The sequence below is a fragment of the Schistocerca serialis genome, chromosome 5 (genome assembly GCF_023864345.2).
Source record: "Schistocerca serialis cubense isolate TAMUIC-IGC-003099 chromosome 5, iqSchSeri2.2, whole genome shotgun sequence".
NCBI lineage: Eukaryota > Metazoa > Arthropoda > Insecta > Orthoptera > Acrididae > Schistocerca > Schistocerca serialis.
The window spans coordinates 560,318,071-560,462,249 of NC_064642.1; the positions used below are offsets into that span (position 1 = coordinate 560,318,071).

At 41.5% G+C, this 144,179-nt stretch overlaps 1 protein-coding gene across 2 annotated transcripts; it reads right to left on the reverse strand.

Annotated features, from left to right (window-relative positions):
* Positions 1 to 39,180: 39,180 nt before the first annotated feature.
* On the reverse strand, positions 39,181 to 99,947 carry LOC126481553 (tRNA-splicing endonuclease subunit Sen34). Of its 2 annotated transcripts, none has more exons than XM_050105391.1 (5): positions 99,745 to 99,947; positions 83,302 to 83,540; positions 60,338 to 60,581; positions 51,695 to 51,856; positions 39,181 to 39,461 (listed from the first exon to the last, which is right to left on the reverse strand). In XM_050105391.1, the coding sequence occupies exons 1-5, from the start codon at positions 99,797 to 99,799 to the stop codon at positions 39,271 to 39,273; spliced, it is 891 nt and encodes a 296-aa protein (XP_049961348.1). In that variant the 5' UTR covers positions 99,800 to 99,947; the 3' UTR covers positions 39,181 to 39,270. The 2 variants fall into 2 exon arrangements, with proteins under 2 accessions (XP_049961348.1, XP_049961349.1); XM_050105392.1 differs by lacking the exon at positions 99,745 to 99,947 and adding an exon at positions 86,855 to 86,963.
* Between the last annotated feature and the right edge of the window lie 44,232 nt (positions 99,948 to 144,179).

The window sequence follows — 144,179 nt, forward strand, 5'->3', positions numbered from 1 at the left end:
TGGCATAGAGGTTAAGGTAATTGACCAATACTCTAAGACTGGTGGGTAGGAATCCTGTTGCAAACTCTGTCATCATTTTTATTCAGTTAATTGGAGCTGTGTGGTGTCACATGACCATGTATGTCAATAAATAATATAAGTTAATAATGTATGGAAAGTTCTGGCTGAAAATGATGAATTATTTACGAATAAATGAGACGAATAGCCAAAAGATAGTAGCACTGCATCAATGATAGGCACACAAACAAAAGATATGGAGCTTGGTTAGCTTTTGGAATGCACTTCCTTTTTCTAGCTGTTGGAAAAAACATGCCCCCCCTTTTACACACACACACACACACACACACACACACACACACACGAAGTTTTGCATCACCCCAGTTCCCAGAACTCCTGAAGATAGACATTGACTGTGGATATTGTATCACAGATACAGTCCCTTGGACTGTTCAGAGATGTCACTAAACCCACACAAAGATGCACTCAACCATGCATGAGCAGTGCCTATTAGACGGAGGGGGTTTGACTGTCGATCAGTTCATCATTACACCAGGAAGGTGCTACACTACTTGTGTTGTCTGTAGTTCAACCGTGCCTAGACGATCAACACCACGGTTTGATTGCGTCTGCATTGTTATTTTATGCCAGGAAGGGCTCTCAATGAGGGAAGTGTCCAGGCGTCTCTTAGTGAAAAAGCGATGTTGTTCGGACATTGAGGAGATACGGAGAAACAGGAACTGTCGATGACATGCCTCGCTCAGGCCGCCCAAGGGCAGTGGATGACTGCTACCTTCGGATTATGGCTCGGAGGAACCCTGACAGCAATACCACTATGTTGAATTATGCTTTTCAGGCAGCCACAGGATGTCGTGTTACGACTCGAACTGTGTGCAATAGGCTGCATGATGCGCAACTTCACTCCTGACGTCACTAGCGAGGTCCATCTTTGCAACCACGACACCATGCAGCATGGTACAGATCGGCTTAACATGCCGAATGGACAACTCAGGATTGGCACACGTTCTCTTCACCAATGAGTGCGCAAATGCCTTCAACCAGACAATCGTCGGAGACATGTTTTGAGGCAATGCGGTCAGGCTGAATGGGTTAGACGCACTGTCCAGTGAGTGCAGCAAGATGTAGATTCCCTGCTGTTTTGGGGTAACATTATGTGGGGCCAACATACACTGCCGGTGGTCATTGAAGGTCCCATAGCGGCTGTACGATAAGTGAATGCCATCCTCCGACCGATAGTGCAAACATATTGGCGAGGCATTCGTCTTCATGGGCGACAATTCGCGCCCCCATCATGCACATCTTATGACGGACTTCCTCCAGGATAACGACATCACTCGACTAGGGTGGCCAGCATGCTCTCCAGACATGAACCCTATCGAACATGCCTGGGATAGACTGAAAAGGGTTGTTTGTGACGATGCGACCCACCAATCACTCTGAGGGATCTACACTGAATCGCCATTGAGAAGGGAGACAATCTGGACCAACACTGCCTTGATGAACTTGTGGATAATATGCCACAACAAATACAGGCATGCATGTGTGTGTTGTGACTTGGCAAGACAGCCAAGTCACAATGAGAGGAAGCCGAAAGGCACACGTTAAGCTCACGCAGATTGGCGTGAGGTCTGGAACATTACAAGGGAATTAATAGTAGCAAATAAAGTACGTAGTTGATGTAATACTTAACTTTAATCCACAATTGTAGAACATCTCTCTTGACGGTACATGTTATAACCACAATATAAAATAATATCAAATGCTATGGCGCCTTGCTAGGTCGTAGCAAATGACGTAGCTGAAGGCTATGCTAACTATCGTCTCGGCAAATGAGAGCGTAGTTGTCAGTGATCCATCTCTGGCAAACTCTGCTGTACAACTGGGGCGAGTGCTAGTAAGTCTCTCTAGACCTGCCGTGTGGTGGCGCTCGGTCTGCAATCACTGACAATGGCGACATGCGGGTCCGGCGTTTACTAATGGGCCGCGGCCGATTTAAAGGCTACCACCTAGCAAGTGTGGTGTCTGGCTGTGACACCACAGTATGCAAGAGGACTTGCTACTGGATGTTAGAAGTACCAGTGTGTACAGCATTGTGGACCACCATCTCTGAAGGTTTTGCTGTATGGTTGTAAAACATGCAATGTGTGGTTTTCATGAGCAATAAGAAGAGCAGAAATTATGTTTATATAGATCTCTCTTCCAATTTTCTGTACAGGTTCTGGAACTCTTGGAGCCAAGGTGATGCAAAACTTTTTTTGATGATGTGTATTGTTTAGGGGTGGGGAGGGGGCAGTGAGTTACCTTTGCTTTACGCCAGGGAGGTCATGGCAGTGAAGGGTGTGTTGTAAGAATAACTCCCATCTTTGCAGCTCATTAAAGCTGGTGGTGGGGAGGATACAGATGGGGTGGTCTGTGAAGCAGCTATTGAAATCTTGCATGTTGTGCTCTGCTGCATGTTGTGCCATTGGGTGGTCTACGTTGCTGTTGGCAAGAGTTTGACAGTGGCCAGTCACTGTAGCTGACTGCTGGTTGGTTGTCATTCCAATGTAAAATGCTGTGCAGTGGTTGCATCAGAATTGGTATATAACATGGCTGCTTTCACAGGTAGCCCGGCCTCTGATGGGGAAGGATAAGCCTGTGACAGGACTGGAGTAGGTGATGCTGGGTGGATTGGGCAGGTCTTGCATCTGGGTCTTCCACAGGGGTGTGATCCCTGGGCGTGGGAGTGGCTTGGAGGTGGACTAGGATGTGGGGGAGGCTGGGTGGGTGGTTGAACACCACTTTAGGAGGGATTGGAAGTGTCTTTGGTAGGATGTCCCTCATTCAAGGCACGATTATAGATAATCAAAGCTCTGACAAAGATGGTGATTCAGTTGATACAGTCCGGGCCAGTATTGAGTGACGGGGGTTGGTTCTTGGTGGTTGGTTTTTGGGGTGGATGTGAGGATCAGGTGTATGTAAGGATACAGCATGGGAAATCTGTTAGTGAATTAGGTCTGGAGGGTATTCTACGAAGGCCTGTGCGAGGTCTTCAGCATACTGGACAAGGGAGTTCTCATCACTGCAGACGTCTCAACCCCACCACCAGCAGTTTTCTGAGCTGCACAGGTAGGAGCTATACTTTTACAGCACATCCATTGCTCCCATAATATCCCTGGCCTAAACGTAATTCCAGCTAGAAAAAGGAAGTGCATTTCGAAAGCGAGCCCAGCTTTTGTTTGTGTGCTTATTGACAATGCATCACTTTTGCCCTTCTGCAAGTCACCACCTATATTCCTAAATAATACTAAATTGATATTCTTGCTAGATGAGCGCATATCTAGTAAGGTGGCTGTGATGTAATTTGCTTTCAAGCAGAAAATATGCTGCTTTATGGTCCATTACAACCTTAGTACCCGTATTTGCTAAGTAATATCTGAATTTATGAATCCCTAAAAGACTGAAAGTGCCCCTCTGTTATGATAAACTGTTGCTTCTATTTTGTCAGTCAGGCTTGCAGTTGCTATCGGTTTTTATAGTACCAGGATGAGCCTCATTCAGTTGGTACACCCAATTCAAAATGTGGATTGTAACAGGTCATGTAAAATTCATTATTCAAGTCTGAATGCAAAAGTAATTGTGGATTACTCAGCTATTGCGTAATCTCTTCAAAATCCCATTGCTATTCCTCACTCCATTATCGTAAAGCCTTGTTTATCAATAAGTTCAACAAATAAGGTTTGCCAAGTGATTGACTACTAATACACTTTCTATACCAGCCACATAGCCAGCTTCTTAGGAGGTGCTGGAAAATTTAACTGCTTGTAATTTCACATTGTCTGGTCTGATCCTTTGTGTGTTGAAAATGTGTCCTAGAAACTTAATTACATTCTTTTCCAAATTAGACTTCTAAATTTGCAGTTACACCTATCTATCTAAAAGCCTGTTTAATTAACTGTTATCTGAGAACTTTGAACAATGATCTTGTGAAAGCTGAGGTGGAAATATTTGAACAGAAGTACACAGTATTGGTGGCTTGTTCTTCAATACAAGAATGCTGTGTACTGCCTGGGAATCTTTGTTATATGGGACCAGGCAATATCCTGACCTCAGGTTGATACTAATGAAACAGTATTGCCCCATGAAATTTGTGGAATAATTTAAGTTTTTTAGTCTCTCCTGCTGTGGAATTATGTTCACTGGGCATGCATGCAGTATGGCTCAGGTCACAATTTCACTTTTCTACCACAAATGGGTTGTCATACTGGCTGAACAGCCTGTTGATAATTCCCATCTTTAACATCTACCCTTTAACTGCCTCAAGTTTCACTTGTGGAATTTGATATGGTTACTCGAGAAAACCAGCTTATGCCTTCTCAGAATCTCAACACATCTTTTATTTCTTCTGGGTGGTGGTGTTCTAGGGACTTGAGTTTACGCTCAACTAAAAGTTCACACTCTTTCGTGTGTGTGTGTGTGTGTGCGCGCGCGCGCGCGCCCCTCGCCTTCAAATCTCCATTGCTTCTCTTATATTGCTACCAAATCTGCCTTTGTGATATCCTTTGGTGCTAATTGGAGTTCAGATAAACAACATAACTTAAGTCACTCCTACCACATCCCTAACATCTCCCTTTCAAATCAACAATGGCTTCATTTTCTTCCTTGTGAACTTCTGCACATACTTTGCCAAAATTCAGACGAGCTTTCTTCTCTGTCAACCATTTAACAACTAATATTAAGGTCAATGCTAACCTAGGCACCACAAGTGCCAAAACATCGTAATCATCGCAATTTAACCTTGGTTTAATTTCCTCTTACTTTTAGTACCCACAGCACTTTTAGTACATATTCCATTAATGGGAAAGCTTGGTATCTTTCTTCAGTGTTTTAATCATAACGTATAAAACTTGTGACACAGCATTAAACCTGCTTCTTGAGTCTATAAAGACTTCTACCCATTCCCAAAAATAATATTTTATTGGCTGCATAAGCTCATACAACTCTTCTCTATTTTCCTGCATCAAATCATCAGTGAGATAAGTCGTTAAAATAACAAAGGTTCGCTCTCATGAGATTGCTGCACAAAGTTACATAAAACGTAGGCATGAGAATTAGATATTTTACAAACACATGCCGAAATCCCACATTTCCCCATGGCAGTTTCTCCTTGCTGCTACTACAGCACTCCTGAAACATCTGACAAGTCGTGCATTTCCCAAAACACTTGTGCCGAGCCTCTGAGCCATCACAATCTGCCCTCGGTCAAATTCAGATAGATTGTGCTACTTCCACATTTTACACATGGACAGCAAGCTCACTGATGCACTGAGCTTGCGTGTGAGTAGCAGTCATTCCTCACCAAGTGACGCTGCTGCTGTTTGGGATGCTGCTATTGTTTGGATGGGTTTATATTGATAGTGGGTCAGTGGTCATAATGTTCTCACTGACAAGTGTATTCACTTTATATATTGTAAAGACCATATCAACAACAATGGAACATGTCTTAAATGCACTACAAAACACTTATATTGAGCAGGTGCTGGTCACATGCTTTAACTCAAGGGGTTAAGAAAGCAGCAGGCACTATTAGTTGCCAGCTGTTTGCTTTCCAACTGAATGGACCAGACATTTTTTAGACACTGCAGGATGAAGAGGGGCTTCCAAAGTGCCCTTTTTAGAAGGGTTTTTAAAGGGATGTGGTCTCCTCAAATGCTCCAGATGGCCACATGATTTCTCTGCCTGCGAGTGGAAAGTTAGTTGTGTGGGCTCTTGTTTGCATATTTAAGTGCTCCTGAAGTGACGTCAGCAGAGTGTCTGTCTTGCATCGCTGACAAAAGATACCTTGGGTTTTGTTGGCTATGGTTGAGACTGAGCACCCACATAAGATTAAGAAATGTGTCCACAAACAGCATTAGACTGGCTGTTTCCTTTTTTGTTTTCAGTCAACTGTCTTATCAAATCAAAACAAACATGAAGAATATTTGTGTGTGGAATTTTTTGCCGGCCGGTGTAGCTGAGCGGTTCTAGGCACTTCAGTCTGGAACTGCACAACCGCTACGGTCGCAGGTTCGAATCCTGCCTCGGGCATGGATGTGTTTGATGTCCTTAGTTTAGTTAGGTTTAAGTAGTTCTAAGTTCTAGGGGACTGATGACCTAAGATGTTACGTCGCATAGTGCTCAGAGCCATTTTTTTTAATTCTGTGACAAAATTAATACATGGCGATAGAATAATTCAGATTAACATAAGTTTCGTGGAAAATTAGACACTGTAAAAATACAGTGTTGGTGTCATTAAAATTAGCATTTAAATATAATTTAGAATGTAATATTTAAATGCAGTTGTTAAGGTTGGCTGACTGGGTCACAGTTGTGTAGCTTTTGAATCTTATGGCAAGGCATGATGAAATGGAATGGTGGGAGATGATCAGAGGTGGTCTGCCATTAGCAGACAAACTGAAGGTTATGGAGGGGAGATTGAAAGTTTAGCTGGAAACTGATGTTGAATGACCTCAGTCTCTCACTCCACTGGTTCCAGAGGTTGCTGCTTTGGATTATTACACCAGACGCGTTTCGCTTTTATTTACAAAGCATCTTCTGTGGAATTGGTGTTGCTTCACATAGTCTGCACCTTCCCCTCTTGCTAGCAGTGGTTGGTGTCGACAGGCTTCATTTTACATCTGCAGTTTTTGGCATTTTGTGTTATTTCCTGTGCTGTACTATTTATAATTGACTTTATGCCTATTCATTTGTTTTCATTCAAGTTGTGAGTGTAGAGAGAGAGAGAGAGAGAGAGAGAGAGAGAGAGAGAGAGAGAGAGAGATAGATAGAGAGAGAGAGAGAGAGAGAGATAGATAGAGAGAGAGAGAGAGAGAGATAGTGTCAGACTGAGTGTTAGTGAAACTGCCTTGTATGTAGGTAGAGACGTGAGAGGGGGTGGTTCCCCCCCCCCCCCCCCCCCCCCCACACACACACACACACACACACACACACACACACACACACCATTTCATAGGTTGGGCAACACTCACAACGTGAACGAAAACAAATGAATAGGCATAAAGTCAATTATAAATAGTACAGCGCAGGAAATAACACAGTGCCAAAAACTGCAGATGTAAAATGAAGCCTGTCGATACCAACCACTGCTAGAAAGAGGGAAAGGTGCAGACTATGTGAAGAAACCAGTACCACAGAAGATGCTTTGTAAATAAAAGCGAAACGTGTCTGGTGTAATTCTTTTCATTTACATTGCAGTCAGCTCAAGACAGATAACCTGTAATAACAGATGTCAACAGCTGCTGCAGAAGATGGCCACACAAACAAAGGTATAATGGTTTTGTTTGGAGTGGAATTTCATGAATGAATGTAATTTGTCATGTGTAGGAATAATATTCCTGAAGTTGATTAAGTTGCACCACAGAATGAACAAGTGTAGCAAATGGTGAAGGATTGTACACAATCGCAATTTCATTTGTCTGTAAACACATTTACTAAGGGGTATACCTATGTTTTGATGTGAGGTGGTGGTGATGTCACTGTCTGATTGCAAATTAGTAATCCAGTGATGATTATAACTAACAGAGCAAATGTGGAAATTAATTGTGTTAATTTGGCCAGTCACTTGAATTTGTTTGTGACAGCTGTTTCAGAGCATTGAACACTATAATACACAGTCCAGTGTGCTTGGGTATTGAACTAGACATCAAAAGTACACTGTAGTTTGTTTTTGGCTATGTACCACTTGGTGAGAGAGGCAAAGGTAGCAATATCTTGACCCTTAACTATCAAGGGATTAATAGCATAAATTCTTGGTCTGGCCTTTGTTTTCTTACATTTAAGGGATTTGGGAGCTTGGCTCGCAAGACGACAAACACAGTCTGGTAGTACAGTCGTGTCTGGATCAATGGGACTGCATCAAGACAGTACTTTGCATCCCAGAACTGAGTAACAGGGAGACAGGGCACAGCAGTAAACTGGATTGGATTCTGGTCCCGCAAACAGAAAAGCAGTTTCGTTGTGAAGTGTAGTTTCTTTCTACATTCTCATTTAGAAATACTTCGATGAATATACACCCAAGCACCACAGAAAATGGTATAGGGATGCGTAGTCAAATACAGATATATGTAAACAGGCAGAATATGGCGCTGTGGTTGGCAACACCTATAAAAGACAACAAGTGCCTGGTGTAGTTGCTAGATTTGTTACTGCTGCTACAATGGCAGGTTCTCAAGATTCAAGTGAGTCTGAATGTCATGTTGTAGTCAGCACACGAGTGATGGGACACAGCACTCTGAGGTAGCGACAAAGAGGGGATTTTTCCATATGATCATTTCATGAGTGTACCGTGAATATCAGGAATCAGGTAAACCATCAAATCTCTTGACATCACTGCGACCAGAAAAAGATCGTGCAAGAACGGGACCAATGACAACTGAAGATAATCGTTCAACATGACAGAAATGCAACCCTTCCACTAATTGCTGCGCATTTCAGTGCTGGGCCAGCAACATGAGTCAGTGTGTAAACCATTCAACGAAACTTCATTGATATGGACTTTTTGAGCCGATGGCCCTCTCATGTACTCTTGATGACTGTACAACACAAAACTTTCACCTCACTTTGGCCCGTCAACACCGACATTTGACTGTTGATGACTGGAAACAAGTTGCCTGGTCAGACGAGTCTCGTTTCAAATTGTATTGAGCAGATGGATGTGTAACCTCAACTTCACGACATAGAGACAACCTCATGAATCCATGGGCCTGCATGTCAGCAGGGGACTCTTCAAGCTGGGGGAGGCTCTGTAATGGTGTGGAGAATGTGCAGTTAGAGTGATATGGGTCCCCTGATACATCTAGATACGACTAACAGGTGACATGTATGCAAGCATACTGTCTGATCACCTGAATCCATTCACGTCCATTGTGCATTCCAACAGACTTGGACAATTGTGGCAGCACAATGCGCCACCCCACATGCCCAGAATTGATACAGAGTGGCTCCAGGAACACACTTCTGAGTTTAAACACTTCCACTGGCAACCAAACTCCTCAGACATTTACATTATTGAGAGTATCTGGGATGCCTTGCAACGTGCTGTTCGGGAGAGATCTCCAACTCCTCATACTCTCACGGGTTTTGGACAGCCCTGCAGGATTCATGGTGTCAGTTCCCTCCAGCACTACTTCCGACATCAGTTGAGCCCATGCCATGTCATGTTGCGGCACTTCTGCGTGCTCGCCGGGTACCCTACAACTACGGTGTACCAGTTTCTTCGGATCTTCAGTGTATGAACAATTCGATAAGCCACTACTGCTACAGATATGTGTAATTTAAAGGATTTTTATTATGAGTGTATTGATGAAAACTCGCATTCAGTGTAATCTTAATGTTTTCTGTATGTCATGTGTGTTCATTTTTGTTTTCTTCAAGCTTGCCCAGTGACCACTGATAGAATTAAGATTTGTAGTTGAGTGCTACCTGAAACAAATCAAGTATTTTAACATTTTGTCATGATGCGACCAGTATCATTTTGAAGGTTCATGATATAACTCCTTTAGTTTAAATTAAAATAAATAATTCTATAATTTGTATGGATATAGTTACACAAATGAGGCACGCTGATGGACAAATTCGACATTGACACACATTAGTGCTTAAGTTTAAGTGTGTAAACTGGTTGGAGCAAAATACTAACAGATTGTTTAAGGTAAGACGACCAGCTTGGTACTAATAGTCTTGTCATCAACACTTTTTGCCAAAGACAAGTCTATTGGGGATATTGAAAGCTAACAAATGAGGTCCAATAGGTCTTTGTACAACACTTGGGCATCCCAAAGGAACATCGCACTATGTATGTGGCTTACTGTGTTGAAAAAGCCAGGGCTAGCTGGCGCAGCAGAGGTGTGTAACTTGGGTTCAAATGCTGTTTCTGGACATCTGACATCACATGTCAGGCATCTCTTAGGTGGGTTGCATGTCTCAAAATATGCTGAAAAAGTGAGTGTTGTTCTCTTCCTTGGGGCCAAATGGGTTGCATACTTTAGGAGCATTTTGACCTAAACAAATTTTAATATTTTTCACTTCATATATTGTAAAGACTGCACCAATGGCAGTGGAACATGTGCCATAAGCACACAACAACAGGCCACTGTATCTTGTCTTAGGCAGGTGCTGCTCACAAGATTCCCAACTCAAGGGGTTGGGAAAAGCAGACACTACTAATTACCAGCTGGCTGCTTTCCAAGCAAATGGATCAGATATTCTTAGCCCTTGCAGGATGAATAAGGCGCTTCCAAGGCACTTGTTTTAAAACCTTTTTCAAAGGAACACTGTATCCTAATAAACTCCAGACAGTGGCACAATTTCTCCGCCCATGAATGCATAGCTGGTCATGTGTAATTAGTTATTTGGAATATTGTTTGCATATTGTTAAGTGCCACAGAACAGAAAGTTGGCAGAGAGTTTTGCATCACTTTCAAAAAATACAGTGGCTGTTTCCTTGGCTCTGGTCAAGATCACCCACATAAGTTTAACAAATGTTGCCACAAACACCATTAGATTGTCTTTTTTGTTTTCAATCAACTGTCTTGTCACATCAAAACATGAATGGCAGTGTCTATCAATGAAATGTGGAGAAAATATGTGTATGGAAATCTACGTCAAAATTTATACAAGGTAATGGAATACTTCAAATGAACATTGAGTTTTATGAGAAATTAGACACAGCAAAAATGTTGTGTTTGGTGTCATTAAAAATCAGCATGTAAGTGCAATTTAGACAATAATGTTTGTTTAATTATAGTATAGTAATTAATGTTGCCGAATTGGGTGTCAGTTGCACAACTCTGTATGTTATGGCATGACGACAAAATGGAATGGTGGGATATGCTCAAAGGTGGTCAGCCAACAGCAGACAAACTGAAGGCTTTGGGGGGAGTTTTAAGGTTTAGCTGGGAACTGATGTTGAGAGTATTAAAGCACTTTCGTCATGAACTCCACAGGGTCCAGGTGTTGCTGTTTTGGATTATTAGTGAGACCTAGATCTGGCACTGAAGAGTGTCCAGACATATTTTTTGTGTCTGTTTCTGTTTGATTGAAGGTGGTATTTCAGTTACACTCTCTCGGGAGTCCAGACATCTTCATTTGCAAAGACGAACACTTCATGAACTGTGTTAATTCTGAACTCTGCTTTTATTGAGAGTATACTGCAATTACAAACATTCTTGTGGGGTTGAACTGTTTGGTCGTTGAGCATTCATTGGTTTTAGCTTGACTACTGACAAATCTGAGCTGTAAAGTTGTGCTGGAAAATGGGGTCAGATGCAGCAACAGTTACCGCAGCAATTAAGTTCCCCTGCCAAGGAAGAATTGTAGTTCTCAACAGGGAGTCAGAGCTCACAACAAGACTGTTTGAAGATTTGGCAGCATGATATCTGAATGAGAAGTATCTATGTTTGTGAAACTTGGTCAGACTGACTATATGTCTCTCACTCAGAATTAGTCAAGTCCATATTATTTGCCTCATAACCATCGCAACACAACTGATTGTTGACTCCTGACACAAAACACAAGTTCTGAATTTTCACCATTCAAATAACTTTCTAATACTGAACCCTCAACGCTGATCTAAAATACACAACTTCTTTGTTAAAGACTTAAATTGCTGCCACGACATCAGCACTGGTGCACATGACTCCCAACAACTGCGCTCTGTGCTCTCCAAGAGGGCTGCTATCGATACTTCTGTGGGATAGGGAATCTATAGCAGTTCACTTACAAGTTGACAGAATGACTCAAAAGCAGATGCTGTAAATTGAGGACTGTTGTTAGGGGTGGTGGTGGGTCCCTCCTCTATTGCAAAGATGGTAGAAAACGTGCAGATGGTAGTCATCTTGTTTCCTGGAATGGGCAGGTGAAATTGATGCTCTTTGCTAGGAGTGCTTGGATGGGGCCGGGGGTTAAAATGTTGTACTGGAACTGATTGGCTCTGAATGCAAATGTGGCAATTAGTGACCATATCTCCAATGGCGGCACTTACGCTGAGCTATGATACCACGGTAATGACTATAACCTGTACATGCCCCAGTATGCAGTGTGTAGGGGATTATGAATAAAGGGGCAGGGTGTAAACATAACAACATCCCAGCATTCACAGTCATCACTAGCTAAGAGTATGACACTGTTTGTTACGCTAAGACAGTGCCGCAGCACAAAGAATGTATGGAATACTAAGTATATATACTTTGGAAGGTGCTCTGGCCATCCTAGCTATACAGTCAAGACTGTTGGTTACTGTCACTTCATGCATCAAAGTCATAAAATTGGCAAGGATGTGTGTCTGATGTCTAACCCAATATACACTGCTTCCTGCCTTTCGAAGTCTGCATCTGGTCTACAAGACAAGTGAGAAAGGTATCTGCATTGGTGTGCTGCCTGGTGGGCCCATAGTGGATCTCTTATGTATAATTACTTAAAACTACAGCTCTTGTACTATATTACCTGGGAGCTGGGGATATGGACTGAACAGTGTTAACAGGGGCTTACATCTACGAACCATGGATGCCTCTGAGGTGGGTTGGCTTGCATGCCTCAATGATATAGATAGCTCTACAGTAAGTGCAACCACAATGAAGAGGTATCGGGGAGAAATAATAACCTATGGTTCCTGAAGAGAGGCAGTAGCCTTTTCAGTAGTTGGAGGAACAGCAGTCTTGATGACTGACTGATTTGGCCTGCTAACATCACGCAGCATGGGCTCGCTGTATTGGTAATGTAAGTGACTGAAACCAAGGGTAAACTACAGCTGTTACATGTACTGAGTGCATGCAGCTCTACTGTATGGTTTAATGATGTCATCCTCTTGAGTAAACTATTCCAGAGATAAAATAGTCCCCCATTCAGACCTCCAGGTGGGGGCTACACAGGAGAATGCGGTCATCTGCAAAAACAAAACTACTGTTCAATGGGTCAGAAGGTTACAGAAATTAAAAAGGGATACTGATAGGATGAAAGTTAGATATACTGCCACCACACTCAACACACTGACTGTGGCAGTCCTGAATGGTTAGCAAGAACAGAGTTCACATAGTGAACGGCTGACTGGGAACAGCCCAAAAACAAAGCACACTCATTGTGAATGTAAAGCATTAGTCCAGGGTGAATACTGAGAGAGAAGAAAATGTACACAAGCAATAACTGAACACTATCAAATACTGCAGTCTGAAGGCCTCAAGTGATGACAGGTGCGGCATGCACATATGTAAGTGCTGCCACAAGGCACACCCATTGCACTCTTGGCTTGTGCCATCTGTGGAGCTGTGAGGAACTGCATTTACTTGCCACCTGTAACATCTCAGACTCCACATCAGTATTGCGGCATGGTGAGAAATCCTAATCGCTGTAGGGTACAAGACTTGTCATGTAAAGAATATTCATTTTTTGGTATATACTTTCTCATCCCCCCCATGAACCATGGACCTTGCTGTTGGTGGGGAGGCTTGCGTGCCTCAACGATAGATACCCGTACCGTAGGTGCAACCACAACGGAGGGGTATCTGTTGAGAGGCCAGACAAACGTGTGGTTCCTGAAGAGGGGCAGCAGCCTTTTCAGTAGTTGCAGGGGCAACAGTCTGGATGATTGACTGATCTGGCTTTGTAACATTAACCAAAACGGCCTTGCTGTGCTGGTACTGCGAACGGCTGAAAGCAAGGGGAAACTACAGCCGTAATTTTTCCCGAGGGCATGCAGCTTTACTGTATGATTAAATGATGATGGCGTCCTCTTGGGTAAAATATTCCGGAGGTAAAATAGTCCCCCATTCGGATCTCCGGGCAGGGACTACTCAAGAGGACGTCGTTATCAGGAGAAAGAAAACTGCCATTCTACAGATCGGAGCATTGAATGTCAGATCCCTTAATCAGGCAGGTAGGTTAGAAAATTTAAAAAGGGAAATGGATGGGTTAAAGTTAGATATAGTGGGAATTAGTGAAGTTCAGTGGCAGGAGGAACAAGACTTCTGGTCAGGTGAATACAGGGTTATAAATACAAAATCAAAAAGGGGTAATGCAGGAGTAGGTTTAATAATGAATAAAAAAATAGGAGTGCGAGTAAGCTACTACAAACAGCATAGTGAACGTATTATAGTGGCCAAGATAAGCACGAAGCCCACGCCTACTACAGCAGTACAAGTTTATATGCCAACTAGCTCTGCAGATGACGAAGAAATTCATGATGAGATAAAAGAAATTATTCAAGTAGTGAAGGGAGATGAAAATTTAATAGTCGTGGGTGATTGGAATTCGAGAGTAGGAAAAGGGAGAGAAGGAAACATAGTAGGTGAATACGGCTTGGGGCTAAGAAATGAAAGAGGAAGCCGTCTGGTAGAATTTTGCCCAGAGCATAACTTAATCATTGCTAACACTTGGTTCAAGAATCATAAAAGAAGGTTATATACATGGAAGAATCCTGGAGATACTAAAAGGTATCAGATAGATTATATAATGGTAAGACAGAGATTTAGGAACCAGGTTTTAAATTGTAGGACATTTCCAGGGGCAGATGTGGACTCTGACCACAACCTATTGGTTATGAACTGTAGCTTAAAACTGAAGAAATTGCAAAAAGGTGGGAATTTAAGGAGATGGGACCTGGATAAACTGACTAAACCAGAGGTTGTACAGAGTTTCAGGGAGAGCATAAGGGAACAATTGACAGGAATGGGGGAAAGAAATACAGTAGAAGAAGAATGGGTAGCTCTGAGGGATGAAGTAGTGAAGGTAGTAGAGGATCAAGTAGGTAAAAAGATAAGGGCTAGTAGAACTCCTTGGGTAACAGAAGAAATATTGAATTTAATTGATGAAAGGAGAAAATACAAAAATGCAGTAAATGAAACAGGCAAAACTGAATACAAAAGTCTCAAAAATGAGATCAACATGAAGTGCAAAATGGCTAAGCAGGGATGACTAGAGGATGAATGTAATGATGTAGAGGCGCATGTCACTAGGGGTAAGATAGATACTACCTACAGGAAAATTAAAGAGACCTTTGGAGAAAAGAGAGCCACTTGTATGAATACTAAGAGCTCAGATGGAAACCCAGTTCTAAGCAAAGAAGGGAAAGAAGGAAGATGGAAGGAGTATATAGAGGGTCTATACAAGGGTGATGTACTTGAGGACAATATTAGGGAAATGCATGAGGATGTAAATAAAGATGAAATGGGAGATACGATACTGCGTGAAGAGTTTGACAGAGCACTGAAAGACTTGAATCGAAACAAGGCCCCTGGAGTAGACAACATTCCATTGGAACTACTGACTGCCTTGGGAGAGGCAGTCCTGACAAAACTCTACCATCTGGTGAGCAAGATGTACGAGACAGGCGAAATACCCTCAGACTTCAAGAAGAATATAATAATTCCAATCCCAAAGAAAGCAGGTGTCGACAGATGTGAAAATTACTGAACTATCAGTTTAATAATTCACAGCTGCAAAATCCTAACGCGAATTCTTTACAGACGAATGGAAAAAGTGGTAGAAGCTGACCTCGGGGAAGATCAGTTTGGATTCTGTAGAAATGTTGGTACACGTGAGGCAATACTGACCTTACGACTTATCTTAGAAGAAAGATTCAGGAAAGGCAAACCTACATTTCTGGCATTTGTAGACTTAGAGAAAGCTTTTGACAATGTTGACTGGTGTAGTCTCTTTCAAATTCTGAAGGTGGCAGGGGTAAAACACAGGGAGTGAATGGCTATTTACAATAAGTACAGAAAGCAGATGGCAGTTATAAGAGTCAAGGGACATGAAAGGGAAGCAGTGGTTGGGAAGGGAGTGAGACAGGGTTGTAGCCTATCCCCAATGTTATTCAATCTGTATATTGAGCAAGCAGTAAAGGAAACAAAAGAAAAATGTGGAGTAGGTATTAAAATCCATGGAGAAGAAATAAAAACTTTGAGGTTCGCTGATGACATTGTAATTCTGTCAGAGACAGCAAAGGACTTGGAAGAGCAGTTGAACGGGATGGACAGTGTCTTGAAAGGAGGATATAAGATGAACATCAACAAAAGCAAAACTAGGATAATGGAATGTAGTCGAATTAAGTCGCATGATGCTGAGGGAATTAGATTAGGAAATGAGACACTTAAAGTAGTAAAGGAGTTTTGCTATTTGGGGAGCAAAATAACTGATGATGGTCGAAGTAGAGAGGATATAAAATGTACACTGGCAATGGCAAGGAAAGTGTTTCTGAAGAAGAGAAATTTGTTAACATCGAGTATTGATTTAAGTGTAAGGAAGTCGTTTCTGAAAGTATTTGTGTGGAGTGTAGCCATGTATGGAAGTTAAACATGGACAATAAATAGTTGGGACAAGAAGAGAATAGAAGCTTTCGAAATGTGGTGCCACAGAAGAATGTTGAAGATTAGGTGGGTAGATCATGTAATTAATGAGGAGGTATTGAATAGTATTGGGGAGAAGAGAAGTTTGTGGCACAACTTGACTAGAAGAAGGGATCGGTTGGTAGGACATATCCTGAGGCATCAAGGTATCACAAATTTAGCATTGGAGGGCAGCGTGGAGGGTAAAAATCATAGAGGGAGACCAAGAGATGAATACACTAAGCAGATTCAGAAGGATGTAGGTTGCAGTAGGTACTGGGAGATGAAGGAGCTAACACAGATAGAGTAGCATGGAAAGCTGCATCAAGCCAGTCTCAGGACTGAAGACCACAACAACAACAACTACTTTCTCATAACAATAAGGGGTAAGCAGGGCTTAAATTCAAAGTACACTTATTTGTAAGACATAAGAATCTTGCTACTCACCATATAGTGGAGATGCTGAGTTGCGATAGGCACAACAAAAAGATCGGCACAATTATAGCTTTCGGCCATTAAGGCCTTTGTCCGCAGTACACACACACACACACACACACACACACACACACACACACACACACACACAACTTGCATACACGTCTGCACTCTCAGAGAGCTCAAATTACACTGCGAGCAGCAGCACCAGTGCAAGATGGGAGTGGCGACTGGGTGGGGGTAAGGAGGAGGCTGGGGCAGGGAGGTGGAGGGATAGTATGGTGGGAGTGGTGGACAGTGAAGTGTCGAAGTTTAGACAGAGGGCAGGAGAGAAGATGAGGAGGGGGGGGGGGGAGGGGGAGGGGGTAAGTAGTGGAAAAGAGAGAAATAAAAAGAAAGAAATTAAAAGACTGCGTGTGGTGGTGATATGATGGCTGTGTAGTGCTGGAATGGGAACAGGAAGGGGGCTGGATGGGTGAGAACAGTGACTAATGAAGGTAGAGGCCAGGAGGGTTATGGGAACGTAGGATGTATTGCAGGGAAAGTTCCCACCTGCGAAATTCAGAAAAGCTGGTATTGGTGGGAAGGATCCATATGGCATAGGCTGTGAAGCAGTCATTGAGGTGAGGGATATCATGTTTGGCAGCGTGTTCAGCAACAGGGTGGTCCACTTGTTTTTTGGCCGCAGTTTGTTGGTGGCCGTTCATGCTGACAGACAGCTTGTTGGTTGTCATGCCTACATAGAATGCAGCACAATGGTTGCAGCTTAGCTTGTAAATCACATGACTGGTTTCACAGGTAGCCCTGCCTTTGACGTGATAGGTGATGTCAGTGACCAGACCGGAGCAGGTGGTGGTAGGAGGATGTATGGGACAGGTCTTGCATCTAGGTCTATTACAGGGGTATGAGTCATGAGGTAAGGGATTGGGAGCAGGGGTTGTGTAAGGACGGACAAGTATATTGTGTAGGTTCGGTGGACGGCGGAATACCACAGTAGGAGGGGTGGGAAGGATAGTGGGCAGGACATTTCTCATTTCAGGTCACAACGAGAGGTAATCAAAACCCTGGTGGAGAATGTAATTCAGTTGCTCCAGTCCCGGATGATACTTAATTATGAGGTGAATGCTCCGCTGTGGCCGAACTGTGGGACTTTGGGAGGTGGTGGGAGACTGGAAAGATAAGGCACAGGAGATTTGTTTTTTACAAGGATGGGAGGATAATTACGGTCAGAGGCTTCAGTGAGACCCTCGGTATATTTTGAGAGGGACTGCTCGTCACTACAGATGCGATGACCACGGATGGCTAGGCTGTACGGAAGGGACTTCTTGGTATGGAATAAGTGGCAGCTGTCGAAGTGGAGGTATTGCTGGTGGTTAGTAGGCTTGATATGGACGGGGGTACTGATGTAGCCATCTTTGAGGTGAAGGTCAACATCTAGGCAGGTGGCTTGTTGGGTTGAGTACGACCAGGTGAAGCAAATGGGGGAAAAGTTGTTGAGGTTCTGGAGGAATGTGAATAAGGTGTCCTCACCATCAATCCAGATAGCAAAGATGTCATTCCAGGTGAGGGGTTTAGGATTATGGGTTTTTAGGAAGGATTCCTCTACATGGCCCATGAAAAGGTTAGCATAGGATGGTGCCCAGCAGGTGCCCATAGCTGTACCGTGAATCTGTTTGTAGGTAATGCCTTCAAAGGAGAAGTCATTGTGGGTGAGGATGTAGTTGGTCATGGAGACTAGGAAGGAGGCTGTTGGTTTGGAATCCATAGGGCATCTGAAAAGATAGTGTTCGATAGCAGTAAGGCCATGGGCATTAGGAATGTTAGTGTACAGGGAGGTGGCATCAATAGTGATGAGCAGGGCACCGTGTGGTAAAGGGACAGGAACTGTGAAGAGTTGGTCGAGGAAATGGTTATCTTTTATATGGGAGGATAGGTTCCAGGTAATAGGTTGAAGGTGTTGGTCTACGAGAGCAGAGGTTCTCTCAGTGAGGGCACAGTAACTGGCCACAAACTGGGCGTCCTGTGTGGTTGGGTTTATGGACTTTAGGAAACATGTAGAAGGTGGGAGGGCGAGGAGTGGTAGGGGTAAGTAGAGAGATGGACTCTGGGGGTAGGTTCTGGGATGGGCCTAAGGATTTGAGTAGTGACTGGAGATCCTGATGGATTACTGGAATGGGATCACTAGGGCATGGTTTGTAGGTGGAAGTATCTGACAGCTGACGGAGTCTTTCTACCACATAATCCTTGCGGTTCAAAACTGTTGTGACTTGGCAAGACAGCCAAGCCACTAGGAGGTAGCCGAAAGGCACGCGTTTAAGCTCACGCAGGCTGGCGTGAGATCTGGAACAGGTAAAGTAATTATACTAGCAAAAAAGGTACGTAGCTTCTGGAATACTTAACTTTAATCCATAATTGGTGAACATCGGTCTGACAGTACATGCATCACATGATAATGGCGCCTTGCTAGGTCGTAGCAAATGACGTAGCTGAAGGCTATGCCAACTATTGTCTCAGCAAATGAGAGCGTAATTTGTCAGTGAACCATTGCTAGCAAAGTCGGCTGTACAACTGGGGCGGGTGCTAGGAAGTCTCTCTAGACCTGCCGTGTGGCGGCGCTCGATCTGCAATCACTGACAGTGGCGACACGCGGGTCCGACGTATACTAACGGACCGCGGCCGATTTAAAGGCTACCACCTAGCAAGTGTGGTGTCTGGCGGTGACACCACAAAAACAATGGTGGTGGAGCCTTTGTCAGCAGGTAGGATTATAAGGTCGGGATCAGTTTTTAGATGGTGGACTGCGGTTGTTTCTGTGGATGTAAGGTTAGTTTGCATGTTGAGGGATTTGGGGAATGATGTTGAGGCAAGGTTCGAGGTTAGGAAATTCTGGAAAGTTAACAGGGGGTGGTTTGGAGGCAGTGGGGGTGGATCACAATTGGATGGAGGAGTGAACTGAGTTAGGCAAGGTTCAATATTGGTCTTAGGTTGAGTCTGATTGGTTGGGTTGGTGGGGAAAAAGTGTTTCCACTGTAGGGACCAAGAGAAGGAGAGAAGGCCTTTAACTAGTCCTGCAAGGTTGAATTATACCAAGGGCCTCAGGTCTCACTGGTACAAAAACAAATCTCCCATGCCTTATCTTTCCAGTCTCCCACCACCTCCCAAAGTCCCGCAGTCTGGCCACAGAGGAACATTCCCCTCGTAACTCAGTACCATCCGGGATTGGAGCAACTGAATTACATTCTCCGCCAGGGTTTCAATTACCTCTCGTTGTGCCCTGAAATGAGAAAAGTCCTGCCCGCTATCCTTCCCACCCCTCCTACTGTGGTATTCCGCCGTCCATCGAACCTACACAATATACTCGTCCATCCTTACACAACCCCTGCTTCCAATCCCTTCTACCGAGCGAGGTGGTGCAGTAGTTAGCACACTGGACTCGCATTCGGGAGGACAATGGTTCAATCCCGTCTCCAACCATCCTGATTTAGGTGGTGCAGTAGTTAGCACACTGGACTCGCATTCGGGAGGACAATGGTTCAATCCCGTCTCCAACCATCCTGATTTAGGTTTTCCGTGATTTCCCTACATCGTTTCAGGCAAATGCCGGGATGGTTCCTTTGAAAGGGCACGGCCGATTTCCTTCCCAATCCTTCCCTAACCCGAGCTTGTGCTCCGTCTCTAATGACCTCGTTGTCGACGGGACGTTAAACACTAACCACCACCACCCAATCCCTTACCTCATGACTCATACCCCTGTAATAGACCTAGATGCAAGACCTGTCCCATACATCCTCCTACCACCACCTACTCCAGTCTGGTCACTGACATCACCTATCACATCAAAGGCAGGGCTACCTGTGCAACCAGCCATGTGATGTGCAAGCTAAGCTGCAACCATTGTGCTGCAATCTATGTAGGCATGACAACCAACAAGCTGTCTGTCAGCATGAATGGCCACCGACAAACTGTGGCCAAAAAACAAGTGGACCACCCTGTTGCTGAACACGCTGCCAAACATGATATCCCTCACCTCAATGACTGCTTCACAGCCTATGCCATATGGATCCTTCCCACCAATACCAGCTTTTCTGAATTTCGCAGGTGGGAACTTTCCCTGCAATACATCCTACGTTCCCATAACCCTTCTGGCCTCAACCTTCGTTAGTCGCTGTCCTCACCCATCCTGCCCCCTCCCTGTTACCATTCCAGCACTACACAGCCGTCATTTCACCGCCACACCTAGTCTTTTAATTTCTTTCTTTTTATTTCTCTCCATTCTGCTACTTACCCCCTCCCCCCTACGCACCTTCTCTCCTGCCCTCTGTCTAAACTGTAACACTTCACTGTCCGCCACTCTCATCATACTATCCCAGCCCCTTCCCCGCCCCAGCCTCCTCCTTACCCCCACCCAGTCGCCACTCCCATCATGCACTGGTGCTGCTCCTTGCAGTGTAGTTTGAGCTCTCTGGCAGTGTAGTTTGAGCTCTCTGAGACTGCAGACGTATGTGCAAGTGGTTGTGCCTATAGCAACTCAGCATCTCCGCTATATGGTAACAACTTTCCTTCTCTGGTATAGTTATATCCATCCTGGATTTTCCGTTGTTTGACATAAGAATCTGTAATTATACTTTTGTTGATCATTAAACACAATTCTTTTCAAGACTACTACTGGTGTCGTGCCATTCCGAAGTGGCTGCAGACTATCTGTATCAGAAATGGAATTTCTGCCATTACCATCATAGTCACTGCAAATTGCCATCAAAAGCACTTTAATCAGAAAACTTGGAATGTGCTGAATCATATGACTTCTTATATTGCTGCCTACCTGGTTTTCAAAGTATCTCCTTGGCAGCACCACTCTTGATCATTGCAAAGTTGGAAGTCTAAATGAGTGTGGCATGATGTTTGTCTCAAATGTGTACACAGCACCTCAATTTAGATTGCTCTAAATTCACACATTTATTCTTCACTAAGTTTAATTGTTCATAATAGTAACCAGTTTGTCAACCACGAAAATGTATTAGTGCATTGAATCACATCAGCCCTACAGTTACAGTGATGAAGTTAATTGTTCTACTGTGGCATGTTTTACATTTGCACTAAAAGTTATAGCAGTCCTGTAGTAATTTATTACACAGTTCATTTAATTTAGTCCATAATTAGTTCCACTGTGTCCAACAATCACTAGTTTTGATGATGATAACATTCTGAACTCTTGTTAATCACAAAACAGTTCAATTAAAATGGTGCCTTAATTTGGGTTACAGACATCATTCTAAAGTTATTAAACATTAAGTGCCTTGAGTTTCATGGTTGCTCGTGCATATATTTCCACACCCTGAAAGTGCTTTGCGCATCGGAGGCAATTCCAGCGTGCACATATAAATTTTTAAAATTATTACTTGGTGCAAGTGGCAAATAATCAGATCTGGCTCACACCATGTGTCACAATTGGTGTATGGGGCACGCAGAGAGTGCCAGTGTTGCAGAAGGCAGGGCACCACTCGTAATATATTTCCAAACTAAGGTTAGCCATAATTAAGGAGTGCAAACAGTGCAGTATGACAGCATCCAGTGCATCATTCTGTGAGCCTTGCAATACAGCCATAACATGTAACATACGAGCTCAGCCACTTCAAGCATCTTAGCACTGATGGAAGTTGTGATTGCAAGGGGAACTAACAATAACTGACTCACCACGGTGAAGAGAAGTCCACTGACACCTCTGGATAATGAGGGCAAATGACTGCATTGTTGGCAATGACAATGTTATGTCTAGCTTAAATTCCCCCATTTACTAAGCCACTCTCTCAGTGTTTTGTCATCCCATCTGCATCTCTGATTCCAATGGAATGACAGCCCTGTTAGTTACAATATAGCTGGGTTGGTGAACCATGATGTGCTGCCTGCTCCTGAGAGAAGACTTCGCCTCTGAGAGCATTGCCAGCAAGCTGTAGTGGAACTTAAGACACTGCGATCTGCCACTGCTGTTTGGTCATCACCACGACTGATAGAAGGTGTGGACAAGAGTGGCCTTCCATTAGTGAAGGCCTGTACCAAGCAATTGCTAACTACTGCCTTCAACCTGTTGGGTGGGACACCCGAGTGCTGCCTTCCTTGCTGTATGTAGTACTGCCTCCCTGGCTGTACACTGTGTTGTTGATTCAGGTTCCGAGGCATCCACCTTCACAATACCTTCCTTCCATCCATCCCACTTATGTGCTTGTCTGTCTTTAAGAGCACTGGGGTGGGTCGCACTATGTGCTGGTGAGGCACGCTAGGCTTGCTCCTACAGACTCCTGCTTGGGCTACCTGGATGAAATCACTCTTGGGTCGTAACCTACACCACGGTGGCCGCAGCTGACAAAGTGCTGCATATACATTCCTTGTCTTATTTGAGTGTGCAATTCAGTGTGCCTTCCACCATGCTGCAGAAGACAATCCCTATTGCAAAATCATAAGCGATAAATATTATTCCAGACAATGGTGTCTGGGCCTTAGGGCATATGACAGCCACCTACACCAGCTCCTGAGCTTGGCACCCTGGACCTGTAGTATCATCACCTCACCTGCTCAGCCTCCACGCCAACTAAAAATTGTGACCTGAGGGGTGACTGCTGCAACTGGCACCAGAGTTGGTTGACCAATGCAACAACTGATGGCCACAAGTGAGTCTCATGCTGCCACTACTACGACTGATGCCAGTCTCTAATGTCACTGTCATCACCACAATAGCTTCACTCATCTTGCAGTCAGTGCTTCACACAATGCAGGGCGGTGATGAGAAGCATTGTGTTTACCTTGCAAGTAGCCATTTTCATTGTGTAATTCATTGTCTGTGGTGGATCATTGGGATGTTCATTTTAATCTGATGGCAACTCTTGTACAGTCATGTGAACCTCCTGACCTGTCTGGTTTCAAAAGTAATTGTTGGAAGTCATATTTAACACTGATCAGGTGTACCTTTTGCAGTCTTTCTGAGCATAGTTGCCGTGCACAAAGGCTGTGCCAGCGATAAGTTTCACTTGTTGGTGTTGGGATCATTTGGCATGAGATTGTACTAAACATAGATGGGCTATGATACACTGTAAGAACTAGAGTAACTAGTTGTGTATTGTGTATTCTGTAGCGTGAACGTGGTTTTCATTTCTTTTTATATTGTCTATTCCTTTATTGTTTAGGCAGCACCAGAATATGCAAGATGCCAGTAGAAACACCTGTGGCTGGCCACAGATGTTGGCACAGGATGGTGAAGGGTAGATTGCAATTCTCGAGCTTGATTTCCTTACTAAACATCATGCTAAAGTCGATCTTCCATGGCATTCAGTTGAGCTAGTAGGGACTTTTTGCCACAAGTGAGGCAATGTCACAGGACGTATCTACTGTGAAGATGTTGCTGACTGCACTGTGTACACACACCTAAATGGTAAGTTCCCATGATAAAGTACTGCAAAGTACAGGGAAATTAGTTTGGGTCTCTGTGGGTACTGAATTACCACAGGAGATGTTATGTATTGTTGAGCAACTTGAAAGTAATGAGCATTAGGATACAATGCACTGTTCCGTACACAGAAGCGTAGCAAGCAAAAGTAATGTGAAAGGTGAATGTATGGTTCCGGTTAGCCTCAACAATTTCGGTACATACAATGTGGGTCTACTGAAGGGCTTAATAATTGCCACAATGGATATTTTGGATGAAGGGGATATGGCTGGGTCATGTCCTGAGCACTGCCACAAGCTTACTGTCAACAATTCTGTGTAAAGTGTCAAAGAGGGGCATTTGCAGGGCAGTGGCCAGCGAGCTACGGAAGCACTGATCTTACAATTTATATTATTATTATTCTGGATTTACAATGTGAGTACATTTTCCAGCACCTATTCTAGATTACAGTAAGTCACTAATTATTGTTCTCCACTCTTCTCTATTTGTCCATAAATCTTCAGGAATGTTGTTCTTCCTCATTGCTGACTGAACTCCCTGTATCCATGTATCAGGTGGTCGTCCCCTTTTTCTTCTTCCAATTGGTACCCAGTCGATTATGTTCCTTTGTTCCATTCGTCTGATGTGTCCATACCATTTAAGTTGTTTGTGCTCGATGAAATCAATAATTGAATTTTTACATTTCATCTTGTCTCTGATTACTTCATTTCTTCTTCTTTCTCGTCTTGATATTCTTGCTGAACGTCTCCAGAAATCCATTTCTGTGGCGAATAATTTTGATTTCAGTTGCCATTTTGTTGTCCACACTTCTGAACCATATGTAATAATGCTCCTGACTATTGTTTTAAAAATCCTTATTTTGTTATCAGTTGTTATGTGTTTGTCCCAGAGAATTCCATTCAATAAAGAGATTGTCGTCTTTCCAGAATTTATTCTTGATCTAATTTCTTTGTCCTGTTTCCCATCATTTGTAATTTTCACACCTAAATATTTATATTCCTCAGTAGCTGTTATTGTTCCCATCCCTTCTTCTAATATTAAGTCTCCATTCACTCCACCAATTACCATGTACTTTGTTTTATTCATGTTTACATTTAGACCTGATTTTTTATATCCTTGAATCAATTTTCTGGTCATATACTCTATGTCCTCACAGTCTTGGGCTATAATCAGTTGGTCATCTGCAAATTGTAACAAGTATATTGTTCTATCATTTATCGGTATTCCCATAGCGTGACATTTTTTCTTCCAATTCTGTAAAGTTACTTCTGTATATATTTTATACAATGTAGGTGAGATGCTACATCCTTGACGTAATCCTTTTGTGACTTGGAATCCATGTGATAGATATTTACCAATTTTTATTTTTGAAATAGAATTTTTATATAAATTTTGAATTGCTTTAATTATTCTTGGATTTATTCCTATTGATATTAAAGCTTTCCATAAACTGGATAAAGGCACACTATCATAGGCTTTTTCTATATCTATGAATACTAAATGTATAGGTTGTGCCCGAACCATTTTTTTTCAATAATTTGTTGTAGGCAAAAGATATGATCAATTGTTGATCTTCCAGCTCTAAAACCTGCTTGTTCTTCAGCCTCCTTTTCTTTGTATTCTTGTTCTAACAAATATTTAATAATTCTTCCATATAATCTACTGAAGGTATTGGTCACTGTTATTCCCCTATAATTTTTACACTCATCTTTCGCTCCTTGTGGAGTTGCTCCCGTGTGGAGTTGCTAGTCTCCCATCGGGCGCCTCCCCAGGTGGCGGATAGGGGAATGCCCACCAGATATGGAGGGTACCGGGGAAATAAAATACCCGGGGTGGACCAAAACTACCAACTACTGCCTTGTAGTCTAGGTATTGGATTACCAAAGGCTAAAGGAAGAAAACCTTGAGCAAAAATTACCTGGTCCTCCAGGTTGGGGGTTAATGCAATGGGCCAACTCCCCATTCATTGGAAAAACCTCACTGGTTAAAAAGCCTATAAGATCTTACAATTTAAAGATTTGCTTAATGTGCAGGGTGCAATACACGTGACTCCTGTTACCCAACACTGTCAACAGGAAATAATGCTTTGTTTCATAGGAAGCTTTATCTTTTACCCAAGCAATTGCAACCAGTCATGGAAGAGCTCATCGACTGACAGCTGGTAGAAGGTATTGTAGAACCCAGTGATAGACTCTACAGGTTCTGGTCCCAAAAAAATCGACAATGGCAGAAAAAATAATTGCTTTTGTTGTGACTATAGATACTTGAATGCTTGGACCACTACTGATGTCTATCTGAGACCTAGTATCACAGAGACACTTGATAACTTAAGCAGTTGCAAATGCTTCTCCACAATTGATTTGCAGGGTGGTTACCACCAGATGGAGGTAGTACCAGAGGACAGAACCACAAGAGCTTTTACAGCCCAGTGGGGGCATTTTCACTATTGCAAGATGCCATCCGGACTTAAAAATGCACCAGCCACATTCCAAAGATGCTAGATGGGGGTTTTGCATGGCCTAAAACCTACAAAATGTACGGTGTGTCTAGACAATATTTGTTTTTTTTTTGGGAAGATATGAAGGAACATGTAAATTTTTATGGAGGAATTATTCAGTTGACTAGGGACAGCACACTTATGCTAAGTATTGAAAAATGTAATTCTAAACAAACTTAGGGCAAGTACCTGGGGAATGTTACTGGCAAAGAGGGTGTATGAACTGATTCCCATTTAGTGTTGGCAATCTGTGAATTTTCATCCCTTCAGACTATGAAACAGTTACAACCTTTTCTGGGCCTCTGTAACTATTACTGAAAATTTGTGAAAAATTTGGCAAATTGCTCAAACATTAAATCATCTGTTGATAAAGGTGTTATATTTGAATGGTCACTGGATGCTGTTGAAAAAAGCATTAACTGAGTATCCAGCACTGGTGTTTCCTGATTTTGGCAAAGAAGTCATCCTTTCCTGTGATGCTAGCAATAGTGCTTTTGGCTGCATTCTTAGCCACAATATCAGTGGTAAAGAGCATCTCAACAGCTAAACAGTGCAGAATGCAAATAATCAACCACTGAGACCTATGGGATCACTTACTTTCAATGTCACCTATGAGGACAAAAATTTAAAGTTGTTACAGACTACACTTTACTGAAATAGCTACTGAGTTTGAAGGATCCCTCTATCAGGTTGAGCAAGTTCAGTTACTATGTCATTCATAAACCTGGAAAAAAAACACACAAGCATGGATATGTTAAGCAGCAAAGTCACAGTGCTGCAAGCAACTGGGAAAAGTTTGTGTCACTGGCAGATGATGCAGATTGTCATGAATTTAGGTTGCATACGCAGTTCTTCATGCACGAGGGCTTACTATGCAAGTAAACAAAATGTGTGCAGTGGTTCCGCTGTCACTGAGGAATGAAGTACTACAACAGGCACATTACCACGAGTTGTTGGGTCCTAGTGGTCGGAGAGCGATGGAAAGAAGAGTTCCCAAAAAATTTTGGTGGCTGATGAGAAAATGTGGTGTGGATCACTATATTCAAAGCTGCAATCCATGTGCACAAGGGGCCAGTCCAAGCCATAAAAAATTCCTATCAGGCTTGATGTTTTGGATCCGTTTAACAAAATCCCACTTGTCAGAAATATATATTAATGATTACTGATCTTTTTCGCAGTTTACATCTATGACAGAAATTCCTGACTGCCAGGCTGCTTCAGTGATAAGTCAATATTTGTATTCTTAAATCTGGCATAACTGAAACTTTACTGACTGATCAGGGTACACATTTATTATCCAATTTCATGAAACACCTGTGCCATGTAATTCGTGTTCGCAAGTTATGGACAAGTCCCTTCCGTCCACAAGCAACCTGGCAAACGGAAGGCCTTTCATTCAACAACCTGGAAGATGATGGTTCGTTATGTTAACAGCAACATACAGATTGGGATGCACATCTCACATCTCCAATTTGTGGTTGGTGCATACAGCTCCAAGGTCATACTAGTAATGGTTGTCTACAGAAAGAAAATGCCATCTCCCTTTAATGTGTTACAACCTAAGTTAGATTCCGACATCGAGTAAAGCAAAGTAGTGAAAGACAAGAACACTTGGGACAACGTGTAAGTCAACTCCCACATTTCAGAGTTGGCCAAGTGGTGTTGGTTATCAACCCTTACACAGCAAAAGGAAAAAAAAATTCTGACGAAATACAACGGTCCATATCAAGTCATAGAAATGACCTCCCTGGTCAATGCTAAAATCCAGTTACTACCTAAAACTTCCATTATACATATTAGTAAAGTTAAACCAAAACAGAAGAGAGAACCAAGGAAGGTTAAGAGGAATGTGCTACCCAATACCTGTGCTGCTCACAAGGCCTCATATACAGTTAGGTCAGTAAAATATATGTAAAAAATTACATATTGTTGCAGTGCATTTTCCATATTGTATTTTTTCCTTTGTTTTGTACTATTTCACTTATTTGTTAGGGGTTAGCATGACATTTATACAAGTAATTCGGTCATTTATGTTATTATGTGGGCACTCCTTTTTGAAGAAGAGATGGAGTTAACAGATGTTCCTTTCCCTCAGGCGGTGTAATGGCATGGACACCTCAAAGAATAACTGTGGTCTTGATGCTACTGCTAGTAATCAAAGGTGGAGTAGAGGGAGAAATCCTGAACCAGCCAATGAACTCCAGAGTGTTGTTTTCCAAGCATCCAGATGTTCTGTTAACTGATAACCACTGTACACTGGAATTAACTTTAGAGATACAGAAATTTAGGAACAAGATTCACAGGCTACAAGACAGGTTCAAGGAGCTACATGAGGAAGAGTGAAAATAAGCCATTTTCTTGGAAATCAGTGACAAGTATCAAAACTGGAACACACTTAAGAGGAGCTAAGAACACAGCTGTGGGGCGGGTTAATGCAGGGGGGTAACTCATTAAAAATTTTTTTTGGAACAGTAAACGAAGATGATGTGTGGGAACTAAACACTACAACAGGTTAGGTACAAGTCACTGTAGGATATATTAAGATCACAGTAGAGTGTCATACCACACAACTAATGAATTTGGAGCAAAATGTATTGAACAATACTAAAGTAATACGGGAGATAGCTATGGAGATCACGTAGTGCATGCATGCGTGAGTGGGTAATATGGTAGCAACAGCAAACAACAACCTGGCAATAATTCAGAAACGATTAACTGTACTGGATGAAAAGATGACTGTCACTAAACTGTTACAGACACTGGTAGATAACATTAATGATGCAAGCAGGAATGCAAGAAGCAGTATGTGGCCAGATAAGTTTGGCATTGATATCACCACAGCAGTTTTTGGATGGGTTATGCCAAAAACAAAAGGAAATTTAGCACTATTTTATCATGAAACTACTGTCAGAGATATGATAGACAGAGCAAGACTGCTTATATCAATCCAATTCCCAGTACTAGGTTATTAGCATTACACTGTTCATCCACACCTGACAAAATGGAACACCACGAATAAATGTGTGTAACTATAAACTAAAGAAGTTTTAGTGATTTTTGAATGAGAAGATGCACAAATTCTTGACACGTGAGAGGAGTGGCGAGACTGTAGAACAGAAAGTGTTACCATTTGCCCAACCAGAATAATTAAAAAAGATGCATGGTTGTGCGAAGTTCAGTTGTTCAGAGGTGAATTTTCACAGAGAAATGCTGAAACGTCAACCAAATTTCCAGAAAGTAGGTACCCACTGGATTTACTCAATCTTTATGCTACAGACCATTGTCACCAACTGTTATAAGGATGGGAAACCTAGGGGGTTGGAAAGGATGGAACTTCAGAACAATGGTATCTTGATCAATGGTGCAACTTATGATGTAGCAAGGGTATCATTTACTTGCAACCATTACCAGTATGAACATGATCAAGCTAGTTACAGCAGTTTTGTACTGGCTAGAAGAACCTTTGATTGTCCTACCTACCCCAAAATCTAATCTTCCTTAACGACACTTCGTGTCCAGAACTCCTACATTCAATAAATGAGCTAAATGCATCAAAAAAGGTGCACATTACGACAGAAAAGATGTTCAAACATACCCAACATTTCCAGGAAAAACATCAGAATATTATCACTATAAGTATTTCTGCTACTAGCATAGCAGTGTTTCTTATAGAAACTTGTATACTCTACCTATACTTGTGGCATAAAGCTCCTGCTCTCTGGACCTACCTTTGAGCCACATACCCATACAATGGCTTGACGCCATAACTTAGAAGTAGGACCTGAAACCAATTGTACTGCTACATGTAGTTAAATGATGGCAAGTAGAATGAGAAAGCTCTCGACTGTATTAGAATGCAAAACCTAGATTTAAGTGTGAACAAGTAAGGTAACTCAGTCGTGTGAGATGTTAACTGAGTTTGTAATGTAATCTACATAAAACGAAGTCATTCTAGGGCACTGCCAGAGAAAATTAAGGCTGAATTTTTTGAAGAGAGGAGAATTATTGAACATCAGATCTAATTTCCAGGTGCACATAAAAGTTTTTAAAATTATTACATAGCATAGATGGCAGAGAATCAGATTTGGCTCATACCATATATCATAATTGGTATTTGGGGCATGCAGAGTACCAATGTTGCAGAATGCAGGGTGCCACTCGTAATAGATTTCCACATTGAGCTGAACCATAGTCAAGGATTGCAAACAGTGCAGTATGACAGTACCCAATAATTCATTCTGCGAGCCCAGCAATATGGAGCCATAATGGTGCAACATACCAGCTTATGGTGGGGACAAGTTCAATGACACATCCAGATAAAGACAGCAAACGAGGCCTAGCTTAAACACCCATTTCAGAACCCTCACTCTCAGTCTCTGGTCACAACATCTGCATCTCCGTTTCTTATGGAATGACAAGTCACACTAGTTATGGAATAAATTGGTCGACAAATCATGATGCGCTGCCTGATCCCGAGAGATGACTAATCTTTGAGAGCATGGGCAGTGGGCTGTACTGGAACTTGGCCACTTCAAGCTTCCACTGCTTTTTGGCCACCACCTTGACTGATAGAAGATGCAGACAAGCCTGGGCCTTACTCTGACAATGTGCTGTACCAAATAACTGCAAACTAAAGTCTTCAACCTGTTGGGCGAGGTACCTGGGTACTGCCACTCTGACTATATGCTGTGGTGCTGATTTGGGTCCTGGGCTTCCACCTTCATGGCACCTGTCATCTGTCAGAGGCTGTTGGCGCACATGCATCAATGAGAGTACTGGTGCAGGCTGCACTAGCTGCTGTTGAGCCACGGTAGGCTTGCGCATAGCTTCCTCTTCCAGCTACCTGCACGACGTCGCACTTGGGTCCTGACCTACACTGTAGGCACAGCCGACAAATGGTTGCATCCACAGCGTCTGTCGTGCTCAGTTGTGTCATTCAGCAAGCCCACACCATGCTGGAGAAGACAAACCCTACTGTAAAGAAATCACAAGCAAGAAATATGTTTCCAGACAATGGTGTTTCACTGGTACCTTAGGGCATATGACAGCCATCTATGCCAGCTCCTGGGCTCCGCCTCCTGCCCATGTAGTGTCACCTGCTCAGTCTCCATGTTCACTAAGAATCCTGACCTGAGGGGTGACTATTGCAGTGCAGTGCAGTGCAGTGCAGTGCATTGATTTGAGTCAACACTGGCAGTGCACATGATACACGTTTTACTCGTACCACATGAGGTGGTGCAGTGGTTAGCACACTAGTCTCACATTTGGAGGCTAATCGTTCAAACCCTCGTCCCGCTGCCAGATTTATGTTTTCCATGATTTCCTTAAAACACTTAAGGTGATTACTGGGATGATTTCTTCAAAAAGGGCATACCCAATTTCCTTCCCCATCCTTTCCTAATCTGTGCCTGTGCTTAAGTCTCTAATGTCCTCATGGCTGACAACTCTTATTACTTCCTACATTACTCATGAGCTTTCTAACCACAAACTGCGAATTTTGGGTGCTGTCTGACTAGTTAAATGTATGTAAGAACAAACTGTTATTTCATAAACTACAGTATGCTTTGAAAATGGGTTAGCCTGAATGTCACTGTTTTGTATGAACTACAAGAACTAACAATGGAAAATCCAAGATGGAATGTAACAATATTATGAAAAGGAAAGTTGTCACTCACCATATAGCGGAGATTCTGAGTTGCAGATAGGCACAACAGTCTTTTTGTTGTGGCTCTCCTCGACTCAGCATCTCTGCTATATGGTGGGTGGCAACTTTCCTTTTCATAATATTGCTACAAGAACTAATGTGTTTTTGGTTTATAGAAAATGTTACTGATCGGAAATTTAGAAAAATACATGGACCTACTCTCATTATGAAATGTGAATCCCTTGTTTACAAGTATGAGTGCCATAATGAAAATTATGGGAAATTACAAGAAATTATTAATTAGTAAATTAGTACTGTATGTAATTTTTTACAGGAAAATTAAGGTAACAAAAGTAGGTAGTCAAAGTTCATAATTTAACAGTGGCTATGACAAAATCTGCAATGGAAAACAGGGTTGCTTATGAACTTAAATGCTAGTTGTATCTTCAGTTAATTAGTTTCTGATAATTTTTAGTACTTTACAAGAAAGTGGGAATGCTTAGCTTGGTATTTTGTGTGTGTCATTACATAGAATTGTACTAACTCACTCACATAGTTTTTCCTGTATCAAAGTATATTGCTAACTTTAAATAGATGTAATTTTTAATTAACATGTTTTATAATGAAACTGATGGTATCACTGGGATCAGTGCAATCAAAATAAGAATCTGAATAATAAATTCAAGTGCAGAACTAAGCCTAAATAAGAACTTGGGACTTTTAAGTATATGTTACAGGCTAACAGGTAAATGTATTGAAAATAAGATAAAAATTAGGAAAAAAATTGGTTAACTATAGGAGTAGAAAAACATAACAGGTCACAAGAATTCACTTTTCTTTGGTAACTCAGGAACTCTTCATGAATTAAAATTTTTTATGTTTACTGTTTGAGAAGTCCCCTGCATAACAGTTAAGAGATCCTTTGGGATTGAAATAATTACACAGCTGCACTGCAATTTATTTATTTCAATGTGCCAAGCAGCTATATCACACAAATTTACCTTCAGTTATGAATGTAAAACTGCCTAAGTTGATCATTGTTGTCTGTTCTCTTGGAACATCCAACAGCAAGCTAAGCTTTCCCACTTAGCAGGAAAGTACTTTAAATTACTGGAAACTAATTGATTGAAGACATGATTACCATTTAAGTTCGTAAGCGGTCCTATTTTCCATTTGAAAGACACTCCCATCTTTACTTAATCTATGAAACCATATGTGTCAGTCATAACAGAAAATCCCATTTTATGCTCAAGACGAGGGGGGGGGGGGGGGTGTATAGTTTCAAAATTGAAAAGATGTCCTCTCCGAGTGCTGCAATGGGTGTAACAGAGCACCAAATGCAGTCACTGAGCTATGAATTCTGCAGTTCCGTTGGCCTGACTGCACAATAGAGCGATAACCTGGAGAAATGAGGCTGATCTAGGTTTGGTCTTACACCATTAAAAGTAGATTCTACCTGCCAATTTAAGGGTGTTTCTGGAAGTCACATTCATCTAGTTGGTTCGGTCCACAGCTCATGGTCTAGTGGCTAGCATTGCTGCCTCTTGGTCACAGGGCCTGGGTTCGATTTCCGGCTGGGTTGGGGATTTTTCTCTGCCCGCAGACTGGGTGTTTGTGTTATCCTCATCATTTCATCATCATCAATCGTAACAGTGCTCGATAGGATTGCGTAAAAAATTGGGACTTTGAGTGGGCGCTGATGACCATGCAGTTGAGTGCCGCACTCATCATCATCATCATCATCATCATCATCATCGTCATCTAGTTCTTTCTAGGCCCTTGGATGACTTGTGCTCTCAGGTTCTGTAAAAGCTTAATTATGTATATAAACAACAACAACTACAATAATGATAGTTTTTTCTAAGGCTCAATTTCTTGGTGAAAATCTTTCTATTGGACGTCACTTTGGCAACTTGCATGACCCTAACTTACCCCAGTTATCCAATAGGGAAAAGGGGACCCACAGTTTCACACAGAATTGAAATCACGTGTTGTTTCTGGTGGCTCCCCACATCACTGAGAGGCAAAGGATAGGCTGAAACAAAAACTGAAGAATCCATGATCCGACAGAGATTCGGTCCCGCAGCCTCTCGGTTTTCAGGCATGCACTTTACTGCTAGACCATCAGGCTTGACATTTATACAAGCAGCTCATGTATAGGTTTCAATGAGTGAGTTTGCAAGTATCAAAATATGACTGTATCTTTTGACTGCATAGTTTTAGAAGCTTAAATTATTTACACTACCCAGAGGCCACAGACCTTAGTATCTGACATGAATTTCAACTTGATAGATCAACCTGTTGCTGAGAAAAAGGTGTCTTAATAGACGGCCAGACAGATAGATGGAAAACAAATGGCATTTTTTTAAATGTGATATAATTACAAATTAACGGTCTCAGATTTTTTTCCTTTACTTGCCTCTTGTCAAATTTTATGATTGTATGTCAACAGGAAGTACCCTATAGATTTTGACGAGTGAGTTTGTGAGTATCAAAATATGTAACACAGGTAGCAGTACCTTTTGATTGCATTGACTTGGAAGCATAAATTTTTTTACACTGCAAAGGGACAATAGACCTTGGTATGTGACATAAATTTCAACTTGATACCTCAGCTCATTTCTTAGAAAAGGGATGCAGACATACAGACAAGTGGATGGACTTCAAAATTATCAGGGGTTCTATTTTTTCCAATTGAGGTATGAAACCCTAAAAATAGAAAGCAGGAAGGTGATGAAACAAATGCAGTAATGTGATCACATGTGTTTTGTAAGCAAAGAAAGTTTTGATATATCAAATCTAATAACACTTTGAAAAAAGTTTACAGCCTGCTCCTCCACTTCAAGGAGTATTAATATTGGTTATTTTTGTTGATATTTAACAGAATTTTCTCAATCATTTGGAATTTTTTCTGTTCAGTTTTTTAATTTTCTTTTCATACTCATTTCAAGCTTTATTTCATACTGTGTCGGATACACTTAATTTCACCAGATGAAATTTTATGTCGCTGAATCAAAAACCTTATTCATATTATTCATCTTATTCATATTAATCATGTAAAAGCTGTACTTTTCATAAACAATTGAATAACCTTACTGTTAAAAATTAAAGTAATCCATCATACAAATACTAATTTGAGAACTACAAATTATATGTTGCACAGTAAGTTTTGTATATTTCTTATCAAATTTAGTTCCTGGGGCACAACACATTTTCTACTAACTCAGCCACTCAGTTACCAAAAAAAAGACAATTTCTGAATCACCCCCCCCCCCCCCCCCCATTTTTTGGAAAACTTCTGCAGATGCTCAATGGGAGTGGAGCATGTTGTTGTCTGCAGCTCATGGCGGTACGATATGTTAAAGCAATTCATTACTTATTACAGTCAGTGCTGTTTTTCTGGGGGAACGCTGGGGGATGCATACCCCTAAACTTTTTCGTTGATGTAATTTTTTTACGATGTTGAGATCATAGGAGAGTGCCAAAGATTTATTTCACGGACGTAAATCTTTTATTTCATTTTTTCATGTTGGTAATTGCAATATGAACAATACCAGTGCAGTTTTTGGTGGAAAAAGTGATGTCATTGACTGTTTCAAGCATTTAGAAGCTGCGGCAACCATTCTCGACAACTAAATCGCTGGCAGCCAGTTCAACAAGCATGTGGTGCCCTTGCCCGCTAATAGTGGCTGATGGTAGTGCTAAACGGATATGCGTATGCTCAAATGCCGAGCTACCGATATGTGTCTCTACGGTCCCACTACCATGATCCTTCGCGATTCACTGCCATCTTTGTTTCGTTGTTCTTTATTTGTTTCCTGTTCTGTTCTTGTCGGTTGTGTGAAGTTTTACAGTATGTCCTGTAAGTTAAGCTGTTCTCCTGAACCTGAGTACTGAACCTACATGTGAAAATGCAGTGAACGAATGTGTGCATGATAGAAAATTAAATAATTGTCCAGAATGTTGGACTTTGGAACAATAAACATTTTTTAGAAAAAAAGCGCTGGTTACAGTTAATGACAGAATAGACAGATGACCACTCACTTTAGTAACTTTTTTTTTTTTTTTTTACAGTTTGTATTGACCTTTTGTTCAATAGAATGTGCATGACATCTCTGGTTTGTATTTTTCCCTTGTGGCTCCAGTTTTTTAATACTCCTAACATTGTAATCCCTTAGTATTTCTTTTCGCCTTCCAAAATCCAAAGCAGATGAAAGTTTGAAAACGCAGCAGTAACCATTATTTAGTCATATGACTGTAAGCTCATTATTACTTAGTCTTCAAGGTATTTATTCTGTCCCAGTCATTATTTCATCCATGCAGGTGTATGGAAATCTTTTGTTATCAGTTCACTGTAACCAGGACACATCTGTTTCCAAATATGTAAGGAATTTTTATATATATATATATATATATATATATATATATATATATATATATATATATAATATATATACACACACACACACACACACACACACACACACACACACACACACACACACTCCTGGAAATTGAAATAAGAACACCGTGAATTCATTGTCCCAGGAAGGGGAAACTTTATTGACACATTCCCGGGGTCAGATACATCACATGATCACACTGACAGAGACACAGGCAACAGAGCATGCACAATGTCGGCACTAGTACAGTGTATATCCACCTTTCGCAGCAATGCAGGCTGCTATTCTCCCATGGAGACGATCGTAGAGATGCTGGATGTAGTCCTGTGGAACGGCTTGCCATGCCATTTCCACCTGGCGCCTCAGTTGGACCAGCGTTCGTGCTGGACGTGCAGACCGCGTGAGACGACGCTTCATCCAGTCCCAAACAAGCTCAATGGGGGACAGATCCGGAGATCTTGCTGGCCAGGGTAGTTGACTTACACCTTCTAGAGCACGTTGGGTGGCACGGGATACATGCGGACGTGCATTGTCCTGTTGGAACAGCAAGTTCCCTTGCCGGTCTAGGAATGGTAGAACGATGGGTTCGATGACAGTTTGGATGTACCGCGCACTATTCAGTGTCCCCTCGACGATCACCAGTGGTGTACGGCCAGTGTAGGAGATCGCTCCCCACACCATGATGCCGGGTGTTGGCCCTGTGTGCCTCGGTCGTATGCAGTCCTGATTGTGGCGCTCACCTGCACGGCGCCAAACACGCATACGACCATCATTGGCACCAAGGCAGAAGCGACTCTCATCGCTGAAGACGACACGTCTCCATTCGTCCCTCCATTCACGCCTATCGCGACACCACTGGAGGCGGGCTGCACGATGTTGCAGCGTGAGCGGAAGACGGCCTAACGGTGTGCGGGACCGTAGCCCAGCTTCATGGAGACGGTTGCGAATGGTCCTCACCGATACCCCAGGAGCAACAGTGTCCCTTATTTGCTGGGAAGTGGCGGTGCGGTCCCCTACGGCACTGCGTAGGATCCTACGGTCTTGGCGTGCATCCGTGCATTGCTGCGGTCCGGTCCCAGGTCGACGGGCACGTGCACCTTCCGCCAACCACTGGCGACAACATCGATGTACTGTGGAGACCTCACGCCCCACGTGTTGAGCAATTCGGCGGTACGTCCACCCGGCCTCCCGCATGCCCACTATACGCCCTCGCTCAAAGTCCGTCAACTGCACATACGGTTCACGTCCACGCTGTCGCGGCATGCTACCAGTGTTAAAGACTGCGATGAAGCTCCGTATGCCACGGCAAACTGGCTGACACGGAGGGCGGCGGTGCACAAATGCTGCGCAGCTAGCGCCATTCGACGGCCAACACCGCGGTTCCTGGTGTGTCCGCTGTGCCGTGCGTGTGATCATTGCTTGTACAGCCCTCTCGCAGTGTCCGGAGCAAGTATGGTGGGTCTGACACACCGGTGTCAATGTGTTCTTTTTTCCATTTCCAGGAGTGTGTAAAAAAAAATATATATATATATATATATATATATATATATATATATATATATATATATATATATATATATATACACACTTAGGTGAGTCTTTCCGCTCCCGGGATTGGAATGACTCCTTACCCTCTCCCTTAAAACCCACTTACTTCCTTTCGTCTTCCCCTCTCCTTCCCTCTTTCCTGATGAGGCAACAGTTTGTTGCGAAAGCTTGAATTTTGTGTGTGTGTTTGTGTTTGTTTGTGTGTCTATCGACCTGCCAGCGCTTTTGTTCGGTAAGTCACCTCATCTTTGTTTTTATATATATTTTTTCCCACGTGGAATGTTTCCTTCCATTTTATATATATATATAGACACACACACACTCTTTTTGTCTTTAAATATGTCTGCTTGTGTCTGTATATGTGTGGATGGATATGTGTGTGTGTGTGCGAGTGTATACCCGTCCTTTTTTCCCCCTAAGGTAAGTCTTTCCGCTCCCGGGATTGGAATGACTCCTTACCCTCTCCCTTAAAACCCACATCCTTTCGTCTTTCCCTCTCCATCCCTCTTTCCTGATGAGGCAACAGTTTGTTGCGAAAGCTAGAATTTTGTGTGTATGTTTGTATGTCTATCGACGTGCCAGCGCTTTCGTTTGGTAAGTCACATCATCTTTGTTTTTAGATATATTTTTCCCACGTGGAATATATATATATATATATATATATATATATATATATATATATATAAAATAAATAAAAAAATTCTTAAGCAAATGTGTAAATTAATACACCTGTCAACTACAATTATTTTATGTAAATGAGAATCATATATGTTGTTCCTTTTTGTGGTAAAAAGCGATAACAAAATGTAAGTAGTAACATGATAAATAAGAAAGTTTAGCTCTGGCTTTCAGTAATAATAATTTATTTACAATGTGTTTTATAATTGTTACAATAACTGTCTGAAACATACTGCACAAAGCAACACACCATACTATCTCTGTCTGTCTCTCCATTTTACCGACTGATAAATGAGGTCTCCATCTTCGGACAGAGTGGCAATCACAGCCCTCTTTCTGACATTAGTTCCCAGTCTTCCAAAGGTTATAAATTCATAGAGAGAGATTGAACATTCTCGTTCCTTGCACAAAATGAGAAAATGTGCGTGAAATTTAAGTGGGTCGCCTGCAACAAATAAATAAATTATTCTTTGACAAAATCAAAAGACATTTTACATTGTTTTATTTGGACACTTAAAAAAATGGTTGGTTCCTTCTGTGCAATGCTGTGTACTTTTTTAAAAAACAGATTATGATAGCTTTAGTGTTCTTATAACCGGAGGAAAAAATATAGTGATAAAATTCCAGTTTTTATAAACTCAATGGATTGTCTGATAAGGGGACCCTCCATACTGTAAATCACGAATTTTGATGCGCTTCAAATATGTTGTAGAGGCACTTACCCTAAGTATCTGGCTATCCGGTTTTTTAGAAAATCGATTTTGAAGTTCATTGCATGCTTTGTATACCCATAACATTACATATATTCCAAGCAAGTCAGTGTAGCACAGTGGTAAAGGTTCACGGCTATCACACTAGAGGCACCGTGATCGAATCCTGTTCATGTACTTTCCTCCCCCTGTTTTCGTTTTATAATATCAAATATTTCATTGGAACATTTTCAATTAAAATTTTGAAGTTCACTATAAAAAAAAAAAAAAAAAAAAAACAGATGATTTGACTTACCGAACGACAGTGCTGGCAGGTCGATACACACAAACAAACAAACACACGAAATTCAGCTTTCACAACAAACTGTTGCCTCATCAGGAAAGAGGGAAGGAGAGGGAAAGGCGAAAGGATGTGGGTTTTAAGGGAGAGGGTAAGGAGTCATTCCAATCCCGGGAGCGGAAAGACTTACCTTAGGGGGGAAAAAAAGGACAGGTAGAATTTCGTGTGTATGTTTGTGTGTCTATCGACCTGCCAGCACTTTCGTTCGGTAAGTCACATCATCTGTATATAAAAACAATCAATATAATAGAGGGAAACATTCCACGCGGGAAAAATATATTTAAAAACAAAGATGATGTGACTTACCATACGGAAGCGCCGGCAGGTCGATAGAAACACACAGACACACAAAATTCAAGCTTTCGCAACAAACTGTTGCCTCATCAGGAAAGAGGGAAGGAGAGGGAAAGACGAAAGGAAGTGGGTTTTAAGGGAGAGGGTGAGGAGTCATTCCAATCCCAGGAGCGGAAACACCTTAGGGGGAAAAATGGACGACACACACACACACACACACACACACACACACACACATATATATACAGACATGTCTGCTTGTGTCTGTATATGTGTGGATGGATATGTGTGTGTGTGTGTGTGCGCAAGTGTATACCCGTCCTTTTTTCCCCCTAAGGTAAGTCTTTCCGCTCCCGGGATTGGAATGACTCCTTACCCTCTCCCTCAAAACCCACTTCCTTTCGTCTTTCCCTCTCCTTCCCTCTTTCCTGATGAGGCAACAGTTTGTTGCGAAAGCTTGAATTTTGTGTGTATGTATGTGTCTGTTTGTGTTTCTATCGACCTGCCAGCGCTTTCGTATGGTGAGTCACATCATCTTTGTTTTTAAATATTTTTCCCGCGTGGAATGTTTCCCTGTGTGTGTGTGTGTGTGTGTGTGTGTGTGTGTGTGTGTGTGTGTGTGTGTGTGTGTGTGACCTACCATACGAAAGTGCTGGCAGGTCGATAGAAACACAAACACACACACACACACATACACACAAAATTCTGGCTTTCACAACCAATGGTTGCTTCGTCAGGAAAGAGGGAAGGAGAGGGAAAGACGAAAGGATGTGGGTTTTAAGGGAGAGGGTAAGGAGTCATTCCAATCCCGGGAGCAGAAAGACTTACCTTAGGGGGAAAAATGTCACAGGTTGCCAGAATTCACGACAGATCCTGTTTAGCGTCAATGTGTGGCTGACACACAAAACTCCACTATGTGCAATCAAGTGGGGACAGATCAGGGGAATGATGTGGCCACCTTTTAGGAGTGATTTGACAAAGGTGCTCAGGATGAAGATTTTGCAAATTATATATTTTCCAGTGCCATATTTGCCTGGCATATTCTGTATAGTCAGTAAATTATGGGTTAGAACTTAAGACAGGAGGAAGTTATATGTGAGAGTGGACACAATCTAGAGATGTTTAACACTAATAAATGAAAAGCAACGGTGAAAAAAATATTTAAAGAAAAATATTTTTTGAAGTACTGATGATGAGTGAGTCAATACAGAAAGTGTATTATACTGGAACTCAAACAATGGGTATCATCACATTGGGTGACAATAAAACATAATTAACATTTTTGTTCTCCCAATTGCCTTAGTTAATTTCTCTTACATAATGTACTACATACATTTCATTTCTGGATAAAGTACAAAGTTTGACTGCTGAGCTGTTAATACCAAAATTGGGAAGTTTGCTGCTTACTAATAAGAAATAATGCATGCTCACATAGCAAGAGTTGTTTGGTGACAAAGGTAGGTAGAACATCTTGCATATTTGTCTGAAGGACGGGTGTTAGAGAGAGGCACCAATCAAAAGTAGCAAAAGGAATTATAGAGAAATGTATCTGCCTATGTATGCTTTGAGGCCAAATAATTTCCTCCATTACTTTGATGGCAGTAGCCACCATTTTGCATCTAAAAATTAACCAGCAGGAGGGCGAGAGATTTTTTAATTGAATGCTAAACTTAATGCTTTGCCACATTCACTGCACACTTAAATACTTAAACAGAATATCAAATTCACCATCTACTAGTATTAAGGAAACAACTATTACCACTCAACAAGGTCTGAATCAGACTTCAAAATATTATCAGTACCTCTCCATATGAAACAGTACTTGATGGATTACACTGTAGGAAATACTGCAACCAGCCACAAGTTTTCTTGAAATGATTTTATTATAACATTACTAATTTCGGACGTGAGTCCATCATCAAGGATCGTTCAGGTATCGGTATGGATTGCAAAAGAAAATCAAACCTCTGTATTATAATATGTACAGGAGACCTTTTCAGGAAGACACAAATGTAAAACTTGCAAGAAGTCAACACTGCCAACTGATGATGGGTTCAGGCCCGAAACTAGTCGTGGTATAATAAAACTATTTAAAGAAAACTTGTGGCTGGTTGCAGTATTTCTTACAGTGTAATTTACAGAAACAGCTATGGTGTTCTCCAACCAAAATAGGTAAAATAAAGTACTTGACTCGTCAGAAATTCACTATTTCTTATGTGCTTGTCTAGCCCTCAGTAACTCAACTGTACAGTGTATGGTTATAATAGAGGAGGGCAAATGTATCAATTTAAGACAGGAAGCTCTAGTTGGGATATGATTAAATGGAAGCTCTGAAAGTAAAAATGAGAGTTTCAAATTTACTCTTAGTCTACCGAAGAACTTTTATCATCGAGTTGAAACATTTCTGTAACAATTTTATTTATCTGTACAACTTGAACAAGGCATTCATTAAGAACAGTTATTCAGAGTAGCATCACCCAGCTTCTATGATGACATGAATGCTCATACAAAATTTTGTCACATCCATTAAATCAACCTCAACATTGTTCGAAAAATGTCACAGGTTGCCAGAATTCATGACAGATCCTGTTTAGCATCAATGTGTGGCTGACACACAAAACTCCACTATGTGCAATCAAGTGGGGACAGATCAGGGGAATGATGTGGCCACCTTTCAGGGGTGATTTGACAAAGGTGCTCAGGATGAAGATTTTGCAACCGCATATGTGAACAGATATAAAGTGTGACATCTAGCAACCACAGTTGAGCAAAATTTGTTCAAATCATAAATACAGTTAAAAGTTATTATTTGTTATTTGTGATTAACAAATATAGTTATTGGAACATTGTTCGTTTTTGTGAATAAAATCATTTTTCATTGTCTGCAAATAAAAAGGGTTATAAATGGCAATGATTGCCCCAATTCTTTGTCATTTTTAAAACAAATGTAATTTTTGTTGTTCTGTTTTCAGAACAACTATTTTTTTCAGTCAAAGTTTATGTGATTTTTAGATGATTTTTATTAAAATAAAGCATGTTCCATAAATGCTTTTGAGCATAAGGATATAAGACTTTCGAATATGATCTGCTTCACTAAATATTGAAAAAGCATTGAATTATGCTCTAATTAGCTCTAATTACTGGCAGATTACTTGCTCATGATTTCATGTCTACTTCACTTTTAAAATCCAGATCGAAACTGAAAAATAAATCATCTTTTTCTGTCATAACTCCTTTATAGACATATAATCTGATATCTGTGGAATTTCTTTGGCTATTTTAAGTCTGTAGTTTATTGCAAGCCTCCCTTTGTCAGCGGCAGCAATACAGGTGAACAACTTTTTTTTAAAACTGCAGATAAGACAGTGTTGCAATAGTTCTCTCTCTTTGCTGTCGAAAGACAGAAGTAGTCCTGAAATACTCTCTTGACACTTTCTCGATAGGAAGTTACCAGTGTGCTGCAACATTATGACCTCTTTTATGTACTCAAACTCAGTGTCTCTTACGATATTTTGCAATCTCAAAGCTCCTTGTAACCGCATAGACATATACTAGTTCAAAAAAACGATTCCATTTTGTAAAGCAATGCTTACTCAGAGTACTACAAATTTTCAATTATTTCTAACAACTTTGGATGTGCAGCAGTATTCCATAAAGCATTACGTTTCTGTATAATTTTGCAATGCACTTCAGCTAATGCTGTTTTAGGGGACTTTACATTTAAAGCCTGTTGTTGTTATTGCTGCTCACCACAGAGCCCTTACTTCGTTCACTAATTTTCTACCAGTACGAACATGAGATATGCATATCCAATAGCATCAGCAATCTTGGTACAATTCACAAAGTACTGAAGACTCGAGTCTTGTCTGATTAGTTACAGGCCGGCCGGAGTGGCCGAGCGGTTAAAGGCGCTACAGTCTGGAACTGCACGACCGCTACGGTCGCAGGTTCCAATCCTGCCTCGGGCATGGATGTGTGTGATGTCCTTAGGTTAGTTAGGTTTAAGTAGTTCTAAGTTCGAGGGGACTTATGACCACAGCAGTTGAGTCCCATAGTGCTCAGAGCCATTTTTTTGGTTAGTTACACAGAGTGTCTGTATGCTGCTATGTGGACGGAGTGGCTGAAGTTCTGGGAAGTCCAGAGTAGGTAGAATTGGTCTGCTTTGATAGTGTAACTGCTAAGGCCATTTGCCTGCAAAGAATTTTTATGTTACATTTGTTATGCTGTAAGGCTTTGTTCAACTCGGAGGTTTCGAACACTGCAATGCATTCGTTTATTGGACATGGTACGCAGTTGCCTTCTTCTGACCTTTGAACGAACTTATGAACCAGTTGTAAGGGAACTATAGTTTGGTATGTGCTCTTGAAACGTAGTGCAACTGTATTTGTAACTTTTTTTTGAATTGTTATTGGTGAAAGAAGCAATAAGTGACAGAAAACATCCAAGGACCAATGGAGGCTCAAACCCCAAACCTATGGCTTTGTGCTCTGGAACGTATTACTTCTTCTTCTTCTTCTTCTTCTCTCTCTCTCTCTTATTATTATTATTATTATTATTATAGAAACTAGTGCATTTATTCAGCAACAGGTGTTACAAATCTCTTACACTGGCTTTAAATAAAGCATCTAAATGAGTCATATAAATGGTAAAAACAAGAAAAAAAGAACAAACTGTAATGAACATATTTTGAAAGAATAACAGAGAAAGATTACCTCTCCAGGTAAGAAGATTTAATCCAGCTGGGAGAAGTCAAGGAAAACTGTGTGATGAATTGATAGGCCTAGTGCTTGAAATGACTAAGAAGAAATAGAAAACTAATGAGATTATGAAACAGCAAAAAAACTTGCTTTTACCTTTCTCATTCTTCATTCATCATGTGATATTTAGAGTTGTTTGTAAACACTCCTCCCTCACTGAAGGCATAGTTTATAAAACTATATATGAACCATGTATGTGTTCTTATCTTGGATATTGGAAATTCTATGAAGCTCCTGTAAATTATTTTCTTGCTGCATATTTTGTTTAGTTGTTGATATCAAGCTTGCTGATTTAAATTTTGCCCATTATCACAGACCTGTAATTTTGGAGCAGCCTACTGTTTGGTGTATTGCAGTGTTAACCATTCCACAGTAATGGCAGTATGGATAACTAGTCAGTTTTGTCCTGTGGTGTCACACAGATAACAGAATTACTTCATAAATGATCTTAGGGATTTGTCTGCAGAATTGGACCAGACCACCTCCCAGTTTAAGTCTTTGTGTTTCACCTGATTTGCTGGGGGGACATGGACCATTTCTCAATGGTTTCAATTCTTTTATTTGTCACGTAGATCCTAACAGTGTGAGTCATCTCTAAAACGTATGTTGTGATTTGTGAGGAACATGTTATATTTGCAGGCACCTTCCTGTTACTTGTGTTTTCTGTCACAATATCCTACCCAGTCTTTAGTAAGAAAGACCGACTAGTTGGTAGTTTGAATATATTAATGAGGGTTTTCACTACAAGGACTGAACTTCTGCCACACAGTCTGTTAAAGATGAAATTGCTTTAATTGGGTGGTTTTGTCAGCTGTTCCTAGGCTACCTGAAACAACATAACTTTCTGAATAAACCAGCTTATGTACTTTTTGATTTGTGTGATATAGTTTCTATTGATGCGTATGATTTATTCAACATATTGGCTCTATCCAAAATGTGGTATGTTTACACATTCAATCCTACAGATGATGTTTAATTTTCTTGCGCTTTTTGCTGTTAAGGCACTTCTTACTTTTTCTACCCCTGATGTAAATTAACTTGTTTACTTTAATACCTTCATTTCACTCCTAGCACTTCCATTTCAACACATTGGGTGAAGGGCTGTGGCTTGGGACGAATACTTTCATTTAGTCACAAGAACTGTGTTTTTATCATTGCTTCTTTACAACCATCCACTGTTTCTGATACTTTTTTAATGTCTTGGGGACTGCGGAATTATAATGTTAACATCATTGGTATACACATTCACAGAGTATCCTGGTAAGAAGCTGCTGATTGTTGGGATTAATGGTTCTAAAAACACAAGGAATGTTAGCTTTGACAAAGGGCAACCTTGCAGGAAATGCTAATGTGAAGTCCATTGATTTGCACCTTGGAAAACCATTTAGTACTGATTTGCTAGCAGTAAATCTATTTTTCTTGTGGAAACCTAAAGTGCTGCAGCACACTCCTTAGATTCTGATGGCTGATTTTTATCATAAGCTTTCTCTAAATCGATGTTCAATGGCCCTAGTGTTTGTTCCTGATGCTCCAACGTGACTTTGAGGAGCAAATTCCATCTATAATACTTTTCTTAGGTACAATACACATTTGTTTCAACCCAAGGATTCTGAAAGGTATCCCTTTAATCTCTACACAATGACATGAGAAATTGTTTTTGAGTCTGTGCATACCAATGTTAACAGCATGAAATCCATTATTCTTTGTGGTATCAGTTTCTTGGGAGCTAGTACGGAGATTCTGGGTTCTTTTTCAAAGCACAGGTGTCTGCATTGGTGTTTCTCTCTCGCTACGTCCATGAACTCTTTTCTTAATAACTGACTAGAAGGATTTATAAGATTCATATGGGACACCATATGCTCCTGGGCTGTGTGTTTTGGCAAAGTATTTATGTCTTCAATTTCTTCCTCAGATATTGGTTCTGGCAACATAATGATACTTTCATTTGTTAGATATGACATACAATTTTGTGAGCAATTGTGCAGTTTTTAGAGCTTCAGATGGCTGCCTGTATACGATCTTTGGAAATGTTCTTTAATGCCCATCCAACTAGTACATTTGTTTTCTTTCTGCATACAGTATATAACTTCCATATCTCTGTTTGCACCTTTTCCATTCTCTTTGAGTTGATAAACACCCAACGTATGGTCTGGTAATTCTTGAAAGTGATAATTTTCCCTTCTAGTTCACTATCTTGCAGCTCTAAAATTTTCTTCATGATTTTTTTTAATCACTTGTTTGATCTTTCCAGTTGAATACTTGTACTTGCAGCTCATACATGATAAAGTAGCAGTACTCCATGTTACTTATCCTCATTTCATTAATCCTGTAGGCAACATGTGTAAATAGTTTCCTAATACCAGGTTTTACAACATTCTTACACCACGCAATAACATTACGGAAGAACAGTGTCTGCTTAACCCACGATTTGCCACGAACAATGAACTCCATCTTTATCAAGGTTACAATTTAATTTCCAGTATCCTACATCAATTATTTCTGGATGAGATAGACGTTTCACTTTAACAATTACAATGTGATGGTCACAGAAGCTGACAAGAATCGTGTCGTTATCTTGCACAGTTATTTATCAAACTGAAACTGTGATAAGCAACCAGAACAAAATTGTTTATAAGACACTGTTCAGTTCGAGAAGTAAACAGAGACAATGTAACAGTGTTAAAAATAATAAAAAAATTATTTGCATTCGGAGATTGTAATAATCCCTTTGTCTCAAAATAATTTATTTGTGAATAAAATAATTTGAATTATCTATTTATTTGAATAATTATTTGGACAGAAATTTATTCAAATAATGCCCATCTCTGCTTGCAACAATGTGGAGACTCAGAGAAACAGTGTGTATACTGCAGCTGTGAAGTGAGGTGGAAGCAATTATAACTATATTAATCACCCATAGACCATGCTTGACAAGTTCCCTACAAATCTTCGTTCAAGGCTCTACACAACCACAGCATGGTGATCCTTAACAACCCATACAAGACTAATGATCGTTTCCTCTCTGCTGAAACAAACTTAAGCTGAGACATATATATAGGTAGTAAAGGGCAGGCTGACAATACATCACTGCAGCAGCCAACTGCTGACCAGAACACAAGCCCAAAGTCAGTGGAGTTACAGCTTGCACTTCTTGTGAATGGTAAGGGTATAGCTACTGTTCCTATATTACTTCTCACACAGGATCAAGCATAAGCATCATCCGACATGCAACTGACCGTACTTTGATTGAGGGCACCTCACCCTTGTGACAAAGCACTGTTATGCATGCACATCTTGTGAATGGTAGGAGTGCAGCTGCTGGTCCTGTGTTATGTTCCACACAGTACTTTGAATGACCTCATTTGACATTCAGCTGGTGGTTGAGTGCTTCTCAGTCATGTGAGAGAACACTGTTTCTCCCCAATTGGGAGTCCATACAGTTTGCTGTTGTTTTCACCTTCTTAGTCATTGTATCATAATACCAATTGCCCCGTTTCTTTCTATGATTGGAAACAACTTGGAAAGATGGTGTACACTGAATGTTTCATACTCTGTTACTTGACACATTACAACTACACAGCTTCCACGGTGTTGTGCAGAGAAGCAAAGAGAAACTCTATCTCACTGAGGTTGATCAATTGCACACATCAACTTGTGAATACAAACTGCAATCTCAGAGGCCTTTACACCAGGGATGACCAGGACAAGAGCACTGCAGTATATTAGTGGAGATTCCTGATGATATACTCCTACTCAATTAGGTTTGCTATTGTACAATGTTAAAAAATATGTACATAATAAATCAATGTATTACACAATACAAGCAATAATTCATATGCTGTTTTACTCAACTTGCAAAGTTATCTCACAATACATTATGCTTTATAACTTTTGACTCCATCATTTTTAAACAAGCTTTTCTTATATCAAACTGTCAATTCTAGTTTTCTCCAATACATTTGAAAGTTGATTGTCATCATAATACATTCTGGTATATAGATGGTAAAGCTGTTATCAACCCACAGGTTGGTTGGAGCAACACTATACTTTATTAGGTATGATCCTCCTGGAGGTGGTATACCCTTGCCTACCTCCAACCTTTGAATTGATTTACTCACCCAGTTACAGGAGGGGTGCTACAGTTTATTTCACACTGAACCAAAGTGAAACATGGAGTCACTACATTTACAAATCATTGACAGAGGTGAAAGAAGTGATAAGCGATGAAAAAATTTCTATGCGTGACAGGTAACTGAAACCTAAAACTTTGTTGGATTTGTAGACACAAACTCACAAACCACACAAGGAACAAAGAATTGTTTGACTAGAACCAGACTACCTGCCAAAGAAGTTTATTAAGCTCAATTTACTCTTCGACACCTGAGAATAAATTATCATCTCATGTCGATTTGGCAGGTTTTAAGTGTTTTCCTTCTGTCACTGATCTTATTTCTCCAAAATAACCTCTTTTTTATCCTGGAAGCCAGTCCCCAATACTTCATTTTACTGTCTTTTATTTTTAAAACTGTTTTTACACTTCCAGTCTATTTGGCTTTTGCTACCTTGTCCCTGCACGTGTCTACAATTACATTCCTCTTTCTCTTTTCTTTGTAACATAATTTTTGTTTAGTTTTTATACTGTCATCGCCTGTTACTCTTTTTTGACAGAATTAATACTGTTCTGAAAGAATGTTTCTTTTATCCAACAAAAGTGAAAAGAAAAGATTAGAAGAAATGAGAATTTACATGAATCTTGGGGACAAGGCATCTGGAACTTAATATAAAACATGATGACAGAGCAAGAGAGAAACCAACAATGAGGTGCCACAATAGAAAAAGATTTGAAAACCTGAAGTTGGGAGTGAGATGAAAGGAGGAGAGATCAGGAAAAATGTGAAGGGAAATAATTAACCAATGCGAAGAACAAATTAAAAAAAACCTCTAGTGAAAAATCTAAACAACTGGAGGCAAAATATGGAAAGAAGACTACCTTAAATCAATAAATGAGGATGGACAACAATTTCCCCTTTCTTCTTCTCTGATATGTTCTCGAAGAGATGTACCAAGGTAGTTTAAAATGGGATTTTATACTTGGCATCACATGTAATTCCTCCACTCTTATCATCCAAAGTACACTCTAAAAACCATAAGGACTATTAATAGGTGACTCACGGGGAGGGGGGGGGGGGGGGGGGAGGAGGACGACTCCCAGCACCCCTTGCACCGACTACCATTGACCTCTGTACACCAACAAAATCATCTGTTGTGGTGTCAGGCACATCTGGCCTGGACTCTCATTGACTTGAGTAGAATTGTCTTCAGTGATGAGTCTCATTTCAAATTGAACCCCAATGACCAGCAAAGACGAGTCTGAAGAGATCCTGAACAGTGGTGAGATACATCCTGACTGTTGCCCGCCATATGGCCTGACAACCAGGGGCGATGGTCTTGGGTGCCATTTCATTTCATACCAGGACCTGCTAGTTGTGATATGTGCACCCTCACAGTACAACAGTATGCCAATGATATTCTATGTTCCTTTTTGTTGCCCTTCATGGCAATCCATCCTGGGCTTACACTGCAGTAAGATAATGCCCGTCCGCACATAGTGAGAGTTTCTACTGGTTGTATTGTTGCTTGCTAAACCCCACCTTGGCCAACAAGGTTGCCAGGTCTCTCCCGAATTGAGAATGTTACGAGCATTATGGGGAGAGCCCTCCAGCCTGCTCAGAATTTTGACGATCTAATGTGCCAAGAGGACAGAATTTGACACGACATTCCTCAGGAGGGCATCCAACAATTCTATCGCTCAATGCCAAGGCGAATGACTGCTTGCATAATGGACAGAGGTGGACCACCATATTATTGACTTACTCAATTGGTGAGGTTCTTTCTCTTGAACAAATTATCTAATTTTTCTGAAATTGTAATTGTTTGTGTATATGTACATCACATCTACAAATTTCCATTCCACTTGGATATGTACTTCATGGTATGTCATTTCTTTTTTTTTTCTTAGACTGTAATACTTTACCTTATGCAATTGACCTTGGGATGCCTTTCTTTCTTTGTCTATTATTTCATTTTAATACATTTCTAAAAATAATAAGATAGTCAGAGAAACAAGTCATACCAGGTTTAACAAGTAACATAAAGAGGAAAAGAACACATCTTTGCACAAGAGTCAGATTAACACCATTAAATTCAAAACCAGTTGGGTGGCAGGAGGGGGTGGGGGTGGGGGGGGGGGGGTGATGTGGAGGGCAGGAAGGGAGCAGGTGGGGGGTGGTGGAGAGAAGCGGAGTAATTGCAGTAGAAATGTGGTGTTTCCTTGGAGGTTTGTAGTAAATAGCAAGAGGTGAAATTTTTTAATCTTTCTGCAAATGAATTTCATATTCTCAATGCCAGTCTCAACATGAAATAGGTTCACAGACAATGAAAAAAGTGCAGAAAAAATGTTACTCAGAGTTCTGTACTATCACATGTCAAATAACTATTTGCGTTTAAGTAAAAATTATATCAGGAAACAAATCTAAAATGTATGATTTACAATGGCAAAAATTTTCATTTACCTTACCTCGATACACTAAAAAGTCTCCACCAAACTTTTTACCACTGGTCATGTAGTAACCCTTGTCCCACAAATCCTTAAATACTTTGTAGCGTATTTTATCCAATGGTGATTTTGGGAATTCCCATCTTACTGGGCAGGCATCTTCCTGCCTCAGCCAAGGATATACTAAAAGAAAAAAAAAGTGGTTTGAAATTAACTCAATTTGCATGTCATTATGTATGTGTTAGTCTTTTTCCTCTTGTTTTGAGGGTAATGAGGTTAATTTTCTTCCACAAGATCTATGTCATATTTAAATCCATTATTTGTTCCCAAAAATTATCAAAAACTCTCTTGAAACTGAAAGGCTTTGAAGGGATTTGTAAGATTTTTTATGTAGAAGACTCACCCATTTAACACCATACTGGAAAATGAATAAAAAATTTTACATTATAGAATGTTACTTGGTTAAATCACTTACAAATCTGAATTAATACACTGTTTCCTTTGTGCAACAGTTGCACTGTAGTAGAACAACCAGTGGCACTTCACAAAAACAAAACAAATCATGCTGACATATTAATTCTTTTGAAAGCAAAATGAAGTTCATTCTTGTTTGTATCCTGCCACTACGTATTTTTTGGTTGTGATCTGAATAATATGGAGAACCAACCACACTTTAATAATACTTCTCATAGAACATACTTTTCTAGAGGTAGACAGTAACCTTGGTTAGACACAATGGGGAAATAAATTAGTCACATTCATTTTGACAAAACTGTAATGGTATTTGTCTAAATTATGATAGACATATGGAATTATTCTAGAAAATGAGTCCAATTTATTAACCACTGAACCATCTCATTTAATAATATTAAAGCTACAGAAAACCTGCTATAGTGTATCACAAAGTCTAACAGTAAAAGAACAAACTGAAAAATTGAAAATGATTTCCTACTATTTACCTTGTACAAGACAACTCCACATATTAACAAGAAGGAAAATAAAAATGATATTTACAAGTAATATCTTTCCTTTTTGTTTCTCCCCTGTTTAGTAGAACAAAACAATGCATAAGGAAAATTCACAAGACATGAAATCACCATGGGCTGTTTGTACCAGTACGTCATTGTCTAGGACACTACTATCACACTTTCAGACACACAATGAGAAAAAATAATAGTCACTACAATTTCACAGACAAAATATGATATTGAAGGCTATATTAAACAGATAGGAAAGTTATCAAATCAAATCAGTTATGATGGTGTAGGAGTGTAAGGTACAAAACTAAGTCTTCTAGCCAGGAACCCATTACAAAAATTGAATCAACAGATTTGTGAGGGTAAGTATGCCACTCACGGCAAAATGAGTCTTGAACCACTGTAACTTCCACAAGTTATAGCCTACAGTTTGATATTGTTTACCTACTATATTATGGACTTCATATAGGCAAGAATATGACAACATCTGATCGCTCTGTGCTGAAATGAGTTATCTGTTTGAACTGCCCTTGTCTTACGTCAGTTTTTGGTGTTCTGCCAAAATTTCCCACATATTTTACATTATTTCACACTAATAACTCAGGATGATTAAAAACCTAGTTATTACAATACTTTGATTTGAAAATTACACTCAAAACAGTCACGCTGACAAAAAAAATTGTTATCGTGATGACACTTGTAGTTGTGTGCACCAACCTCATTCAAAATGCAAAGTAATGAAGGTCCTGTGATCATGGTTAAAAGTAAACCACATTTAAAATGTATCTGCAGCGCACCAATCTTAATCACCAGTACATAAACTGTCATCAACCAACCATGCATTTGAATGACGTGTTCTACAATGGAAAACATCCTGGAGATGCAAAGATGTTAATACAGATATGAATTTGCACTTGGCTGTCTATCACATGCTCTCACTTTTGTCAACAAGCAGAAGTGTGTTTATACATCACTACTAGTTCATTTGTTTGTAATCCAGTTTTCATTGCAAACAAAAATTCTTAATTATCTATCTTTGTTGTTAATCTTGGTTGTTATTCAAGATGATACAATTAGAAAAAAATTATTTTGTAGTTTTTTCAAAATATTTTTGTATTTTATGCTTCACATAACTGCTCATAGAATATGCACCTTTGTTTGAAAATTTGAATCAGCCTGGAATCAAAACCAGCTTACCAACTCCCCCCCCCCCCCCCCCCCCCCAATCCGCTTCATGCTGTGAGGAAGCACTCTACCACCTCCTCATTTTAGCATAATAAACATGGTTGGAAAACTTAGCAGTCGATTTTCTCCAGGATGTTTCCCATGTACCAAAAATACAAAAAATTACAAAATCTGATTATCATGTGGACCACCTTGCTAGACAAAAACAGGTAATGTGGTCACACATGGAGGTACAATTTTATTCTACTCCTAGTAAATGGTGTGTGTGTGTGTGTGTGTGTGTGTGTGTGTGTGTGTGTGTGTGTGTGTGTGTGTTAGAGTTTAAGGGTACTCAGTGGTGAGGTTACCAGTGTTCTTGCAGTAACAGGTGTGAATAAAAGGGCTAAAAATGTTGCCACACCGTGGGGAGTAAATCTACAAAATGAAACTCACTCACACCTCAGTTGCACTGACCTATATAATCACACCATATTGCATGCCATAAGACAATGGAGGAAAGCTGAAAGGTGCTATAGCTGCAAAGAAAATAACGGACAGCACAGGGAAATGTGACTGGCTGACCACTTACAAAAAACAAGAGTGAACCAGTCACCCAGTTAATATATTAAGAACATCTCCCTAAAATATTAGGGAATCAGTTGGATATATCACAAAACCTTAAAACTATAACCACATTCATTTGAATGTCATTTAAAATAGAGGGCAGATCATTCAGCAAATCTCCACTGCCCTCTAGTCTGAAAATAAAACAGTCTAGTAAAATGTGGCACATAGTGGTCTGTACACTGCAAGCACAACACATTGGAGGGTCCTCTCACTGGAGCAAGAAGCCATGTGTCACAGGGCTGTGGCCTATGCAAAGATGAGTAAGAAGCTCATCCTGCTTGTATTGCTGGAAGGAGGTACACGATGGCTGTGTAGTAGGTTTTACTACATGCAGCTTACTGTTTGTTACTTCCAGCCTCTCTTACCATACAAGAAGAGGGCACACTGAACTAACTGAGTATCATGAAACACCTCCTTTGCTGCTACATCTGCCTTTTCATTCCCCTCAGTACCTAAGTGCCCTGGCACCCAGCAGAAAGACTTTCCCCAGAATTTGCAAGGGCATCCTGGATACCCTGGACTACTTTATCAGCTGGGTACAAGCATTGCAAAGACTGAAGGGCACTCAGGGGGGTGAGATCAGATGAGGAATTTAAGAGGCACAGCGCATCTCATCACCTCCAGTGCCCTCATGATCATGCACAGTTCTGCACCAAAGACAGTGAAGTCTGGAGGGAAATGAATCTTGAGAACACAATCAGGGAAAACAACAGAGCAGCCAACGGAATCCCCCTGTTTATACCCATCCCTGAATACAACTATATAGTTGCGGTGCTCACTTAAAATGCTGGAAAATATTTTATTAAAAACATAAGCAGGATTGCAATCTCTACTGTAATGCATTAAACTGGAAATTACTCTGGGCCTCTGCAGCAACCAGGGTGGCAGTCAGTTAAAATCCTATATTTGAACTTATATATGCTCCACATCAAGGGAGGCTGGCACACATTTTGCGTGGATCCTAAATGGGCTTACTGCCTGTGGACAATTGGTAAAGAGGTACTCCACAGCTGGATGAACAATGCTGCTGTATGTTGGGAAAGTGGGAGTAGTGAGGAAAGTACACGCCTGATGCAACATGAGTTGTCACATGATGGTAGGTGGTGGTTCACCAGCCTCAGTGCAAAGACTGGGTAAAGGGTTGGTCTTGTAGGTGGCTGTGGCCAGCCTCATTCCCTCATGGTGTATAGTGTCAATGATCTTCAGGTAAGAAGGCCTCACTGACATGTACACTGACCACCCACAGTACAGCTGTAATCACATGAAGGCCCTATAAAACTGGAGCAGACATGGCATGCCCGGTTCCCAAGGCTTATAGCTAAGACACTTCAGGATGTTCAGTGCCTTCTGGGCCCTTGTCTTCGGATCCTTTAAATATGGTAAACACAACAGCTTGGAGGAAAAGATAAGAACCAGAAACCTCACAGAGTCTTCAAAAGGTAAATTAAAAATACAACAAGAAAGATTAAAATGAACACACACACACATCTCCGTAGAAAATGCAAAACCAGTCTTTGCAGCCCACAACTCCAGCCTCTTCACTGTAAGTTGCAATTGATGACTTGCTGCTGTGGTGTTGGAGAAGACTCCTTACTGTGGATATTATACCATTAATGGCTATGGCAAAAAGGGTGACAAAACACTGAAGAGGGTGACGAAACACTGCCCTGGTGAACACAATTCTCTTGCACATAACCATCTGACAGCATGTCACTGACTCTGTACGAAAAAAAGGCATCTTGAGAGAAAGGAATGAATGAAGATGGAGCTGGCCACGAATGCCCCACTGGTGTGGATGACTGAGAATACTGTGCCTCCAAGTAGTGTTGTATGTCTTACTGATGTCAAAAATACCCCTAGCCAATGCTTGCTGGATTTCTGTCTCCAGCAGGTTCAAGTTGTCAACAGTTAATAGACATCTCAGCAAAGGAACTGCCTGATCTCTGAGATGAAGACCAGACGACAGTTGGCCGTGTGCCCCAGGTTCTTCCCTACACAGTTCATTACGGCAATGCTCTGATAACTACTGGGACATGTTTGGTCCTTTCCTGGTTAGAAGAAATCTATCAAAATTGCCACAAGTCGGGAAACTGAACTGACAGCCAAACTGAATCAAAACATCATAAGAGGATTTCGTCTGACACCATGATCCAAAGTGTTGCAACATACTGTACTGTATTTGGTCACAACAGGATGCCATATCACGATTTCGACCTTTTCCATAGTCGCACGGTAAGAACAGAACAATGGATCCTAGCTGGCAGTGGCGATAAGCACAAGCAAAATGCTCTGCCATTGTCTGCACAATTTCTCCAGGAATTGTTCAGGAGACACTCCTGTTTCAACAACGCCACAATAGGTAACTGTCTGCCTTTACCAGAAATCCTCCTGATGGCTTCCTATACTGTTGCAGAATAAGTGGGACGTTTGACAGAGTTCAGGTACACTTACCATGACCTTTCCTTGCTCTCCTTGAAGATGCACTGAGCCTTGGCACTCTCCAATCGAAAGGCTACAAGGTTATCTCCCATTGGGCAGCACTTAAACTGTTGTGGAGCAACACACCTGACATGGACTCCTGATCAGCATTCGTAAGTTCACCAAGGTACGTGCTGCCTCCAAGGATGGGAGGACTTCAAGGTGAAGAAATCAGCAGCATGGTGGATCACTCGTGTGATCCCCTGTAGTCCATTCACCCCAGAATGCTGTCACAATGTTTAAACAAAGCCAGCTGGCTGAAAAGCATTCAGTTGGCTCTGCTGATCAGCCAGTATGACCGCGTCCTTTCAGGGAGAGCCCAATACCGTAGGTGAATCTGGAGTGGGAAGTGGTCACTGGAATGGACATCAGTGACTTCACACTGAACAGAGTCCACAAAGGCTGGAGAGCAGGAAGAGAGGTCGATGGCTGAACGTGATCCAGTAGCAGCACAGGAATGATTGGGAGCGCCTATGTTGAGGATGCACAGCTCGTGAGATGTCATGAGGTTCTCCAAAACCTGAGGGCAAGTGGAGGTTGCGCACTACAATACAAAATGGGCGTGGAAGTCTCCAGTAGGAAAAATGGTGCCAGAGTTGTTCTATAAGATCAGTGAGAGCCTCAGAGTCTATCGCATTTTCCGGAGGTAAATACAGTGAGCAAACAATGATCCTCTGACATACATGAATTTCAACTGCAACTGCTTTCATGTCAGTAGCCAGGCGGACAGTAGAGGAGTGGTGCACATTACTGACAAACACAGCGACCCCTCCCTTGTCCATTCCCCCAGTCAGGTCATCCTTGCGATGAAGGGTATAGCCTCATAGTAAAGGAGCAGCAGACGCTTTAAAATGCGTTTCTTGCACACACAAACACATGGGGCACTCCTGTGCTAGGACTTTCAGTTCCTCTACATGTGTCCTCAACCCATTAATGTTCCACTGTAGTATGGGAGCTATTTATCACTGGGGTAGCACTTTCACCCCGTCTCTCGACTGCCGAGGAGAGCCCACAATGGGTGGAGGCTCAGTCTTGGGACGAGACGAGTGCCCCAGATCAACATCAACGTCCATTAGCTCTGAAGATGAATCATGAGATATGCCAGAGAGAATGAAGTTAACATTGTTGATCTGCTTACTTTTTGTGTCCATCCTTGGTTGATGCTTGGCCTTTAATTTTTTGGACTAGGGATGCTTTGGAACTGCAACTGTGGCATTGGTAGCAGCAGCACTGGACGGTGGACCAGGCTGAAACTTTGGAGGGGCAGGGAGCTCCACAACATTGGCAACCATGGCTTTCTCTGGGGGGTGATATGCAGTTTGAAATAACTTCAGCACCACAAGCGCATTGACAAATGCAGGTATTTGTACTAACACCAGCATTCTCTATTTGCATAGCAGCATAGACTTTTTGAACAGGCATCTGAAGAACTGATGCAAAGGAGGTAGCGAATGTGGCGGGGGAGGGGGGACCCGCAGCATGGCCTTATACATCTCTTTGGCCTCACCATATGTGATGCACTTCGTAGTTTTAATCTCTTGTATCTCTCGTTCTTCTGGATAAATGCTGGACTCTGAACTCCAGACAGGATGACCCTAGAGCAATTCACACACTTCAAAGGAGATGAACAAATTACTCCTTCATGGGTGACCTTACCACATTTGCCAGAAGTGGCTTCTCCCTTACATCCTAAAGTGGTGTGCCCAAAGTGCTGGCATTTAAAACAGTGCACTGGGTTGGGGACATAGTGACGCATGCTTAAGCACAGTAAACCTGCCTTGACATGCTCTCAGTGTTTTGTACAATTGAACATAAGGATAAATGAGTTGGATCCCATCCACCCTCTTCACATTTTGCACATAGCCTATACCTTCTTGAGCCCACTCATCTCCCAATTCGTCTTTGGGATTGTCCACCAGATCTCTGCATGTCACATCTTTGCTATAGTTCAAGCTGCTGTGGAGCTCAGTTTCAGTGGCATATTTCCCAAGGCATTTTGCTTTCTGCAGGTCTGTCACTTGTTGGGACTAGAGGCCGACCAACATTGTCCCACTGTGCAATCACTTGACAGATTTTAATGCACCAGCAATGTCCTGTGAACCCCTTTGAACTTTCTCAAAGCTTCCCTCTCTTCTCTTAACAATCAAAATCACATTCTGAGCTGTAGCATGCATTCCTTTACCAAAAACTGAATTGCCCCTGAACAATTCCATTATCCGGAGGACTCATCAGGTGAGACCTCTTGAGTGACTGGGTGTTGGTACCTAGCAGCAGCCCAGCCACTGGGAGGAAGAGGAGAAAATTTCAAGGGCTCCCTCTCAACCCATGAGCAGCTACGGAAATAAGGGTCTACCCAGACAGAGCCCCCCATGCCTATGTAAGCCTTATACAACTGAGGTGTAGCTGGTTCCCCAGAGGTTACCCACTAATGGCTGTTCCACATCAACAGCCAAGCATCTCATTGGCACACAGTACACCTGGAGACTGAGATTTTTTTTAACAGGGGTTTCTAAAATCCTTGCAATCCAGGCAGTCAAGCAAGATCATTAGTCCCTGCAGCACACTACATTCAACTGCCACACCATACAGTGGTCACTAAAGCATGATCAGAGTTTACAGTGACAGACAGCTGGTGTTGCTTATCAGTCCTTCAGCATAGGAACCCAAAGGTCACCAAGCTCGTACACATCAAATGAATGCTGAGCCCCCGAGGGCTACTCCTGTTAAGTTTGATTCATACATTGACAAACTTTTGGGCTTCATCATACCTATAGGTTATGATATAAAATGCCTTGATTCTAACCTCATGCTTAAATTTAACAGTGATCAACTCCCTCATTTTGCTTTGGTCAAGGTTGAAGCACCAGAATTTTGCACTGAACTGGGTTAAAGCTGACTTTACTGTGCTTAACTTTTAAGCAAGGTTTGTGCACTTGGCTGTAAATGTGCTAAACATAAATGATGAGAAAGACAAAAATTAAATGATTAGAAGCTTCTGAAATGTAGTGTTACAGGAGGCTACTGATTACCTGGAATGGTCCAGAGACAAGTGCTGTGTGCCAATGAGAAAACATGCTTAAAGAAGAATATAACGAACTGAAAAAGAATAGTTAGCCATATATTGTGGCAAATTTTTGGTGTTGTAGGAGGCTGTAGTTATTTTAAAATGTAGAGCATAGCTGGCAAGTGACAAGAATAGAGAACCGTACCAGACTAATTTTAGTGTTGATCATTGAAGCAACAAGAAGTAGAAATTGCTCTACTTGGAAAAATTTATGACAACATTTTCATTTCTGAGACCTATTATATGAAAGAACAGGGTGTTTTGAGGTAAGTGCTCTAACGTAGTTGTTGATATTTCATTTAAATAATTATCATGATTTGAAATACATTTAAGCATTATTTGACTACTACATACCTGAAAAAATTTGAACAAGAGTGTTTTCAATGGTCACTGGTTTTATTTTAGCGAACTCTTCTTTTAGCAGCTCTTCCTTATCAATGACGATGTCCTCCATGTCACATAACGCCTCTTCTGGGGGAGATTCAGTCTTTTTCCTTTTACTTTTCTTGACACCCATTAACTTAAGTTTCTTGCCTTCTACTATTTTGTCTATCATATTCGTTACTTGTTCTCTTCGTGATTGCATTAAGTGCTCTGTCTATAAGTTTGAAAGAGATAAGTTGGTAATCATAATGATCACTTTGCAATTACTCTTGCTTATAATCCCAAAAGATTCATTACATGTGTGTGTGTGTGTGTGTGTGTGTGTGTGTGTGTTAGTGTGTGTGTGTGTGTGTGTGTGTTTGTGTGTTAGACTGTCTGACGGACATGTTGTGTGGGAACAATATTGGCTTGCCAAATCAACCTGCAGCCTTCATGTCACAGACAGGAAATGGTTTTCTGGCCTTGACATGTAGGCTGCCCTGCATGACAGGCATGTTGTGCTGGAGTAGTAACAGCCTGCTTTATTGACCTCCTTTGCACGGCGGCCTTTACATTAGGGACAAATAAATGATTTTCAGGCCCTGTCCTACATTATTGATCTGTATTGTAGGGGCTGCATGTGATAATAAGCATGGTTGGGGACAGTTTGAGATGGGTAGAGGAGGGGATGGACAGAGTGAGAGTGAGGAGGAAATGAACAAAGAGAGGAGGGGGAAATGCATGCAACAGGTGGAAGGTGTAGACGGGTGGCGGGCAGGTGGAAGGAAGAGCGAGAAGTGAAGATGGAAAGAGAGGGGGGGAGAAGGATAAGGTCAGAGAGAAGGGCTGGAGGAAATGGACAAAGAGAGGAGGAGGAGATAGACAAACAGAGGTGGGACAGAAAGAGGGAGGCAGAGGTACACGCAGAGAGGGAAAGGGGGCAGTGTGTTCAACCTGTGTGTCGAACACACATGCAGGCAAAGCCACGGGGAAAAGGCTAGCTCTACATGTAAGACTGAAATACCTGAACAAAGCTTAAGGAGACACAGAGAGAGAGAGAGACAATGCACAAGACTACTGCTACCTTTATGACCTTTTGCACTGAATATAATGACACAACAGTTTATAAAGACAGTGGAACGAAAACTCTTTTACAGAGAGGAATTATTCTATTAATATATCAAGTTATTTTCAAGTGCTAGAATAATGAGAATGCAAAAACTATTCAATGGAATTAGCTTTTATAATTTATTAAAGCAGTAGGCCATCTATGAGGACAGTGTTAAAAACTAAAAAAAATCAGTTTTATAAATTTAAACACATTTGTGTTGGTGCAATATGTTTATTTCTGTTCCACCCTTTGAATATCTGGTAGATGCCAATCATAAATGCCTTTTGTGGGCAATATAACAAGTTTGTTGGAGTTGCCATTTTCTGCACCAAGTATATAGATATATGTTTCTAATATTCAAACACCATTTTCTTGCTACAATATTATACGGGATGTCTCAAAAGAAAGTTCATATTTGAGTAGTCAAAATAAAATAGAGGTTGAAGTCTATCAACAAAATCGTTATTTATTATAGAAATATGAAGTTTATGAATTTACTTCTTACAAACAATGTCATTTAAACGCAATCCAGCACGCTTATGGCACTCATTGAAATGATAAACAAAATTTTGCATGATGACTTGGTATGTAGACACTGGGATGGCTGCCACTTTGCTACAGATATCTTCTTTCAATTGCTCCAGAGAAGTTGGATTATTGGCATACACTTTAATCTTTGACATATCCTGATAAGGGGGCCAATTTATGTCACCTTTCCTGGAGATCAGTTTACCAGGGAAAATTTTATGAACTCACAGTACAGACACATTGGACAAGTGGCCTGTGGCTCCATGTTGCTGAAACCATGTTCTTTGGTTATAGCCTCATGAAAGTTTTGCAATTCAGGCACCAAAACGTCATTTCACACTGTCACAAGATGTTCCAAATTCACTGTAACTGCACAATCGCTCTTGTCCACGAAAAAGTAAGGGCCAATTATTCCTTGAGCCAACATCACAGCCCACACAGTAAATTTTGGCAAATGAAGGGGTTCTCATGCTTCTGTTTAGGATTCACCGCATTCCAGTAGCGGCAATTTTGCTGTCTCATGTGACCGTTCTCATGAAAATGAGCCTCGTCAGGAAACATGATTATGTTACATGAAGGGCACTCAGTCACATCATTAACTAACTGCAGCCTAAGCTGGCAACATGAGGTTTTAATTCTTGCACCAATTGGATTTTGTAAGGGTGCAGTTTAAGGTCTATTTGCAGAAATCAGTGCAGTGATAATCTAGGCACATTTAAAGAACTTGAATGCTTACGAATGGAGAGGTTAGAATCATCATGAACAGACCAATTTACACTCTCCACGATTCACCCATTCTTGATTACCTTGATAGTCTGTATTTAGATTTGGCTAGTGTTAAACCAGTCTCTTCAAATGTTCTGATAAGGGAGAATATTTGGAGCATTATTTATATTATGCAATCCACTATAACTGCAAAATTTTGTCCGTTCTAGTCGCTGAATCACATTTTTTGTAGTAGTCTCGTACACAGAAGGCATGGCCCACTCCTGAGAAGCTCTCCCCATCAACTGAATTCCTAAAGGCCACTCAAGCGATGAACATATTTCCCATTTTCCTCCTCCTCTTTATGTACAAGCTTTCTTTCGAGACAACCTGTATTTATTTACGCAAAAGAACATAAATATTAGATTGAAGCAAAACAAATGGGTTTGAATTAATAAAATGAGTATTTATTTTCTTGCTGAAGAAAACAGCTACACCAACAAATTTGTTACAAAATTCCTTTTATGTGACACTCTACAACAACTATTATTTTTGAAAAGTCTGTTTTTACTAAACAATCTGTTTTTGTACATCTTAATTATTTTCTTGTGAGAAAACAAATAAACAATAAAACTTGGACCAGTACAGGAGAACACATTAGTTTTCAAAATAATGAAAGAATCTCTCTAAATTATTGCCTTTAATAAGAACAATAGATCTTGTTAAATCGCAGCAATACTCAGTAAAACTCTTGAACATTCACTGTCTGCCTGCATGCACCACCAATAAATATGTGGATAATTGCTGAACAGGTGGCTGGAATTATTACAGAACAATGTAGAACTTAATCAGAAGGTGTCGGACACAAAATGGTGTTCCTACTGTTGACTGTCACTCGTTTCTCTCCTGTAATGTCTTATGGAAACTGCTTATGCAGCCAGCTAATTATGTTGCAACAGCTAGCAGGTGTAGTGCATGTTTAATTTCACCCTTTGTTGAGTTTCTACTTCATGTCTTCTTAAACCCTGTTCAAACACGCTAACTTGGCAGACTTTTCAGCCTTCTGCCTCTATCTCTGCTCTTCTATGTCTTTGAGCTATTTCTTGTAAAAAATTAGCTAATTCTAAAACGTTGTTGTTTGTAGATGATGTCTGGTGGAGTATGAATGCCATGTACAGTGTAAAGTGAATAGATGCAGGCTTGTTTAAGCACATTTGTATCTGTAAATGGTGTACAACGTATGCAACTGTATAACTTATGAAACTAAAACTGTAGTGAAAAGTAACAAATCTTAAATTCTTTTCTTTGACAGCAATACATGATGTGATCACAAAAATATGGTGAATAATTTTATTAGAAACAAAGTAGTAAGTCTACATGGAATTTAATGTAATCTCCTTCAAGGTACTGTCTTTGATTAGCAATGCATTTATCCCAATGTTAAATCTGTGACTGGAAGCATTTCTGGAAGGCTTCTTTTGGGAGGACATTCAGCTGCTGTGTTGGGCTCTCTCAGTGTCAGCAATGATGTCAAAACGTTTTCCTTTAAGCATGGCTTTAATTTTTGGGAAGAGCCAGAAGTCACATGGTGCTAAAATGGATGAGCAACGGAAATGAGCACAAACAGGAACACTTTTTCCATCCCAAAATTCTCTAATTGAATGTGAGATGTGGCAAGGCATCTTGTCATGGTGAAGAAGGAATCCACTGGTTCATTTTTCTGGTCTCTTTCTTCAGGCAACATTTTGCAAACGTTGCAGTATGCTCTTGTAAAATTCAGTGATTACAGTTGTTCCTCTTGGAATGAACTTTGATTGCTTTATGCCCTAAAAAAAGGACATGATTTTGATTGATGTGACTTTTTAGGGCAAGGAGGTTCTCTGGTTTTCCACTGGGAACACTGAATTTTCATCTCAGGGTCGTACCCATAAGCTCAAGTTTCATCTCCAGTTACTATTTTGGACATGAAGTCTGGATCTGAATGATGATGATACTTCAACTCCATGTTAACTGACACACAATTTGCCTTCTGTTCATCACTCAAAAGTCTGGGAACAAATTTTGCACTCACTTGTCTCACTTGCAAATTATTGGTTAAAATGCATTGCATGGACCCATACAAGATGCTAAGTTATTTCGTAACCTCTTGAACAGTTACTCACATCTGAACAAACAATTTATGTCATTTTTGCACTTTTCTTCTGTTTTTAAGGTTAATGGATGTCCCAAAAATTGTTCATCTTCTACCAGCTCATTTCCACTTCTAAATCACACATACACTTGCAAACAGTCTTCTGAGTTACAGCATTGTCAACATACACCAAATTCAACATTTTGTGACCTTCTTTGGCACTTTTTTAGAACCTGAAACAGAACTTAAAGTTTACCTGTTGCTTCAAACCCATGATCCATGACAGATGTGGTAAACACAACCTCACTCTATCACCTCTGGATGCTGATTGAAAAGTCAGAATGTGTTCCAACCTGATGCTGCCTGTCTCAATGGATCAGGATACCGTATTTTTTGATCACACCTTGTACAGTTATTTGGAGATGTGGTTGCCCCTAGCTGTCACACATGTTGACAGTGTCATGGCACAACTTACGAGTCAGTTCAAGAGATCTGCTGGCAGCTAATGCCGTTCCTGAGACAGATCTATTCATTGGTCTGGAAGGGCTCTTGTGGCAGCTGACAGCCTGCGGTTCATCTCAACAGTTCATTTTATTTATTTCATCCTATGCATGCTCCACATGATTCAGATCCAGAGAGCTTGAGGGCCACATCATCCAGTGGATATCTTCACTTGAAATAAATTCATTCATCAGAGCAGTTCAACGTGGACTTCTAGAATCGATTATGAAGAGAAAGTCAGAATAACTGCACTGCTGAAAAGTCACAAATGTGAGTGCAGTACCTCACCTTAGTAACTTTGGATATTAATAATATTTTCCTAAGCTCTGTACACTAATGCAAATTAATGTCTCTCCACAATGCATGATCAAATAACTTTGTCTCAATGATATTTCTAAGAGCAATGACTTGCACTATCCTTGCAGATGAATATGCAATGAGAATTATTCTACAACATGGGCTTTACCCATGAAGAGCACATTCCTCTATAAATTCATTGTCCAATCTCAATATTGCTCAGTCTCAATAAATGGGTTCCTTTCAGCACTGCAGTGAGTGAGCACACACTGTTGGATATCTTGCACACAGATCAACCATTATGAGCCTCTGATATGCTGTTTGTTGGGAAACTGCAAGCCCTGAGTAAGCTGTAAGCTTTGCAGACATTATTGAATTTGGCGATACACTTGAGAACAGGTACTGCTCCTCTTACAGAGTGATTATTCTTGGTCATTCTTGCACTGGTCTGACACAAACATTTCCCTTTACCTTAGAAAAGTCACCAAATCCTTGAAGTGGTACTCTCAACACTGCTGCGGCTTTTGTCCGTGTTTGCCTGCTTCAAGATACTCAAGGATTCCACTTTGCAGAATAGGGTTTGCGTGATGTCTTTGTTTACTATGTTTCAGAGTTCACATGTTGACCGTACTCTGCTCAAAAAGTGCAAATAAAACAGACATTATGGGTTCAATGCATTTGTTTTTATTGTCTTTTAATAATGTCCCAATGTAAAGCAAAGTGTATTCCTCCCACAAACAGATAGCACAATTCCTGCTCACAGAGATTTCTTAATAACCATTTACAATGACTGCTATCCATTTGTCTTTCCACCTTCCTCCTCTCCTGATGAGACTCAACTTTTGAATACACATGTGCATAGTAGCAATAGACATCAATGAATAAAACTGTAATAGCTGTCAGCAATTGATAAAAACATACAAAAGTTTATGATTACAAGTTTTTTAGACACAGGAGAATGTAAAACTTTTTTAAAAAAAAGTATGTATCTGTTCCCCCTTTTTCAAATGTATTTACAATGCTTCAATAGTAAGGTGAATAGAACAAGGCAAGTTTGTAAATATTGGTGCAGAATTCGGAAAGGAAAGCCTGCAATGTGGACTCAGGATCCAATCTACTTTTACACAAGGTATTCAAGAAATCCACGTAGATGTGTATCTACAAGACCATTTAAAAAGTAATTCAGAGTTTTGGAACAATGTGTATGGATGAAGCAATCAGATAATGATCATTTACAAAAAAAAATGCATAGTTTGTTGATACTGCATAACACATTATGCAGTTAGAATGTAAATGATGGTAGAATTAGTTCCTTGAGGAAGAATCATGTTTTATACATGCTGCTCAAGTACACAGAATGAGGAAGTGACCGCTCAGTAATGGTCTGCATTAACTCCAGACGTACATTGGGAGGTGAAGAGGAGACAGCATACATAAAAATTCAAACTTCATATCACAAATGGCCCATAAAAATTAAGAATTGTTTGCAGGAACCTTATTACATGAAGACTAAAAATCAGATAAAAGTTTTCTATTGAATAATTGAGGTTGTGATATAAACTTTTGCCTACACTGCCTACTGCAATTACATGACCGTCTTTTCCAAGGCCGCCCCTCAAAAAGCCTTAGTCACTGCTGGCATTGCTGAGCCCAATATTTTTTCAACAACTTTCTGAAAAATATATGAATTCACTGCATGGCATGGCATATACTATCGCTCAGATGGCCCTGGGGGAGGAGTGGGGCTGGTGTAAGACAATGGCACACATATAATAGTTCTTGTTTATTTTAGAGAAAGTGACGATGTGGTTAGGATAGGGATTAAAATACACAGTATAGTTCATCAGTAGTTGGACCACAGGTTGATCCATGCATGATACTTCGCCATCTATTCTTGTCTTGGCCTTCGCTCCTTACTTCCATATAGTTATTGCTTTCCTCCTTGATATTCCCCATTCGTTGATATCTTCTTCTCCATCTCATTCCATATACCTCTCCTTCCATTCCTTGTAAGAGTAAGCACTGTCTTGTCAAGACATGGTCTAGTCCATTTTTCTTTTTTTTTTCTTTCCTTATGATGTCTCAGGGTGTATATGTGGACAAGGAAAAAAAATTCCCAGGTTTCCTGGTTAAAAATACACTTTCTCCCGGGTGGAAACATACTTTTTCCCTGTTAACTGAGAGTATATTTTCTCTTGGAACTGTATAAGTAATCAATCCTTTGAAAAGGTTATGGTTTTATACACAGATGTAGAATTTCCCGGCACTTTAGAAGATGAAACTCAGGGGAAAAAAAACACGCTTTGGAAAGATGTTTGATGTGCAGCAACATGTACGCTGCATATTTTCGTATTACGAAAGTATAAATTCGAATTCCACCAAACACCACACATTACTTTCTGAAGCACTGAAATCGAGATTGCGATGTGTTTTTGTAAGCCAGTCATAGCTCATGTCACGTGATCTCGCCAGCCAATGACAGCGGATATTCAGAGCTTTGGACACATGGTGTAGTCAGCCAATAGTAACATCACTATTAAGTAGAGCGAACATACTAACAGGAAAAGTTAATGGTTTAAATTAATATATATAGTGTTGCTAGAAGAAAAGCAAAGCTTTCACATATGATATTGGTCTCTAAGGCCAATACGCTGCTGGAGAAGCTAAGTTTTCACATATAATGTTGGTCTTTTATGTGCATATTACATTTTAAGATACATCACACAAATGTGCCAGTAAAATTTTTAATAACCACATAAATGTCTGATTGTAAAAGTTCTTTGTTTCTAAAGTGTTGCAGTTCATTTAAAAGCCCTTATCCTCCTCTTTTCAACAATTGTTTTATTTTTTCCAAAAACTTCATATTTCAAAAATTATTTGTAATCAAAATTATTTTGTTCTAGAGTGTTTTAATCTTAATATGTAACTCACTTCAAAATTCAATGCCACAGTTTTGCAGCCATGAATTTTCTGTTTCCAAAAATGCAGACTTTCACAAAAATAACTTGTTACTTTGTTAATTATTCCAATTAGAAAATTTAGTTTTTTCGAAACTTTTTAGCAAACTTTGGGACTCCCCTTTCACAATGAAATGCTCTCCCATAAACTAGTACTGACAATTTTGCTGTTTTATAATCATACACCTATTATTTAAACAAAATCACTTAAATGCCTATTGTATTGTCTCTTATAATTTTCTTGTTTTTTTATGTTATGTTAAAATGTAATAAGCTTGTATTTTACCATTTTGCGATTTCTATATTAAACACATCTATAAATAAGCATCATACACAAAGTCTTAGTCCTCGCTATGTAATCCATACATATGAGGGTCATTCAATACGTCCTCTGAAAGAGATAGAAAAACAAATTATTTGGGGATTTTTTCCCCTCAATAATAATAATCCCCTTTCAAGTCTACACACTTCTCCAAACATTGCTCCAACTTTTTAAGCCATACAAAAAGTCATACTTCAGAAGTCTGCAAAAAAAGTATCTGTTTAGGTGATGACCTCGTTTGTTGAGAACTGTTGTCTGCCATGCCATCTTTCAAGTCTGCAAATCCAGTGAATATGGTGGCTGTTACAATAATTCAAACTTCAATTCCTCATTGAAACTGGGGAGGCGCATGAAGATATTTTTCCTTGATTTATTTGCTCAACTGGTGCAATAATGACACAAATACTCTCCAGTTATTGTTTGTTCATTTCCAGGTATTGATGTAGATGATTCTGTATGTATCCGAAAAAACTGGCCATCACCTTGCCACCCCATTTCATTGTCTTTGCCTCCTTTGTTAGCTTGTTTGCCTTCAAAAACCCACTTTTTTTATTCCTTAGTCTTTGGAGTGTAGTAGTGTATCTACATTCATCAAAAGTTATGTATCGATGCAGAAACCTCACAGGGTTTCAACAGAAATGTGTCACAGCAGCCTTAGCATCAACCAAACTGTTGCATTTATCTTCCACTGAGAGCAAACACGGCACCCATAAGGCAGACATTTTTTTCACACACAATTTTTCATTTAAAATTGACAGTGTATCTTGCAATATGCATTTGGCCTTAACGATTTCATGCACTGTGATTTGCGATTGCTCAAAACCGTAGCATGGATTTGTCAGTCATTTTGGGGAGGGACAGGTCACCTCCACCAGACATCCCAAATGTTACGCATCTTTCGTGGCTGTATGGCTACATTTAAACTCATTTACCCAATCATCAACAGTTGAAAACACAGGAGCAAATGAGCAGATATGCTGTGAACTTCATCCAACTCAGCTTTTATCTGTTTCAGTGTTCAGCCTTTTAAATACAAGTGTTTAATCCCTGCTCGAAATTCACGTTTTCCATATTGTGAAGTAAACACGAGCCTGCTGCTTCAATCAAATGGGACAGTGTAACCATGTGATGGATACAGCTGCAACTTTGTCTGCCCTCCAGTGACAGATGAAGATTACTACCAGCAGGTTGTTTCGATACTATGTGTGCCATTTCCTGTGTTTTCTAAAAACTTATTGAACAAACCTCATAAACATATGTCAGGAATAGTTAGTGTTTGAGTCTCCCACTCTTGTGGCCATGGGAGTGTGCATTTTGGAGTCTGCGTGGTTATGTATGTGAATGTTTGTACTTTTAGTATAAAATAGGAAGAACTTGAAAGCTAGTGTAACTACTGTTTCCTATTAGGTGTTTCTATGCTCCACACATCAATCCTCTATAGGTGACTGGCTGCCTTTCCCTTATTTTACTTGTAGTTCAATCCAGGAATTTCCATTACTGTTGTCAGTAAAATATTGGTAACCTGTGGCAGCAGGCTAATTCTAAAGGCCTCACACTTTTTCAGGGGTAGGAAGATTGATTTGAAGAAGTCATTAAGCCACTCTCTCTCTGAGTATATTTCCCAGTGTATTCGCAACTGTTCTTTATTTTGTTTTTCATCTAAGGCTTTTAATACTTCATTAGCAGTTCACCAATTCCTGTGGACTTTCTGCTTTTTGTTTTCGAAAGGGTTGCCTCCACTTCACTCTTTAGAACGTTTCAGCCCTTCTCTTCTCCATTATAAATGGTTTCCACTTCCAGTTTACGTTTTTCTGTCTGACCCCTTCCCCATATAACCACTTGATTTATTTTTTCAATCTCTCCTTTCCTTTGTAGAGTTCATTCACTATCACCATCTTCAGTCTATACCACCATGACACTGTTCAGTCCCTCCTTCTCACACATCAACCTCCTCATTTTTTCATACACTAAAACTGTCATCTCTTTCTAACCACTCACTCTTATTACATTTCCCCTGAATCCATTTCTGTCTGGTCCAATCTGTCTCCCTTCTTAAATCATTATTTAAATTCTTGTACATTATTTTTTACCTTTTCTGTGTTTACATTTTCCCATTTCATTATAAACTTCATTTTTTGATCATTTCACCTGTTATCCACATCTTCCATGTCGTCTCTCTAATCTTTATTTCCAGTATTTTCTAGTAGACATACAATTAAAAAAGTCATAATATGATCTGCATACCACTGTGAAGGCCTGGCAGAGGGTACTTCCTATTGTACCACTTACTAGAGTTTCTTCCAGCTCCATTTGCATATAGAGTGGGAAAGCACATGCCTGGAAACTGAGAGGTCACAGGATCGAATCCCAGTCTGACTATGGACTTTTCTTTGCCCTTTTCCTTGCCCTCATTTCTCAATGATGGGAGGAATTGCCAGAAACAACATGTGACTCAGATTCCTTGTTAAACTGTAGGTCCCCTTTCCCCAGTTGTATAACTGGGGTAGATTATGGACACACAAGTCAAAGAAGTGGCGTCCAATTGAAAGACTTGCACTAGGCCATTGAGATACATGAAATTATTATTACTAATAAACTTAAGTCTGCCACTTGATTTACCTATGTGATCATTCCATATCCCTGCAAATTGTAGCACCACGTTTGTATGAGTTGACTGATTTCAACAATAAGTCATTGATGTTGTAGTCATAGGATACTATATTTTTGTTTTGTTTTGTGAAGTGCATTTTTATATTTCTAAACTTTTAAAGTAATTTTCCAATCTTTGCGCCACTTGGAAACTTTGTTAAGATCTGATTAAACACTTGTGCAGCTTTTTTCAAACAATACTTCATTATAGACAATTGCATCTTCTATGAAAATATAATATTACAATTAATATTGTCTGCCAGGCCATTACTATAAAACATGAATGGCAAGCATCCTAGCACACCTCCATTGAGCTCACCTGATGCTACTTCTATATCTGCTGATGACCCTTCATCCAAGGTAAGATGCTGCATCCTCACTTCCAAGAAATACTGGATTTGATCACAAATTTTGTCTGATACCCCATATGACTGTGCTTTTTGTTAATGAGCACTGGTGTGGTACTGAGTCAAATGGTTTTTGAAAGTCAAGGAATACTGCATCTACCTTGACTGCCTCACTCCATGGCTTTGTAAAGAATTGCATGAAGTCACTGGATGAAATCACTTTTGAGTTCCTAAGTGCTACTAGCAGCCCAGTTAACACAATGACTGTGTTTAGGGAGTTAAAAGAATGGGGCACAATGGTTGAGAAGCTTCTCACATGGCTCACATTTCTGTAGTCAGTGCTAAGTGTCACTTGAGGCAGTGTAAAGAATGATACCCTGGACAATGGATGTCTGGAAATGAGTGATTTGTAGTGATGAATCATGTTATACACTGTGGCAATGTGATGGAAAGGTTTGTGTTTGGTGTAGGTCTGGAGAACATTACCTATCATTATGTGTTGTGGCAACAGTAAAGTACAGAGGAAGTGATGTTCAAATACAGGGATATTTTTTGTTGTTAGGGTGTGGTCCCTTTATTGCATTTAAGAAAATCACAAATTCAGAAGAATATGAACACATTTTACAGCATTGTGTGCTGTGTACAGAAGTGGAACAATTCAGAGATAATGACTGTTTGCATCAGCATGAAAATGCACTTTGTCATCAAGTTGCATTCATGATGCATGGTTTGTGGGCAATAATAATCCTGACTAGACTAGCCTGCCAGAGCATTGACCTGAACCAAGTGAAACACCTTTGGGATAAGTTAATATGTCGACTTCACTCCAATCCCTAGGGCCCATATAACTTGCTCCTCTGCTTCCGGTTCATGAGGAAGAATGGGTGGCCATTCCTCTACATACATTCAGAAAACTTAATGAAAATGTCCCCAGAAAGGCTCAAGCCATCACAAAGGTGAAGGATGGGTGGCCACAGCTTATATTAATGTTCACTAGCAATGTTCAGATAATTTGGATCAGGCTGTGTATTTATATCACTCACATTTGCAATACTCCTGGCTATTCCTTTGTAAAGGAACATTTGAAAACTGAATTCAACATTTCTGCTTTTACTTTACTACCCTCAATTTCAGTTCCCGTGTCATCCATGAGTATCTGGACACTTATCTCTGATGCCACTAAAAGCCTTCACATGAGACCAGATTTTTTTAGGTCTTTCAATAATATGCTCGTATGGTAATTGCTAAGACTTCATGTACTTGCATCTTGACTTCATTTAGCTTTTCTTTATATATAGCTCTACACTTTGTTTAACACCTATTGTGACATAGTCTCTCTTTCTTTGTAAGTTTCTTTATAGTGATTGTGTATTATGGAGGGTCCCTCCCATCATGAACTATTCTACTATAAAGGCAATTGTCAACTATTCCTCTAAAACTGAGCTACAGTACTTCTACATGCTCCTACCCAGAGCTAAATATATCAAGTTCCTTACTGAGATATTACGCTATAGCCTGTTGATCAAGCTGACTGAACATACAAATCTTTTACTTGTTATCGCTGTCCTTTGGTTATCATTGTTGCTATAACTACCTCATGGTCACTGATAGATATTTCAGCATGGACGTACTCAAAGAGGTCACAGCTATTTATTGCCATTAAATCCAATATATTTCCATCATGAGTGGGCTGCTAAGCTATCTACTCCAGATAGTTTTTAGAGAAGGCATTGTTTTGCAGGTTGTCTCATCACACACATGACTTACAAAACTGAAATTATCCCAAAGTATTGTTGGTTGATTGAAGCCTTCTCTGATGATGATGGTATGTTCAGGAAGATAAGTACTACAATACTGAGGTTTTTTCCTACTGTTTTTGTTATCAATACTCATGGGAGTGAGTCTGGTGGTTGTTGGAAAGGTCCAGTTATAAGTTCATGCCCACCGCCGATACTGTGTTTTGACCATACAATTTCACATGGAGCTTCCATTTCTATCTCAGAGGACTTGATTTTCTTGTCTACTGCAACAAATGCATCACTTCTATTTGCCATGAGCCTGTCCTTTTGATATATACCTAAATTTTCCTAAAAAAATCTCACTGCTATCAATCTTGGTTTAACCAGCTTTCAGTACCTAGCATCACATGAGCCCCAATGCTTTTTACAAGCACTTTAATTTCTGGCATTTTATTGGGAATGCTTTGAAAGGTGATCACTAGGATTTTAATACTCTTGCATGTGGATGATGTTTCTTTGGATCTTATACTAATACTCTTGAATCTCTTACAGCTATCATAACCACCACCTATTTTGATCTATTTATGGGGACCTTACATTTCTCAATCGTATGACACAAGTCTAGGATGTTATGGCCTAGCTCATTACAGACCCTTTGAAGTCTCCGATTTAAGTCTTCCACTTCATTCAGAATGACAGGGTTACAAACAGCTCCCCAAACAATGCTGCACAGTGTGAGTTTCATTGAAATTCTGTAACCACGGTTGGTCTTCTCAACCTCCTGTGTCAGTCTTTGGAATGATCCAAACATGGTCATGGAGCTCAGACGACAGGCATTATTTGTTACAAAACAAGCTACAATCTGCAGTTAGTTTCGCCCTATTCCCTCTTTGGCTGACAGAATAACTTCTTCAACATGTTAAAGGAGGCCGCTAGACCCACACAATAAGTGCATAAAGTGATCCTTTCCATCCCTTGCTGTCATTTCACTAAGGGGTACCATTATAAATCATACATTTGAACTGCCAGTAATTAATGGACTCTACCCTTTTGTATTTGCTTCCACTTGATATGGGACACGTCAGGTATCCCAATAGGTGAAGTCACCGGCACAGTTTCAGTTGAAGGTAGCACCTAAAACTTGTTGATTAGAGGGATAGGTGTAACAACCTGAGTTCTCACTGTATCCTCTAACAGGGGCCCTAGACCTATCACTGAGATGCCATTCACAGACATGTGGACAAGAGGTGATAGATCCTGTACTTCCTGTAGAGCAACAGTAGAGGATAGTACTTGTGGTACCTTTGGTATATGTCTCTTGGTAACCTTCCCAACAAACCTATTCACAGCAGCTTGCAATTATGTGACAGCAGTCATGACAATTTACAGCTACTTACGAACAGCAACTATCTCATCCCGTGCTCAAGAACAGCAGCTCCAGTGGCACTGTATATCGGCTGGTGCAATGATTTATAGATCAGTAAACAAATAACTTTAAACTGATTATGCTGATTCTTTCTTCATTTCTGAATTTGTTATTCTACAATTGTTACAAACCTCTTTAAGAACTGAAGCAATTAACAGACAATAAAGATACAAGACAAGGAAAAAACCTGGGATAAAATTTACCAATTCTGCGAAGTTACTTGGAACTGTCCTTTCCCCTCCCCCATACCCACTCCACCTCATGAATTTATGGCCATTAATAACTAAAAGAGATGTGCATGTGCACAAATATGGAAAACTGTACAACAAATTACAAAGTAACAATTACATAGTGGGGTTTATTAGTAGCAGTTTACACTGAACAAGGCTGTAACATCACATAAAGGTTTAGAAAATCCTTGAGACACTTTGTGTAATCACCCAAAATAAATGACAAGTCCATCAGCATTGTGTGCTGCGTTGTCATTAGAAAATAAGGTATTTTCTATAAATACGTGATGTTGTGATATCTGTGCACAACCAGGGTTGCAGAAGGAGGAATTAATGTGTCAAGCAACAGCACTTCACTTCTCACCTCATCGACTGGCCAGATCTGTACTGTGACTTCTATGACTGCACGTTATCTGCACCTGCTTCTCCCCACATGACTATACGGTGTCTAGTGAAGGGTTCATAGTGTAAGATTCCTCGCAGGATGAGGTGGCCAATGTGCAGTGACCAGTTTTTGTCTAGAGCACTGGGTGAGTTCATTCATTTGTTAGGAAGGTGAGGACGATGCTGTCTGCCATTTTTTGCCTGACTGGTGATGACAGAATCGAGGCGCAACCCCTTCAATCTTCCTCAAATGATTTTACAGAAACTATTTGGTAAAAAAAATTGATTTTTGCTTTACTTGTAGCTTTATATGTTAGGTTCATTATGATCTGCCCATCATTTCGTTAATGGTAATAGTTACTGTAATATTTATGTGGGACCAAGACACAGTGCAAAATTTGAAAAATTTGCAATGAAAAATAGGGATTGCTATGATTTTGCATTTGGTGTGTATAACATAATATGTTGCTGCATATGAAATTTAGCTAATATACTGAATTCTTCTTTAGACCTGGATGGAGGTATCTATCCGTCACCAATCTCTAGAAAAGTGATCTGACATAGCACACTCGTTTGTGATCACATCGCACCAGCAATAAGCTAGAGTGATTATTCACAACATTCCTCGTATTTCATAAACTGTTTGAGATATCAAAATGAGATTTTGGCAAATGAGGAGAGTATTTTGCCTTACGGTTATTATGCAAAACTTTATTATCTACTGTGTTATTCCATTAGCTACAGACTTTTTTGATAAAAGAATGTAATTTTTAACGGCCATTGATAGCTGATGAAATGAGAAATGCTACGGGTTTTGGAACAACATAAATGAAGACATTACACATTTATTTTGTACCAAGGAGGTGCTTTTTCATAAGATACTAACCTTACTTTTCCTCAATTCCTCGCTTAATAAACCACAGTTTCAGATTGCAACTGTGTCTGCACAAGATATTAGTGAGGTGAGGCTGTGTAAACTCTGCTGTGTTTCGGCAAAAAAAGCAAATTTTAACATTGCAGAAAGAGAAATGTGTAGATTTTACTCAAAATTCATCACTCTTGACACTTCTCTGAAAGTTACAAATGGTTAACGAATCAGGCAAAAATAAATCACTGCATTTTTGGCGGAATTCTTTTTAGTTACTAACCAAAGCAGTGGTGACAGATCTTTTTGAATTGTGACCATGCAAGTGTGGGTGTGGAGGGACCCCACTCAACATTTAAAAAAAGGAGAAAAGGGGGGGGGGGGAGAGAGAGAGAGAGAGAGAGAGAGAGAGAGAGAGAGAGAAGAAAAAAATTGGGTGTAGCCTTCAGTTTAGAATCGTACTTCCCCTCCATTGGTTGGTATTTCTCCTACAGCAGCTGCCCGCAGCTCCCACCACTATTCCTCTCCCCACACATGCCCTGCCATCTGTGCAACTACTGGCCACGGTATTCTGCACAGACTGTATCAGGTTAATCCTCAACCCACCCTCCTCTTAAAGCTGAAATATATCTAATTTTATACGGTTCTTGCATAACACAGGCAGTAATACGTTTCTTGATTCATACTGGAATGTTGGCTCTTGGAATTTTGAGAGGAAATTTCTCCACAATGGACCAGGCCTTTTTTATAGCATGTCCTACTGCAAATCACTGAGCCCTTCTTTGATGCTCTCATGTGATCTAAAAAAAATGTGTACCAAATTGCATAGCTGTTCTATGAATATTTTCTGGTTCTTCTATTAATACAATTTGATTAGAGTCCTAAACTTATGAACAATACTAGAAAATTGGTTGAACAAGGGTTCTGAAAGTGATCTTCCTTCAGATACTCCTAATCAATAGGAGTTGTGAATGACTAACGAAGCTGATCACCCACCAATAGTGTGGTCAAACAATATGTTTTCCATCAATTTAACCACACTGTATTATGCTTATCTTGAGGCCCATCTGTCAGTTCTGTACCAAGTGCTCATCATCTGCAAGCAGCCTCAGCAATCTACAATTTTAGCCAGCCAGGCAATTTGTAGGTATACATCACGAATGGTAATAGTCCTACTGCACTTCCTTGAATACACTGGACACTACTTCTGCCTTCGACAACCCCCCTTCCCCTCCTCCAGTTAAGAATTGTTTACTGAATTCTGTCTGTTAGAAAATCTTCAATCTAACTGCATCCATTTCAAAATTCCATAAAAATATAATTTGCTTACCAGGCAGTTTGTGTGGAACTGCACTGTATACTTTATGTAAGTTATGAAGCACAACAACAAATCTGGGCTGTGCCACTGTTAGTCTTCCTAATCTCATAAACAAAGCAAACAGAGTTTTACTCAATTAGTGTTTGTCATTCATCCTTCCTAGGAAAAACACATTGTGACACAGTAAAAATCATTTAGGCCTCTGTAGCTGCTGGATTCAGCATTTCGATATCTGGAATTTCTATACGCTATGGAACAAGGCAAAGTAAAGCTTCCTCTCCTAGTCATTGTAGGCAGAGGAGGGGATTGTGAATGGTCTCATCTGTTTTCGACAATGGCTGCATGTATTTGATGGCATGAAGTGCACTTATGGATGCCAAGCACATGAGAAATTTGGTATTACCAACAGTCTCATATGTTGCAATGCACCTTTGCAACAACAATGCTAAGTCTGTTGACCTGGAGGGCATGAATGGGTTAAATTACAGAGCACCAAAGGTAATTCCCTCTTTTGACCTATCAGTATACACTGATAAGTCATAAAACAATACATTACAGACATAGTCTGCATCTCTGTCCCTCTTAAGAGGAAGTAAGCTTAAAATTTCTACTGTAGCAGTTCTTAATATCTATGGCAGTAATAAGCCCCAACCCTTGCCAAAGAGTGAATTTGGGTCAAAGTCAAACAACACATGATCTTGCTTCACACTGATCTTGAATAATTGGTTTGTGTGTGATTTGGGGGAGTCACCTCCAACAACAGGATGTTTAATAAGGTGGAACAGGCATGATTGTTGATCGGACAAGGAACTGTACACCTGACTTGCCTTGAGGAGCTGCCACTAGATGGATAGTGGCACCAGCCTCAGCACAAAGTCTACCTGTGGATCTGATTCCTTACGTAGAGGATGGTGTAAATAATGCATGGGGATATGAAGATCTTGCTTATCTGTAGACCTGGCACCTTCAGCGTAGCTAGGACTCCACAACTGCTATATAATGCTGGAAGAGATGTGCTCTGTCCTCTTTTTCTTCTTCTTCCTGAAACGTTTCGTTTATGCAGATCATTAACAGAGTCTCTTCCAAACTTCTCTTTTCTCTATTGTTCAGCATTTCTTCCCCTTGTAGTCTCCTCAATTCTCATCATCCTTCACCAAGTCTCTCCATCTTGTCTGTGGTCATCCAATTGGTCTCCTTCCTGCTCCTCAGACCCATGACTATAGTAGTGTACTTCCATCACATCATTCAGATGTGATAATCAGGAGAACACATTTAAAAACACAAAGCCCAGGAACTCCATCACATATTTCACTCAAACAGTATCCTTCATACTGAGCACAGGTAGATTATTAATGCACTGTAACTTTTAGAAACTGTGACATATATTTTTTAAGTTGGAAAACTGTAAACAGTATTATACAAAAAAGGTGGATGAAAGCTTAAAAAATAAATTTACCTGACAAAAGAATTAATGTAATTAATGTACACACACCAACTGAGGACACTGAAGAGGTTGTTAAAGACGGCTTTTATGAAGAACTAGATCAACTTTTGATTAGATTAGATTAGTTTTTCGTTCCATAGATCCGTGTTGAGGAGATCCTCGTGGATGTGGAACATGTAACTTTTTTTTTTTTTTTTTTTTAAAGCTGAAATAACAATACTAGTAGTATGAATATATACAATACATTATTTGTTTCTATTAAAAAATTCGTCAATGGAGTAGAAGGAGTTGGCCACTAGTAAGTCTTTCAGGCTCCTTTTAAACTGATCTTTATTTGTAACTAAATTTTTTATGTTTGCTGGCAAATTATTGAAGATGAGTGTTCCTGAGTAGTGGACCCCTTTTTGAACTAAAGTAAGTGCTTTTAAGTCCTTGTGCAGATCATTTTTGTTCCTGGTATTGTATGTATGAACTGAGCTGTTTGTCGGAAAAAGAGATATATTATTTAGGACAAATTTCATTAGGGAGTAAATATACTGAGAGGCAGTAGTTAGTATACCCAGTTCTTTGAAGAGGTTTCTACAAGACGTCCGTGAATTTACGCCACAAATAATACGTATTACACGCTTTTGGACTCTGAAAACTTTTGTTTGACTTTAAGTTACCGCAAAATATTGTACCATATGACATTAGGGACTGAAAGTAGGCAAAGTATGCAAGCTTTTTCACTTTTATGTCGCCTATGTCTGTTAACACTCGAATTGCAAATACAGACTTGTTAAGGCGTTTCTGCAGTTCTGTGGTGTGCTCCTCCCAACTGAATTTATTATCAAGTTGTAATCCCAGGAATTTAAGACTGTCAACCTCTTCTATCTGCTCTTCTTCGTACTTTATGCATATGCTGGGTCGAAACCTCTTACAGGTTCTGAATTGCATATAGTGAGTCTTTTCAAAGTTTAATGTCAGTGAGTTGGCTTTAAACCATTTATTAATATCCATGAAAATATCATTAGCAGATCTTCCTAGAACTACACTTGACATACTATTTATTGCAATACTTGTGTCATCTGCAAACAAAACGAACTCTGCTTCTGGCAGTGTAACTGATGAGAGATCATTAATGTACACAAGAAAAAGCAATGGCCCTAAGATGGATCCTTGTGGGACACCACATGTAATTTCTTCCCATTCTGATGATGACTGATGACTTAATTCACTAGTCCCTTGCACTGACACCCTTTGTTTCCTGCTAGCGAGGTATGACTTGAACCATTTTGCAGCACTGCCTGTGACACCATAGAATTCTAATTTATTTAAAAGGATGTTGTGGTTTACACAATCGAATACCTTTGACAAATCACAGAAAATACCTGCTGCTTGTAACTTGTTATTTAATGAATTAAGTACATTTTCACTGTAGGTGTAAATAGCCTTTTCGATATCAGAACCCTTCAGAAATCCAAACTGTGTTTTGATAATATGTTATTTGTGGTCAGATGGTTGAGAAGCTGCCTGTACATTACTTTTTCTAAAATTTTTGAGAATGCTGGCAAAAGTGAAATCGGTCTGTAGTTTGATGGCATCTCTTTATCCCCTTTCTTGAATAGAGGCTTAACATCTGCATATTTCAGCCAGTCAGGAAATGTCCCAGTTATAATTGACTGGTTACACAAGTAACTTAGAATTGTACTAAACTCACAAGAACATGCCTTAATTAACTTTGTTGATATTTCATCGTAACCACTAGAATGCTTTGTTTTTAAAGATTTTATTATGGAAGTTATTTCTTTTGGTGAAGTGAGAGACATATTCATGTACCTGAAGCTATTTGTAAAGGCTAGTTTCAGATATTCAAGGGCATTATTTACTGATCCTGACAATCCCATTCTATCAGTAATGGATTTAAAGTACTTGTTAAATAGATTTGCCACACTATGCCCATCGGTTACTAATGTGTCATCTACCCTTAGTGATATTTGCTCCTGTTCCTTTCTGGTTCTACCAGTCTCCTTGTACGATACAAAATTAATCATAGGTGATTTTAATGCGAAAATAGGGAAGGAGGAAGCATTCTGGCCTACAATTGGGAAAGAAAGTTTGCACAACGTTTCGAATGATAATGGCACAAGGGTGGTTAATTTTGCTGTTTCAAAAGACATGATTGTTGAGAGCACATATTTCAAAAGGAAGGACATCCATAAAGCAACTTGGGTCTCTCCGGATGGACACACCCGAAACCAAATTGATCATGTTCTTGTAGACTAGAGATGGCACACTAGTATAGAAAATGTTAGGACTTTCAGGGGAGCAGACTGCAATTCTGATCATTTTCTTGTAGTTACCAAAGTTCACCAATGGCTATCTAGAGCAACATCAAGGTGTCACAATGCAGAACTTGTTAGGTTCGACACTGACAGGCTTACACCACATGCAGTTGAAATTGTGGGGGATTACCAAGCTGGCTTTTGGAGGAATAGATCAGCTATAGAGCAAATATTCACCCTGCGTCAAATTTTGGAAAAGAAATGGGAATACAATAAACCAGTTCATAATCTTTTCACAGATTTTACAAAAGCATATGATTCAGCACTGCAATCAAAATTGTACAGAATTCTTTTGGAACTTGGAATACCAAAGTAGTATGTTAGACTTATAGAAGTGAGTTTGAAAAACACAAAAGGTAGAGTACGTGTGGGGAAATTGGAGTCAGCAGAATTTGTAATAAAGAACGGACTTAAGCAGGGAGATGCCCTGTCTCTGCTACTTTTTAATTTAGTCCTAGAATATATTGTACGAATGGCAGCAGATAATTCAGAGAGTGTGGAGTTAAATTGAAATATTAAGACATTAGGGTATGTAGAAGATCTAAACATCATTAGTGATAGGAAAGAATCTGTAACAGCAAATGCGAATGCATTAATCAAGGCTAGTGAAGATGTAGGTCTAAGGATAAGTGAAGACAAAACTAAATACCTGGTTACTACTAGAATGCCAACAGCAGTAGATCAGGAAATGTTAAGAGTTGGAGACAAGCAGTTTGAAAAAGTGAACACATTTAAGTATCTAGGTGTGGACATCACTTCCAGAAATGAGATTGAATCCATACTGAAGAAGAGATTACGGACGGGAAATGCGTGCTACTTCTCAAGGAATAGATTATTTTCATCACAGATATTGTCTAGGAATTTAAATATTAGAATATACAAAACTATTATTCTACCAGTTATGCTGTATGGGTGTGAGACTTGGTATCTCACTGTGCAAAATGAAAAGCCATTTCAAGTATTTGAAAACAAAGTTTTGAGGAAAATTTTCGGAGCAAAAAGAGATGACATTAGAGGAGAGTGGTGAAAACTGCATAACAAAGAGGTTCACGAACTATATTCAAGCCCTGACATAATCATTATTATTAAATCACGTAGGCTGCGATGGGTGGGTCATGTAGCTCGAATGAATGAGGGCAGGGAAGCGTGCAGCGTACTGGTAGGGCACTTAGAGGGAAAATGTCCTGTGGGGAGACCGAGGCGTAGATGGAAGGACAATGTGAAGGCTGATTTGAGGAGCCTAGGTATTGAAAGTGAATGGAAGGAAATAGCCCAAGACAGGGACAGATGGCGAAAATACGTTGTTGGGTAATGGACTCTTGAGTCCGGTATGACCAGTGTGTGTTGTGTGCGTGTGATAAAAGAAGCTCAGCTTTGACCACAAAAAATAATTAATGCCCGCAAAATTTAAAGCATTAGATTTTTACATATGCTAATATATTTGCCTAAGCTGTACACATGGAGTAGAGATGGAGTCAGGAAAGTAAATAATCTAGCTTTCCCCACTGTGTTTACATAATCCTCTAAGCACTGACATTATAAAACATTTTACAACATTCCTCTCTTCACTATTTCCATTTAATAACTATACCTGATCAAAAGATAAGTTTTACATTACAGTTATATTGGAAAATGCATAAACAGCACAAATCTGATAATGAATTGAATTATTTTTACCTGTTCTTCATAAATTCTTTTCCTGTATTTTTCATATTCATTTTGGATTCCAGAGCCAGGTGCTCGGGACAGTGATGGGAAGCGAGCTAAAGTTGCAATTTTTTTCTCTACTAGTAATGTTGCTTCCTCTGGCAAAAGTTCCAAAGGCAGACCGAGAAATGTCTCTTGCCGTGGCATGTGTGGCAAGCACCCTATGAGATTTCCAATAATACGATGTTGTTCTCTAAGTGTCAGCCAATCTGTAAATGATTAGATAACAATTTATATATCAACACTCACATACACTTTTTATAGTTCTATTTGGTACCACATCAACAGATGGATTACTGGATTATGTTAACTCCACCTGGCATTATATACAGGTGACTTTCTAACTAATTTACTGTTTACAGAAATTACATGTGCTTGCAGTTTTAATGCTTATAAGGGGCTAGAGGACTGATGTTCTGATTCCTAAGTGTCTTTTTTCATACATAAGTGTTGGTGGTATGAACTTATCACTTGATAAACTAAAAATTCTGTACCATTCCTAATTAGATAGAGATTTCCAACAGGAAGTTAAACTGGCAGCACCCTACCGGTCTTACCAGCTATTAGCACTCCATTCAAGGAATAGTGGCTATTTAAAATGTCACAGAAATGTGAAACAGCGCATGTAGAATGCAAAAAGAGCTATGAAGAAAAAATAAAATAAAGTACCAAAACCCTTAACACAGCTGCAGGGAATGTAAGATATTTAACAAATCAAGACGAACAGCAAAATACACTCCTGGAAATGGAAAAAAGAACACATTGACACCGGTGTGTCAGACCCACCATACTTGCTCCGGACACTGCGAGAGGGCTGTACAAGCAATGATCACACGCACGGCACAGTGGACACACCAGGAACCGCGGTGTTGGCCGTCGAATGGCGCTAGCTGCGCAGCATTTGTGCACCGCCGCCCTCCGTGTCAGCCAGTTTGCCGTGGCATACGGAGCTCCATCGCAGTCTTTAACACTGGTAGCATGCCGCGACAGCGTGGACGTGAACCGTATGTGCAGTTGACGGACTTTGAGCGAGGGCGTATAGTGGGCATGCGGGAGGCCGGGTGGACGTACCGCCGAATTGCTCAACACGTGGGGCGTGAGGTCTCCACAGTACATCGATGTTGTCGCCAGTGGTCGGCGGAAGGTGCACGTGCCCGTCGACCTGGGACCGGACCGCAGCAACGCACGGATGCACGCCAAGACCGTAGGATCCTACGCAGTGCTGTAGGGGCCGCACCGCCACTTCCCAGCAAATTAGGGACACTGTTGCTCCTGGGGCATCGGCGAGGACCATTCGCTACCATTTCCATGAAGCTGGGCTACGGTCCCGCAAAGCCGTTAGGCCGTCTTCCGCTCACGCCCCAACATTGTGCAGCCCGCCTCCAGTGGTGTCGCGACAGGCGTGAATGGAGGGACGAATGGAGACCTGTCGTCTTCAGCGATGAGAGTCGCTTCTGCCTTGGTGCCAATGATGGTCGTATGCGTGTTTGGCGCCGTGCAGGTGAGCGCCACAATCAGGACTGCATACGACCGAGGCACACAGGGCCAACACCCGGCATCATGGTGTGGGGAGCGATCTCCTACACTGGCCGTACACCACTGGTGATCGTCGAGGGGACACTGAATAGTGCACGGTACATCCAAACCGTCATCGAACCCATCGTTCTACCATTCCTAGACCGGCAAGGGAACTTGCTGTTCCAACAGGACAATGCACGTCCGCATGTATCCCGTGCCACCCAACGTGCTCTAGAAGGTGTAAGTCAACTACCCTGGCTAGCAAGATCTCCGGATCTGTCCCCCATTGAGCATATTTGGGACTGGATGAAGCGTCGTCTCACGCGGTCTGCACGTCCAGCACGAACGCTGGTCCAACTGAGGCGCCAGGTGGAAATGGCATGGCAAGCCGTTCCACAGGACTACATCCAGCATCTCTACGATCGTCTCCATGGGAGAATAGCAGCCTGCATTGCTGCGAAAGGTGGATATACACTGTACTAGTGCCAACATTGTGCATGCTCTGTTGCCTGTGTCTATGTGCCTGTGGTTCTGTCAGTGTGATCATGTGATGTATCTGACCCCAGGAATGTGTCAATAAAGTTTCCCCTTCCTGGGACAATGAATTCACGGTGTTCTTATTTCAATTTCCAGGAGTGTATAAGGGGCAGTCAAATGAAAATGAGAATTACAGAAAAACAGTAAGCAAACTGTTTATTATTACAAAAGTAATCACCGTAACTTTTAATCCATTTATCCAACTATGAGACAAGACAGTCCATGTCTTCACGAAACATGTTTGTGGTCGCCTACACAACCACGATTGTAACCAAGCGTGTAGCTCTTCATCCGAAACAAACTGACAGCCGCAAATGTCTTTCTTCAGGGCTCCAAAAAGATGGACATCACATGGGGACAGATTAGGACTGTATCGAGGATGTGTTAAGGGTTCCTAATGAAACTTCTGCAGCGTGGTCAAAACAACCTTGGTGGCATTTTTTTCTATTTGTTATCATTTTACTACCTCTTATACGACTAAGGCAGCCACAATATGTACATAAAAAGTGGTGAAAGATAGTAAATAATTACCTTTATGTCAGTGTCCACATATTAAGTTCAACCCTAAAAGAAGAATTACTAATCCTGATTGCTGTCCACACATCACACAAAAGGAAACTCAATTAGGCTAGACCAAAAATGTCTATAGGCCTGATACACAACAGTAGCCCTTAAATAATTTTATGTAGAGATCTCAAGCCAAGACTTGGGTACTTACTCAACCAAAATATAGTAGGAACAACTGCAGAGAATGGGGAAAAAACATGTAAGAAATTTTGTGATTCCCAACAGACTGGAAATAATGTTACTGAAAAGTCTATATAAATATATGTAACCTGCCTGAAGTTACGGGTTGTTCACGCTTTGCCATTATTACCAAGAGAACTATATATAAGGGATACAATAATATTTAGAGGATGTGAGAGAGCATCAGTTCTTTACTGTGTAATATTGGACGTAGAAGTATATAAAAGAGTAAAGCTGTCAACTATTTGAAGACTGTTTTGAACACCACAGTGCTTTACTAGGCCTGGTCCTGTTGGAGGTGGTATGTTGTCGCCTTTCTCTGACCTCTGAACTGACTCACTTAGCCTGTTATACAAGGATCTACTGTGTAACATGGATTCTGAATGACATTGCAACTTGACACTTTTCACATTTAAAAACATAGCCAGAGGTGAAAGAAGTGATAAGTCACAGTTAAAAATTCCAGGACTATCTTTGAGTTGAACCAAAGGCCTCTGGATTTGTCTTGCACTTTACCACCGAGCCACCATGCTGAATAGGAGGAGCAAACTCAGACAAGAAAAAAGTACAATAAGAGGTTTATAAATTATATTTACTTGACACAGACACCACTAGGGACCTATACCAAAAGGGAGTGGGGAAGACATTAACACAAATACAAAAACCGCTGTGCTGTTTAACAACAGGACAAGATAAAATCATTCAAAACAGATGTACTTACAAGGTTCGTTGGTTGGTTTGGGGTATAAAGGGACCAAACTACAGGGTCATCACTCCCTTTTTCCTGACACAAGAAAGGCTCAAGGTACAAAAACACCCAACACCACACCTAAAAAGAAAATGTTTGGAACGAATAAAAAATGGGGAAAACATACACCACACGCAAAAATAGAAGAAGGTATTAAAACCATAGAGCATATGGTCTGGGCTGGCTGATCACAATAATAAAAGAGGATGAGCCAGCCACACTGCAACACAAAAGTCCACCCCAAAAAGACAAGGCGAGATCAACACATGTAGGAAAAAGATGACCACCAAAACAAACAAATGCAAAGAAAGTGCGACAGAGTTAGAATGGAGGGAGGGTGGTGACCTCAGAGACAGGGCAAAATGCCCACCCTTAGATGGTACAATGAAAACCCCCTCACAAATAAAGTGTAAAACTAAATCTGCTGTTGAGGCATTGTCACCCAATACCGAAGGTAGAGTGCTGGGAAGGTTAAAAGTCCGCTGCAGAGTGGCTAAAAGTGGGCAGTCCAGCAAGATGTGAACAACAGTCATTTGTGAGCCACAGTGACACCAAGATGGATCCTTGCAATGGAGGAGATAGCCACGTGTTAGCCACCTATGGCCAATGTGGAGCTGGCAGAGAACTACAGAGTCCCTGTGAGAGGTTTTCCACACATTCGTAGTCTCTTTAAGAGCACGCAGTTTGTTGTGCGTAATCAGATTATGCCATCCTGTCTCCAAAAGCTGATAAACCTTGTGGCATAACGATGATCGTGGGTGAGTTATAGATATGCCAATCTCCAGAAGCGGTTTCCGTGTAGCCTGTTTGGTCAGCCTGTCGGCCAGTTCATTTCCTGGGATTTCGACGTGGCCTGGGGTCCACACAAACACCATGGAATGACTGGACCGTTCCAGGGCATAGATGGACTCCTGGATGGTCACTACCAAAGGATGGCAGGGGTAGCACTGGTCGATAGCTTGTAGGCTGCTCAAGGAGCGAGTACAGAGAAGAAATGACTCACCAGGGCGTGAGCGGATGCGCTCAAGAGCGCGAGATATGGCCACCAGCTCTGCAGTGAAAACACTGCAGCCATCTGGTAAGGAGTGCTGTTCAATATGTCCTCCATGAACATATGCGAAGTCAACGTGACCATCAGCCATCAGTGTAAACCACTTCATGGTCCTGGTACATGTCAAGAATCGAGAGGAAGTGACAGCAGAGAGCTGCGGGGTTAACTGAATCCTTAGGACCATGTGAAAGGCCGAGGCGAAGCTTCAGCCTAGGTGTACACCATGGAGGTGCATGTGAATGGACCTCGAGTATAGTTGGTAAGGCAAGGACTCCACTTCAAACAGAAGAGATTGGACGCGAACTGCAATCTTAAGCCCTGACCTGGGCCTCCGATGCAGGAAATGAACTGCCATGGATGGGAAAAGGAGACAGTAATTCGGATGCTCAGGAGAACTATGAATGTGTGCAACATAAGTGGCGATCAGTTGTGCACCGTAACCTTCAATGGAGGGACTCCAGCCTCCACCAGGGCACTGGTCACCAGACTCATCCTAAAAGCTCCTGTTGCCAGTTGAACACCACAGTGGTGGACTGGGTCAAGTAAACACAACGCTGAGGGTGCCGCCGAACCATAAACCAAACTCCTATAGTCAAGGCGGGATTGAACAAGGGCTCTGTAGAGCTGCAGCAGTGTAGAGCGATCTGCACTCTAGCTGGTGTTGTTCAGGCAGCGGAGGACATTGAGGTGCTGCCAGCACTTCCGTTTCAGCTGACGAAGATGCCATGTCAATTGGGCATCGAAAACCAGTCCTAAAAATTGATATGTCTCCACTACAATGAGTGGGTCATCATTAAGGTAAGTTCTGGTTCCAGATGAACAGTATGACACCGACAGAAGTGCATGACGCACAACTTCACAGCTGAAAACTGGAAGCCGTGGGCTAGAGTCCATGACTGCGCCTTGTGGATGGCTACCTGTAGGTGCCACTTGGCAACACCAGTACTGGAGGAACAGTTCGAAATGCAGAAGTCGTCTGCATAGAAAGAAGGTGAGACCGATGGACCGACAGCTGCTGCTAGACAGTTAATGGCCACTAAAAATAGAGATACACTCAATACAGAGTCCTGGGGACATCATTCTTCATATGGCGGGAACTAAAGGAGGCACCAACTTGCACACAGAAAGTACGGAACGATATATATATATATATATGATGTCGCCAGGTCATGTCATAAGCTTTTTGTAAATCAAAAAAGAAGGCAACCAGGTGTTGGCATCTGGAAAAGGCTGTTCGGATGGCAGACTCGAGGGAAACTAGATAATCAGTGGTAGAGCGACCCTTGCACAAACTGCCCTGACACGGAGCCAGTAGGCCACATGACTCCAGGGTCCAACACAACTGCTGACTTACCATACATTCTAACAAGTCACAATGAACAATGGTGAGGCTGATAGGCCAATAGCTATCCACATCAAGCGTGTTTTTACCGAGTTTGAGCACTGGAATGATGGTGCTCTCCCGCCATTGTGATGTAAAGAGACCACTGCACCCGATTCGGTTGAAAATGGCGAGGAGATGTTGCTTGTAGTCGCTGTGTCGGGGCAATGTGCAGGGATGCTGAAGAGCTCCCACTCTGTAAATGGAGCATTATAGGGTTCACTGTGATGTTCAGTGACAGGGCTTTCCTTTTCATCCCTCATTTGAGGGTGCAAAATGCTGGGGAATAATTCTCTTATGCAGAGGCTTGGCAATTGCGTTTGCGTTGGTAGATAACACGTCATTGATGTTAATGCCAGTAACACCTGTCGGGATCTGGTACCCACAAACACATCAGATCTCCGACCAGACTTGGGAAGGTGACGTTTGGCACCCAATGGTCGAGATGTACCTCTCCCAAAGCGCCTGTTTCCATCTTTTTATAAGCTGGCAAACGTGGGCACAGAGCTGTTTAAAAGCTATTAGGTGCACTAGGGAAGGGTGCCGCTTATGTCACTATAGAGCTCGCTGACGCTCTTTAATGGCATCAGCGATTTCTGGTGACCACCAAGGTACTGACTTTTGCCAGGGGCACCCTAAAGAACAAGGGATCATGTTTTCTGCAGCAGACACTATTGTTCTCATGACCTGCTTAACTACCACATCAATGGTACCATGTGGGTGAGATTCAACGGTGACAGCAGAGGTGGAAGCTTCCCAGTCTGCCTTATTTAAAGCCCAATGGTCACTACCACACAAGTCATCATGGGCTGTCCAGTGGACAGATGGGAGAAGTCCTGGGCTGCAGGGGGATAAATCAATGGCCGAGTTAGTGTCATGATCCACACTGAAATGTGTGGGGGCCCCAGTATATAAGAGGCAGAGGTCAAGATGAGACAGGAAAGTTTTGACATCTCTACCTAGGCCAGTAAGCACAGTGACACCACACAAGGGGTTATGGGCGTTAAAATCTCCCAAAAGTAGGAGAGGTTCAGGGAGTTGATGAATCAGTGCAGCCAATGCGTTCAGGGCTACTGCACCATCTGGAGGAAGATAATATGTTGCAGACAGTTATATCCTGTGTCATCCTTATCCTGACAGCCAGAGCTTCAAGGGGGATTTGAAGACGCACAGGTTCACAACATACTGAGTTCAGAACATATACACAAACTCCACCTGACACACTATTGTAGTCACTACAGTTCTTGTAATATCCCCTATAGCCACGAAGAGCAGGGCTCCGCATTGCCGGGAACCAGGTTTCCTGGAGAGCAATGCAGAAAGCAGGTGTAAAGCTTATCAGTTGCCGTAGCTCTGTCAGGTGGCGGAAAAAACCGCAGCCATTCCACTGGAGGATGACATTATTGTGTGCTGGGAAGGCATGAAGCATGTAGTGGGGCAAGCTATGCTTCAGGGTCAACTGTTGCCACCGATTGAGTATTTGTATACATTCCTACTACTGATGAGGCAACATTGAGATCTGGGTCCTCAGGGGATGCTGAGATCTCCACCTCATCCGCAGGTGCAGAATCTGTTGTAACTGTGACCAGGATGGTCGCGGGGTAGCAATGACGGAAAGTGCGGTGGGACCCGCGGAGAGGCCCATGAAGAACAACACAACGGGAGAGGATGGACACGACCAATGCAGGACAGAACGAATACAACAAGATCGAACAACGGAGTAACAAGGAAACAAACACGTCCACTCGTACACAGAACAAGGAAGTAAGCTGTCTAGCACAAAGCAAGGTGTAAGTTGACGTACGCGAGATTAGACTGGTTGGCTGAGCGAGAGGCAGGCGCTTAAGTATGCTATCGGGGGCGCCGCTATTGGCTGCTGGGACCACATGTTTCACTGTGGCACCCTCACACTAAATGCGGGCCAGGAGGTGCACGCCACTACAACTTACAGCGCGATGGTGCAGAGACCTCTATGGGTCTTTGACGTCCATGATTTCTGGTGTGGATTCAAATTCTGCGGCGCACAGTACCAGATCCCTCCCCCCTGAAACTTGCGCGTAGGGGCGGAAATGCCCCAGACGGTGCCGAGGTGGGCGGCAGTGGGAAGAGGAACTGGGCATATCAACCGAAATTGGTGGGGAGGAAGGGATGCCTGAGGTATCCATGACAGCCGATCCAGAGTCCAGGGCGGGAGGAGGGAGCCGCTGATCCACCTGGAGGCGGAGAGGGCCGGCGGTAGGCCCATGGGGAGACGGCAACCGGGGGCTGGGACGGTTACTCGAGGACCACGTCCGTACCCGAAGGAGGTAGGGAGAGAGGCGGCAGCACGAGTCCCGTGGGAGCACGAGGGCGGAGCTGATTATGATGGCGGCGCTCCACCCCTTTCGACGTCTGCATCGATGTCACACACCACCCATGGGCTGCGACGACCATGGTGGGTGTCCAACCCACCTTGCGCCCATACTCGCGGGCCCACACGGCCGTGCCAGGGGCATACTGCTGCGAGGGCCGGGAGTGGGGGCGGGAGGAGGACGGCATCAGGAAATGGAGCAGGGTCCGCGGCTGTCGCCCATGAAGGAGCTCTGCCGGACTGCGTCCGTTAATTGGTGTAGTGCGATAGGTGCTCAAAAACAGGGTGAGGGCCAATGTGGTTGGAGATGTGTCGACCACCTTATTCAAATGGTGTTGCGGACAAGCCTCTCCACCGTGCCATTGGACGAAGGGTGGAAAGGGGGGCTACGGATATGTTTGATACCGTTGGCCTGACAGAAGTCGTGGAAGGACGATGCTGTGAATTGGGGACCATTACGGACACCAACATGTGGGGCAGGATCTCAATGGCGAGAACCTGGGCCAGGGCCGTGAGTGTAGCCTCCGTGGTGGTGGATGCCATTTGGACAACATATGGGTATTTGGAGTAGGAATCAACGATGAGTAACCACATGGACCCCAAAAACGGGCCCGCAAAATCGATATGGATGCAATCCCAGGGCCGGCGAGGCACAGGCCAGGGTGCAAACGACTGAGGGGGCTTGCCTGGTGACGCGCACAGACAGTACACCCACAGACCAGGTGCTCAATATCGCCATAGATGCCAGGCCAATACATATGCCGGCGAGCCAAAACTTTCATACGGGACATACCCCAGTGCCCGTGGTGTAACAAACTGAGCACCCGAAGCCGCAATTCCGGAGGGATGACCACCCGGTGGGCATCCGACTCCATGACCAACAGAAGGACATCATCAACCACAGAGAGCCTGTGGGACAGGTGGCGACAGGGGCTGAAATCGGACTGCATCCAACGAGTAACATAGGACGGCCACTTGTGGACCACGTAGTTAAGAACCTGCCGCAAGACAGGGTTGCGGCGGGTAGTCGCAGCAACGTTAGCAGCCATAAGAGGAAGACTGTCCAGCACATCCCGGTGGGCGGAATCATTGTGAAAGCAGAGGGCCTCCTGTTGGTCAAAGGCAGGATCGGGGCCTGCTGGGAGACGTGACAAAGCGTCCGTATAAGCATGGTGGGCTTATACCGGATGGTGTAAGCGTAATTACGTAAAAACAATGCACTGCGCTGGAGACATTGAGCCGTCCGCTCGGGAAGGTGAGAGTGGGGTCCGAAAAGTGTAACCAAGGGTTTATGGTCCGTCAGGAGGGTGAACTTTACCCCAAAGAGATAGGTGTGAAATTTCTGGACGGTGAACACGATCGCCAGCGCCGCCTTTTCAATCTGGGAGTAGTTCCGTTGTTCTGGGGTCAATGTCTTAGAGGCCTAAGTGATGGGCTGTTTGGAGCCATCGGCATCCCGGTGCATGAGGACAGCCCCAATGCCATATGCCGATGCAACAGCTGCCACAACCAAGGGGCAGTCTGGAGAGAAGGAAGTAAGGCAATGGGCGGACTTCAGCATCGCCTTTAAACGGAGAAAAGCCTGGTCACAGGCAGGAGTCCTAATAAAAGGTACCCCTTTGCAATGCAAGTGATTGAGGGGTTGAGCAACGGAGGCAGCCTGGCACAAGAACTTTAAGTAATAAGTAACCTTGCCCAAAAACACCTGCAGTTCCGATAAGTCCTTGGGACGAGGAAGGGCCTCAATGGCCGCGACATTACGACCTGAAGGGCGAATGCCATCTTTGCTAAGCCAGTGGCCTAAGTATTCCACTTCCGGTTGAAATAAACAACACCTGTCCAGCTGACAGCGTAGACCATCAGACTGCAGAGCGTGAAATAAGGCGCTGAGGTTTTGCAAATGTTCCTGGCGGGAACACCCGGTGATCAAGATGTCATCCAGATAATTCACACAGGCAGGGATAGGCTGAGTAAGCTGCTCCAGGAATCGCTGGAAAATGGCCAGCGCGGAAGAGACACCAAAGGGGAGGCACTCGTACTTATACAATCCGAAAGGCGTGTTGATAACGATGATGTTCTGAGATTCAGCATCCAAGGGCAACTGGTGATATGCCTCAGCCAGGTCGATCTTGGAAAAATACTCTCCCTTGGCAAGCTTGGCAAGAAGGTCTTCCTGTCGGGGAATGGGCTAAGTGTCTAAGTGTCAACGAGGGACTGAGCATTGACTATAGCGCCGAAGTCCCCACACAGCTGAAGGGACCCATTGGGTTTTCGTATGACTACCAGTGGTGTCGCCCATGCACCGTAAGTTACAGGTTCCAGCATGCCAGCGGCCTGGAGCTGATCAAGTTCCTGCTTGACTGCTGCCCGTAAGGCCACCAGAAGGGGCCGGGCCAAGAAAAAGTGAGGCTGTGCATCTGGCCGTAGGGTGATGTGTGCCTGAAAGCTGGAAGCACATCCGAGATCCGGTGCAAACAACGACGCAAAAGCGGAGCACAGATCGTCCAAGTCCTGAAATGGAACAGCCGTGGAAACATCCTTAACTTCACCGGAAATTGAAAAGCCAAACAGTTGAAACGCATCCAGGCCAAAAATATTCGAAGCCGACAGATGGTCGACGACAAAGAGGGTAAGGAGCTGTGGAACACGCTTGTACATCGCCTGGATGACAAACTGCCCACGAAGGGAAATGGAACTGTCTCCATAGGCGACCAAACGGCGAGAGGGAGGTGACAACACAGGAGAGCCCAGTTGTGTATATGTCGCCATATTAATCAGGGAGACGCTGGCCCCAGTGTTGACCTGAAAACTGACATCCTCTGTGAAAATGGGGAGCATGAGGAAAAGCTTCAGCGCTGATGGGTCATCCTGTGGGACAACCGATTGCAGAGCATGGACGGTATCTTGAGGCCCAGGAGGGGCAGGACTGGATCGAGTCGAGCAACTATGACAAATCGAACGGATGTGGCCCTCCTTGTTACACAGCGAGCACATTTTCCAGCGGTGGGGACAATCAGCCCGTGAATGGGCAGTAAAGCACTGTGGGCAAGATGGAAGCGGGCCGCGTGACCGGCGACGAGGGGTGACCACAGGTGCTGACACCATAGAGATGTCGGAACACGAGGAGTCCCGATGGCGCTGGCCCCTGTCGGCTGGGCCACGTCGCCGTCGTGAGGGCAGAACCCGCCGTGGCGCCGTGATCGCTGCCACCTGCGGTCGCACCGTAAGATGCTCGTTAGCTGCTTGACCAATTTCAAAGGAGTGGGCAATGCGAAGAATCTCTTCCAAGGAGGGGTTGTCGAGTTTCAATGCCGCAGTACCGACCTCATGGTCGGGAGCCAGCTGAACCACCACATCCTGTATCAGGGAGTCCGCATACGAAGCCTTACACTGCTGATTGGTGCATGTAAAATCGCATCAACACCTGAGACCCTGCAAGTCCGTGACCCAGGAACGATACGATTGACAAGGCTGTTAATGGTACTGGTGGAACTCCAGCCGAGAGGCGACTACATAGTAGCGTTGGGAATAATAGTTTGTCAGCAAAAGGCAGATCTCCTGGAAAGAGAGAGCCACAGGATCAGACAACGGTGCCAACTTGCGAAGAAGAAAGAGCGTGTCCGGAGAGGCCCAAGACAAAAACAACGACCACTGCAAGGAGTCGTCCGTGACTTGAAAAGCCGTGAAATGTTGTTTCAGCCAATGTAAGTAGGTTTCCCAGTCCTCTTTAGCAAGGGTGGAAACGATGGCGGATGCGGGAAAGCATCGGACACCTGAGGACTCTGAAGCTGGTGCGGTAACGCGTCCCGGGCATCGACTTTGTCCGTCAGCAACTGCAGCGACTTTTGTAAGATGTCTAACTGGAGCTGCTGCTGCTGCATGAGCTGCTGCTGTTGCTCCAGCAGACAGACCAACTTCGCCTCCATACCAACAACGACCACCGTTTACCTCGTCGCCAAAATGTTGTAACTGCGACCAGGACGGTCGCGGGGTAGGAATGATGGAAAGCACGGCGGGACCTGCGGAGAGGCTCGCGAACAACAACACAATGGGAGAGGACGGACACGACCAACGGAAGACAGAACGAATACAACAAGATCGAACAACAAAGTCACAAGGAAACAAACACGTCCACTCGTATACAGAACAAGGAAGTAAGCTGTCTAGTGCGAAGCGAGGTATAAACTGACGTACGCGAGATTAGACTGGCTGGCTGAGCGAGAGGCAGGTGCTTAAGTACACTATCGGGGGCACTGCTATTGGCCGCTGGGACCACGTGTTCCACTGTGGTGCCCTCACATTAAAAGCAGGACAGGAGGCGTGTGCCGCCACAGCTTACAGACGTCCATGACGTCTGGCGTGGATTCAAATTCCGCGGCGCGCGGTACCAGAGAATCTGTAGGGAGAGGTGCTGTTAGGGCCACCAGAGGATCCTTTTTCTTAACAGACTTCTTTGTTTGCTTGCCCTCTCGCTTCTCTTTAGGGGCTTGCTGGGAGGAAGACCTTGAAGCTCTTTGTCCAGCAGCTTTTGCCTCTTTTAGTCACTGGTGAAGGTCCACTGTGGCATCAGTGGAGACCTCGGGAGAGAGGGTCCCAAGGGACCCCTTCCACATAAGAGGGGCCAGAGGAGGCTGTTCCTTCTCTGGCTCGGGGGAGGGGACCGATGTCCCCTGAATTTGGGGAGGCCTTGCTCCTGAAGTAGGTACTTTGGGAGCAATGGAAGATTTTCCCCCTATCACCAAGGGGCAGATGTATTCTGGAGGCCCCACTGTTCGTGGCACAGAGTGTGGTACAACTGGTACTTGTGATGGTGATGTGCTGCAGCGTATGTGGACGTCAACCAAGTGGGGTGTAATTGTTCAAATTTACGTTTGCCTCTTGGTAAGTCAACCAGTCCAGGGCCTAGTAATCCATGATTTTCTGCTTCTTTTGGATTACTGTGCAGTCTGTAGAGCAGGGGGAGTGCTGGTCTCTGCAGTTGATACAAGTGGGAGGAGGCGCACAGGGAGTATCTGGATGCAGTGGACGTCCGCAGTCTCGACATGTGGTGTTGGAAGTGCAGCAGGAAGACATGTGCCCAAATTTCCAGCACTTAAAAGCACTGCACAGGGGGAGGGACGTATGGTTTAAAATCACAGCAGTAAACCATCACCTTCACCTTTTCAGGCAATGAATCACCCTCAAAGGCCAAGATGAAGGCACCAGTAGCAACCCTGTAGTCTTTGGGTCCCCTGTAAATGCACCGGATGAAATGAACACCCCGCCGTTCTATATTGGCATGGAGCTCATCGTCAGACTGCAAGAGGAGGTTCCAATGAAAAATAATCCCCTGGACCATGTTGAGGCTTTTATGGGGAGTGATGGAAACAGGAACATCACCCAGCCGGTCACAAGCGAGTAACACCCGGGATTGGGCTGGGGATGCTATCTGAATCGAGACTGCACCGCTTCTCATCTTGGACAGTACTGTCACTTTCCCAAAATTATTCTCAAGATGTTCAACAAAAAATTGAAGCTTCATAGGTAGAAAGGAGTCCCCGTCCATTCTGCTACAGACTAAATACCGAGGCGAATATGGCTCTCTTCTTTCTGTAGCCCTACGTTCCTCCCATGGTGTAAAAAGGGAGGGAGACGATTTAGGGTCATATCTGTCAGCACTGTACTAGATCTTGCCCTTCTTAGACTGCTGGCGCTGTACAGTCACCAGCAAGAAATGACTTAGTCTGCTTCATTGCGGATCATCCACCCTGATGCCACCCTCTTCAATCAGGGGTGCCACCTAGCCACAGCAAAGGCCATCTGGCATGATAGCCGTTGCCAGGAGTTCTGATGCTCCAGGAAGACAGGCATCTACTCCTTGGCATATGTGGGGAGTTAGCAGATCAGGCATCAGCCGTGCGAACCCTGTGTTGTCAGGGGGCTACCACCAAATGGGTACATGACGGTTCCACCGCAAAGGACTGGCTACTGTGCTGGATATTGGACAAAGAGAAATCCAATACTATCATGGGGGTGAAAGAGGACAGGAGACGACGACAGAAGATGCCATACCCAGAAAGTGTACTCACCCAAATAGTTGAATTGCCAGTGGAGGTGCAAAGCCATAACATAAAGCTCAGGAGATCGAATCTAAGGGCACTAAGGATAACTCATGCACCATGTAAGGTAACTCATGCACCATGTAAGGAGTCCTTCCCCATATGGCCCACACTTTCGTAGAATTTGGGAAGTGGCAGGTCAAACCATAAAATGGGTAAATATAAACAAATTTAGACACACACCACACCCAAAACCCCCCAATTTACCAACGCTTGTCCCGTTAGTTTCATTACGTTTTTTGTGGAACGTGTGTGTGTTGGTTTTTCAATGTATTTTCGTGTTTGTGGTCATGTTTACGTAATGACATCATAGGTGCCATATTGGAGTCGTAGTGCATGGTCGTTTCTGACATATTTGTGACGTTATGGGTCAAAGCAGATGGGTGGAATCAGACGCTTCTGTATTTCCCATTTATGAATTCACTTTGTGATTTTAGTTGTTTATACAGAAAACTATTTAATATGTTGTGAATTTGGGAAAAAACAGATAATCTAACATTAGAAATGGTCAAACCAGTCACAAAGAATAATTGAATTGAAATCGTAATGTTGTGTATTAAATATGGACTTAATGATAGCAATAATGAATCTAAACCTCAGACTGTGCTGCAGATCAATATCAAAGAATTTACAACAGGGCAGTGACAAACTCTCAGGTCTTTGAATAGGTGATTATATGTTTGTGCGATTGCTTTTCTTTATTTTGAAAACTTATATGATGTGACTAAGATGTAATATTATATTTTCATTTGTCATCACAGAGTAACAACATACAAAAAGCCAAGTGTACAAGACCCAGCCATTTCAGCCCATTATTCTACAGCTACTTGTACAATAGTAGCAGTTCTGTACAAGATCGGTGATAGTGGTTTCCATATATTCTCCACATTACTTCAGCACAACAAATTTGAAGTTTTACATTCATAAATTATTAACTTTGAACTATATGTTGTGAATGCTTGAATCATTACTACAATGTGGTACATGTAATGACAAATAAGATTGATTAAAGCAATTTAAAATACTCCAACATGGAACAGGATTCCTAAATGAAAAAAAGTCTGACTTGAAAATTTATAAGTTGTCAAATATTGTTGAATTCTGGGAAATAACATACATATCTTTGAACAATTATTGTGATCAGCACTAGCGAAAGGGAAGGAAATTCAGGACGTACATAACTTGGAAAGCTTTGTCGTTGATGGTAACATGTTAGATAATTTGTTGGCCAAAATATGAGTCCATACATCTATTGCAGAAAAGGTATGACTGTATTGTATACAAATATTATGCTCTGGCCAGTAACACTGAGAATACCCATTGGCTGTGTGGAAGTCTTTTACAACCATAGTAACTAAGCCACAGCTTGACATCAGACTAGGTATTAACCTAGAATGACACACCACAACATAAGCAATAAAACAGCTGTCTCACAATGTATAAATGGCCATACTTTACCTTTTTTCAACAATGCTATCCATATTCTGCATCCAAGTGTGAAAGACACGTTGGATTAGGACACAATGAGCAACTGACAGGCAATCATTTAACAGTATGAAATTCCGAAACTCAGCAAAGAACTGTAGCGGGCCAGTGGCGAACATCTCAGAAACAGAACCAAAAGAATATACGACATATCAAATGGCTTACTACTCTGTAACTATTATAAATAAAGGCGGCGTAACAATACAGCTGTATAAGGTTTATGGCCGTATGATATGTTTTTACTTTCAGCTTTCAATGAAGTCAAGAAACAGACCTAACCTTCCCTAACATATTACTTAAATTTGCAATTTCATTTATTACTATGATGAATATTCTCTCTGTGACAACTATTTAATTCAACACAGTAACCGACTCCTACTTAATTCAGCCCAGTAACTGAAATATCAGTTATTCAGACAATATTGTGAGTTATGAAAAGTATTAGAGAAGAAATAAAAATACGACAGTATTTCCAATAATGTTGTTCGTAGTACTTGCCATCAGCATTCCAAACAAAGGCTTTACCGTCGCTAACTGTTAACGTTATCATCATGAATTTCAGTCACAGCAAAACGTAATACTGATCACATATACTGAAGTTATCAGTCTGTTTGCAAACAAATGTGATAAACAAACTGCACCTATGTCAAAGTTATTCACACTTCGCAGTTCACAGTTTATTGATTCCAGTGATCTCTTAGATACTCCCAAAGATGTTAGACTCCAGAAAGACGCTCGAGGTGAGGCCGCATTGAGGAGCGCTGCACGGCGCAACAAAATATTGTTTTCACGAAACCGTATAAGACACAACGCACTAAGCGGCAGCGGAACTGCGCGGTGCAGAACTGCGATGCAAAATTGACCAAGTGGTCAACTATGACGTGTTGTCGATTAGTTCCATTGTCGCTACTGCAGCATAGCAAGCGTCGCGATACTGCACGTCATTCAAATCATAGCTCTTTTGACGTGCGAATCGAAAGTTTGTTTACTAAAATGGACTCAAACGAGGCAGAGTTAATTGTATGTATAAGTAGATGGTCAGATTATATGACCTTAAAATTGCACATTATATGAATAGTACCGGAATAAGCAACATTAGAAAGAAATTTCCAAGGAAATGGGAGTAAACGTAATATACGAATACCTACAAATTACATTTTTATTATTTTATCAAACAGATGATAAGGTCTTTATTATTTGTAACTACATGCTTACTGTAAATAGTCTTCACAGGTTTGACGTCAGATCACGTTGTGCAAGCCAATGCATACAGATCTATATCTGCAGGCCACAAGCTGCCATCACCCTGCACAATGCGGTAGTGCATTACGTACGTTAGTTCATAGAGCACATGTGGTATCTGATCCTGAGAGCCTGTCGAGTGCAATACAACATTTGAAGACAGTGTTCCGACAGAACGGTTATCATGAGAGACAGATACGTAATGCATTCAGGCCCAGGCGAGTTCAGTCTATGGAGCAGAATGAAGATACGAAGACACCCACCACTTTGGCCTTTTTGCCGTATTTTGGTGCCATATCGTCAAGAATCGGAAGAGTCCTCCGAAGATACGGAATTAAGTGTGTTTTTCAGCCATTTGCAAAACTGAGAAACCTGTTGGGTTCGGCTAAGGATGATCTTGGACTGAGGATATGTGGTGTGTACAAGACTCCTTGTCAGTGTAGGACAGCGTATATAGGTCAGACATGCCGCACAGTACAAGAACACTGCGATGAACATCAGCGTCATACACGCCTTTGTCAACCGGAAAAGTCGGCAATTGCGGAACACTGCCTGAATCCAGGATATCGTATGATTTATGAAAAGACGGAAGTTTTATCCCCAGCATCATCTTTCTGTGACTGCGTCATTAAGGAAGCAATACGTATCTGTACAGCTGATAATCTCATCAACAAGGATATGGGATTTCAACTGAGCACAGCCTGGAACCCTGCATTGGCTGCTATTAAATCACGACGCGAAAATCAAGATTCTTCGATAACAGGCCCGTCGTATCACTGGCCTAGCACGGCCATTCGTGAGTAACATCTGGCCGCAGTTGACAAACGCAGCGAACAGCCCACGCGCGGGAGAGCCGCTCTGCGATTTTCGGCAGAGGAAGTTTGAATGTGGCAAATCACTGCGCATGCGCGATTTCCGCGGCTGCGCATTTTTCGCGCGCGTGTTCTAAAAACGGGGCGTCCGTGTGCGGCTACCGTCACTCATACCTAGCCACGAACAAGGCTGAACCACCTGAAGATGTCAGAATGTTGGTCGGAGGAAATATTGTGGAACTTTCACAACGTGATCTGGCGGCAAACCCGTGAAGACTATTTACAATACATCCGCCGGGAAAGCTTGAAGAGTCATACATGTTTATTATAACATTTTTTACTATGTATTTTCTATTAAACAACATCCCCTGTTTATTGGGTCATTTTGCCTGACCGAACTATGTTGCAGGAAATTAAAATAATCTTAGAATCCGTACCATATCTGGGTAAAACTATTTACAGACTTGTCTCTTGTATGAGGAAGGTATTGTAATGGCATCTCCTCAGTGTCTTCATTGTAAAACAACATTGTATCATGTCTGAGAAAACTGCACAAGACACAAGTGGCAAGATTCACACTCTCTATATGTTCCGATGTGAGACAGATCTTGTGGTAGTAAATCCTAATTTTTGGCACAGTATTCTGAAAGCATTTTCTAAAATACTTTGGACTCTGTTATGTCTGTAACTATGAATTTTTTTTTTGATTGGCCGAGTACCAGGGTAAGATCTTATCAATACGGTTTTTAATCAGAAAGCCTCATCTCTAACAACCACATGAGGCAGTCGATCCCTCATGCCTGGTAATTCTTTTGGCCCTGGCGTATTCAGACATTGGTTTCCAGTTTTTCTGCTAAGTCTGACCGCGAAAAGACCCCTGTATCCAAGGTCACCAATTTTCACATCTCAAACAGAGCTTGGATGGCGTGTACAGGTACAACTGCCCATGCAGCTTCAACACGATACCACAGTTCATCAAGAGTAGTGACTGGCGTATTGTGACGGGCCAGTTGCTCGGCCACCATTGACCAGACGTTCTCAATTGGTGAGAGATCTGGAGAATGTGCTGGCCAGGGCAGCAGTCGAACATTTTCTGTATCCAGAAAGGCCCGTAGGACCTGCAACATGCGGTCGTGCACTATCCTGCTGAAATGTAGGGTTTTTCAGGGATCGAATGAAGGGTAGAGCCACGGGTCGTAACACATCTGAAATGTAACGTCCACTGTTCAAAGTGCCGTCAATGTGAACAAGAGGTGACCGAGACGTGTCACCAATGGCTCCCCATACCATCACGCCGGGTGATACGCTAGTATAGCGATGACGAATACACGCTTCCAATGTGCGTTCACTGCGATGTCGTCAAACACGGATGCGACTATCATGATGCTGTAAACAGAACCTGGATTCATCCGAAAAAACGACGTTTTGTCATTTGTGCACCCAGGTTCGTCGTGGAGTACACCATTGGAGGCGCTCCTGTCTGTGATGCAGTGTCAAGGGTAACCGCAGCCATGGTCTGCGAGCTGATAGTCCATGCTGCTGCAAACGTCGTCGAACTGTTCGTCCAGATGGTTGTTGTCTTGCAAACGTCCCCATCTGTTGACTCAGGGATCGAGACGTGGCTGCATGATCCGTTACAGCCATGCGGATAAGATGCCTCTCATCTCGACTGCTAGTGATACGAGGCCGTTGGGATCCGGCACGGCGTTCCGTATTACCCTCCTGAACCCACCGATTCCATATTGTGCTAACAGTCATAGGATCTCGACCAACGCGAGCAACAATGTCGCGATACGATAAACCGCAATCGCGATAGGCTACAATCCGTCCTTTATCAAAGTCGGAAACGTGATGGTACTCATTTCTCCTTCTTACACGAGGCATCATAACAACGTTTCACCAGGCAATGCCGGTCAACTGCTGTTTGTGTATGAGAAATCGATTGGAAACTTTCCTCACGTCAACACGTTGTAGGTGTCGCCACCGGTGCCAACCTTGTGTGAATGCTCTGAAAAGCTTATCATTTGCATATCACAGCATCTTCTTCCTGTCGGTTAAATTTCGCGTCTGTAGCACGTCATCTTCGTGGTGTAGCAATTTTAATGGCCAGTAGTATAAAATATTGATTAATAAACTAGCCAAATCGTTTTAATACACAAACGGAAATAATTTCAGTGTTCTTCGAGATAATTCAGCAATTAAGAAGATTCCTGGGAATTGTGAACTGTCAATGACACCTATTGGGAGTGGAAAATACTCTGTCAGGCAATGACACTACAAGCCAACGTCCTCTGCACTGGACACCTGAGATCCAGTGTCACAACTTATATGTTTACAATATGCAGGTTCACAAAGGACAGCACAAGTAAAAGCTTGTGGACTGGCTTTGCAAAGTAAAATAGCACATCAGTAAAATACATCACAATATGTTCAGAGCCTTAAATATCTTTTATCATTTCTCTCACACATGCAGAATGTAAGTTGCAGCAAATTTTTCATAAATGAGTGTATGATATCTATTTGTTTAACAGAATTTGATGTTAAACTTGTTTTCATATGTTGCTGGTAGCTGGGGTCACAGCATCTATCACGTTGATATAAGTATGCAATATGTGCAGCAGACTCTGTCTGTAATTGAGAGGGTTAGGAATAACACTAATGTTAGGAAGAAGAGAGTACTGCTGCTAGGTGTCAGTCTGAGCAGATGAAGTTAGGGGGGGGGGGGGTATTGGGTCACCAGCATTTTCAAGCCAAGTACTGGTCTGGATCAGTTGATTGAGGGTTAGGACTTTTGTGTAAGAGCTTCACGAAAGATGATCAGGTAATGATAGTGGGAGGGCCAAGGAACAGCCTGGGCAGGGTCAAGGCATGAAACATAGGTTGGGTCTTGAATAAGATAGCTTCCCTACCTGATGAATCCAACAGTGGCATGATCAGCTTCATCTTAGCAGTGCTGTAAGGCATATCAGCTTGGAGCTGGAGGTGGTGATGATGACTACAGGCTGGGCACATATGTCCTGGTGCCAGTGGGGACTACCAGGAGATGGGGCTACATTAGGCATGGTCTCCTCCTCAGCAGGTTTGGGAAAGAGTGGTTGATGGAGTTGATTAGTGAGGATATAGTAGGTGGGTGTCAAGACACACATGGTCAAATACCTATTAAAGGACATCATCAAAACACCATGAGCTGCACTTGAAATGTTTGTTTGCCAGACTGGGTTTTTGGGTGTATAATACATCACCAATGGCATCTGATACAGAGGAAAAGAGAGAGAATGTAGAAAAAATTAAGTTTATAACATTAACATACTGGGGTCACATTTCTCATAGATTAAGCAGTTTGCTTCGAAAAACAGCCTGAAAATTGGCTTCAGGACAGAGTACGAAGTAAGATCACCTCTTATACATGATACAGATAAGAGCAAATACACTCCTGGAAATGGAAAAAAGAACACATTGACACCGGTGTGTCAGACCCACCATACTTGCTCCGGACACTGTGAGAGGGCTGTACAAGCAATGATCACATGCACGGCACAGCGGACACACCAGGAACCGCGGTGTTGGCCGTCGAATGGCGCTAGCTGCGCAGCATTTGTGCACCGCCGCCGTCAGTGTCAGCCAGTTTGCCGTGCCATACGGAGCTCCATCGCAGTCTTTAACACTGGTAGCATGCCACGACAGCGTGGACGTGAACCGTATGTGCAGTTGACGGACTTTGAGCGAGGGCATATAGTGGGCATGCGGGAGGCCGGGTGGACGTACCGCCGAATTGCTCAACACGTGGGGCGTGAGGTCTCCACAGTACATCGATGTTGTCGCCAGTGGTCGGCGGAAGGTGCACGTGCCCGTCGACCTGGGACCGGACCGCAGCGACGCACGGATGCACGCCAAGACCGTAGGATCCTACGCAGTGCCGTAGGGGACCGCACCGCCACTTCCCAGCAAATTAGGGACACTGTTACTCCTGGAGTATCGGCGAGGACCATTCGCAACCGTCTCCATGAAGCTGGGCTACGGTCCCGCACACCGTTAGGCCGTCTTCCGCTCACGCCCCAACATCGTGCAGCCTGCCTCCAGTGGTGTCGCGACAGGCGTGAATGGAGGGACGAATGGAGACGTGTCGTCTTCAGCGATGAGAGTCGCTTCTGCCTTGGTGCCAATGATGGTCGTATGCGTGTTTGGCGCCGTGCAGGTGAGCGCCACAATCAGGACTGCATACGACCGAGGCACACAGGGCCAACACCCGGCATCATGGTGTGGGGAGCGATCTCCTACACTGGCCATACACCACTGGTGATCGTCGAGGGGACACTGAATAGTGCACGGTACATCCAAACCGTCATCGAACCCATCGTTCTACCATTCCTAGACCGGCAAGGGAACTTGCTGTTCCAACAGGACAATGCACGTCCGCATGTATCCCGTGCCACCCAACGTGCTCTAGAAGGTGTAAGTCAACTACCCTGGCCAGCAAGATCTCCGGATCTGTCCCCCATTGAGCATGTTTGGGACTGGATGAAGCGTCGTCTCACGCGGTCTGCACGTCCAGCACGAACGCTGGTCCAACTGAGGCGCCAGGTGGAAATGGCATGGCAAGCCGTTCCACAGGACTACATCCAGCATCTCTACGATCGTCTCCATGGGAGAATAGCAGCCTGCATTGCTGCGAAAGGTGGATATACACTGTACTAGTGCCGACATTGTGCATGCTCTGTTGCCTGTGTCTATGTGCCTGTGGTTCTGTCAGTGTGATCATGTGATGTATCTGACCCCAGGAATGTGTCAATAAAGTTTCCCCTTCCTGGGACAATGAATTCACGGTGTTCTTATTTCAATTTCCAGGAGTGTAATATAACATGTCAGATGTGTATAAAGTAACATGCAATGAACATGATAAATTTTATGTTGGGCAAATGGTGAGAAGCTTCAAAACGAGATTTAGAGAACATATGAGGGTTGGAACTTAAATAGTGGCAACTATTTATTGACAACCGATACAAAAGAGTTACATGTTTGCACCTGTTACTGTCCTTTGAAGTACTCACCAGCATTGTGTAGAACCCGTTGCCAGCGATGTGGAAGGCGTAGTATACCGTTAGCCAAGCCTGTTCTGTTGATGGTGTGAATGGAGTGTTCTAAACTTATGGTGATTATCATATACGATTGTGATGGTGTTATCCTAACACATTACGTTCCTCCACAACAGACCGTCAATGCACAGGATTACTGTTCGTTTTTAGAGCATCACCTGCAAGAGCTTTGCGAAAGAAGCGGCGATACTTTCTGTGCTACCCACCCATAATTTTGTACGACAATGCGCGGACGCATACAGCACAAGCTGTGCCTGCTCTGATCGGTTGGGAAGTACTGTACCATCCACGATACTCCCCGGAATAAATTCCGGAATTGATTCCAAAGATGAAGGAACCTCTTCGTGGCATTTTCTTCAGAACTGTTCCAGAGATTCGACAGGCAGTAGACCACTCCATTCGTAACATCAACAGAACAGGCTCTGCTAACGGTATTCTACGCCTTCCACATCGCTGTTAACGGGTTCTACACAACGTTAGTGACTACTTTGAAGGACAGTAACAGGTGCAAACATGTAACTCTTTTGTATCGCTTGTGAATAAATAGTTGCCACTATTTAAGTTCCAACCCTAATATTAATATTAGTGAAGCCAGTCCCTCAGCAGTGAGTACTCATTTAGGACAATACAAGCCTTCTGCTAATAACATTAATAAAAATAAATCATCATTCTTCATAAAGCAGAAAAGGCAGATTATTAAACATTCTAGAAGAAATTGAAATATACACTCATATGATGAAACAACCAAACAAAATACTTTGTGAACAAACAGAGTTACACAATAAGATGCGTATACAAAATTGAACAATGTTCAATGTTTTAACTGAATAAGTTTGCTTTGGAGTCTCCATATTCTGCATGTAAAACTGTTTAATTTGACTTATTATGTTGGATTATTTTGCAACTTTATACCTTTTGTGTTCTACCTTCATGTATCAACAGCCCAAAGGATGTATTCCACATATATGAATGTATGTTGCAGAAGTATATAATCTTAGAAATAACAAGAGACAGGTAGTCCCTTTGACCTACCAGTTCCATGTTTACGTTACATGTCAGTTATGTCAGATCTCATCAAGACTTGTCATTATCTGACTGTTGCTATATATACTGTTGTCTCGTTGTAGAAAGTGATGTAGATACAGTTATTTGTTTGTTTGAATCAGCTGTCACTGACAACAGTTTATACACCTGAATACTGGTTTGGTCAACAAACATTTCAAGTGCAGCTCATAGTTTGTAGAAGATGCCTTCTAATTAATGTGTTAAATCTACAGAGCACCAAGCATTCAAGATTTTTGGTCGAATACCTGTTGCCGTGGGTAGGAGAACTAGGCTTTTTTTGTAGAATAAACAATGACAATAATATCTCCTCTTTTAAAAGTGTCTCAACCAGCTTAGAGAGTTCTACACCATGTATGTGGGAAATAGAATGCACCACTCAGGAGTGTGCAAGCAAAACGGAACTTCGCTCAGATTTATCTGTTATTCATCAAAATGCACGGATGTGCGGTTCATTAAAAATTAAGTGCATGAGCTTGGAGCTGCTACGTTCTTTGAGGAGCACAGTAGCATGCATTACAGAGATGATGAATTGCAGCATATAGTGTAGATAAACATTTTGAATTGTCATCCATTGAAGTAACAAAGCTAGATACCCATAAGAACTGTTCATTCCATGTCTTGTCTGATGATAATGGGAATACTTTTTTCAAGAAATTAAATGTAGGCCTGGAAAAGGTCTCAGGCTTCAAGAGTAGCATAATAATATGTGGTGGCATGAATATTAATACATGTATTGAGGGCTTCAAAAGCTCATATCGATTATGTTTTGTTGAACAGTTCACACGCTGACATTTGTTGATGACCCAGATTGATATCTGTCATGTTGAAAGATTATCTTCAGTCATCGTTGGTCCCATTCTTGCAGTATCTTTTTCCGGCCGCAGTGATGTCGGAAATTTGATGTTTTACTGGATTCCTGATATTCATGGTAGACCTGAAATGGTCATATGAGAAAATCCCCACTTCATCGCTACCTCACAGGTACTGTGTCCCATGTCTTGTGCACCGACAATAACACCATGTTTAAACTCTCTTAAATCTTGATAACCTGCCATTGCAGCAGCAGTAACCAATCTGACAACTGCGCCAGACACTTGTTGTCTTATACAGGCGTTGCCAACTGCAGATCCGTATTCTGCCTGTTTACATATGAAGGGCTTATTTCAATAGTGGTACAAGTCCATTACCTCCACTTTTCTGCCTATAATGCTTTTGCAGTTAATGAGCCAAACAAACAGAAAGAAAGGTTCATCTCTAGCAAGAAGCCATATGCTTGGATGTTTCTGGTATCTCATCTGCAGATTTTTCAGAGCTCATTTAACGTTAGGACTCCATATCTCACAATGAACAAAAATGGACTTGTACCACTATTGAAATAAGCCCTTCATATCTCTGTATTTGAATATGCATTCCTTTACCAGTTTCGTTTGCACTTCAATGTACATGGATAACTGCAAATATAAAAAGGTCTTCACAGACACTAAAATTTCTCAGTTCCTTGCAGAAGTACTGCACTTGTCCGCAGCTCCTGGGATACTATCACAGGTATAAAAAATATACAGATGTTTACTGCAAAAAAACGTTCAGTGACAAATTAAGATGCGATGAAGAAAATAAAAGCAAAGTAGTCTGGGATCTTATAAAACACGAAACTAGAAAATGCAACCACAAGTATAATAACATGCAAGTTAAAACAGTGGACAGACTAATAGAAAGTTCTCAGGAACTGGCAAATTTTGTAGGCAATTATTTCTCTGCTACTGTGAAGAAGCTGCTATTTATTTTTTGTTTTCCTTTCTAATACAAAATTGACAAAATGAATACCTAGGCAATGCCGAGTTTATCAGCTAGTAATAATAACAATAATAATAAAACTTAAAATGTTCAGGACATAACCATAATTACAATAAAACTAGCTATGTGAATGCAGAATAACTCATTCCCCATCATTACGATTTATCATGCAAAGGATCCAAAGAACATGAAAATACAACTAACTGTTAGTGGTCATTACAAAAATAGGCAACTGAAGGGCATCTCATCATCCCACCACATTGTCGGTTAGTGATAATTCCAGATGTTAGTAAAAATTACGAGAAAAATATTAGATACTTCTGTTTTTAGCCTAGAATATGATGGAGTACTTTTAATAACAAAATTCTTGCCAGCTATTACTAAAAGAAAGTTATGCTACAAGAAAAAATGAAGAAAAATTTTTTACATTAAATCTGTGGAAAGAATGGAATCACTAACATATTTGGAGTGAAAATAATATATGAACATTGTCAAAGTTTATAGATTCATGTTACACATATTTTATTGTTAAAACATAAAAGTATTCAGAGTTAAAAAGTAAAATATCGCAAGAGTTGAGAAACTGTTCAACCTGTGTAACAAAAACTGCCGTTGCTGGCGATTTTTCTCTCTGTTGGGTCTTGTACAAACTTACAGTGAGAAAGTTGTTAAGAAAGCTATGAAGTTAATTTTGATAATACATAAGACTTTATTAGGGAATTGGTGCAACTGCATGCATGCTTGTGTGCTGCCACCGGGATTTTAGTACTGACGGCTCTCTTTGATAGGACCAAGAATATTCCCAACCTCCCAAAAAATTATTTTCAGCTCTTACTGGCCCTTTGTCCCTCCACCCATCACCCATATCGTCGATGGAAGCAAGAGTAACTGTCGGTAGTCTCAGGACAATATTTGCGTTAAAGTAGAGAAAAATATATTTTTACATGTCGTTCTGTAAGACCCAAGTTTTGTTAAAAGTATGCCACAATACTATTGTCCTTACCAGCAGTGTGTGTTACATAAACTTCGTTCTTGATGCTGCAATGTCTACACATTCCATGAAATATTTTCGTCTATTTTTACACTTTCTGAATCAAAAACCAAGTGAGCGGAGAAGAGAGAGAGCAGTGGCCCCTGAGCCTAAATAATTAATTTCTTCATGAAGATCACTCTGTATTTTTCTCCTCTGTTGTAGTATCAAAGTATTGTTCTGAACTCTAACATTTTATCAAAATCGTAAAATTCTATAATTTCTGTTTTAATTCATATCCCTTCCTTGGAGAATAAAAACGTGCTCATATGTAGAGATTCTGTCAATGTTACTACACTACTAATATGGAATACGATCTATTCGGAAATACCACAAGTTTTTAATTTTATTTTACGAATTTGCGGATAATTTATATTGTTTCTGGCTTCTTCACTGTTGGCCAGATCGGCAAAAAATCTTCACTACGTTCGATACAACAATTTTCGAATGTTTTCGAGTGACTTTTCATCCTTTATGCACACTGGTGAGAGCTGCACTACATGTCAGACCATGCTGCTGTATTTCGCCCATGACCAAACTGAAACCACTGATGAGCACATGGCACTGTACAGAAACACAGAATATTCAGGCGCTTACCTGTTGTGCTGTTAATAGTGTACTTGTGCCAACAAAGCTATGAGGCAGACGAATCACAGTGCTTAGTGTTGGTGAGCAGCAGTTAGTGGGTGTGGCCTTGAGTTGTCTAACTAAGTATCTAAACACATGTTAGATAAATTTCGTTATTGTGGCTTTTGGCCTGAAGGATACAAACCCATCTCTCCAGCTGACTGTATAAACACCACTGACTGGAAGTTAAATTTGGTGTTAGTTCAGAAACTGAAATGTGTTCAGGACTCTGTTGTTTTGTATAGTGCTTAACTTGGATCCACGAAAGGAGTTTATGTCTTGATCTAAGTTAGCACAAAACATGCCTGGCAATCAGTGGTGCCAACCCTAAAAATATAGTGTGCCAAATCTACATTTATAAAATGCCAAAAATATGCTAAATTTTATGGAAAAATGCCACAATCATTACCTTAACTGCCATAAAAAACGATACCAATAATTAATTCTAGCAAATATTATTTGTATCCAGTAACATCTGTACCATTTACGAAGATTACTGCATGAAAATTCTATCGTAAGCATCTCTGACATTGAAATCTCTATCAAATACAGTATCTACAGTAAATATGTCTACCACTTTTACACTCTACTAATCACAAGCTTAGCATAAAGATGTCTAACAAATAGTAAACCTACCAGAATAAGACTTCACTAGAATAATTCTATATTTCTATACTTTTTATCATACATTTGTGTATCATGCAAGGAAAAAGCAGAAAACATTAATTAGCTTGTGTAAGTAAGAGAGATATCATGATATACAAATTTTATTTTGTAAACTGAAACAAAAATTAAATATACTTGTTGGTTAAAAATGAGCATAAGAAGTAAATATTTAATGTCTTCTAGTAACTGATGTAATTTTTCCTCCTATCTATGTAATTATGTAGTTTTGTAGTTCTTAATTCGTTCGAGCAATCAATCATTCGTAATAGGAAACACAGTCACAACTCAGTCACTCAAAACGATTCAGAAATTTTACTTGTTAGAATGAAATCAGGCGATGATTCTTCTTCTCTGCAGGCTCGTGCTTTGCAGCAGTCTGCTAATCTGTACAAATAAAATGCCTCGTAATTTTGGGAGCTTTGTATAACCAGTCAGGAAACCACAGATCAAGCGGATATTTGGCTTTGATGAAGTTTAACCGTCCAAAGAAGTAATGGAGCTCTTGGATTATTAAATGCAGGCTTGTGTCCAGTCTTTCAGAAGTTCTCTTCTGATTAACAGCTACGCAACATATCGATGAATATCATTAATTCTCAAATGTCAAATACACACTTTTTGTATGAAGGAGCAATATATATATATATATATATATATATATATATATATATATACCTTTTAATGATACAATTTCGTATCAGTTATCTTCTGTCATAAATCTCAATATTCAGATTACAATTCTTCAAACAATGCTCAGGCTAATCAGCACGAAGACAGTCTCAGAAGCTTTTTTTCTTTTGTAACAACCACCAGAGAGAGTACTACAAAGAATAATTATGCTCTCATGGCATAGCCATTGTATGAAACTACTTTGCACATGGATTCTGTGAGTATGACGATAGAAAATTAGTTAACGTCATTCAAGGGTAGAATTTTATCAGAATAATTCATCGAATATGAAGAGATATTACACTGAATTACCTAAAAGTTAGCTAAAAATCAGGATAAACAGTACGCCCTTAATGTCTTAAAGCAACTGAATTACTTCAATTTGTGAAAAAGTTTTTTTTATTAATTCATTTTATGTAGATCCGTTACACATGTAAAATGTATAAAATAATCAACATAAAATTAATAATTATGAATATTGATTCACTGTGATATATTATTCTAATAAATAAGTACATAAATGATACTAAAATTTTATCACTCCACGAAAATAATGTTCATTTGTTAAAGTGCAATATATTATTTTATACATAATTTCGACTGACATCAACATCTTACAACTAAAATAATATATATTTTCTATTAACATTTTGGGGTGCATCTATAGCCTAAGCCTTAACATTAAAATCTGTCATTTTGTGAGACAAATAAAATATTTAGACCCCCATTTGTGTTTCCTTGAATAGACACAGCTAATGGGTCTGCTGCAGAAGACATGGCCACATATATCTCATGTGTTCCCATAATTTGTAAGATAAAGTTCATGACATCATAAGTGTGATAATATTTGTTTACCCTTTTAAATCCAAATTTTATGTATAAAACTGGATTTAATGTTGAGGTTGACAAATTGTTCCAGAGTTCAGATTTAACCAAGTTGACTTGGTTGAAGACACACTCAGTTTTCACATTTTAATGTGTTGAAGTTAATAATTTTGGTGCAAATCCATCCAGTGCTCAAAAGGGTTTTCTTTCAGCACCATCTTTATAGTTCAGAATGTCTCAATAAATTTCAGTAGTGATTGAAATACACTGCCATTATATATGGACATGGTTTTGTCATTGAGATATAAGTTCAATAACTGTCACATCCATTTTAAAGTCCTGGGATATTTTGACAATTGATGGTTTAATAACCTTCAGGCTTTCTTGTACAAAAGGCATTGACAGTTTTCTAGAACAGCAAAGTTTGTAAGCAATCTTGCTTTTAATTCGTTGACAAATTTTGGAGTAAAATTTACACATTGCTGTTTAATGTTTTGCACCACCTCATATGTTGGATTGTATTCACTTAACTTTCTCTCGAAAGCATACCCATATACAAAGATGGATCAGGTAATAATGTAATGTTAGTATATTAATTCTGACAGGAGGTTTCAGAAGACGACAACTTTTAGATTCTGTTAAGGCTCTCAGTTCTTTGTAAAATTTGGCTATTTCAACATCAGTGATTTCAAAAAGTGTGTTCACCACTTGGGCCTTGTGTGCTATTGGCTTGAAATAAATTAAATATAACGGGTTTTTAAGGTCACTATACATGCTGTACAACATATCTGCCATGTAACAGTTTTCATTTCCTCTGGCAACTCGAAACGAAAATTTTAATTCATTCCACTGTTCCAAAATGTGACATAAAATGGCTCAATGGAGATCCATCTGGTGTGTACAGTTGAGGAATATTTTATAGGCCCTGACCCACAGTTTATGGTTTTATATAAATCTTTGTAATATAGTTACCACTTCAATGAATGACTAAACCATTTATATATTTCCCAAACTAGAAAATCAATATTCCTGGGTAATCACTCTTCCAAGGCATACAACATAGCTAATTGTAAGGAATGGGAGAAACAGCGTATTAATATTAAGCTTCAGTTACTGATCTCATTTTTAAGTAATTGATGGACGCTGTTGTTTGTTCTTGTCATAACAAAGGCGTTGTCTGTACCAGTGCCAATTAATTTTTTGATGTTAAAATTTAATCTGGACAATTTAATTTGGGCAAATAGTGAGTATTGTGACGAATACAGGGATTAGCTAGGATGAATACTGTAACACCTACAACCATAAAAAAGAAATGCAAAATATTTCTATTTAAAAAAGCTTATAAAAATGCTCTTAACGCCTTTTTAAGAGATAGTCTTCACTCCTTTCGCTCTGACCATGTAAGAGTAGAAAAGGTGTGGGATATTTTCAAAGAGATAGTACAGACCGTAATTGAGAGATATATATCGCATAAATTAATAAGTGATGGTACTGATCCCCCATGGTACACAAAACAGGTCAGATCGTTGTTGCAGAACAAACAAAAACAGCATGCCAAATTTACACTACTGGCCATTAAAATTGCTACACCAAGAAGAAATGCAGATGATGAACGGATATTCATTGGACAAATATATTATACTAAAACTAACATGTGATTACATTTTCACGCAATTTGGGTGCATAGATCCTGAGAAATCAGTACCCAGAACAACAACCTCTGGCCGTAATAACGGCCTTGATACGCCTGGACATTGAGTCAAACAGAGCTTGGATGGCGTGTACAGGTACAACTGCCCATGCAGCTTCAACACGATACCACAGTTCATCAAGAGTAGTGACTGGCGTATTGTGACGGGCCAGTTGCTCGGCCACCATTGACCAGACGTTCTCAATTGGTGAGAGATCTGGAGAATGTGCTGGCCAGGGCAGCAGTCGAACATTTTCTGTATCCAGAAAGGCCCGTAGGACCTGCAACATGCGGTCGTGCACTATCCTGCTGAAATGTAGGGTTTTTCAGGGATCGAATGAAGGGTAGAGCCACGGGTCGTAACACATCTGAAATGTAACGTCCACTGTTCAAAGTGCCGTCAATGTGAACAAGAGGTGACCGAGACGTGTAACCAATGGCTCCCCATACCATCACGCCAGGTGATACGCTAGTATAGCGATGACGAATACACGCTTCCAATGTGCGTTCACCGCGATGTCGTCAAACACGGATGCGACTATCATGATGCTGTAAACAGAACCTGGATTCATCCGAAAAAACGACGTTTTGTCATTTGTGCACCCAGGTTCGTCGTGGAGTACACCATTGGAGGCGCTCCTGTCTGTGATGCAGTGTCAAGGGTAACCGCAGCCATGGTCTGCGAGCTGATAGTCCATGCTGCTGCAAACGTCGTCGAACTGTTCGTCCAGATGGTTGTTGTCTTGCAAACGTCCCCATCTGTTGACTCAGGGATCGAGACGTGGCTGCATGATCCGTTACAGCCATGCGGATAAGATGCCTCTCATCTCGACTGCTAGTGATACGAGGCCGTTGGGATCCGGCACGGCGTTCCGTATTACCCTCCTGAACCCACCGATTCCATATTGTGCTAACAGTCATAGGATCTCGACCAACGCGAGCAACAATGTCGCGATACGATAAACCGCAATCGCGATAGGCTACAATCCGTCCTTTATCAAAGTCGGAAACGTGATGGTACTCATTTCTCCTTCTTACACGAGGCATCATAACAACGTTTCACCAGGCAATGCCGGTCAACTGCTGTTTGTGTATGAGAAATCGGTTGGAAACTTTCCTCACGTCAACACGTTGTAGGTGCCGCCACCGGTGCCAACCTTGTGTGAATGCTCTGAAAAGCTTATCATTTGCATATCACAGCATCTTCTTCCTGTCGGTTAAATTTCGCGTCTGTAGCACGTCATCTTCGTGGTGTAGCAATTTTAATGGCCAGTAGTATAAAATATTGATTAATAAACTAGCCAAATCGTTTTAATAAACAAACCAAAATAATTTCAGTGTTCTTCGAGATAATTCAGCAATTAAGAAGATTCCTGGGAATTGTGAACTGTCAATGACACCTATTGGGAGTGGAAAATACTCTGTCAGGCAATGACACTACAAGCCAACGTCCTCTGCACTGGACACCTGAGATCCAGTGTATCTTCAAAAAAGTAAAAACAAACTTACAGAAAGCAATGCTGTTCTCTCACCCAGTCTAAGATGCACCATTAGCTATAGTGGCAGATGCTAGCCAGCAGGCTATCGGCACAGCTCTCCACCAGTTTGTCGGGAAGAGTTGGAAGACCTTGGGTTTTTTCCTTCTGTAAGCTCACGGAGGCTCAAACCAAGTGGATTGCATATGACAGAGAGCTGTCAGCCATGTACAAAGCTGTGTGGTGCTTCAAACCTTATGTTGAAGCTAAACCATTTGTAATTTATATGGACCACAGGCCAGTCACATCTTATTTTAGTAAGCTCAAAGATAGCTGTTCTCCTCGACAGTTTCGCCAGCTAGAATTTATAGGCCAGTTTACAACAAAAATAAGGCGTATAAAAAGGGCAGAAAACGTGGTAACAGATTTCTTAGTCGAGAATTGGGGCCATCTTGTGTGTCATTAATTACAGTACTCAGTGGAGAGCAAGCTACATATACTCAACTGCAATAATATTTACAGAGCAATTCAACCACCCTGTAGCTTAAGCGAGTGTAGTTATTAGCTGGCGAATACTTTACTTGGACTGATATTTCCAGACCCAATCCCAGACCTTTTGTCCCTGAAACACCATGTAAAACAGTTTTTGACATATCCAGAACCTTTCGCCCAGCCTAGTACAAAAGCAAGCCTTAAGTTGATGATGGAGAGGTTTGTATGGCCCAACAGGAGAAAGTAGGTTAAGTTGATGAAGAGTCTACAATCACATATTTTTAATTTTTCCAATAATTCTACAGATTGTGCTACATGCATTATGATATTGCTTCCTGAACGCGCTCTGCAGGTATGTCTGTTGAATTAGAACCGCTTGGTCATTTTGTTTTGTTGAGAACAAGGGCTTGGAAGTGGATAATGTTTTTGTAACAATTTTTCCGAGAGTTTAATAAGCCCCATATAAGTAATACTTTTATTTTAATAAATATTAGATGACCCCTCTTAAGCCTCACAAGTTTACTGATGCTTTAATGTAATTATTGTCTAAGATTTTGGGTGTGTTTAAGTCTGTATCCAAAACGTCGACTGCTGCTAAGATGGTGAATTAGCAGAGGGTAAGATGAAGAATTCGTCGCCTTATCTGCCTCTTTCTATTGCCGTGCTTCTAATTCCTATGTTACTGTATAGTCATGTCAGTTAGATTACAGGCTACATAAAAACAATGGGGAAAGTGTATATAAGGAAGACAGATCGAAATAAATGGGGCAAGGAATCAATTAAAAAGGCAAGCAGCAAGTAATAAATGGAAATCTTATTAATACTGCCACTAGTAAATTCAGCCTCCCTGAAGCTATGTTACATGTCTAAGTAAAAAAATATACTTATGAAGCAACCACTACTTCTATTCACATTTAAATGTATTTGGAAATCTCATTCAAAATTAATATTTTATTTATTTATTCTTCATTTAAAGCAAAATTAAAATAGAATCTCTGTCATTCAATTTTTGTAAAATCTCAATGAGGACCTAATAATTCACATTGATTATTTGATTTCAGAATTTGCCACAAAATACATTTAACGATGATCATTTACAAGAACTGAAGCAATATGTCATTGGTTTGTAGAGAAGAACTTTTGGACTGACAAGGTCTGACTTCACTCGAATTGTCTATGGTTATGCTGAATTTAAAATATACTCCGCAAATTCAGCAAAGCTAAAAAGATGACAGGGAAAGATTTTATTCAAAATGTCATGACCAAGTTTAAATTTTCTTTTCGGAAACCAGAGTATATGACAACAGCTATATTGGCTGCATTTAATATAGTGAATGTAAAGGGATCCTTTAATGATAGTAGAGAAATAAGAACAAAATACAAATTTGAGCCCACCAGATTTTAGATGTTAAGGTGACAAGATGTTCAACTGTTCCCACAAATGTACACCAGTTCAGAGTTGTATTGGCAAAAGAAGAGTAATAAAGGTTTCCTCTACTGAGACGGGAAGAAATACTTTACCATCGTCACCTCAAGCTGATCAAAGGGATGTCCAAGAAACAGAAGAAATAATTTTCCATCTCTAGACATAACCAGCATATCCGAGAAATTCTCTCCGGAAGAGACAAAGGAAAGAGGACAACGAGAAGAAGAAACAGGAAAGGAAAAGACAATACAAACGCCAAGGCAAAAAAGGAAAGGTCCGAAACATAATCTTGTGGGGGAGATTTTGGCATGAAAGAAAGAAAGGATACTAGAACAAACTCCTGCGATTAATCTTCAAACTAATCCAACGAAACTGAGTGCTGTGACAGTGGTTCCGATTCAGTCGATGAAAGAGACTGCATCTTTTGTGGTGAGGTTGGAAAGACAGAAATGTGGTAACAACATTCCCGGTGCCAAGAGTGGGCTCATGGTCAGTGTACAGGCTTAAATTACAGAGAACCCAGGGAGAAATGTTATATTTGTGACTTTTGTGATAAATACGTAATCATCAATAAAATGTCTTTATTTGCTAAATACAATGTTCATTTCGTCATCTTACCCTCAAAATAGTGTAGTTGAAGACTGGTACTATTACTAACAAAAGCAGGTCCATCCAAAAATCTTTAGTTTCAGGAAATGTTTAAGAGCTTGAATCTAAAGGGAATACACGAAATAATAATATTTCCATAAATAGGCAGTTTTACCTCAAAGCAAAGGCCAGAAAAATCGTATTATATCTTAATGTCGTCAACTTACCTGACTTTTCTCTATAAACAAAGACTGCTGTGAATGGGTGAGAACATGCGTAGCTTGTCATCGGTACAAAGTGCTCAGATATCGACACAAAATGTCTGGAGAATTTCCAGAGGCAACAGATCGTTTCTCCCATATCAACATAGACATTGTGGGTCCCCTACCGCCATCAGAAGGGTATCATTACATACACTGAAGAGCCAAAGGAACTGGTACACCTGCCTAGTATCGTGTAGGGCCCCTGTGAGCAAGCAGAAGTGCCACAACACGACATGGCACGGACTCGACTAATGTCTGAAGTAGTGCTGGAGGGGACTGACACCATGAATCCTGCAGGGCAGTCCATAAATCCGTAAGAATACGAGGGGGTGGAGATCTCTTCTGAACAGCACGTTGCAAGGCATCCCAGATATGCTCAATATGTTCATGTCAGGGGCGTTTCGTGGCCAGAAAGTGTTTAAACTCAGAAGAGTGTTCCTAGGGCCAATTTCTAGCAATTCTGAACGTGTGGGGTGCCACATTGCCCTGCTGGAATTGCCGAAGTCCGTCGGAAAGCAAAATGGACGTGACTGGATGCAGGTGATCATACAGGCTGCTTACGTACGTGTCACTTGTCAGTGTCGTATCTAGACATATCAGGAGACCCATATCATTCCAACTGCACAGGCCCCACATCATTACAGAGCCTCCACCAGCTTGAACAGCCCCTGCTGATATGCAGGGTCCATGGATTCATGAGGTTTTCTCCATACCTTTAGACGTTCATCTGCTCGATACAATTTGAAACAAGACTCATCCGACCAGGGAACATGTTTCCAGTCATCAACAGTCCAATGTTGGTGCTGACGGCCCTAGGCGAGGCGTACAGCTTTGTGTCGTGCAGTGATCAAGGGTACACGAGTGGGCCTTCGGCTTCCAAAGCCCATATCGATGATTTTTCGTTGAATGGTTCACACCCTGACACTTCTTGATGACCCAGAATTGAATTCTGCAGCAATTTGCGGAAGGGTTGCACTTCTGTCACGTTGAACGATTCTCTTCAGTCCTCATTGGTCCCGTTCTTGCAGGATCTTTTTCCGGCCGCAGTGATGTCGGAGATTTGTTGTTTTACCGGATTCCTGATATTCACGGTACTCTCGTGAAATGGTCGTACGGGAAAATCGCTACTTCATCCTTACCTCGGAGATGCCGTGTCCCATCGCTCGTGCGCCGACTATAACACCACGTTCTAACTCACTTAAATGTTGATAACCTGCCATTATAGCAGCAGTAACCGATCTAACAACAACACGAGACACTTGTCCTATATAGGCGTTGCGGACTGCAGAGCCCTTATTCTGCCTCTTTACATATCTCTGTACTTGTCTACGAGTGCCTATACTAATTTTTTGGTGCTTTAGTTCATTTACCCCAGCTGACAGATACATTTGGCGGGCAGAGGCAATTGCAATAACTGACATTACGGCAAAGACATCGGCATGGATGTCCCGTTTCGGCTGTCCAGCTCAAATCACTACAGATCAAGGACGGTAATTCGAGTCGGCACTGTTCCCTGAACTGTTCAAGTTGTGCAATGCTCAACACCATCACATGACCAACTGTCATCCGGCAAGAAATGGGATGACAGAGCGCTGACATAGAACGTTAAAGGCTGCACTTTCCTTCCATGGAAGGTGGACCTCCGACTCCTGCCATTGGTTTCACTGGGCCTCTGCACAGTGTATAAGCCAGACATTGCTGTATCGACATCGTATGTTTTACAGAGAAATATTACACCTACCATCGGAGTTTTCCCCAAAAAGTCAGCTGCCAGTGGAGGCAGAACTGCCCTGTTTTTAATGCAGCAAATCGAAGTCCAAATATCCAAACTACAATCTTCATCAGCATTCCGCCTTCGGGAGCAGGAAGGTTTGTGCACAGAGATCTTAAAACGTGCTCTCACATAGCGGTGAGAACTGAAGCAGTGCGCCCGCCATTGCAACCACCATAGTCTGGGCCGTTCATAGTTTTGAAGCGTAATGGGCATGCGGTATAGATAATGCATAATGATAAGCCACACAGGAGCTCACTGGAAATAGTGAAACCGACATATTTGCTGACACCAGATACCCATGTAGAACATCAGGAAACTGACAACTCCGCGTCAGGACTTTTGAGTCCACCTGTTCGTGGGAAGGAATGGCCAGGCACACCCAGTGTCATTGTCAGCTTAGCAAGCAAGCTTGCAAAAACACCAGAGGCGGCGGTCGTCTACACAGCAACAGGCAGACGAGTGCACTACAAGTACTCACAGATTTTGGAAACTACTCTTTACTGCAGGTGGAGGTTAAGGGGGAGGCATCGACAGTCGACTGCGGATTAAGACACAAAGCGTATCTCATTTCTTCTCTGGATTGGTAACATATTTTACCGCTGTTATATTTAACCTTTCTTTTTGTGTTTAACAGTTTCTTGTTTACTCGAGTTCTTGTCAAGTCTCACTTACCTAAGTGCGTAAAATAAAACAGTTAAATCGAATGTTGCTGACTCATTGAATCGGTATTATCGAATAATGGAAGGTGACTACAGTCCTAAAATACGTCCCTGGAACAAGCGCAACGTTCAGTTAATTGTATTGATTGATTGATTGATTAATGCATGTGGTCTGCAAAATTCTTAACTATTACAGAGGTTCTGTATTGTCCAAAGACACATTAAGTTCCGTGATAAATCTCACTTCAAATGAAAGTGTTCAAGCTGCTAGGCTTCAGAATTATTAAACAGCGCCAAGACACTTTCACTTCAGTGAAGTCCAAGCTACCAATCATAACAACACGAATGCAATGACAAATTTCTTCATACACTCTGGAAACATCATATGCAACTAGTGCGTCGTTAGAATCCCTGACTACTTCAGTTCATATTTAAATACCTTGGCTGTCCGCTAATTAAGGTCCAATCAGTCGCGAAATTGAAACCACAGTGAAAATCAGAAATATTTCAGTCGCGACAGTTAGTTACACCTTCAAGCTACTTCTCTAGATTGTAGCCGCACCGACATGGACATTTTCGTATCGTGGTAGCGACTTTCCAATACCCTCGTCGTTGAAGACATCCGTCCTTGCTTCCTGTCAGTTCTTTACGTTGATTTGCATCTCGTTGTCTGTGTCAAAACGTTGTCTTCATAGCCATCGGGTCATGTGAGCAGAGACGCAACTCCGGGCTGTATGGTGGGTGATGTAGGTACGAGAACTGCCATGAAGAAGGAAATAATGACAGTTTTCTCATGTGAGCTGCATGAAATCAGACGAAATATTTCAGCAGGTACTCATACTTGGCAGGAGAGACTATTTCCTAGGCATCTTTACGTGCTTATTTTGGCTCGGAACTGAAATGAGTGAGTGACGCGATGTGCGGGCGTACTGGAGACATTGACCAACACATTTGTGCAGTGCTTCATCGGATTTTCACAGTGGCTTCCATTTCACGATCGATCAGACCTTAATAAAAGTATAGCTATCGTACATTCCAAATCAAGTAATAATCTTTGGCTTGGCACATCTAACGTTTCACGAACACAATTCAATGAACGAGTGTAAAATATCTTATTTCTTCATGGTTTTCATTCTTTGACGACGGGTATTGTCTCTCGCTGTTATTGCTCACGGGTAGTTCATCTCTCACGGCTCCCACAGGCTACTGCGTGGCTCGTTGTCTCTTTACGCCCCTATCCCCACGGTCGTGAGGGTTAGGTACGACTCTGTACTTTTTTCCCCTGTAGTTTGAATGTAATTGCAGCCGGAAACGTACGATCATTTAGATCATTTAGTACAGGAAGGACACCACTAAATCGCAGCTGTGTTCACATTGCGATGTTGTTAGGATTGTTTTTCACTGTGTGAGATATAGTGATTTCATCTTATCAGTAGCGGTTGCCTTAGTGTATAAGTTTCAAAAACTGCTCGGATTCAGTTAGTATCTGGGCATCTCTTAGTATTTTTATATTACCGAAATACCTATTTTGCGTGACAATTGCATCTCTGATGCTTGAAAGTGTCTCCACCATCACATTGGTGATTTGCTCCATTCTTCATTTATTGTGGTTAGTTTTGCTCAAATAAATTTATTTCGCATCCTTGAATACTGATTAATGCAATATTATAATCTTGTATGGACTTACTTGAATGTATTTGCAAATACAGTTAACTAAACACCACTGTCCTGAAATTATACCTGGTGTAGTGTATTGGAACATTTTTAGATAATGAATGGATTTACTAAGGAAGATGTATTGAATTTGTTTGATAGATCAGATGTAGAAACAAGTGATGATGACGATTGTGAAGATTTTTTGTGCCAGAGAAAACTGTTGCATCGAACTCCGATTCTGATTCAGATGAAATATCAGTTGAAATAATCTCAGAGTCCTCAAGAAATAATAATAAACCAAAAGCAGAAACTCTCAAAGTTATTTTTCCATGAATAATAAAGAAACAAAACCTATCAGCTGAAAAATATCTGTGGAAGAAGAATTTATTTAAGCCGATGCACCACCCGGGACCATTAGATTGTTTCAGAATGCTGGTGCAATATACCATTTGTCTCTGGGTTACTGTAGTATATTTCGTCTTGTTTTCAAATTAATTTTCTGTTCAGTTTTTAGATCCAATGCGCACTTCCTTTCAGTATTTTACGTCGTATTTTGCTAATAAATTCTTTAAGATTGCTGAAGAAAGTACTATTTGGTATAAAGTGTGGATGTACGGAAAAAGCATTAAAACAGATGCAAATGAACTTATAAAATTTATAGCTGTCAACCTGATTATGGGTCGCATCACATTGCCTCAATTGAGATTATACTGGAGCATTGAGTATGGCTACCAGTAATTATGTCATGAGAGAGATTTCTGGCACTCAGAAATGCTTTTTCTGTAGTTGATGCTACCTGTCCCCCAGACAATCATAATAAATTGTGAAAAGTACAGCCAGTTCTTGATGCTGTAAGAAATGTGTGCCTCAGGCTCCCACTGGATCATGTAACACACTCAGCTGATAAACAAATGATACCATTTACAGACCGCTGCCCATTGAGGCAGTTTGTGAGAAACAAACCTCGACCAACTGGATTAAAAAAAATTGTACTTACTGCGTCAGTTGGTCTTGTATTAGACTTTGAAATAAATTAAGGTGATTAAACTCCCCTATGGGCTAAGGAATTTGGATTAGTAAGTAAGCTTCATCTACTTTGACAGATATTTCACGTCATTTCCTTTACTGGAGAAACTGACTGAAACGAAGCTCTATGGAAGTGGAACAATTACGGCCAACCGAATAAAGGGCTTGCCTCTGGTCAAAGTAGAGAACGTGTTGCTCAGAATCGTGAATTAGTAGTCGTAGAGTGGAAAGACATCAGCAAAGTAATCGTGGCTTCAAACTGCTGTGACTCCACACCGACTGAACTCGTGCAACGTTGGTCAAAAATTGAAAACAAACACAGTGAAGTCGACTGTCCTCGTGTGGTGCTCAAATACAACCAAAACACTGGTGGTGTTGATGTTTAAGACCAGCAGATGCGATGCTACTGAGCCAGGTTCATAAGTAAAAAATGGACATGGAAAGTAGTTTTGCGCTTTGTAGACCTCGCTGTGGTAAATGCATAGAATCAATGCATGATAAGCGCCAAAGGGAATAATATTCCAAGGAAAGAACAGAAACATTCAAATTAGAGATCAGAGATAATTTGCCATATCAAATTATTTTGTTTTTACACAAATGTTATTTGATATTATCACATGTTTCTAGGTAGCAGAAGGAGTGCTGGCAATTCCGCCAGTGGATAGAAGAGATTTAAGTAGCAGTGACAATGAACAAGATGAAGATGAATTTTCCTGCGGCCAAAAGGTCTAAATTCTTTAATCCACTTGCTAATAAGCGCTGATGATATTCCCCCCCCCCCCCCCCCCATGTACTTGCAGAAACGAACTGTGCAGAAGTTGCAGCAAAATGCGGTGCAAAAACTGTAATGTGTACTTGTGCGTATCGACAGACAGGACATGTTTTAAGGAATTCATGTTTCTCCCAACTAAAAACCAAGAAGACAAATTTGCATTTAGAAGAGCTACAACAAAACCTACTTCAAAATCAAATAAAATATTTTTGCAAGTACAATAAATTATGTGTTCTCTAAAGTATTTTGAATTAGTATTTACCTGACCCTTCCAAAAATTTGAACTCAAGAATTTTTTCTTATTTTTATAGTAACATTTAAAGCTAAAAAAGATAAGAAAAAGCATTGGATAATGAAATCACATTTTAAAAATTCTAAAGAATTACACCAAAAGATCGCTGTTGTAACATTTTCCACAAATATTTGTGCAAATACAGTCCCCCTTACCCTTTTGCATTTTACTTGGCCATTTAGCATTAGCAGCCGATAAAAATCTCCTATCTTAATGATATACTCGAGGGTTAAAGTAAGTACTGTTGGCCGCAATAGGCGAGTTGTCACATACGTTAATGTGTGACTAATGTAGTATCAAATTTATACATTTCTATCGCATCCCATAGTCGTGGCTTGCAGGACGACAAAATAAACTAGTAAAGCATAACTGATATTAAGCAACATCAATTTTCTGACCATGCGGTCATTTTTCAGATCACACTACAATAATGAAGTGGTACAACAGAAACATTTTCACTTTAATAATTTGTTTACATTGTTTGAAATCGTTATGAGACACAATTACAGTTAAACAGACAGTTTCTCACATCATATTTTGGTTGTTTGGCACGACCGCCCCGAGGAATTTTAACCATATGGGGGTATGAAAAGTGTAAACTAATATAAACTATAGCAAAAAAAGTATCTTAATGTGAACAAGTCATCCGATGAACCTGTTGGTTCGAAATCGGTAGTAGCGCTATTTATGTAAATTAATAGCATTATAAAAAGTGGTCGGTTCCTGTTATCTTCTCTAGAAGAATCAAACTTTAGCTAATAATCATACTGCGTCACGTCTAGTCTAGTTCTTCAGGCAGAAGTGGATGAGCTAAACATTTGAACTGAAACCTTTGTGGAACGGAAAAGGTACGCTTCTGGACAAGAGTACCTGTACAAAATATTATGTACTCAGTCCCCACTACAACTCCTAGAAACTTGTAACGGGAGTTTCCAAAAACTTTGTACACACACACACACACACACACACACACACACACACACACACAATATTTGGTGGTTATAATAAAACTGTTCCTACTTGAGACGGCCACCCACTAAAAACGAGTGACAATTAAACATTGTGGAAACATTTGTAAGGACATGCATAAGAGCAATAACGAATAAACCACTGAAAGAAACACATTTTAATTTCCACATGAGAGGGTAACATCTGTTAATTGCGTGCCATGCTTACATTCCAGGTTATAGACGTTGCTCAATATGACGACTATCTGCATTCACGATAACTTGGAACTACACTAAAGGTTGCTCTACTGTTGTCCGAAACATCTCACGTGGGATGTTGGCTACTTCCGTCGCTATGCTCATCTTCAACCTTCAACGTGTGTTAGACACCTGTCGATAAACCGTGTCCTTAAGGTAACCCCACAGCCACAAACTACGTGGGTTCAAATCTGGTTCAAATGGTTCAAATGGCTCTGAGCACTACGGGACTTAACATCTGAAGTCATCAATCGTCTAGAACTTAGAACTACTTAAACCTAAGTAACCTAAGGACATCACACATATCCATGCCTGAGGCAGGATTCGAACCTGCGACCGTAGCGGTCGCGCGCTTCTATACTAAAGCGCATAGAATTGCTCGGCCACAGCTGCCGGCTCAAATATGGTGATCTTTGTGGCCACGTAGTTTCGAACAGTCGGCCAATGATACAGTTTTCCCCAAATGTGCTGCGGAGTAACCGAGTAATCCCATGAGCAGTGTGAGGTGGAGCTCCGTCGTGCATCAAAACAGAAGAGTCCAAATCATCTCTCTCCTGTCAAGCAGGATCACATGCTGGCGAAGCAGATGACAGTAACGTGTGCCACTCACGCTGCATGTCCTTGGTCCTTGGGATCTGAGTCACTGAAAGAAAAATGGACCGATCATCAACTGTGCCATGAAGCCACACCCCACAGTGGCTTGTTCCCTGTGCAGGGAACTTCATGAATGTAGGTTGGCGGCGACGATCCCCAAACGCGACAGTTATTGAGTCTTCACTGCCCCAGTGAGGGTAAAGTGTACTTCATCACTCCAGAAAATGTTCGAAGGCCACATGTCAATTTTAACCCGTGCAAGAGACATAAGATCAAAGTCTACTCGAACGTCTGGGACCTGTGGCAGAAGTTGGTGAGTAGTGTGAAGTTTGTACAAATAGCATATCACAATCTTTCGCAGCAGTTTTTGAGCGGTGGACGATGAAATGTTCAGCTGTCGTAAGACAGCTTGTACACTGGCTGAAAATCGCACGTTATCTCCAGCATTCTCATCCACGGCAATAGTAACTTCTTCAACAATTTGTGATGCAATTGGCCGTTGGCCTCTTCAATGAGCTATTGCCAAATCGCCAGTTAATTTGAACTTCCGAATCACGTTCTTCAACCCCGGAGCGGAAGGATGGCCTCTCCATATTCCTTTAATGCATCCATCCTCGCGAAGACCAGCAGCGCTATTGCTGTCGTTTTGATTAAAGAGCTTTACGAGTAAAGCTGTGCTCACGTTGCTCACTGCCTGTAATTATAATGCACACTGATGCTTGTGTTTCTACGTCGCCATACCAGTACCGCCACCAATGGCAAGTCATGACAAGTAGTAACAACGCATATCATGCCGCGCACAATCTAAACAACACCGACACTAGTTCAAGTAGTGAATGTTTAATTACACTACTGGCCATTAAAATTGCTACACCAAGAAGAAATGCAGATGATAAACGGGTAATCATTGGACAAATATATTATACTAAAACAGATATGTGATTACATTTTCACGCAATTTGGGTGCATAGATCCTGAGAAATCAGTACACAGAACAACCACCTCTGGCCGTAATAACGGCCTTGATACGCCTGGGCATTGAGTCAAACAGAGCTTGCATGACGTGTATAGGTACAGCTGCCCATGCAGCTTCAACATGATATCACAGTTCATCAAGAGTAGTGACTGGCGTATTGTGACGAGCCAGTTGCTCGGCCACCATTGACCAGACGTTTCGAATTGGGGAGAGATCTGGAGAATGTGTTGGTCAGGGCAGCAGTCGAACATTTTCTGTATCCAGAAAGGCCCGTACAGGACCTGCAACATGCGGTCGTGCATTATCCTGCTGAAATGTAGGGTTTCGCAGGAATAGAATGAAGGGTAGAGCCACGGGTCGTAACACATCTGAAATGTAACGTCCACTGTTCAAAGTGCCGTCAATGCGAACAAGAGGTGACCGAGACGTGTAACCAATGGCTCCCCATACCATCACGCCGGGTGATACGGCAGTATGGCGATGACGAATACACGCTTCCAATGTGCGTTCACCGCGATGTCGCCAAAAACGGATGCGACCATCATGATGCTGTAAACAGAACCTGGATTCATCCGAAAAAACGACGTTTTGCCATTCGTGCACCCAGGTTCGTCGTAGAGTACACCATCACAGGCGCTCCTGTCTGTGATGCAGCGTCAAGGGTAACCGCAGCCATGATCTCCGAGCTGATAGTCCATGCTCCTGCAAACGTCGGCGAACTGTTAGTGCAGATGGTTGTTGTCTTGTAAACGTCCCGATCTGTTGACTCAGGGATCGAGACGTAGCTCCACGATCCGTTACAGCCATGCGGATAAGATGCCTGTCATCACGGCTGCTAGTGATACGAGGCCGATGGGATCCAGCACGGCGTTCCGTATTATCCTCCTGAACCCACCGATTCCATATTCTGCTAACAGTCATTGGATCTCGACCAACGCGAGCAACAATGTCGCGATACGATAAACCGCAATCTTGATAGGCTACAATCCGTCCTTTATCAGAGTCGGAAACGTGATTTCTCCTCCTTACTCGAGGCATCACAGCAACGTTTCACCAGGGAATGCCTGTCAACTGGTGTTTGTGTATGAGAAATCGGTTGGAAACTTTCCTCATGTCAGCACGTTGTAGTTGTCGCCACCGGCGCCAACCTTGTGTGAATGCTCGGAAAAGCTAATCATTTGCATATCAAAGCATCTTCTTCCTGTTGGTTAAATTTCGTGTCTGTAGCACGTCATCTTCGTGGTGCAGCAATTTTAATGCCCAGTAGTGTTTAACCACCCACAGCATAGATACCAGATGTCTCTCCTACGGAACGTCAGGAGCAAATTTCACTGATGGTTCGGCAGGTATGTGCAATTTAGTTTTGCAACGTGTAGCTGGAGTTAGCCTAAACAAATCCTGCTCATGTCTTTCATACGACGTCCAGCGTCGACAGAAAGTTCGGTTTGTTTCCCATTACAAATGAAATTATTTTTAAAGTGCAGTTTTACGTACATATTTGCTTGAGCGATCCCAAATTAGTATTGTGTGATACTGGTTTTATCGATATGTATTAACAGGGACAGCAAAAGACGAAGAACAACCCGAACTCCAGCAGCAACCGAGTAGCGCTGTTGCATGGCGGCAGCAATCAGTGCCAGCCAGGGCGGTGCTGTCGCTACTGGAATACTGCTTATTCTACGTGTTTCACTGGCCCTGTTAGTACATATCCATAAAACAAATATCACACTACTCTAATCTGGGACCACTCTGTCGGACTGGCAGCTAAAATCCCTCTATCAAAATAATTTTTTTTGTAATGAGAAACAAACCAACTCTTCCCGTCTACAATGGGCTTCGCATGAGTAGTATTTGTTTCGTCTGAGTCATGCTTCACATTGGGAAAAAGAAATTGCAAAGATCTGACGAAACACCAAAGAAAATGTGCAGGAGCATGTGGTAACTGTAAACTTGTGATTACTAGCCTCTACTGTCTTCCGTATGAAATAATGTCCTAGTTAGCACACACGTATTTGAAATGTTAGTCGATTAAATCCCCAGCTAATTAGGCTCAGCCGGCCGGAGTGGCCGAGCGGTTCTAGGCGCTACAGTCTGGAACCGCGCGACCGCTACGGTCGCAGGTTCGAATCCTGCCTCGGGCATGGATGTGTGTGATGTCCTTAGGTTAGTTAGGTTTAAGTAGTTCTAAGTTCTAGGGGACTTATGACCTCAGAAGTTAAGTCCCATAGTGCTCAGAGCCATTTGAACCATTTAATTGGGCTCAAATTTCCCCAACAGATTACGTTGAGGAATGTGCTACATGTACGACGGGGGGGGGGGGGGGGGCGGCAGATTTTGGTGCTGATATACACTGAAGCGCCAAAGAAATTGGTAGAGGCATGCGTATTCAGATATAGAGATATGTAAACAGGCAGAATAAGGCGCTGCGGTCAGCAACGCCTTTATAAGACAAGTGTCTGGCGCAGTTGTTAGAGCGGTTACCGCTGCTACAGTGGCAGGTTAGCAAGATTTAAGAGGGTTTGTACGTGTTGCTATAGTCGGCGCACGAGAGATGGGACACAGCATCTCAGAGGTAGGGATGAAGTGTGTTGTAACTGCGACGGGAACAGTCGCGATGTTGAAGTGATGGAAAGCGCGGCGGGACCCGCGGAGCGGCCCGCGAACAACACAAACGGGAGAGGACGGACACGACTAACTAAGGACCTTACGAACTACAAGATCGAATCAACGGAGCCACAAGGAAACCTAACTAGACAACTACGTCCACTCGTACAGAACAAGAAAGTAAATACGCTGTCTAAGGCGAGGCGATATGTCCAGAGACGTACGCAAGATTAGACTGGCCGGCTGACTCACTCACTTAATGCACGGACTGAACATCGAGTCCGATGGTGCAGGAGTCTAAGCAGCGAAGCTGCTGTTCCTCCATGGTAGGCAATGGTGGTAACGATGGCCTCTGGTTCGGATGGTCCTCAGGCTACTTTCGAAGATTTTCGAAGTAGGCGATGGCGGCTGCAGCCTCTGGGGCAGGTTTTCTTCTGCCGGAGCGCCACTCCTCTTTCAGCTACTCCTCGGCGACCTGGTAGTCGTGCTCCCAGTCGTCGGGGATGAAGATGGGGAGGGCGCTGATCGCTCGTAGCTCCTACCGAGGCACCGCCTCGTGCAACAGGCCACGAGTGTGGCGGAGGTCGCACGGGCGGTGGGGAAGGGGAGGCTTGGATACGTCTGGCGGCGTAAAAGGATATGGGTTGTCCCCGTGAGGGTATGACCCATCCTTTATGGACGCCGCGATCTTCTTAAGGAAGGGCTGCACACTGCGCTGATCAGGGAGCGGCAGGCACAGGGGCAGCTCCCCCTCCTCCTCGAAAGTCTCTTCCTCGACGTGGGAGGTAACTGGCGGCGCCTTTTTCCTGGTTCTTGGGACCGCCACCACAGCGGGAGGCAGTCCAGGTGTAACCTCCCCGCAAGGAAGTTTAATTAAATGAGAAATAAGAAAATGGAGCCAAATGTAACCTCCTAACAGAATATCGTTAGATTGAAGTGAATCCAAGCGTAATCTCCTCACACAGAAATTAAAGAATAATAATGGCCCAAATATAACCTCTCAGCAGAAATAATAATATCTGATAAATTTTATAAGGACAGCAGCGCTGACCTTCGGCCCTGTGAAATAATTAAACCTGATAAATTTTATAAGGACAGCGCGCTGACCTTCGGCCCTGTATTCTGAATAAAAAAAAAGCAAAAATTCTTACCTCAATAAAATGCATCTGCTCTTATTTATCGACACAGCTTCGTGCAATGCTGGCGTATATATATATATATATATATATATATATATATATATATATATATATATATATATATATATATGTATTTGATTCTTGGAAGGAATGCATAGGAAATGTTCTTTAAATTGAAATAAATGCTTTTCTTTAAAAGAGTTACTTTATAAAAAATTATTATTCGGGCATCTTTTCTGAACAAATTAAATTATAATTGACATACATTATTAAATACGCGCAATACTGCTTCTTTACCTTCTACAACCATACTCATCGTCCAGAATCGTGACCAGAGTCGCGGGCAGAGCACACCGCGGACGCATTAAGTACAACCGTCCACTCGCTACTACTGTCGACTGACAACTCCTACTGCCGACTCGCTACATGCTACTGTTCCTGCCGACTCGCTACACGCAACTGACTGACTTCTACTACAGACAAAGTACAACTGCTCCTGCCGACTCGCTACATGGTACTGACTAGCACTGTCGACTCGCTACACGCAACTGACTGACTTCTACTACAGACAGAGTACAACTGCTCCTGCCGACTCGCTACATGGTACTGACTAGCACTGTCGACTCGCTACACGCAACTGCCGACTCGCGCGGTCAAGCGCAGACAAGCAACGATAAATAACTCTCTGGTCAGAGATTCTGTCATGCCTCGCCATCGCTGGTAATGAATACATACGTCTTTCACAGGTGACTCGACGTCGATCGCCACCCGCATTTCTGAAGGTGGTGAAGTGATGGGCGTCTGCATGGCGGCGTCCACCCCCACCGGACGCCCTGCAGGTGAGGCGGGCACCTTCTTCTTGAGAACTCGCAGCTCCTCACGCAGCTGCTGGAGCTGGCGATGAACACTTACGAGCTCTTCCGTAAGCGCGGCCCGTTCGGCCGCAAAGGCTGAGCGAGAGGCCGGCGCTTAAATACATGATCGGGGGCGGTGCTATTGGGTAAACTGGCTGGGGTAATAGCAGGAAATTTAAGGGGGGGGAGGCACTGCCATGAATGGTAAAATACCAGTGGTTACAGGTGTTGGAGCAGCACCTTTTTTAGGATAGGTAAGACAGAAAGATGTCAATTTCTACGAGAGGTCAGGATTGAAACAAATCTGCAGTTTAGGAAAGAAATTAAACTGCACAATTCTAGCACATTGGATCACCAATCACAGCTGTCAATTATAAATTTTCACCAATCACCAGAAATTTTATCTCCACCAAGTTGTATCTCAGTCCTAGGTAATTGCATTGATGAATTAAAGTCACCCAACCCAGTTGACATAATCTGCCTCTCTGAACACCATGTGACCACTGGTATAGGAACTAGGCCTAAGCGCAATGAGAAACTCAGACAGGAGAGTACTGCAAATGTTAGAATAAGGAAAGGTTCTCATAAAAGTATAATTAAAAATAATGTAAGTATATTTCATCAAAATATTGGAAGTTTAAAGAATAAAATAGATGAGCTTCTGGTTTGTTTAGAAGATTTAGAAGCTGAGGATGAAATAGATGTACTATGCCTGTCTGAGCATCACATTGTTACTGATATGGATAAGGTAAATGTAAGTGGATATAAGTTCTCTGCACATGTAATTAGAGAAAATACTGAGAAAGGAGGAGTTGCCATATATCTCAAAAGTTATCATTGTGCAAAAAGTATAGAAACAAAAAAGTTTTGTGTAGAGAAACATATAGAAGCATGTGCCTGTGAGTTTAAATTAAATAAAGGCACATTTATAATTGTAACTGTATATAGGTCCCCATCAGGAAATTTTCATCTATTTCTGAAAAATTTGGACTCCTTGTTGTGCTATCTGTCAGACAGGGGGAAGCAAATTATTATTTGTGGGGACTTCAATGTAGATTCTCTGAAAGAGGGTAATAGGAAAAATGACCTTGAAGTATTACTCAGTTCTTTCAATTTGACACCCGTTATTGATTTTCCTAGTTGGGTGGTAAAGGATAGCAGCTCACTGATAGATAACTTCTTTATAGACCAAGTTAAGTTTAACCAGATAAATGCTCAGCTTGTTGAGAATGGTCTTTCTGATCATGGTGCACAGCTAGTTACAATATATGACATAGCTCCATTCAGCAGTACTAAACAGTCCTCCAAAGTAGTACGTTCAGTCAACGATTTAACAATTGCGAATTTCAGGGAAAGCCTACAGCAGTTAGACTTGGATGAGGTGTACCGTGAACCTGATAACAATTTAAAATATAATTTATTTCATGACACTTTTGTAAATGCATTTGAAAACTGCTTCCCCAAGAAAATAGTTAAATTTACTCGTAAGAAACCATGCAACAAACCATGGCTTACTAAGGGTATAAAAATATTTTGTAATGGGAAAAGGGAAATGTATCTGACAGCAAGAAAGAGTAGTGACCCAGAAACTATCAAACATTATAAAAACTACTGTGCTATATTAAGAAAAGTTATTAAAAAATCCAGAAGTATGTGTATCATGCCTGAAATCAGCAACTCTGATAATAAAATTAAAACAATTTGAAATGTTATTAAAAGAGAAGCAGGTCAACCAAGAGCACAGGAAGACAGTATTACCATCAAATTGAATGAAAACTTTACAAACAAAAAGTTAGAAGTTGAAAATATTTTTAATAATCATTTTCTAAATATTGTGGATATAGTAGGATCCAGGTGTTCATTAGAAGATGCTAAACAGTTAATGGAAGAGGCCATACCTATGAAATTTGATACAATTGAAATCTCACCCACTTCTCCCTCTGAAATTAGGAAAATAATACACTTGCTTAAAAGCAAAAACTCACATGGAATTGATGGCATTTCCAGCAAAATACTAAAAGCTTCTTCTCAATAGATAAGTAAGAATCTCAGCCACCTGTGTAATAGTTCTCTGGAACAGGGCATTTTCCCTGATAGACTGAAATGTGCTACTGTTATACCTTTGCATAAAAAGGGGGATAGATCTGATGTCAACAATTACCATCCAATCTCCCTTCTAACAGCGTTATCCAAAATTTTTGAGAAAGTAATGTATTCAAGAGTAGCTTCACATATCTGAAAAAATTAAGTACTAACAAAATGTCAGTTTGGTTTCCAGAAAGGTTTTTCAACAGAAAATGCCATATATGCTTTCACAAATCAAATTTTGAATGATCTGAATAACCAAACACCACCCATTGGGATTTTTTGTGATCTCTCAAAGGTTTCTGATTGTGTAAATCATGAAATTGTGCTAGACAAGCTCAAGTATTGTGGCATGAGTGGGACAGTGCACAAATGGTTTAATTCATGCCTAACTGGAAGAGTGCAGAAAGTTGAAATAAGCAGTTCTCATAATATGCAAAGATCAGCGCATTCCTCAAACTGGGGAACTATCAAGAATGGGGTTCCACAAGGGTCGGTCTTGGGTCCTTTGTTGTTCTTAATATATATTAATGACTTGCCATTCTATATTCACGAAGAGGCAAAGTTAGTTCTCTTTGCTGATGATACAAGTATAGTAATCACACCTGACAAACAAAAATTAACTGATGAAATTGTCAATAATGTCTTTCAGAAAATTAATAAGTGGTTCCTTGTAAACGGACTCTCACTGAATTTTGATAAGACACAGTACATAAAGTTCTGTACAGTAAATGGTATGACGCCATTAATAAATATAGACCGTAATCAGAAGCATATAGCTAAGGTAGAATATTCAAAATTTTTAGGTGTGTCCATTGATGAGAGGTTAAATTGGAAGAAACACATTGATGATCTGCTGAAACGTTCGAGTTCAGCTACTTATGCAATAAGGGTCATTGCAAATTTTGGTGATAAACATCTTAGTAAATTAGCTTACTACGCCTATTTTCACTCATTGCTTGCATATGGCATCATATTTTGTGGTAATTCATCACTGAGGGATAAAGTATTTATTGCACAAAAGCATGTAATCAGAATAATAGCTGGAGTCCACCCAAGATCATCCTGCAGACATTTATTTAAGGATCTAGGGATATTCACAGTAGCTTCTCAGTATATATACTCTCTTATGAAATTTGTTATTAACAACCAAACCCAATTCAAAAGTAATAGCAGTGTGCATAACTACAATACTAGGAGAAAGGATGATCTTCACTATTCAAGATTAAATGTAACTTTGGCACAGAAAGGGGTGAATTATACTGCCACTAAAGTCTTTGGTCACTTACCAAATAGTATCAAAAGTCTGACAGGTAACCAACAAGTATTTAAGAAGAAATTAAAAGAATTTCTGAATGACAACTCCTTCTACTCCATAGAGGAATTTTAGATATAAATTAAGAAAAAAAACAAAAAAAAACAAAAAATTAAAAAAATAAAAAGAATTTAAAAAAAAAACAAAAAAATAAAAAAGTTGTTATATTAACTTAATTATGACATGTACTGGAAAATTTAACTCGTTCCACATCATTACGAAATATCGTATTCATGATCCATGGAACTAGTATTAATCTAATCTAATCTGGCCGCCGGGACCATGTGTTCCACTGCGGCGCCCTCACACTAAATGTGGGCCAGGAGGCGCGCGCCGCCACGGCTTACGGCGCAGGGACCTCAAGGGGTCTTCGACCTGGGTAGCATTCATCTCACGCTAGGTGAGGAGAGCCCTAAGTCATAGTGACGTAACGCTACGTCATCATGGCGTAAATAAACCTAAATCGACTTCATGAGTACATATATTGATCTTTGCAGTTGTACCACAGAAGTTGCACGGTAACGTGAAAGCTAAACGTAAATACACGTGTACAAACGAAGTGACAGCAGTTGTGTGGTATGCTCATCCCAGTTGAATTACTTATTAAGCTGTAATCTCAACAGTTTTCGATGTTATTGCGTGTTTCTTGATGTAATGAATGTCTGAACGAAGGAACCAGAACAATAATGAAAGTCAAAAATAGCGTTTAGTCATTTAAAAAAAAAACCATTAATTGTGCATAAATCCCGTGGACAAACACGTGAAATAGAGAGAGATTAAAGTGTTTCGTATTTTTATAAAAGCCAATGGATTTTACATAATTCTTCTGGAGAGAAACGTTAAACTGAGACATTAATGTGGTTCCAAAGATAATTCCGAATGTAGCTGGAATTTTAATTTTGCCTTCATGCTGTAGATCAGCACAGACACTTTTGCTCTTCAGAAATAAGTTTTTCCTGATGATTATAATGTACTGACCTGTTACAACACATGTCATTATTTTTCTTCATATGTTGTATACTGTGAAAAAACAATGACATGCAAGTCACATTTACCAGAAATTTAAGCAACTGAGAGCAGTGAGTGCTGTTGCCATTTTCAGCTACTTTGTGTATGACTCTTACGCAATATGGAAATAGCTATAGTAATCATGCCAAACACCTCCAAAATTAATACCATGTCTATAGAGAGAATAAACAAACACAGTATTCCACCATCGCATATGAAACATCGATTAGTGGGCTGTTGTAGCTATTTTGTCAAGTAGCTCACCCACTGTAACAGCCAGTGTTCCAACGTCATTTGGCAACTACTAGGAGACTTACTTTTTTATAGTTGATACTGCTTACATATTAAAATGTGAGAAACAATTATAGACGAAATATCATCGTTTTTTCACAGTATACAGCGTATAAAGAATGAAGGCAAAATTAAAACTCCAGCAACACTCCGAATTATCTTTGGAACCACATTAATTTCTCGGTTTAACGTTTCTGCCCAGAAGAGTTATGAACAGTCCACTGGCTTATATAAAAATACGAAACACTTTAATTTCTCCCTATTTCACGTGTCTGTCCACATGATTTATGCAGAATTAATGGGATTTTTTTAATGACTACTCGCTTTTTTTTTTTTTTACTTTCATTGAGGTTATGGTTCCTTCGTTCAGATATTCGCTATATTCATGTAACACACAATAACGTCTCACATTCTTGGAATTAGAGCATAATAATTAATTATTTCACGTTTCCGTCGCACAATCATGCACGATTCGTGGGATTTTTCAAAAATGCCTACAAGTTTTTTTTTAGTTTCGTTATATTCAGAAATACCCAATAACATCCTAAATTCTTTTGACTACAGCTTAATAATTAATTATTTCACGTTTCTTCCATATGATTTCTGGACGATTCATCGGATTTAAAAAAATGACTGCGAGCGTTTTTTTTTTTCTTTCGTTATGGTTCCTTCGTTCAGACATTCATTATGTTCAAGAAACACACAATAACATCGAAAACTTTTGGGCTCTGGGCACTATGGCTCTGAGCACTATGCGACTCAACATCTGAGGTCATCAGTCCCCTAGAACTTACAACTAATTAAACCTAACTAACGTAAGGACATCACACACACCCATGCCCGAGGCAGGATTCGAACCTGCGACCGTAGCGGTCGCACGGTTCCAGACTGTAGCGCCTAGAACCGCACGGCCACTTCGGCCGGCAAAACTGTTGGGATTCCAGCTTCATAACTAATTCAACTGGGCTGAACATACCACATTTAGCTTTCACGTTACCGTGCAACCTCTGTGGTACAACTGCAAAGATCAATAAACTTACTCATGAAGTCGATTTAGGTTTATCGACGTCACGATGACGTTGCGTTACGTCACTATGACGTACGGCTCTCCTCACCTAGCGCGAGATGAATGCTACCCCTTCGACGTCCATGTCGTCTGGCGCGGATTCAAATTCTGCGGCGCGCGGTACCAGAAAGTGGGGATTTTCCCGTACGACCATTTCACGAGTGTACCGTGAAAATCAGGAATCCGGTAAAACATCAAATCTCCGACATGGCTGCGGCCGGAACAAGTTCCTACAAGAACGGGACCAGCGACTACTCAAGAGAATTGTTCAACGTGACAGAAGTGCAACACTTCCCTAAATTGCTGCCGATTTCAATGCCGGGCCATCAACAAGTGTCAGCGCGTGAACTATTCGACAAAACGTCATCGACATGGGCTCTCGGAGTCGAAGGCCCACTCGTGTACCCTTGATGACTGCACGCCTTGCCTGGGCCCGTCAATAACGACATTGGAATGTTCATGACTGGAAACATATTGCCTTGTCGGACGAGTCTCGTTTCAAATTGTATCGAGCAGATGGACATGTACGGGTATGGAGACAACCCCATGAATCCATGGACCCTGAATGTCAGCAGGGGACTGTTCAAGCTGCTGAAGGCCCTGTAACGGTGTGGGACGTGTGCAATTGGAGCGATATTGGACCTCTGATACGTGTAGATATATCTCTGACAGGTGACGTGTATGTAAGCATCCTCTCTGATCACTTGCATCCATTCGTGTCCATTGTGCATTCCGACGGACTTGGACAATTCCAGCAGGACAATGCGACACCCCACATGTCCAGAATTGCTATAGAGTGGCTCCAGGAACACTCTTCTGAGTTAAAACACTTCCGCTGGCCACCAAACTTCCTAGACATGAACATTATTTAAGCATATCTGGGATGCCATGCAACGTGCTGTTCTCCACCCCCTCATACTCTTACGGATTTATGGACAGCTCTGCAGGATTCATGGTGACAGTTCCCTCCAGCACTACTTGAGACGTTAGTCGAGTCCATGCCACGTCGTGTTGCGCCACTTCTGCGTGTTTGCGGGGGCCCTACACTATATTAGGCCGGTTTCTTCGGCTCTTCAGTGTAAGATAACATGTAACTGGGCAGTACGGTCCAAGATAGAAAGGTCGATGGAGGTCTGCACCTTGACTTCCAAGGTCACCTGTCCACAGTCCTCTGGGTCTTTGGGTCTGGGATTATCTCAAAAGTGAAGTGTACAGCACTTCCGCTGATACTGTTCAAAAAATGGAGGAGCCAATTGTACAGTCTTGTGAGCATTTAAGAGATGATCCAGGTTTGTGTGAAAGAACTCACAGCTGACTGCAGAGACGAATGCAGTGTTACATCAAAATCTGAGGAAGACACGTGGAACTTTTTAAACCTTAACATGTAACGTGCTGGAATAACATAGTATTTCTTGTTAACGTAGACCTTGGGTGAAATTCGAAACAAATTGGATCAGGAATCAGTCTAATAGTTTATACTTCAAATACAGGTGTATTGGTCGGGACATTGTTTTATACTCAAGACATTGGCGGCTCATAACAACAAATTCGCAATGATCCCACAAACGGCTCGATTGCCGACCCCTGTTTACTGGAATGTTTTTGGTTCTCTTATTGTAAACTTCCGACCGTGTCGGTTTTCGCTATTAATTATCATACATCCCGTATATAAACTTAGCACTCCCAGCTTGACGACCGAAGTGTTCGCTTGTCCCTTAAACGGCCCTGTTTTTGTGAGTTATTTCTAGTGGCCAGTTTGAAAATGGTCTAACAAAGTACCTCACATTCATCCAGGCGAATATTACTCCTTAGTTACATGTTACAGAAGAGAGAAAAAAATTGGCTTCCATCACATTTATTAAATTTTATTTATGATTTGCAATGTTAAAGAATAAAGGATAAGAATGAAACTGTGCAGTAAATCCATTTACATGAACAAGTGCGAATATTTACAAGCAGTGTTATGGACAGAAGGCCGTGAAACTGAATAAGTGATTTTTTAAAATTTGTTTTCTGCCTTTTCAGTTTTGAGAAATATTGATCAAACTCACTTTTGACTCGTTATTTTTGTTGATAGCCAACAGATTTTTCTCAGTATTTTGATTTTTTCTGTTTCCAGTTTTTAGTTTCAACCTAACATTCATGGTACACAATTAAAATATGTTTTGGTAATATTTTATTGTTTTATTTCCAACGTTAGTTGTCATTTTCTTGGATACTTAGCAGGTTTAATTATGTTATGGTTAAATTTTAGATAATAAACTTGAAAATGTTTCACGTCCATAGTTATTTTCAAAATACAAAAGTCATCTGCTCTAAAATAAGGATTGAGATAAAACCGCCAATTTTCTAGAACCTAAATTATTTGTTTTTTCTACCAAATATAATTCTTGTGATGTTATACATATCCAAATCAACCAACTCAGTTATATAAAAAGTAGCAACTTCGAAGCCTTCCCCCCTCTCCATCCCTTAGATAAATTTTTGCGAACTTGCATGACAACAGTGTACACAGTGTTTCAAAGAGAACGATTCATTCTGGAAGACGCTGCACTCATTAATTTTAGCTCTGTGCCACTTCTTTATCTTCCTTTAGTTGAACACCGTGTTGTAGTGGCGAAGAATTTACAAATTAAAGAAATTCTAGTGCAAATGCAGATAGTGCTAAGAAAGCTAAGAATGAAAGATTTCGAAAGTGCCAGCTTCGCTGGGATCGAAATCTACGAGCGAAAAGGGACTTCTGTGAGTGTTGTGCTGGTGAATAACATCTAGATAGGGTGTGACGGTTGTTATTAATATCCCGAGAACTTTTGGATAGTATATCATAGTGCAATAGGACAACAAAATAAGGTATGTACCTTGTTTCTTTGAAGTAGACAATCCTGTTAATACTACAACATGCATAGAAAACAAATATTTACATTTAATACTTCAGTTTATCGAAACATCAATTACTCTGAAAATATCTCTGCAGCCACTGACCCCTTGCGTTACTTACGAAGGCCAATGTAGTCACATGGTTGAAACGCAGGCTAGTCACAGAAGATAAATATTCCTTGTTTGACAGTCTTTTGTCGGCACCACTTCATCTTGCTTGTTGACTGCTTCTCCAAACATCGACAGCATTGGACCGAGCTCTGTTCTCGGAATTCGCGTGTTTCTGCTAACAATCTCACGCACACGTGCTGTTTGCATTGTCAACTGTTAACTCTCAAATATTTTGCAGGTATAATTATTTAAAAGAACATTTGGCATCCACCTGCTATGGAAGCTAGCGACAAGCAAAGCACAATAATGTTACCAGTGGTACAAATAGTTGTTTGAGGGAGGAGGGCTACTCACTAAAAACTTTTTCTGTCAGGCGATTGTCAGTTACTAAGTACTTCCTTCCGTCGTTTACTGTCCTTGTGGATTATTCTGCACTGCAGCTTATTATTCTGTTTTGTTTACTGCTTTATTATCCCCTGTCCTCATCGAGACAGACGACAAGCTCCTGGCATCTGGTAGTTACCATATCTGGCTGCTGAGAGAATTCGGTTGTCAGTGACATCTTCAGATAGATCAGGAGGTGGAATCTTTCTAAAGGAGTCCTGTAGCGTGGAATGGATAAATGGAGCCTCGAATTAATTTGCACTAGACAGTTGGCCAAACTACCATTTTTCTTTTCTCCTATTTGTTAATGAATGAAGTAGGACACAATGTGAAACTATAAACGGAAATTCTGAAAGAAGGTTGAAGTGTCGTCACAGGAAGCTATCAAAGGTTGCAAAATAGGAATGAAATACTTACGAGTAGCCACTCACTTTCCGAACTTTCAAATTCATTGATTTCACGAAAGGTAACTCGCCTCTAGATCCTTCCATTTTTAGGTATGATATGAGTAAATAGTCATCATACGCCTACGTCTTTCTGTAGATCATCACTCTTTTAGCTGGTTTGGTGCTGTCGTCCGTATATTCCTGCCTTGTGCTAATCGCTTCGAACCTATTACATACAGCATCGTCGGTAACCTGTTATGCATTTCCTATCCTTAGCCTGCACCTATTTTTTCCTCTCTGCTGCTCCTTCCAGCGCTAGGTTAACAACAGTTCCTGCAAGTTGTGGCAGACGTCCCATTAATTTGTCTCTTCTTCTGGTAACGTTCTTTTATAGACTTCTAAACTCACCCTTTTCTTAGTACTTCGTCCTTTTGTACTTTATCCGTCCACGTAATTTTTAACGTTCTTTGTTGAAATGATTCCAGGTTCCTCTTCTCTTTACTTCCGATGATCCACGCGTGATACTGATAACTGTTTGTATACGAAACTATTGCCTGAATACGTATTGAATTGGAACTTTGCCCCTTTGGCAAAATAAATCGTAACACTTACAGGAATGGAAGTTGCTGGAAATATGTTAATAATGTTCCATGTTACTACACGACTAAAACGGTGTACAGTGCATGGGCACATGGGCTGCTGCAAGTGGACTATTTAATGGTTTCCGGAGGCAACAACAATATGATTTTCAATATTTCATACAATTACTGACAAAATTTAAAAATTTAAAATGCTGTCATAACCCGTTCATTAAGAGGTATAATCTTACGATACTGGTTTAACACAAAACTCAGCCCGCATCTCGTGGTCGTGCGGTAGCGTTCTCGCTTCCCACGCCCGGGTTCCCGGGTTCGATTCCCGGCGGGGTCAGGGATTTTCTCTGCCTCGTGATGGCTGGGTGTTGTGTGCTGTCCTTAGGTTAGTTAGGTTTAAGTAGTTCTAAGTTCTAGGGGACTGATGACCATAGATGTTAAGTCCCATAGTGCTCAGAGCCATTTGAACCATTTGAACCACAAAACTCAACTGTTGAAGTGTGAAAATATTTTTAAGCAGCGTAAGTGACGGCACGCAAATTGCCCAGACTACGTTCATCCAATGAAACTTCCTGGTGGATTAAAACTGTGCTCTGCAGACTGAAAATTTAGTTCTGGAAACATTCCCTAGGCTGTGGCTAAGTCGTGTCTCCGCAATATCCTTTCACCCATGAGTGCTAGCCTTGCTAGTTTCTCAGGAGAACTTCCGTGAACTTTGGAAGATAGGAGTTGAGCTACTGGTGGAAATAAAGCTGTTAGGATGCGTCGTGAGTTGTGCTTGGGTAGCTCAGTCTGTTCGAGTCTGCCTTTGGTAGTTTAGCGGGACGGACGTCTTGGTTACACCCTCGCCACAGGGCTCGCAATCGGACGTGTTTTTGTGATTCATCCATCTTAGTGCGCTATATTTTCTTAGAAGGAGAATGGCTTATTCTCACCGCAAATCCACACTGAAAATCAGCTTTTAGATTGAATATGCACGACCGTAGGCACTTGAATTTGTACACTTCATCAGACGTGAGGTAAATATTGATTACAACGATGTTATTGGCGTCCACCTGTCTATAGTGAGCAGCGTGGTGTATATGAAACTGTTTAAAGGCGAAGTATGTCACAGAGTTTTACGTGCAACTACAAGTGGTCTCAAATTCCATCACTCGGACGGACACATCAGTATGTAACTGTGGAACATGAGGGATATGGACTGCGGACGACCCGAGTATCTGAACTCCCTTTTGAGGTCCCTTCAGAGATGGTGGTATCCGCATTATGATCGTACGGTAAGGTGATTTTCCATACAGCTGAAAAGTGGGCTCAGTTTACCACATATCCAGTTCTCAACAGAGTGCTATAGATCCAGATAGTGCTGACCAAACATGTGCCGTCCTTCTTATATATAGGTGGGTGCCTTGTCATTATAATCTGTGATGGCCAGCTGAAGACGTCGTTGGGATGTGGTCAAGAAGGACACCTCCGTCCTAGCTGTAATCCAGGGTCACACAGTTGTCACCTAAG

Coding starts and splice junctions, on each gene's coding strand:
- LOC126481553 (XM_050105391.1), bottom strand. CDS start 99,799: ATGATGATAACGTTAACAGTTAGCGACGGTAAAGCCTTTGTTTGGAAT. Junction 51,857..60,337: donor TCTTGTTCAAATTTTTTCAG/GTATGTAGTAGT, acceptor TTTTTCTTTTAG/TATATCCTTGGCTGAGGCAG. Junction 39,462..51,694: donor AGACTTTTTAGTGTATCGAG/GTAAGGTAAATG, acceptor TATTTGTTGCAG/GCGACCCACTTAAATTTCAC.